Source organism: Heptranchias perlo, chromosome 40 (assembly GCF_035084215.1).
Source record: "Heptranchias perlo isolate sHepPer1 chromosome 40, sHepPer1.hap1, whole genome shotgun sequence".
Taxonomy (NCBI): domain Eukaryota; kingdom Metazoa; phylum Chordata; class Chondrichthyes; order Hexanchiformes; family Hexanchidae; genus Heptranchias; species Heptranchias perlo.
Window position 1 is genome coordinate 14507841 of NC_090364.1, and position 144179 is coordinate 14652019.

Consider the following 144179-nt stretch of genomic DNA (forward strand, 5'->3'; position numbering starts at 1 on the left):
ACTGGACTCCTCCGGAGGGTCGCTGCCCTCAGCTGGACATGTATGCTCAAGCTGTCAGGAAATGCGTCAATGCCAGATTCATCAGCCGCACTCAGAAGACAGTCCAGAATGTCACCCGAGCACAACGCAACGCCATCAACGCTCTCAAGACCAACCGCAACATCGTCATCAAACCAGCGGACAAAGGAGGAGCCATAGTCATACAGAACAGAACAGACTATTGCAAAGAAGCATACCGACAACTGGACAACCAGGAACACTACAGACGGTTACCCGCAGATCCGACCAAAGAACACACCCACCAGCTCAACAAACTGATCAAGACCTTCAATCCAGACCTTCAAAGCATCCTACGCACTCTCATCCCACGTAATCCCCGCGTGGGAGACTTCTACTGCCTCCCAAAGATACACAAAGCCAACACACCCGGACGTCCCATCGTATCAGGCAACGGAACCCTGTGTGAGAACCTCTCTGGATACATCGAGGGAATCCTGAAACCCATCGTACAGGGAACCCCCAGCTTCTGTCGCGACACTACAGACTTCCTACAAAAACTCAGTACCCACGGACCAGTTGAACCAGGAACACTTCTCACCACGATGGACGTCTCGGCACTATACACCAGTATCCCCCACGATGACGGCATCGCTGCGACAGCATCAATACTCAACACCAACAACAGCCAATCTCCGGAAGCCATCCTACAACTCATCCGCTTCATCCTGGATCACAATGTCTTCACCTTCGATAACCAGTTCTTTACCCAAACACACGGAACAGCCATGGGGACCAAATTCGCACCCCAATACGCCAACATTTTCATGCACAAGTTCGAGCAGGACTTCTTCACTGCACAAGACCTCCAACCAACACTATACACCAGATACATCGACGACATTTTCTTTCTATGGACCCACGGCAAGGAATCACTAAAGAGACTACACGATAACATCAACAAGTTCCATCCCACCATCAAGCTCACCATGGACTACTCCTCAGAATCAGTTTCTTTCTTGGACACACGAATCTCCATCAAAGACGGGCACCTCAGCACCTCACTCTACCGCAAGCCCACGGACAACCTCACGATGCTCCACTTTTCCAGCTTCCACCCTAACCACGTCAAAGAGGCCATCCCCTATGGACAGGCCCTGCGAATACACAGGGTCTGCTCAGACGAGGAGGAACGCGATGGACACCTACAGACGCTGAAAGACGCCCTAGTAAGAACGGGATATGACGCTCGACTCATCGATCGACAGTTCCGACGGGCCACAGCAAAAAATCGCATAGACCTCCTCAGGAGACTAACACGGGACGCAACCAACAGAGTACCCTTTGTCGTCCAGTACTTCCCCGGAGCGGAGAAACTACGCCATGTTCTCCGCAGCCTTCAACATGTCATCAATGAGGACAAACACCTCGCTATGGCCATCCCCACACCTCCACTACTCGCCTTTAAACAGCCACCCAACCTCAAACAGACCATCGTTCGCAGCAAATTACCCAGCTTTCAAGAGAACAGCGTCCACGACGCCACACAACCCTGCCACGGTAACCTCTGCAAGACATGCCAGATCATCGACACAGATACCACCATCACACGAGAGGACACCACCCACCAGGTGCATGGTTCATACTCCTGTGACTCGGCCAACGTTGTCTACCTCATACGTTGCAGGAAAGGATGCCCCAGAGCATGGTACATTGGCGAGACCATGCAGACGCTGCGACAACGGATGAACGGACACCGCGCAACAATCGCCAAACAGGAGGGTTCCCTCCCAGTCGGGGAACACTTCAGCAGTCATGGACATTCATCCACCGACCTTCGGGTAAGCGTACTCCAAGGCGGCCTTCGAGACACACGACAACGCAAAATCGTCGAGCAGAAATTGATAGCCATGTTCCGCACCCATGAGGACGGCCTCAACCGGGATCTTGGGTTCATGTCACGCTACACGTTACCCCACCAGCGAACAAATGTTATCTGTTTTTAATATAATGGGTCATTTGCTGGCTCTCTCTGCCTTCCGGATGTTTCTGCCTCTCTCTGTTTTTTTTCTCTGTTTTTTTTCCCTGTTTGTTTTTTTGTTGAATGTGTATTCGGGGGTTCTGCAGGTGACACCTCTCTGTCTGAACACGGTGATTGCCTTGGCAACGGGCAGTTGCAGGGGCAGTCTGTAAACACCATGTATTGTTCTATATGTATAAATGCGTAGGCTTCAAGGAGCTCCTGAAACATTTACCTGAGGAAGGAGGAAGTCTCCGAAAGCTTGTGAATTTAAAATAAAATTGCTGGACTATAACTTGGTGTTGTAAAATTGTTTACAATTGTCAACCCCAGTCCATCACCGGCATCTCCACATCCTCACTGTAGTAGGAAGGAGCGATGTGTGGAGTTAGGGAGGAGGGGGCGGGGAGAGGAGACGCACTGTTTTGGGGTGAGGAGACGCAGTGAGCGAGAGTAGGAGATGAGTCATGATTTCAACAGAGTGAGGATGGAGAGAGGAAGGTTGTGGGCTTCTCACAATAACAGTGAGTGACTGAGAGAAGCTGGAGGTGAAAGACAGATCCCCAATAGACGATATTCCGTCACGTGTATCCTCTCGTGTTAGGGGCTGTCCATCACCGATACTTTTCACACCAGCTCACACATCACCTTTTGCTTTATTTGGACCTCCTTTACCCAGAAGCATCCTGTAAAAAGTGATGGTTATTTATATTATGTTGATATAAAAGAGCTTACACGGTGCAAACCCCCTCCCCCCCGCCCCAGAGTACTCTCGGGAAAACACTGACAATTATAGACGACCCCTTAAGCATTTCTGCCTGAAGGGCGAATTGATTATGAACTGACTGTTTCCCAATTTTCTTGTTGCCATAGCAACTAGCATCATCAGCTAGGTGTTCGTCGTTGCAATGGCAATCCAGCTGCCACTGATTCAGACGACTATTGCATCCCGAGTAAAAGGAAGATTGCCATCAGAAATTAATCCCTGTGTCTGTCTTGCTCACTCGGGGAGACTCCTGATACAATATGGAGACTGTGGATGACAGTTCAATCATAGAGAAAGCAGCACTTTTCATCATCCAGCGCCTGTCGCCTGCAACGATGGAGGATGCTTGGCACCTTGCTGGGTTTGTAATCCTCCTGTTGTTTTGTGGCACCGTGACCTTCATCACTCTGCTGACCGTGTGTTGCAGCTGCTTGCGGTGCTTTGATGAGCCAGGTGCCAGCTACATCCCGGCTCAGAAGGAAGAAGTGAAGGAGATGGAAACAAAGGGAAGAAAGGAATCGGACAAAGCGGAACCGAAGGAAGATGTCAGCCCTGTAAATAATAGCACGACAAATGACAATATTGTTGAAACCCCGGGCCCTCTCATGGTTATTTAACCCTTCCTGAAGCACCTTTGCATCCTGGAGAAAACAAAGGCAAAAATTTTTGATGGCCACCATTTTGTGATTTGTGCAGTGTGCTGTTAAATTGCAGTCTCACATTCAGGATACTCCAAAAAATTGCCAGATTTCCTGTGGTCCTCGATTGCACTTTCACGTCACAGTTTTGATTCTTATCACAATTATGTGAAGGATCAGCAGTGGACTCGAGTGTCACCTCCTCACAGGTACAACATCACAGGGACAACGTGACATCACAGGGATGGCATGGCATCACAGGGACGGTGTGACATCACAGGAACAGAGCGACATCACAGGAACTGAACGACATCACAGGGACAGAGCGACATCACAGGAACTGAGCGACATCACAGGGACAGAGCGACATCACAGGAACTGAGCGACATCACAGGGACAGAGCGACATCACAGGAACTGAGCGACATCACAGGGACAGAGCGACATCACAGGGACAGAGCGACATCACAGGAACTGAGCGACATCACAGGGACAGAGCGACATCACAGGAACTGAGCGACATCACAGGGACAGAGCGACATCACAGGGATGGCGTGACATCACAGGGACAGAGCGACATCACAGAGACAGAGCGACATCACAGGGGCAACATGACATCACAGGGGCAACGTGACATCACAGGAACAGAGCGACATCACAAGAACAGCATGACATCACAGGAATAGCGTGACATTACAAATTAGCTTCAAGTGTTTGTCTTGGGCAATAAAATCTATAAAAGGTATCTATTAAAAGCCAATTTTTTGTTGCAGCTGAAAATCTACTGCAAGTGTCATAGATAGATTATTTTAAGGACAGTTGTGTCATAAGAAAAATATCTCCACTCCGGAGTTACCCAGCAACCTGAGTTGCAGAGATTCTTTGTTGCTCCATTGAAGTGTGGCCTGCTTGCTGGGATAATGTTCCATGGGTAGTCCCTGCCCTCTGGTAGCTCATCCAAGTGGCTTTCATCATTTATGAGTTTGGGCTTTGATTTATGTTTCGTTAGTTCCGCAGGCAGCAGCCATCCTCTGGTATCTTGCTCAAGCAGTTGTTCTTGATGTGTGAGCACAGACAGTGAGTTATCAGTCGGCTATTTGACCCTGGGGTTCATCACAGCCATGTCTGTTCCTGTCCTTAACATGACATCCACAACATCTCTCGCAGGAGTCATTGGATAATGACTGGGAGCGTGAACCTAGGCTGATTTTTGTTTCTATCCCTAGCTCAGGGGCACTGAGGCCAATTGTTGCATCCTTCAGATCAGCGAGCTCCAGGATCAAACCTGGCATCTGGTCTGTATAACTCACCTACACTGGACAGCAAACACTGAGCACTCAGTGTTCTCGACTTGTACAGATAGTTATTGCAACACCTGCCTGGGCCAAGACTTGTTCTCTGTGTGTTGAGCTGGTGATTTAACTATCAAAAATCTCAATTATATGTTTTGAAAGCAATTTGGATTATGGTAAACAACATGAACCTCTGCATTCGAGTGACCAATTCTAATTAAAGTGTTTGTGAGGCAGTAGTGTGTTATCTGAAGGTTTGCTTTGGGTCAGTGACTGAGAGGCTCCCGCTCTTTAAGGGTTCCTTATCCCAGGTGGGCCAGTGACACTCAACAATGATGTGACTATAGGAGGGTCTCCTCTTCTGCACTGGTCTGGATCTCAACTGTTAATGGGTGGAGTGGGGGGAGGAGGAGAAACCAAACAATATATTCCAGCCTGGCCCGAAACTCATGGTCAGTGAAAGGGGCATTGGCAGAGATCTGAGATCAGGCTACACCCATCTGCCACTTGACAGCAAAGGTGCAAGTCTGGTTGGGCTGAAGGGCAGAGGTAATTTACTTCAGAAATAAGATTAATAATAACATCACTTCTTCTCTGCTGGGCCTCCCCCTGCATTGCATCATCTTGGGCTGGAAGGGGATGGCTGGGATGAGACCCACTCACAGGTCTTGGTCTGTGACCTCCATTCTGCCACTTGGTGCTCGTACACCTGGGATCAACTCCCTGAGTGGAATCACATGCATGAAGCTGTGTTCTAATACTCCAACATTGCCCCAACCCACCAGCTGGTCAATGCTCCAATACTGCCCCAACCCACTAGCAGGTCATTGCTCCAATACTGCCCCAACCCACCAGCAAGTCAATGCTCCAACATTGCCCCAACCCACCAGCAGGTCAATACTCCAATACTGCCCCAACCCACCAGCAGGTCAATGCTCCAATACTGCCCCAACCCACTAGCAGGTCATTGCTCCAATACTGCCCCAACCCACCAGTAGGTCATTGCTCCAATACTGCCCCAACCCACCAGTAGGTCAATGCTCCAATACTGCCCCAACCCACCAGCAGGTCAATACTCCAACGTTGCCCCGACCCACCAGCAGGTCAATGCTCCAATACTGCCCCAACCCACCAGCAGGCCAATACTCCAATACTGCCCCAACCCACCAGCAGGCCAATACTCCAATACTGCCCCAACCCACCAGCAGGCCAATACTCCAATACTGCCCCAACCCACCAGCAGGTCATTGCTCCAATAGTGCCCCAACCCACCAGCTGGTCAATACGCCAATACTGCCCCAACCCACCAGCTGGTCAATACTCCAATAGTGCCCCAACCCACCAGCTGGTCAATACTCCAATGTTGCCCCAACCCACCAGCAAACACTGCCTCAACTCACCAATGTGTCCATACTTAAACATCGCCCCAACTCATTGCTCGCTGGCACAATATGTGAATGCTGTGCAGTTTATTATATTTCAAAAATCCTCCAATTTTCTCCCCTCTTCTCCTAAAGGTTGTTTGCTTCCTGCTGTTTGAAAAGATGTTGGCTATTCTCATGCCCAAACAAGTATTAATGTATTTATTTGGCAACCCATTGACATTGAGTGTCACTGTGATATTCCACTGTGTGGGGAATCACAGTGTTTGGTCGCTGACTAATGGATGAATCCTGGCTAACACTTTTCTGCCCTGGTCAATCTAACTCCGTGCACACCCAGGATTCAATCCAGAACCTTCTGGACTATATGACTCAGTACCACACTGGATTGTACACAGTGTCGATTCCCAGTTAGCCTTCATACTTGCAGTGAAAAGCCTCCTCAAGCAACTGGATGTGCCTCTCAGCCAGGTAACGTACACTGGTTACAATTTATACATTGAACATAACTTTCTTGAGCAGTGCAGACAACCTAAGAGCATTGGGCATTGGGTAGCATAGCTACATAGAATTACATAGAATTCACTAATAAATCCAATAAGGAATTCAGGAGAAACTCCTTTACTCAGAGAGTGGTGAGAATGTGGAACTCGCTACCACATGGAGTAGCTGAGGCGAATAGCACAGATGCATTTAAGGGAAACTAGATAAGGAAATGAGGGAGAAAGGAATAGGATATATTGAAAGTTAGATGAAGTAGGATGGGAGGAGGCTCATGTGGAGCATAAACACCGGCATAGACAAGTTGGGCTGAATGGCCTGTTTCTGTGCTGTAAATTCTATATAATCAGCCTTCTTTGGTAGCCTGGTCCCTCAAAGTCAGCATTTGAATCCTCTACAGCAGAGCTTGTATACAATCTTGTCCTCCGGCGAGCTGGCACTTTTGGTGCCTATCCCCTGCCCTAGGTCCTGCACACTAGTGGCCGGTGATGCACTGGTGAAGACCCCTCCTCTATCCTACCCTCTAAAGTCCGCGTGGTTCCAGTCTCTGAGCTGGTGCCTGCTCGGGTCAGATCGAGTGACGCAGCATCTTCAGGATGGCTGGCCTCCTCTCCCTGAAGTGGCAGAGGTGTCTCCACACTTTGAGTACCTGAAATGAAAGAGAGGTGCAAGGGTTAGTCTTTAGTGTGAAAGGAGAGCAGAGGAAGAAGTGGCTGGTGAAAGCAGCTGCAGTTTGTCATGCAGAGTGTGTTTGGTGAGATAGAAGTCAGAAGGGAGTTAGAGGATACAGGAGGGAAGACACCCTGCGGGATATCTCCTCCAGCACATCACCACCGCCATGACTCTGCCCCTGCCCCTGGTGACCAGCTGAGGATGTGCAGGCGGGCTCAGCCTCCTCTGCTGGCAGCCTCCTGGCACAAGTTGTGCTCGACTTTCTCCTGCAAGAAGGGAGTATGTTAGTGACAGTCTTGTGAGGTGTTTAGAGAATGTGCCTGTTGTGGTTGAATAGTTGGTATGCAGTGTTTAAGATGTGGGGAAGTGAGGGTTGCAATACTGGTGAGTGTGAATATGAGGAGAAGGAACTGGAGTGAAGTGTGGTGGAATGATTGTAGGAGGGTGAAGGGATGTGAGGAGGGGAGTACTGTGAATAGTGAGGCTGGAGGTGATGTGAGCAGAGAGTAAGGGAGCAATACTGTTACCTTGACAGCTATGGTGAGGTCATTGAATTTCTTTCGGCATGTCCTGGAGTTAAGCTCCTAGCATTCACACACTCTGCAACCTCTTCCCACTGACAGAGGAGGTGTTGCCTGGAGGGCTTCCTGTCTCCATCTCTCTCCTCCTGTCCACTGCCTGCACCATCACATCCCCTGGGTGCCCTTTCTGTACTTCTTCCAGCCATTTCTATGTTCAGAAGCATTTCCTTGTTGTCTGCAGCCAGAGTGTACCTCACCCTTAAGAGATGCTGGCTGCCTCTAAGTGGCATCAGTGAAGCCAATGAATGGTGCAGGTAGTGCTGGCTGCACTCCTAACTTGTTATAAGGTCCCTGGGATCAATTGAATTTCTAGACCCTTATGTCCGTTCCAGCTTATGTTGCAGCTTCCCTTCTAAGAATCATAGAATCATAGAATGATACAGCACAGAAGGAGGCTATTCGGCCCATCGTGCCTGTGTCAGCTCTTTGAAAGAGCTAACCAATTAATCCCACTTCACTGCCCTTTCCCCATAGCCCTGCAAATTTTTATAGATAAGCCTTAAACTATTGTAAATCTATAGTGTGTCATTGCCTCTCCTCATTTATCTATTTACTGGTTAATAAATCTGTTGGGCAGTTTATAGGCTAAGCTACAACCTCAGAGTCAGAAGCACAAAATCTAGGCTGACACTCCAGTGCAGTACTGAGGGAGTGCTGCACTGTTGGAGGTGCCGTCTTTTGGGTGAGATGTTAAACCGAGGCCCCGTCTTCCCTCTCAGGTAGACGTAAAAGGTCCCAAGGCACTATTTTTGAAGAAGAGCAGGGAAGCTCTCTCCTGGGACCAATATTTATCCCTCAACCAACATCACTAAAACAGATTATCTGGTCATTATCACATTGCTGTTTGTGGGATCTTGCTGTGTGCAAACTGCCGCGTTTCCTACATTACAACAGTGACTACACTTCAAAAGTACTTCATTGTCTGTAAAGCACTTTGGGACGTCCTGAGGTCGTGAAAGATGCAGTATAAATACAAGTCTTACTTATTCTGCTGCATTGTGAAATCAACGAAGGTGACGTGAGAACACATGCTGTAAACAGTAACTAAAATACAATAGTGAGAGTTTTCAGTTCAATCCCCGGACTCACTACAAATTAGTGAGCTATTGTGCAGGTAAAGGTAGACGCTGGGTCACAGGGAATGAAGACTTGCCTGTGGGCTTGTCTGAGGTGCTGAACCCAAGAGAAATATCCCAAAATGTAAGAGGCACATCTCATTAACTTTCACCAGCCGTTCACTCGTGCAATTGCCCACTCCCTCCTTATTGGCAAGTTCATAGTGCCAGGCCCAACAGGCCCACTGTGAATATTCTAACTCAGGCCAATCCCAGGAGGTATTGGCAGAACGACCCAGCTTGGAATCGGTGAGCCTTGAGCTCACAGCTCCGTGACACCCTCCATTTATCTCACCGCTGTGGGCCATCTACCTGTACACAGCCCGGCACACCTGTACACAGTCATGTTGCATCCTCACTGAGCTGGGGTGTCCAGGGATAAGGAAAGAAACAGGGGCTGAGTGTCCCTGAGACTCTCTGCTCATTGCACAGCCAAGGCCTGAGACTGGGCAGGTGCCATTGTGAATGGGGAACAATGTATGATGCGGAGAAAAATCATATCCAACATTAGGTGGTGATACATCCCTGAAGAGCTGAATTATGGAACCCGGGGCCAGGTACAAAGTTCAAATCCACATTCTCATTAATTTGCATATCTCTCAAGTTTTGGTCACCTGTCCTAATATCTCCTTATGTGGCTCGGTGTCAAATTTTGTCTGATTATCGCTCCTGTGAAGCGCCTTGGGACGTTTTACTATGTTAAAGGCGCTATATAAATGCAGGTTGATGTTGTTATTGCGGTTCTGATTTATCCACCAATGAGGCCAAAGTGCTAAAGGGCTGTCCTTTCCAAACCTCCAGACCCACAAAACTCAAACCAACAAATAAGGAATAAGCACAAATAGGATTGAGTTGCCTGGGCTTTGAGAGCCAGATTGCCAGGGCTTGGGGACTTATAGGCCACAAACCCCTCTACCCAATATTAAACCGGGAACCCACCCTTATAGGGGAGCTGGGAATATTTTTTTCTCATGTTGATAAATAATTGATACAATGAACTCCCGTCACAAACTTTCTCTTCACAACACTGAGGGTCTGTCTCTCCCAAATCCATGATCATTTCCCTTTGAAACAATATACCTCAGTTCCCAACTTCAGAAGAGGGCACTGGTGTGAGTCCCTCCACTTCCCACACCAGCCAACCTGTGCCTTCAATGATTGAGATAGCAACGGCTGCGGAATTAGGGTGAGGTTTTAAGGTGCAGATCGACGTACCCTAGGAACTGGAATGAGATGACCCAAACTCATCCCACCAGCAGACAGAGGAGACCTAACCCCTTCCGCCTGGACTGGACTCCCAGGTGGGGGGGGGGAACTTTTAACCCCCAAGAACGGGTGGGTTAGAGTCAGGTGGGAGGTGAAAATACTAGTTTCTGCGATCGCGACCACAACTTCCAGGTTTGACGTGGGCACGTTTGGATGTGTGCGCGCAGCCGAATTGCAGAGGTCGTGTACCCAATTAGTGCCAGTGGGCGGGTTTTCAGCGGGGCACTTAACGTCCTTAAGAGAAGTTAAGCAGCGTTTTTTTTAATTGAATGTAACTGAGATTTAGATGTAACGCTTCCAGGACAGCTTTTCCGGGGCTCGTGAACCTTGCCAGGTAGAAGGGATGCGGGAAGGGCTGGATCCATGAGGCGAGGGCCTTTATTGCACCGTTTGTGGGCCCGGAGGAGCAGGAGTGCCTCATCCAGGCCCAACAAGCTCACCTCCCGCGATTGGACCCCTGTGATTGGTGGACTCCGCCCGATGTCCGAGCCCTCTCCCCCTCCCCGATGTCAGACTCACCTGGTATCCGCTCCCCGACTGCTTTCCCACCTGACAGGCAGCCTGTCAATCTGGCTGGCAGTCGCGCAGGAAACCCGGATGCAAAATTGCTCATTCAATTAGGTCGCAATCGCACATTCCGACCCGCCAACTTTACTTCCGGGTTTCCCATGCGAAAATCCACATCCCTCCCCTCCCCCCTCCCACTGCCACTCTCTTCCTGACTCCAGGTTAAAATCATCCCCCAGGTCTCAGGGAACACAGGCCAGTATCTAACTCATTGCACTGGCCAAGTAAGCCCCTAGTCAGTTTAAAAACACCTCAGAGATGCTGTGTGACTCTTTAATCAGAGCTGGGATATTTTACATCTGAACGGTTAGTCCATCTTTAAGGTACAAGGACTCTTAGGTCTCCTGTGAGCTCTTGATCCACTCGACCAAATTGCATTCACGTAGGTGGATGTGTCGGACGGTCTCACAGCTGAAGGGGTACGGCCCTTCACAATCAGACTCCTCTGCGCTTTCATCCATTGATCCCGGCTGTGACCAGAACTTGCAGGGGCTGCTTTCCTTGAGTGCCCGCTTGTTAAATTCCAGACTCCCAGTCCGATAGTACTCTTTGGCAGCTCCCTTGTGTCTGTGTTGTTTCCTGTGGAGAGCAAAGTGCTGCCTGGGGTTTGTACTGTCTGTGTCTATTGCACTGCTTGTCCCGCAGTGATGGGCCTCACTGCCCCGGGGGCACACGGAATCCTGCTGATCGGGACTCTCGGAGTCTCTCTCTACTGGCCAGAAAACATCATCTTCATCCCTGATTTCTTCACACTCTGAAAGAAATTGAAGATGGAAAGAGTGACGTTTTCAGAGAATTGCATTGAATTTACAGCTTAGAAACGGGACATTCGGCCCAACTGGTCTATACCGGTGTTTATGCTCCACTTGAGCCTCTTCTCACCCCTCTTCATCTCACCCTATCACAATATCCTTCTATTCCTTCCTCCCTCACGTGCTTATCTAGCTTTCCCTTAAATGCAACGAAGCTATTATTGTATTGGATTGCCTGTGGAAATGTACTACCTTCAGGAGAGGAGTGGAGACAGTGAGTGAGGGGTGGAAATCATTCTAAAATGCTGCACAAAATAATAGCCTAGAAATGATGGGGGTAATTTTTACCTTCACTGTCTGGGAGTAGCCTGGCAGAGCAGATTGCTTGCCCATTGATGAAAATTGGGCAAGTTCTACAATGATTCTTACTTTAGGAAAGATGTGAAGGCCTTAGAGAGGGTGCAGAAGAGATTTACTAGAATGACTCCAGGGATAAGGGGCTTTAGTGTGAAGAAGCTGGGGTTGTTCTCCTTGGAACAGAGACGGTTGCGAGGAGATTTGATAGAGTTATTCAAAATCATGAAGGGTCTAGACAGAGTAGATAGAGAGAAACTGTTCCCATTGGCGGAAGGGTCAAGAACCAGAGGACATAGATTTAAGGTGATTGGTAAAAGAACCAAAGGTGACATGAGGAAAAACGTTTTCTTACACAGCGAGTGGTTAGGATCTGGAATGCGCTGCCCGAGGGGGTGATGGAGGCAGATTCAATCATGGCTTTCAAAAGGGAACTGGATAAGTACTTGAAAGGAAACAATTTGCAGGGCAAGGGGATAGGTGGGAGAGTGAGACCAGCTGGATTGCTCATGCATGGAGCCGGCGCGGACTCGATGGGCCAAATGGCCTCCTTCCGTGCTGTAACCTTTCTATGATTCTATGATTCTATAATGGGTGGGCAGTCTACCTATTTATGGGTGGGCAGTCTACCTCATCAGGTCACTGCCCAGACAGTGAAGTTGAAAATGACCCCCAATATTTGTTTACAGTTAGTCGAGGATAAAGCTGCCTGGGGACTAATTCCGGAAAATTAATTAAAAAAGACAGAGGTGAGCATAACTCCGTGTATGTGTGTTAAACCTGAACCTGGAGGTAAAGGAGAATTCACTACACAGCCAATTCCCAGTGCTTTTTTTGAAACACACACCTGAAGGTTTCTTCTTCCTCCTGTAATTCTGATGGTCTGTGGCTGATTCTGGTTTCTCGTTTACCACTACGGTCGACATCTCCAGGATCCAGGATAGAGGTGTCCCTGTGGGAGGCTGTCTGTAGCGGGCATACTGTAGGACATCTGTGATCCAACGGACTTCCTTCCAAATATCATCCAATTGCTAAAACATGAAACAAATCGAGTTTGTTACTAAGTATAGTTTGGAATGGGAAGGAAGGAAGGTAGGAAAGGGAAGCAAGGGAGGGAGGAAAGGGAAAGAAGGAAGAGAGGAAAGGGAAGGGAGGAAGGGAGGAAAGGGAAAGAAGGGAGGGAGGGAGGAAAGGGAAGGGAGAGAGGGAGGAAGGGAAGGAAGGGAGAGAGGGAGGAAAGGGAAGGAAGGGAGGGAGGGAGGAAAGGGAAGGAAGGGAGGGAGGGAGGAAAGGGAAGGGAAGGAAGGAGGAAAGGGAAGGGAGAGAGGGAGGAAGGGAAGGAAGGGAGAGGGGGAGGAAAGGGAAGGGAGAGAGGGAGGAAGGGAAGGAAGGGAGAGAGGGAGGAAAGGGAAGGAAGGGAGGGAGGGAGGAAAGGGACGGAATGGAGGGAAGGGGGAAAGGGAAGGAAGGGAGAGAGGAAAGGGAAGGAAGGGAGGAAGGGAGGAAAGGGAAGGAAGGGAGAGAGGGAGGAAAGGGAAGGAAGGGAGGAAGGGAGGAAAGGGAAGGGAAGGAAGGAGGAAAGGGAAGGGAGAGAGGGAGGAAAGGGAAGGGAGAGAGGGAGGAAAGGGAAGGAAGGGAGCGAGGGAGGAAAGGGAAGGAAGGGAGAGAGGGAGGAAAGGGAAGGAAGGGAGGGAGGAAAGGGAAGGGAGAGAGGGAAGGGGGAAAGGGAAGGAAGGGAGGGAGGAAAAGGAAGGGAGGGAGGGAGGAAAGGGAAGGAAGGGAGGGAGGGAGGAAAGGGACGGAATGGAGGGAAGGGGGAAAGGGAAGGAAGGGAGGGAGGAAAGGGAAGGAAGGGAGGGAGGGAGGAAAGGGACGGAATGGAGGGAAGGGGGAAAGGGAAGGAAGGGAGGGAGGAAAGGGAAGGGAGGGAAGGAGGGAGGAAAGGGAAGGAAGGGAGAGAGGGAGGAAAGGGAAGGAAGGGAGGGAGGGGGGAAAGGGAAGGAAGGGAGGGAGGGGGGAAAGGGAAGGAAGGGTGGGAGGGAGGAAAGGGAAAGAAGGTTAGGAGAAAAAGGAAGGGAGGGAGGAAATAAATAAATAAATAAATAACATTTATACAGCGCCTCTCCTGATTTCAGGATGTCCCAAGGTGCTTTACAGCCAATGCAATACTTCTGAAATGTAGTCACTGTTGTAATGTAGGAAATGGGAGTGAATGGGGAGAAGTTTGGTCCATTGGAAATAAATACAATAGGTGCGATCAAGATCGAATAGATATATTAGATTTCAACACTTGGATTGATCGATGAGTTTATTGTAGTTGACTCGTTAGTTAACAATGATAAGTTATTAATCGCAGCCCCTGATGTGTGGCGAGGGTCTCCAAGCACGGTTTCATGCTCCTCCATCACCCACTACCTTCCCCATGGATCACAATGATTAATGCACAGTTTACCTGAATGAGGTCTGTAACCTGACCGTGTTTCTCCTTTGCTTCAATCAATTCGGTGTTATCTATGGCTTCCCTCAAAGCTTGCTGGGACAGCAGGGAGTCAAGTTCCAATAAAATCGAAGTCCGGCAGTACTGTGCGAAGAGCTGCTGCTCATAGGTGGAGAAATGGACTGCAACAACCAATCGCTAGAGGTTAATTCTGCTTAGATCAATTCTGAGATATCCTGTTAAACACGTAATAGATTTTCCTTAGAAATGTTTATGAACATGAAAGGAATCCTCACTTTGTGTGGTGGAGGTTGGAAAGCTACACAGTGGGTATGATCAGGATGAGATAGACACAATGGCCTCGATTATTACAGGGAGGGTGTGGGGGAGGTTGGTAGGGGACGATAAATCCAGCAAGTCCTGGGGACGTGGAGACCCTGCCACTTAGATCGGAAGGGCCTCATTTAAATAAAACAATAGAGTCCCACCTGACACCTGGCCAGAATGGTTACCCGGCCAACTGGCCAGTGGGAAAGGACATCTGGCAATGGAAGGCCACAGACGGGGACCCGTGTGAATGGTCTCTGTCAGTGGCGGGGGGGCGGGCAAGAATCTGGCCACGATTGGGAGAGGAGGGTAGCGCAAGGGAGGCCCAAGGCTTCCTTCTGGGGCCCGGAGGAACATTCGAGCCCATCCTGGCCCACAAGGAATCCTGCAATATTAAAGTTACCTTCTGGGCTTCTTCTGGCCCAGGATCCCCTCCCCCCCCCCCCCCTGCAGGTTTGGCTCAGGAGGCTGCCGGGGGAACCCACACTGCCCACCCCCTCCCCCGCTCAGGTCTCAGGGTGAAATTGCAGATCGGGATCTTGATGACATTATCGGACTTGATCTGCACATTTATAACAGGACCTCGCTTCCTGCCAGTGACCTGCTCGCCTGCTCAAAAGAGCAGGTTAAAACTGGGACACGGCGGGAGGGCAGCCTGGTCAGTGAGGCTAAGTGACTCCCATTATTTTAACTGCTCCCCCCTCCCCCTCCCAGTCTCCGCCAGGCAGGAGCAGTTAAAATCGGACCATTGGATTGCTACATTTGGATTGACCTATGAGTTTAGCTACAGTTGACTGCAATGGGGAATATTAGTTGAAAATGATAATTAAATAAATTAACAATATTGAATTCTGTTTTATATTTACAGGAATAGGACAGTCTAAAACCACTTGAAGGAACACTCCGTGCTACACATTAAATATGAAATAATTAGGATAGCACGGTGAATTTTGTGTTAATGAGCCAACATTCAGTATCATGAAACTGGGATAGACATGGGTTCACGTTCCATTTGTTCCTGAGGATTTTGAAGCCTGTTGCTCTCCTGTAAAAATGCAGCTTCTAATTTCTCATTTGAAAGGGCGGGAAACCATTTCTAAAATCAACAGGAGACATCAAAAATATACAATTACTGTATTTACATAAAGCTGCTGTATAGCAACAAATCTATTAACTAGTTTTCCTTCCTTTTTTTTATTGAAGGAGGTTAGTGGTGCGAAATTGAATATTTTCCCAATTTCAAGCACCCTAGATCAGATATAACATGTTCAGGTGAAAGATAAAGCTCCCTCTACTCTACCCTAACAAATGTGCCTCACTCCCCAACCCTGGGAGAGCATTCTCTTCTGGACCAGGATGAGATTTTTCTATTTTTCACACCAGCCATCCAGAATTCCTGCAAGAAACTCTCAATTTAGGGGTATTTGCTATAGGCCCAATGCACACTAGGGACTGCATTGAAAACTGCCAAAAGTCACTTCATGTAAAGCCTTCATGGCTAGCAGGCAGAGTGAGAAGTAGAGCATACAGGCGAGGATCTATTTGGTGAGCTGATCAACAATCTCAGCTGGGGAGCACCTAAGAAATCCAACACTTTTTGGCTTCATGTTAGGCAAGGGTATTAAGGGTATCCTGGAACCAAGGTGGGTAAATGGAGTTAAGATACAGACCAGCCATGATCTAATTGAATGGTGGAACAGGCTCGAGGGGCTGAATGGCCTCCCCCTGTTCCTATGTTCCATGTGATGTGTATCAGTGGCCTCAATGGCCATACCTACCCAGCTCGAAGATCTGAAGTGGCAAGGTCAGGAACCCTGAGGGATGTCCATCCTGTCCTGGGGCCGAGCACACATCGTCTGAGGGAGGTAGCAACAAGAGGAAGGAGACCTGTTCTCCAAACTCCAGCACTTCCTGCGTGTACAGTCGAAAATCCACGGCCTAAAAACAGAGTAAGAGAAAAAGCTGCAATTTGTTTTTTGTTGTTTTCTATTTATTTTTTGCTCCAGTAGTCTCCCCCGTTCATCTTGTGCATCTTCCTCCATCCAAGAAGACAGACAAGCTGCAGTTCTGCTCCGAAGCCTCTGCCAATGACATTTCAAGCCCAACCACAAGCTGTTGATGAGAGTGACCCAGGTGAAGTAGCATAATTAGGCAATATTGACAATAGTTGAGCAGAAACTCAACTGGACCAACCACATAAATGGCGTGGCTACTAGAGCAGGTCAGAGGCTGGGTATTCTGCAGCACGTGGCTCACCCCTGACTCCCCAAAGCCTTTCCACCACCTACAAGGCACAAGTCAGGAGTGTGATGGAATACTCTCCACTTGCCTGGATGAGTGCAGCTCCAACAACAGGATAGTACACACTGCAGCAACTCGCCAAGGCTTCTTCAACAGCACCTCCCAAACCCACGACCTCCGAGAGGACAAGGGCAGCAGATGCATGGAAACACCATCACTGCTAAGTTCCCCTCCAAGTCACACACCATCCTGACTTGGAAATATATCGCCGTTCCTTCATAATCGCTGGGTCAAAATCCTGGAACTCCCTACCTAATAGCACTGTGGAAGAATCTTCACCACACAGACTGCGGCGGTTCAAGAGGAAGGCCCACCACCACCTTCTCAAGGGGCAATTAGGGATGGGCAATAAATGCTGGCCTTACCAGCAATGCCCACATCCCATGAAGATTGAACAGGTTGGGTCTATACATTAGAAGAATGAGAGGAGATCCTATTGAAACATACAAGATTCTGAGGGGACTCGATAGGGTAGATGCTGAGAGGATGTTACCCCTCATGGAGGAATCTAAAACTAGGGGGCATAGTCTCAGAATAAAGGGGTCGCCCGTTTAAAACGGAAATGAGGACTGTATGCAGTACTCTGGGTGTGGTCTCACCAGCCCCTGTACAATTGTAGCATGACTTCCCTGTTTTTATACTCCATCCCCCTTGAAATAAAGGCCAATATTCCATTTGCCTTCCAGATTACCTACTACACCTATATATTGACTTTTTGTGTTTCATGTACGAGAACACCCAGATCCCTCTGTACCACAGCATTATATTTATACACACCTGCTGTGTATTTCCAGTATTTTCTGTTTCAAAATGACAGTGTTTAAACTGGCTTGGTTAGATACTTGGAGTATTGTGCAGAGTTCTGGTCCCCATATTACAAAAAGGATATAGAGGCACTGGAGAAGATGCAAAAAACATTTACAAGGATGATACTAGAACTGTGAGATTATACCTATCAGGAAAGACTGAACAGGCTGGGGCTCTTTTCTCTAGAAAAGAGAAGGCTGAGGGGTGACCTGATAGAGGTCTTTAAAATTATGAAGGGGTTTGAAAGGGTAAACATTGAGAGGATGTCTCCACTTGTGGGAGAGACCAAAACTAGGGGCCATAAATAAATTTAGGGGTCAGTAATAAATCCAAAGGGAATTCAGAAGAAACTTCTTTACCCAGCGAGTGCTGAGAATGTGGAACTCGCTACCACAAGGAGTAGTTGAGGCGAATAGTGTAGATGCATTTAAGAGGAAGCTGGATAAACAAATGAGGGAGAAGGAAATAGAAGGATATGCTGATAGTTAGATGAAGACGGGTGGGAGGAAGCTCGTGTGGAGCATAAACACCAGCACAGACCACTTGGGCCAATTGGCCTGTTCCTGTGCTGTAAATTCTATGTAATTCTATGTAGCTATGCTATACCCAATGCCCAATGCTCTTAGATTGTCTGCACTGCTAAGAAAGTTGATTCAATGTATAAATTGTAACCAGTGTACGTTACCTGGCTGAGAGGCACATCCAGTTGCGTGAGGAGGCTTTTCACTGCTGTACGAAGGCTAACTAGGAATCGACACTGCGAGCTCCCGGAGTTACCCTCTGTGGCGATGGAATCAGTCAGGGACGACAGCTTTTGTAACCACTCCCACTCCTCCCTGCAATTAGGGGAATGATATGAGATTTCTCACTGAACCCTGTACTGAGACAGACTGTTCATCGCCAGGCACTGTGAAGACTGGCTGGTCAATCAACAGGGTGAGGGATGCCAGCACTCCTGTACTGCACTTTTTCATGCCCAGGGATTGAAATTCCTGTGTGTCCTATTTTTGGCACACTGCTTAACGCTGGTACATTTTAATGAAGTCATTAATTGTGCACCTCTATGGGTGGAAGATGGCTGAGAGCACAGCACGGGTTGTACTTGTGGTGTGCCACACACTGATGTGCCAGTCTCATCTGTATTGCTATGGGGAGAGGTGAAGAGAGGTCATAGGCTTCTCCAGATGGCAAAAGGGCGGATTGCCTGGGGCAGGATGCCTGGGGAGAGGTTGCCTGAGAGACAGGAGTTCCGGGAGGACAGGAAGCTCTGGGGGAAAGGAAGCCCATGGTCATTTCATTTGGGAAATAAGGAAACAAATAGCTCAAAAAGAGGAAGTGGATGAGAAAGAGAACAAAAAGTGTTGTGTCCGTCAATAAAAACAGGGCACGGTGCAATTCACATTTCAACCTGTTGTTTTGAACATTTGAATACACAAAACATTGAGATCAAACAGTGGCTGAAAATTGCTACGAGAATTAATTCCCTCTGGCAGTGCACTGGTTAACATATTTGCATGAAATCCCTTTGTAGCTTATTTTGAAGCTGCCATTTGCTTAATGACAGCATTGAAACAATGCACAAAGGAGATTGCGCTAAACTTTAACCAGTGAGCTAACAGACGACATTAACAAACCTTAAGTAAAACAGGGTTAACATTGAGAACCCAAACAGTAGAAGTAAGACACAGGAGTTTACAAGTAATTACGGATAACAAAGGTTATTCAGCCCATCTTGGTTCATTCACCCAAAGTGACCCTAAAGTTTCCCCAGTGCAAGATCCAATTGTTTCTTAAACAGTTCCAGAGATTTTACCTCCATGGCTCTATGTGACTCCCTTCCACATGGTGACCAGTCTGTGTGACGATCTTCCTGATATCAGCCCCACATTTTCTTTTTACTGGTTTGAAACTGTGGGCCCTTGTCCAATTGAATTTAAAGTAGTCTTCCAGATTTACCTTCTCCAATCTCTCAAATGCCTCCTTTCTCGACTGAAAAACCGCAAGTTTCTCAACTCAACAAACATATGGAGCTGAGTTTTGGCTTAAGGGAGTCCCTGTCAGCCAGAAGGAGTCCAAATCCAAGAGGTAGTGTTGCCAACTCTGCTTGGACGTATTCCTGGAGGTATCGTCACATGACTCTCTTGCCTCCAATCACCCCGCCCCTAATCTCCCGCTCAAATCGTCCATCCTCGCGGCACATCACCATTCCACAGCCAATCGGAAACCGAGCAGATTCTTTAGTATCCGATTGGATGGTTCTTGACAGCCATTTTTCCCATCTCCTAATATTTTTGTAACTAACGAATTAAAAAGTGTTCCAAGGAAATAACACATTTCAATGCCCCAATAATTTTTCTCCAGGGTTGCTGGAAGCAGGGTCTAGGAAATTAATCTTTAATTCCTGGAGACTCCAGGACAATCCTGGAGGGTTGGCAACCCCACGCTGAGGCCTTGGGTAGGAAACACTGTCCAGATAATAGGCACAACCGCCCGATGGGACGGGGGAGTAGCAATTAAGATGAGAGCACAAGGAACCTACACACCCTGGGACAACAAAAAGGAGGTGGGATCAATACAGAAGCAAAAGCAGGGTAAAAGAAAGCGAGGCGGTGATGGAAGGAAGAAGACGGGAGATTATAAAGGGGGAAAATCACGATCATTCCCAATACCTGGATACATTTTTGTTGTCCCGTATCTTGGTGTGACAGAGAACATTAGGCAACCTGTAAGGGACGAGGACTTTAATCTGATCGACTGAGCTGCAGAGTTTTAGATAACCGAGGTACAGGCCTGGAGGCAAGGCACGGCCGATCCGCTGGTGATAGTCCAGCTTGTCCTGAAGAAGAAAGAAAACAAAAGGGTAAACGTGGGGTAGTTTATTTTTGTTGTCAAATAAATAAGAGACCCCAGGATGTCCCTCCACCCTCCTCCCTCCCAACTTGGTTACAAACACTTCCTGTGCTTTGAGATTATGGGGGATAATTTTAACTTAACTCGCCCGGAGGGAAACCCATGGGATCGGGTGGAATGCAGGTTTTACTCCCCGCCCAATATTACTCTCCACTGAGGGATGTAAAACCAGTGTTGAATCCAATCCCGTCAGTTTCCCAACGGGCGGGTTCGGTTAAAACCGCACAAACACGGTGTTAATGAACAAGAGGCACAGTTCGATACAGGATCCTGAAACTGGGAACTGAACCCAAACACTGGGGAGTGGATTTTAATATTTAGGCGGCCGGCAGGTGGAATGAGCCTGCACCCCACCCATTCCCGGAGGGTGAGGAGATTCCCCCTCATTTAAATGGAACCGGTGAGCTACAGGCGCCAAATGAGCACCTTGATGCAGCTCGCTAGATTCAGGCCAGCCCAATATTGGGCGGCCCGGAGGCTGGCAGGCTGGCAGCAAGGTACGTCTGTGGGGGGAAGGAGCAGGGGGAGGGGGAGAGCCACGGGGGTGTTGGGATTGCGGAGGGGGGTGGGTAGCAGCCCAGATTATTTTTGTGGAGCTTAGAGTAGCACTCCTGCTCCTTCTGGCCCACACATATAATTTAAACTGTACCTTTCCTGGGCCTCTTTGGCTCTGTCACTTATGAAACCGGCCGGATCATGCACGTTGCTACGACCCGTTCTATCCTAAAATGCCAATCGGGGTCCCATGTGTGCCCCTAGCGCTTCGGCCCCTCTGAATGAGGCAGTGGGCAGATCGCCAGTGGTAATGGGACGGGACGATTACCGATTCCATTTTGAGGCTGTTTCCACCCCATTGATGTTAAAATTGGATAGCCAGGTGGTGAAGGCTAGAATACTAGAGCCTGGTCTTTAGTTGCTTCCAAGCCTTTATTCACAGAATTTTCCCTTACACACACACACCACGTCCTAGCTAAGCTCTCCCATACAAAAGTTACAAGAGAGTTCCCCAGTCGATACCCAGCACCTGAATATAATTAACCCCAATTGATACAAATGATACAATTAACAATTGATGCTGATTTTGGCATCACTCCATCCAATTATGGATGGAGTGATGCCAAAATTTCTATGGACCCACGGCAAGGAATCACTAAAGAGACTACACGATAACATCAACAAGTTCCATCCCACCATCAAGCTCACCATGGACTACTCCTCAGAATCAGTTTCTTTCTTGGACACACGAATCTCCATCAAAGACGGGCACCTCAGCACCTCACTCTACCGCAAGCCCACAGACAACCTCACGATGCTCCACTTTTCCAGCTTCCACCCTAACCACGTCAAAGAGGCCATCCCCTATGGACAGGCCCTGCGAATACACAGGGTCTGCTCAGACGAGGAGGAACGCGATGGACACCTACAGACGCTGAAAGACGCCCTAGTAAGAACGGGATATGACGCTCGACTCATCGATCGACAGTTCCGACGGGCCACAGCAAAAAATCGCATCTACCTCCTCAGGAGGCTAACACGGGACGCAACCAACAGAGTACCCTTTGTCGTCCAGTACTTCCCCGGAGCGGAGAAACTACGCCATGTTCTCCGCAGCCTTCAACATGTCATCAATGACGACGAACACCTCGCTATGGCCATCCCCACACCTCCACTACTCGCCTTTAAACAGCCACCCAACCTCAAACAGACCATCGTTCGCAGCAAATAACCCAGCTTTCAAGAGAACACGTCCACGACACCACACAACCCTGCCACGGTAACCTCTGCAAGACATGCCAGATCATCGACACAGATACCACCATCACACGAGAGGACACCACCCACCAGGTGCATGGTTCATACTCCTGTGACTCGGCCAACGTTGTCTACCTCATACGTTGCAGGAAAGGATGCCCCAGAGCATGGTACATTGGAGAGACCATGCAGACACTGCGACAACGGATGAACGGACACCGCGCAACAATCGCCAGACAGGAGGGTTCTCTCCCTGTCGGGGAACACTTCAGCAGTCAAGGACATTCAGCCACCGACCTTCGGGTAAGCGTACTCCAAGGCGGCCTTCGAGACACACGACAACGCAAAATCGTTGAGCAGAAATTGATAGCCAAGTTCCGCACCCATGAGGACGGCCTCAACCGGCGAACGCTACACGTTACCCCACCAGCGAACAAATGTTATCTGTTTTTAATATAACGGGTCAGTTGCTGTCTTTTCTATGTTTCTACCTCTCTATCTCTGTTTTTTTTTGTTTGTTGTTTTTTTTTGGTGATTTGTATATTCTGAGACCTGGCAGGTAACACCTGTCTGTCTGCACACTGATTGCCTTGGCAACGGGCAGTTGAAAAAACTGTCTGTACTCACCAAGCATTGTTCTGTGAATTATAAATGCGATTTCATTTCGAGGATTTCATTTCCAACAAACGTTCACCTGAGGAAGGAGGTAGCCTCCGAAAGCTTGTGAATTTAAAATAAAATTGCTGGACTATAACTTGGTGTTGTAAAATTGTTTACAATTGTCAACCCCAGTCCATCACCGGCATCTCCACATCACAATTATCACCAGTCAGTGATGTATCAATCAACAATGTGAAAACAATGTCATTCAGGACGTACAGGGGGTGATGGGTGAACGAGACTTGGTGCGAGTTAGGATACGGGCAGCAGAGTTTCAGATGAGCTCAAGTTTATGGAGGGTGGAAGATCAGTGGCCGGCCAAGAGAGCATTGGAATAGTCGAGTCTGGAAGTAACAAAGGCATGGATGAGGGTTTCAGCAGCAGATAAGCTGAGGCGGGGCAGAGACGGGCGATGTTATGGAGGTGGGAGTAGGCGGTCTTTGTGATGAAGAGGATATGGAGTGAGAAGCTCAACCAGGGGTTGAATAGGACACCCAGTCTGGTACAGTGTCTAGGGAGGGGGATGGAATCAATGGTTAGGGAACGGTGTTTGTGGTGGGGCTGAAGACAATGGCTTCAATCTTCCTAATGTTTAACTGGAGAAAATTGCGGCTCATCCAGGACTGGATGTCGGACAAGCAGTGTGACAACACAGCGGCAGTGGAGGGGTCGAGGGAGGTGGTGGAGAGGTAGAACTGGGTGTCGTCATGGAAGCTGTCCCATGTCTGTGGATGATGTCACCAAGAGGCAGCATGTAGATGAGGAAGAGGAGGGGGCCAAGGATAGATTCTTGGAAATTTATGGAGTTAACGGTGCGGGGGTGGGAAATAAAGCCATTGCTGGAGATGCTCTACCTATGACTGGATAGGTAATAGTGTAACCAGGTGAGGGTAGTCCCACTGAGCTGGAGATTGGAGGAGGGATGTTGGTGGAAAATGGTGTGGACGACCGTGTCATGGAGTGCAGAGAGGTCGAGGAGGGAGTGTGCAACATAGTTACAGTCACAGAGGATGTCATTTGTGACTTCGATTAGGGTCGTTTCGGTGCTGTGTCAGGAGCAGAAATCTGATTGGAGAGATTCAAATATGAGGATGGAGGGGCAGGGAAGAGGAGTTTAAGGAGATGGCTGGCAGTGGACAAAAGAAGCGGGGTTGTTTTTGTAAGTTAAGATCTGTGCATCTGCTGATCCTTCTTTGGGGAAGGTACAGAAAAGCTTTGCAGCTTGGGTGGGATCGAGTCAGTGACCGAATGAATTGAATCAGGTCCTTGGGAGGAACCAGCTTCACCAGCTGAATTAGTTTTCCTCATTCTGTGAGGCCAGCATTAGGCTTGGGAAGGTGGGAGAGAGAAGGGTGGAGAAGAGATTTTCTCTGTATGTTTTGTGTAACAAAATTGTAAACCCATTTTTAAAGAGAGGGTTAGTGATTTTGTTCCTTGCAGCTCAGAGGAACCTTTCCCCAAAGGGGTTAATGCCCCTGGTAGCAGAGTGACCACAACATTCATGTAACATTCTTGCTGCACTATTTTAATCTATTTAAAATAAAAGGAGTTAATGATTGTTTAGGAATATTAAACAAACGTGTGAACTGGTAAATTACCAGGGGCGTTAAAAAGCAAGGAATCAGTGTGGAGATAAATGTTGGTGCATTTTGCAAATTCAGTTCCGCGCTGAAAGAAACAATATCATTAGGATCAAGAAACAGTTCGATGTGTTATTGGAGTGAGAAGGTAATGAGGGATTACAGTGAGAAGGTAATGAGGGATTACAGTGAGAAGGTAATGAGGGATTACAGTGAGAAGGTAATGAGGGATTACAGTGAGAAGGTAATGAGGGATTACAGTGAGAAGGTAATGAGGGATTATAGTGAGAAGGTATTGAGGGATTACAGTGAGAAGGTAATGAGGGATTACAGTGAGAAGGTAATGAGGGATTACAGTGAGAAGGTAATGAGGGATTACAGTGAGAAGGTATTGAGGGATTATACTGAGAAGGTATTGAGGGATTACAGTGAGAAGGTAATGAGGATTATAGTGAGAAGGTAATGAGGGATTACAGTGAGAAGGTAATGAGGATTATAGTGAGAAGGTAATGAGGGATTACAGTGAGAAGGTAATGAGGGATTACAGTGAGAAGGTAATGAGGGATTATAGTGAGAAGGTATTGAGGGATTATAGTGAGAAGGTAATGAGGGATTATAGTGAGAAGGTAATGAGGGATTATAGTGAGAAGGTAATGAGGGATTACAGTGAGGAGGTAATGAGGGATTATAGTGAGAAGGTAATGAGGGATTATAGTGAGAAGGTAATGAGGGATTACAGTGAGAAGGTAATGAGGGATTACAGTGAGAAGGTAATGAGGGATTACAGTGAGAAGGTAATGAGGGATTACAGTGAGAAGGTAATGAGGGATTACAGTGAGAAGGTAATGAGGGATTACAGTGAGAAGGTAATGAGGGATTACAGTGAGAAGGTAATGAGGGATTATAGTGAGAAGGTAATGAGGGATTATAGTGAGAAGGTAATGCGGGATTACAGTGAGAAGGTAATGAGGGATTATAGTGAGAAGGTAATGAGGGATTATAGTGAGAAGGTAATGAGGGATTACAGTGAGGAGGTAATGAGGGATTACAGTGAGAAGGTAATGAGGGATTACAGTGAGGAGGTAATGAGGGATTACAGTGAGGAGGTATTGAGGGATTATAGTAAGAAGGTAACGAGGGATTATAGGGAGAAGGTATTGAGGGATTACAGTGAGAAGGTATTGAGGGATTATAGTAAGAAGGTAACGAGGGATTATAGGGAGAAGGTAATGAGGGATTACAGTGAGAAGGTATTGAGGGATTATAGTGAGAAGGTAATGAGGGATTACAGTGAGAAGGTATTGAGGGATTATAGTGAGAAGGTAATGAGGGATTACAGTGAGAAGGTAATGAGGGATTACAGTGAGGAGGTAATGAGGGATTACAGTGAGGAGGTAATGAGGGATTACAGTGAGAAGGTAATGAGGGATTATAGTGAGAACGTAATGAGGGATTATAGTGAGAAAGCAGCCTTTGTTTTTTAAGCCTAAGAGCCTTATTCTTCTTTGAACATTTTAATAGATTCTAAGATCAAATGTTACCTTCATGGTCCTGAAGAGCTGGTCCAGCGCAGTGAAGCTCTCGAGTGCAGAGACTGATTTCCGATAGTTATGTATCTTTGAAAGTGTGATCCAGCGGACATTCTCCAGAACCTGTGATGGAAGCAGCTCCTTGATAGTTAGGATCAAAACATTCCCCAGTTTGTCCTTGATTGGCTCAAAGTGCACCTGGCCCAGGTCTTGGGTTCCTAGTGAGCCCTAAAGAACAGAATGGCACAATTTAAACTCACATCCAATAGTGCCGGATAGTTAGAGTAAGAGAATTGGTAAGGTTTCTGTATTTCTTTTTATTTGGGAGTTGAGGCTTCACCAGTTTCTCCCAATTCTGGGATCTCTCTCTGCAGCCAGGAGGGTGAATGGGAGACCAGAATCCAGGCCTCCGCTGGGTGTTCTGAGCCTAACATCTGGACTATGAACCAGCCCCCTATGTGGTGAAACCCCTGCCCATTGATATGGCTGAGATTGGGAACTTTTTGGTACAAGGAATCAAACCACAAATCCATCAGGGAGTGGTGCCCAAATATGCAGGCAATACTAAAATAGGAGGCACATTAAATAATTTTGAGGAAGCTGCAAGGGGCTGGTGATGATGGATAAGATAAAACTTTAGTAAGGCCTTAGTCGGAGTACCATGTTTAGTTTTTGGCTCCACGCTATGGGAAGGATATTGAGACAATAGAGAGGGGTCAGTACAGATTCACTAGGATGTTTCCTGGTGTGAGGAAATACAAATACAAAGTGACTTGACAAATTGGGGCAGTTTTCATTAGAGCAGAGGAGATTAAGGGGGATTTGAGAGTGGTGTTTTAAAATTATGAAGGGATGAGATAGAGTAGATAGAATCAGGCTGTTTCTAGTGGTTGAGGCGTCTGGAACGAGGGGATATGGGTACAAGGTTAAATATAAGAGACTTAGGACAGAGAGCAGGAGAAATGTTTTTACACAGAGGGTTGTGAGGCTGTGGAAAGTACAACGAGAGTTAGTGATTGAAGCAGAGACTATGTCAACATTTAAGAATAGGTCAGAGAGATGATTGAAGAAAAGGAGATAAAGCAACAAAGGAAATATGGGAACAATGCAGGCACATGAGATTAGCATACTGCTCGTGTGGAGGCTAAATACCAACATGGTCTGGTTGGGCCTGTTTCTATGTTGTAACTTCTACGTAATTATATGTAATCCCAAAATTCAATGGTTCAGAATGAAGGCTACAGTACCATTGGGTGACACCTGGTGGCACTATATACTAGCAATTTCATCAAGTTCAGTCCCAGCAATAGTAGGAAAACTATAATGTGCAGATATAGATGGTAAAATAAATTAGAAACATAGAGTCATAGAAGTTTACAGCACAGATGGAGGCCATTCAGTCCACTGGGTCTGTACTGGCTCTTTGCTCGAGTAATCCAAAACTTATCTCACTGCCATGCCCTCTCCCCATAACCCTGCCTGTTCCTCTGTTTCAAACAGTTATCCAATTTTCCCTTAAAAGATGCACTGGTCTCCGCTTCAACCACTCCCAGTGACAAATCATTCCACACTACAACAACACTCTGTGTATAGAAATTTATTCTAACCTCTCTCCTCATTCTCTTAGTGATCATTTTAATTCGATGACCCCTCATCACTGACTCCACAACCAGAGGAAATAGTCTTTCTCTATTCACTCTTATCAAAACCCTTCATAATTTAAAAAACCTTTGTTAAATCTCCTCTTACCCTTCTCTGCTCCAGTGGAAATAGTCCCAGCAGCTCAAGTCTCTCCTCATAACTATAGTTTCCCACCCCCTGCTCTCTTGCTAAATCGACACCATCCGTTCTCTATGGTATTAATGTCCTTTCTATAATAGGTCCCAAAACAGCACACAGTGCTTTAACTCTAACTGTGGTCTAAATAATGTTTTGTACAAAATTATTATTACTTTTTTACTCTTGTACTCTATGCCCCTGTTGATAAAACCCAAAGTGCTGTTGGCCCTTTTTATGGCTTTATCTCCCTGCACACGCACTTTCAGGGAATTATGTATTTGAACCTCTAGATCTCTGGCCATCCACAAACCTGCAGCGTCTTTCCATTAAGTGTCTGCTCCCATTCCTTGTTTTTCCTCTGAAAAATATTACCTCACGCTTCTCCACATTAACTTGTATCGGACACCTGACTGCACATTCCACTAACCAGCCTGTGTCTTCCTGAACTCTTTTACAGTCCTCCTCACTGTTTCCCAAACCTCCTACTTTCGTGTCATCAGTAAATTTTGAGATTGTACACGCTGCGCCAAATCATCGATTCATCACTACATCCGATACATCGATACATCACTATATCCTAATCATCGATACATATTGAGAACAGTAGTGGACCCAGCATTGACCCCGGGGTACACCTCGTCCAACCCTCCTTCAATCTGAGCAACACCCATTTACCCCAGCGCTTTGTTTCCTCTCCATCAACCAACTCTCTATTTGTGCTGCTACATTTCTGCTTATACCGTCTGCCTGGATTTTCCTAATGGGTCTCTTGTAAGGAACCTTATCCAACACCTTCTGTTTACACTACATAGATTGTCGTTAGGTAAAGGTATTAAGGGATGGAACCAATGCAGCTAAATGGAATTAAAATACAGATCTGCCATGATCTAATTGAATGGCGGAACAGGCTTAAGGGGCTGAATGGCCTATTCCTGTTCTAATTGTATTCCTCCCATTTATCTAATCAGTCATGCCTTCAAAAAAACTTTGTTAAATTTGTCAAAGACAACTTGCTTTTAACAAATGTATTCTTGTTGCCCTTGATAAACCCATACATTTCTAAACACTCGTTCATTCCATCTCAAACTCTGGCTTCTAAGACTCCGTGGACAACTGAGGTTGTAAAAAATATATTTTATTTTAAGATGTATAAATGCAATAGTCAGAATAATTGAAGAGCTTGGCTTGCTTCTCTGAGTAGATCCTGATGCTGAGGTGGTGCTCTCAGCTCAATAATCAGCTTCGTACCTGGAGCTGGGACACTGCTAATAACATCCTCTGTCTGGTCTGTAGCACTGAGGAGGAGGAGGACAGCGCGGAATTCATTCTGTGCTGCAGCCACTGGATGTCCTTCCACATGCAGGAGAGCTGGAGAGAGGTCACAACACAAATCAACACATCCACAACACAGCACAGAGCTGGGAAGAGGTCAATGTATATCACATCTACTGCATTATCCATGTCTAGTCTTTCTGTTACTTCTTCAAAGAATTCAATAAGGTTGATCAAGCATAACTTATGCTTTTGAAATCCATGCTGACTATTCTTTATTATGTTTTCTGTTTGTAGATTTTTTTTTATCACATCTTTGAGTAAAGCTTCCATTATCTTTCCCACCACCGACATTACGAGGATTGGTCTATAGTTCCCTGGACTTGTTCTAGCTTCCTTTTTAAATAAAGGAATAACATCAGCTCTCCGCCAGTCCTCTGGTACTATACCGTTTTCTAATGAATTTTTATAAATATATAATAGAGCCTCTACTATCTCTTCCCTAGCTTCTTTTATTATGCGCAAATGTAATTCTTAAGGGGTTTTATCCTCTCTAAGTTTAACTAGTTTATCCATTATCTATCTTAAATGTCTTGATATCGTTTTTGATCTCTTCTTCTAATATCATGCCCACCATGTTAGTCTCCCGGGTAAATACTGAGGCAAAGTCATTATTCAATATTTCTGCAATTTCGCTGTGATTACCTGTGAGTTTATCTTGTGCATCCATTAGTGGCTCTATCCCGATCCTGATTCTCCTTTTGTTATTTATGTGTCTGTAGAATACTTTCCTATTTCTTTTTATATTTTTTGATAATTTCATTGCGTAGTTCCTCTTTGCCTTCTTAATTGCTTTTTTACTTCTTTCCTAACCTCTTTGTATTCCCTTTTGTCATCCTCTCCTTTATTCTTTAATTTCAATTTTGCCCTTATCTCCTTATTCATCCATGTGTTTCATTATTGGTTAGTATGTTCTTGCTTTTTAGTGGAGTATATTTCTCCTGAACTCTTTTGATCACCTTTTTAAATATTTCCCATGTTCCATCTCTTTGTTTGTCAATATTTTTTTCCAGTTTACCCCCCCTAGTTCCAGTCTCATCCCCTCAAAACTGACTTTGTTCCAATCTATTACTTACCTCTTTGTTTTACTTATGTCTTTCTCAATCTTTATTTTAATCCTTATTATATTGTGATCGCGATCCCCTATGTTTACTTCTCTTAACTGCTCTGTTTCATTTCCCATTACTAGATCCAGCAGTGATTCCTCTCTTGTTGTGCTTCTTAGATACTGGGTATGAAAGGAGTCCTGTACACACTGTAAAAATTCTATTCCCTTTTCCTCTTTCCCTACCTCTTCTTGCCAGTTTATTTGGAGGTAGTTGAAATCTCCTGTGATTATTATTCTGTGTCATTTACACATTTCATAGATTTGTCTACATATTTCACCCTCCACTTCCCTTCCACTGGTGGTCTGTAGAATATACCAATTAATATGATCGATCCCTTCTTATCCTTTATCTCAATCCATATGGATTCTGTTTCTATCTTAATGTTATTTATGTCCCTTTTTCTACTGCCATTATGTTGTCTCTAATTAGTACAGCTACCTTTTTAAATATGTTATATCCTGCAATATTTAGCTGCCAGTCCTGTTCTTTATGCAGCCATGTTTCATTTATCCCTACTACACCTGGCTCCAGTTATTATTGCCTCCAGTTCCCATGTTTTGTTTCGGATGCTGTGCACATTGCTGTACAGGTAACTTAATTTGTTTTTATTAATCGTTCCTCTTGCTTTATTTTTAACAGTTATTTTATACTTATATTCTATAACTTTATCGGTACTCTGACTGTTTATGTTACCCTTATTCCTTTCCTTGGTCTGACCTTTACTCTCATCTCCTATTTCTTTTATCTTCAGGCTACTATCCCTCCCCGTCTTGCTAGTTTAAAGTCTTATCCACAGCCCTATTTATCCTTTCCACTAGGACTCTGGTCCCACTCTGGTTCAGGTGGAGCCTGTCTCAGCGGTACAGCTCCTTCCTGTCCCAGTTCTGGTGCCAGGGTCCCATGAAATGGACCCCCTCCTTCCCAAACCTCTCTCTCAGCCACGCATTCACCTTCCTGATCTGACTATCCCTACACCAATTAGAATGTGGCTCGGGTAGTAATCCCGAGATCACCACCCATGGGGTCCTGCCTTTTAATTTAGTTCCTAGCTCCTGATACTCCCTTAGCAGGACCTCTTCCCTGTTCTTCCCTATATCATCGGTCCCAACATGGACCATGACAACTGGATCCTCTCCCTCCCTTTCCAAGTTTGTCTCCAGGTGCTCCGAGATATCCTTTAACCTTTCACCAGGTGGGCAACACACCCTCCTGGACTCTCGGTTGCGACTGCAGAAGACGCTATCCATCCCCCTAATTATCGAATCCCCTATGACCTTTCTATTCTACTCCTACCCCCTGCCCACCCCCCGAACTGCCTCCTGGTTTATAGTTGAAATTAGGATGTGGATAATAAATTAATACTCCAGCTGAGGGCTAACCAGTAATTTATAAAAGTTCAGCCTGAAATCCAGGGCTGTGTCCTAGTGCCCACTCTACGAGGGGTGATGATGAGGATCCTGCTGGGTCCTAGTGCCCACTCCACGAGGGGTGATGATGAGGATCCTGCTGGGTCCTAGTGCCCACTCTACGAGGGGTGATGATGAGGATCCTGTTGTGTCCTAGTGCCCACTCTACGAGGGGTGATGATGAGGATCCTGCTGGGTCCTAGTGCCCACTCTACGAGGGGTGATGATGAGGATCCTGCTGGGTCCTAGTGCCCACTCTACGAGGGGTGATGATGAGGATCCTGTTGTGTCCTCGTGCCCACTCTACGAGGGGTGATGATGAGGATCCTGCTGGGTCCTAGTGCCCACTCTACGAGGGGTGATGATGAGGATCCTGCTGGGTCCTAGTGCCCACTCTACAAGGGGTGATGATGAGGATCCTGTTGTGTCCTCGTGCCCACTCTACGAGGGGTGATGATGAGGATCCTGCTGGGTCCTAGTGCCCACTCTACGAGGGGTGATGATGAGGATCCTGCTGGGTCCTAGTGCATTGATTCACTGACACATTGGGCTGACCCTGCCTTATGTTCTAGGTGAGTGAAAGACCACCTTTGTACCTTAGAGAACCAGAGGAATTCCTGCATGTCGGAGCCGGAGCAGGAGCTGTCAATCTCTACAATCGGGAGTTGATCCTCATTCGTGACCAGAATGTTATCCTTCTGGAAGAAAATGGCAGCTAAGTACACACCCCTAAAAAAAGAAGCGAATAAAGAAAATGATTTAAAAACTGGGTCTTTGTCAGCTTGTGATACAAGACCAGAGCCAGGGAACCGCATGGAGTAAACTCAGGAGGGCTGTTGACCTGAGATTTAAAGAAAAATTGAAGTTGATTCCCTGTCAACTCAATGACCTAGAAATTCACTGATGCCCTGCCGTGCTGAAAAGCCTGAAAAGACTCCCTCCCACTCGATCGTAACTCTCTCTCTCCATCGCCCCCTCCCTCTCAATCCTCCCCTCCTTCCCAATCTGCCCCTCCCTCCCAGTCCCACCTGAGGGCCGTTGCACGTGATACAGCCACCCGAAACATATATCCTCTTCGTGGCGAACTGCCTGGGGACCCGAAGCGGGCGTCTGCAGCTCACTGGTCTGATTTAAGTGAGGCTCAATAGTGGGTGTGCCTCGGGCCGAGCACTGGGAACGTTCTCTGCGCCCGCCAGCGGGCCAATGCTAACCAAGTAGCTCAGGCAGAGACTAGGAAGGTTCCAGGTTCAATCCCTGGGGTACCAGTAGATTTTCAAGTTGCCACCTGTTGTGGATTGGAAGTCTGTTCTGGAAACCGCCCGATTTTCAACCCTATTGATTTCAATGGAAATAAAATCAGGCAGTTTCTATAACGGGCGGCTGATCTGCAACAGGTAACAAGTTGAAAATCTACCCGTAATCTTTAAAAAGAATAATAAATCAATGTTGCTGTGATGCTGAGGTTGCGTTGAAGTATTTTACAAAGAAGGTGGCACAGGCATAGTGTCTTTGGGAGTAATTTTAACCTAACTCGCTGGGCGGGAATCCCATGGGATCGGGTGGAACATCGATTTTACATCCTGCCCAATATTGCTCTCCTTCGAGGGGTGTAAAACTAGCGTTGCACTCGATCCTGTCAGTTTAGGTTAAAATTGCCCCCTTTATCTCTGGTCCCTGACTCTCAATCCAGCCCATAGGATGAAACTCCCTTCTCTCTCTCTGCTGGCTGTGGGGGGCCCCATCTGAAATGAGTTCAGGCAAATCTCAACCCAGTTCTTAATGAGAGCAAATCAACAGAATGGAATCAGTGATAACATCAGAAGCAAATGCTCTTTTTTTTTCTTATTTATTACTTTATTTTAAGAATTGACTGCAGTTGGCAACTAAAGTCATTTCAATGGGAGGAGTCATGTCTCACCGTGCCCATTCACCTGAAACCTCAACCCCCCCACTCCCCACCATTGTCTACCGCCACCCCCTCACCCCCCACCTTCTCACCCCAACTCTCCTGATTCTTCATCCCATTCATCCATTCCCCGCCCCATTCCCGACTCCCATTCATTACCCTGATGGAAGCCCCTGAGAACAGTGCATCAGCTGTGGTTTGGATGGGGGCGGAGTCCACACTCACCTCTGCAGAGTCTTGACAAACTTGCTTGTGTTTTGGAAGAGGTACTTGAGGCTGCGAGAGACCGAGAGCTTCTTACTCGGTGTGTGAACCTTGGACGTTTCTGGAAAGGACCATGTGTAAGGTCAGCCTGGGGTTTATTGTCAGTACTTGTACAACAGGGTCAAACATGGTGCACTGCAGACAAACTCCTTCAAAACTTGACAGGACAAGTTGATAAAGCTGCTAAAAAAGCTTGGGGGGATCCTGGGCTTCGTAAATAGAGGCATAGAGTATAAAAGCAAGGAAGTTATCCTAACCTTTATAAATCACTAGATAGACCTCAGCTGGAGTATTGTGTCCAGTTCTGGGCACCACACTTTAGGAAGGATGTCAAGGCTTTGGGGAGAGTGCAGAGAAGATTTACTAGAATGGTACCAGGGATAAGGGACTTCAGTTATGTGGAAAGACTGGAGAAGCTGGGATTGTTTATTTTTAGAACAGAGAAGGTTAAGGAGAGATCTAATAGAGGTGTTCAAAATTATGAGTAAACAGTGAAAAACTGTTTCCACTGGCAGGAGGGTCAGCAAAGATTACACAGATTTAAGGTAATTGGTAAAAAAGCCAAGGGGGGAGATGACGAGAATTTTTTTTACTCAGCTAGTTATTAAGATCTGGAACGCACTGCCTGAGAGGGCGGTGGAAGCAGATTCAATAGTAACTTTCAAAAGGGAATTGGATAAAATTTGCAGGGCTATGGAGAAAGACAAGGGGAGTGGGACTAATTGGTAGTTCTTTCAAAGGGCCGGCACAGGCACGATGGGCTGAATAGCCTCTTTCTGTGCGGTATGATTCTATGATTGTATAAGGAGCTGGAAGAATATCTGTTTGGGAACAGGATTGGAGGATATAGGGATTACTGTAGACTGAGATCGCAGAATCATAGAACATTACAGCACAGAAACTCCAGGTCTCCTCATCAGCCATCCAGTCTAATCCCACTCAAGTAGTGAATGATGGGCGCTGAGCTGGGGGTATAAAGGTTGGGGGGAGGGGTGGTGGCGCAGGGGGAGGGGTGGTGGCGCAGGGGGAGGGGTGGTGGTGCAGGGGGAGGGGTGGTGGCGCAGGGGGATAGAAAACGCTGACCGTGTTGGGCAGCCTCTCAAGTCACAGGTTCGAGCTGTTGTCTGTGCCGGGTCAGCCAATCTCAGCCAAGGCAGTGGTAGGGATGTTATAATTGATTCTGCACTCTGTGTTGAGGGAGGTGGAAATTGGTCAGGGTTCCTGACCCCTAATTGCTGTCCAGTGATCCCAGCTGAAAAGGGCACATGAGCAACTGTAACTCATTAAGAAGTCAATGTCTACAGAGAGGAGGAAGAAACAAAGGGGCAAAAAACTGGCAGAAAGAGGGGAAAAAACAGAGAAAAGCATTAGGCACAATCCCAGGTGTGAGATTTTCCTCACAAGGTATCTGCCTGGGCTAAACATCTGTGCCAAAAACATAAATGTGAGTAAAAGCAGAAATTGTCACATGGGCCACAATGGAAAGGCACCAATATATTCTTCTCATCTCATTTCTCTCTCTTTCTCCGTATACCTGTATTATTTCCCCTGCTCTCTCTTCAAACTGGCCCTGGGATTTGTCTCCTGGCCCTGGGATATGTTTTTTCTTGCTTTAATAGAGTTTGTGAACTCGGGGGTAGCCTGACCTCCATAGATTGCTTCCTCCTCTTTTTCAGTGGGAGAAGACAAGAAATGCAGGGAATTACCGGTACACATGGAAGGTCAAGATCCTGAGGAGATCATAGTCACAATCCCAATCCCAATCTTAATCCCAATCTCAATCTCAATCGCAATCGCAATCCCAATCTTAATCCCAATCTCAATCTCAATTTCAATCTCAATCGCAATCTCAATCCCAATCTTAATCTCAATCCCAATCTCAATCCCATCCCAATCCCAATCTTAATCTCAATCCCAATCTCAATTCCAATCTCAATCGCAATCCCAATCTTAATCTCAATCCCAATCTCAATCTCAATACCAATCCCAATCTCAATCCCAATCTCAATCTTAATTCCAACCATGGGAGAAATTGTGAGCCTGTGAATATGACATTCCCACAAGTGTCACACTCTAATTTTTCACTCAATCAGGCTTGCTGAACACTCTTTGCTGGAGCAGTGCCCATAGGAACATTGTATCCTCACTGGAATCTGTTAGTAACAGTTCTTAGGGCAATCCCCAATAACAGCAGTTCATTCTTGGCCAAATCTACTTGTGTTTTTCCTAATTTTCTTCCCTCCTCTTTTGAAAGGCTTTGTCTCAGACTGGGGACAGTTTCATGAGTGCTGATTGGCCTCCGGAACGATATCCTAGTGCCATTCTTCATAGACAGGTACGGGTGTCGACAGGCTAATCAACTCTGTGGGCCAGCACTGATAAACTCAATTATGTCCTCACCTGACATCAAGTTTCTCGCAAGGGACCAGCTGTGGCATTCCAATTTCTGGCCTGGCTGAGATCAACTAATTCAGCATAAACTGGAGGTCAAACCTGGGACCTTCCCAGTCAGTACCACACTGGACAGTGTACTTACCAACTAAACTCCCAGGAGGAAAAAATATAGTTTTCAGGAGGAACTAACCGTCCAATGAAGTCCAACTATAGATAGCTTGCCCTCACCCAAAACTCTGCTGCCCCGTATCCTAACTCGCACCAAGTCCAGTTCACCCATCACCCCTGTGCTTGCTGACCTACATTGGGTCCCGGTCCGGCAATGCCTCGATTTTAAAATTCTCATCCTTGTTTTAAAATCCCTCCATGGCCTCGCCCCTCCCTATCTGTGTAACCTCCTCCAGCTCTACAACCCTCTGAGATCCATGCGCTCCTCCAATTCTGGCCTCATGTGCATCCCCGATTTTATAGGCCCTAAGCTCTGGAATTCCTTCCCTGAACCTCTCCACCTTTCCTCCTTTAAAACACTCTTTAAAACCTACCTCCTTGAACAAGCTTTTGGTCACTTGTCCTAATATCTCCTTATGTGGCTTGGTGTCAAATTTTGTTTGATATTCGCTCCTGTGAAGCGCCTTGGGACATTTTACTATGTTAAAGGTGCTATATAAATGCAAGTTGTTGCTGTTACAGCGGTTGATCTGCTATTGTTTTGTATGTTTTACTACGTACCAATGTAATATCCATTCAGCTATCTTACATGCAGGCTGGTATTCTGACCAAACTGATATGATGTAAGGGGGATAGACCATGACTATGAATGAAGTTTCGATTCTCGAATGCACTAACCCAAGAAGAGGCTCTGATGCCGTGGATCCTTGACCCGCTGCAGGAGCTGTTGCACTGCTTGGCCTTGGTCCTTCTCCCTCAGCTTAACTTCAGAACACTCCTTCCAACCTGCACAAGGGACACAGAACAAGAGACCACATTTAAACATTCGTAAGTCACCAAAGTAACAACAACAACTTGCATTTATATAGCGCCTTTGACATAGCAAAATGTCCCAAAGCGTGTCACAGGAACCATTATCAAACAAAATTTGACACTGAGTCACATAAGGAGATATTGGGACAGGGGGACCAAAAACTTGGTCAAAGAGATAGGTCTGAAAGGAGGGGTGAGGTAGAGAGGTGGAGAGATTTAGGGAGGGAATTCCAGAGGTTAGGGCCTAGGCAGCTGAATGTATGGCTACCAATGGTGGAGCAATGAAAATCAGTGATGCGCAAGAGGCCAGAACTGGAGGAGCGCAGAGATCTTGGAGGGTTGTAGGGATGGAGGAGATGCCATGGATGGATTTGAACACAAGGATGAGAATTTTAAAATCGAGGTGTTACCAGACCGGGAGCCAATGTAGGTCAGTGAGCACAGGGGTGATGGGTGAACGGGACTTGATGCGAGTTAGGATACGGGCAGCAGAGTTTTGGAGCTCAATTTACAGAGGGTGCAAGGTGGGAGACTGGCCAGGAGAGCATTGGAATAGTTGAGTCTAGAGCTAACAATTGCATCACAAAGATTTTTTTCAGTTTTTAGAATAGATACTTTTGGGGTAATTTTGACTTTGGGCGACAGTGTAAAACGGGCGATGTCAGATTGGCCATCTGTTAAACACTTCTCCCTATTCTCATTTCCATTGATTGATGTACAATGGGCAGCTGATCCGATATCACCCGTTTTACACAATCCCCCAAAGTCAAAATTACACTCTTCTTCCCTTACGTTTTTGTAAATTAGTACATTTTTTTGTGCCCTTTAACAGAAATTAGAAAATGTTATGACTTTTGCCACTTGTGTCAGGATCAAGCACTCCGATACCAGGGATAACATGGGTAGATGCAGAGTAAAACTCCTCAGCAACTTACCTCCTACTGTCCATTTCCTACACAAGATACCCCTGTGGACTGCATGAGACTGACAATTACATTTGAAATGTAATTGTGGTTTGTGTTATGGACTCACAGTCTCCAGGAACTGGGTTACAAATGCCCCAGAATTATTTCACACACAGTCTACAAGGAGAGAGTACTTCCTTCCCCATCGGTCCATCCTGGACTTGGACTTAGGTCCCAGAGTCTGACAGAATAGTATGCTAACCCAAGGTCCCACCTTGTCCTCCAACGTGAACAACTCCTAACTGACAACATCTGTAGACATTACATAGAATTACATAGAATTTTACAGCACAGAAACAGGCCATTCAGCCCAACTGGTCTATGCCAGCGTTTATGCTCCATAAGAGCCTCCTCCCACCCTACTTCCTCTAACCCTATCAGCATATCCTTCTATTCCTTTCTCCCTCATGTGTTTATCTAGCTTCCCCTTAAAAGCATCAATGCTATTCGCCTCTACATTGACTGTAAGTTGTTGAAATATAACACTGTATTATCTCAGTGCTGGGAAATTCTTGGATTCTGAAACGATTGTAATTCATTTCCTTTCCCTAGTTGGTAAGATTATTCTGCTGCTTCTTTAGTTATGGAAGCGGGGAATCCGAAAGAGAAAAGAAATTAAACTTTTACAATAAGTGGCATAATGAGATAGATCTTCGGGATTTGGGTTCAAATCCAGCTCAAACTGATATGATGAATGTCCAATCATCTGCTGGCTCCGAGAGCCCTACGTGACATGAGTTTGGGCAATCTCAGTCCAATTGCTGGTGGGTGAGTCTACACCACAAATTGGTCTTCATTTGCCATTGAAAATTGGCAATCAGTTAGCTAACATAGAAACATAGAAAATAGGAGCAGGAGTAGGCAATTCGGCCCTTCGAGCCTGTTCCGCCATTCAATATGATCATGGCTGATCCTCTATCTCAATACCATATTCCCACTCTCTCCCCATACCCCTTGATGCCTTTTGTATCTAGAAATCTATCGAGCTCCTTCTTAAATATATTCAGTGACTTGGCCACCGCAGCCTTTTGTGGTAGAGAATTCCACAGATTCAGCACCCTCTGAGTGAAGACATTTCTCCTCATCTCAGTCCTAAATGTTCTACCTCGTATCCTGAGAAATCGCAGCAGGGATGGCGATGGAACTATTACAATTTACCTCACAGTCACTGGGCTTGGGAGATTAAATATTTGCCTGGATTCTCACTCCAGATCACTATCCCTAGCTGGAAATTACAATTATATGGATGTCGGGTGAAGATAAGGTATTGGCTCCACAGTTAAATAACCAAACCCACTGTCGAGGCTCATACATGCACCATGGTCACTGAGTGAGTTATCAGAGGGCTGCTGGCGTTTCTGGAACATTGTGCTTGCCTAAATCTTCAGGAGGAGGGGAGAAAAAAGGAGAGAAAACAAAAAAAAGATGAAAATTATTTAGGGTAGAAAATTGTCTCGGGTGGTATCGCATTGACTCTCCCCCTCCCCCTTGCCCGATATTGACCCCAATGGAACTGAGTATCGGGACAAGCGTATAACAGGAGGACAATGTGATACTGCCCGCATTGCCCTACCGCCCGAGACAAATTTCTACCCATGTTACTTTGACCACTAGATTGCCCTCTGTACTCAAAAGACGAATATTGAAGGCTAATTAAATAGCGCTGAGGTTAATTAACAATAATCGGCATCACTTACTGGATGGAGTAGCGCAGGGAGGAGATGATCCCTTTGGAGGTCCCCAACCTTTCATGTTGTATGCTGAAACACGCATGTAGTAGAGAGCTCCCTAAAGACAAGAGTAAAAGTTATTCGATGCCCATTCAGTATTGTTGTAATGATTTCAGCTGAGGCAGCAATTCGGGTGCTACTGTTTGTTTCAGTGTCTGTGAGATAGGGAGGGAGAATAAAAACTAGCAGGGTTCCAGCTTCGCATTGTTATTCAGTAAGTCTCACTGGAAACTGTTGGGATGTAGGAGTAAAGTTAGATGAGAGGGGGGAGAAAAACTGGAGGAGGGTGGGGAGAAAAATTAAATGGGAAGGGAAACCCCTCATCCATCACCCATGTGCTTGCTGACCTACACTACATTGGCTCCCGGTCCGGCAATGCCTCGATTTTAAAATTCTCATCCTCGTGTTCAAATCCCTCCATGGTCTTGCCCCTCCCTATCTCTGTAACCTCCTCCAGCCCTACAACCCTTCGAGATCTCTGCGCTCCTCCAATTCTGGCCTCTTGCGCATCTCCAATTTTCAGCGCTCCACCATTTACGGCCGTTCCTTCAGCTGCCTAGGCTCGAAGCTCTAGAATTCCCTCCCTCAACCTCTCTTTAATTCCTGGAGACTCCAGGCCAATCCTGGAGGGTTGGCAACTATATTCCCACATGGGGCACTCCTGTTATCAATGTCCTGAGCAGAGGCCTCATGTTTCTCCACTAGAAAGGAGGGAAAATATGATGATTTATCTCAGGTTGCTCTAGTGCTCCCCCACTAGAGGTCAGCTACCAATTAGCACTGCTGAGACCTGGGACCAGTTTCCATTCTCCTCCTGGGAATGGTCCATGGTTTGCAGTAACATGAAAAAATGGAAAAAGAGAAAAGATGATCAAAGTATGAGTTTCAGAGCATGAGTGAGACTAAAACATTGGGATTATTCAATAGATTACATGATGGAAGATGTCGGGTACGAGAGAGATGAGTCTTAGGCTGAAAGGCCTTTTCTCATCCTCAACTTTTCTTGTGACTTGAAAATTACTGCAAAAAAGCCGCCTCTGGTGTTGATAATATAACCCCAAATGTTGCTTCAGGGCAAGTCAAGCCAATAGGACCACGGGAGATAACTTTAAATTAGTGAAAAGTATTTTAAAGCAGATATCGGAAAAAATAGGGCTGAAAATCTGCAGAGGTTGGGGGAAGGGCAGATCCTGGTGTAAGTGCCTGGATTCACCCACCCGCAACCTCCAGAGCTGACCCCATCGAAGTTCACAGGGTCTGGAGATGTCCCTTAATTTAAATGCTAATGGTAGGTATCCATCCGGGGCGTATCTCACGCACTGGCTAGACTGGGGAGGCCTGGAATCCCATCATATGCTGGCTGCTCTGGAGGGCCTACTGGATCACTCCATCAACATCTTAATAGTACCCCCATCGAAGCCCCACCCCATTTTATGAGATGGCTGAAAAATCCTCTAATTTTACCTGAATTTTCAGGGGTCCAGCCCGCGTCCCTAGGTAGGCCCTACCACCGCCATCCCTGAGGACGGTAAACCTTGTTCTTATGGGTGTACCAGCCACCAATCCTCTCACTGGCATTTCCCAGGCCAGGATTTGGGAGTGCCAGATCCCCCAGATCCATCTCTTCTTGTGCCTGTGGCCTTGTCTGGGGCAAGTGGAGGCTTGGCCCTCGATAAGGCAAAGCAGGAGCTCCGACACTATGCCCAGTCTTTGGTTTTTCTGCCACAAGGGCCATGGACCTTTGGCTCTAATGTCTTTACTCAAAAGGTGAATAATCTAAGAGGTAAAGTCTAAGGTGTTGTGGTGTTCATAATGCAATTGGACGTGAGGCTGGGTGATTAGGAACACTAGAAAAATACACTTCCATGGGCTGAATCACCTTTTCGTACTCTTGAGTTTTTTAAAACTCACAGAATCATTGATTCGTGGAGCACACAAGGCCATTCGACCCATCGCACCTGTGCTGGCTCTTTGAAAAAGCTATCCAATTAGTCCCATTCTCCTGCTCATTCCCCATAGCCCTGCAAATTTTTCAAATAATTCGAAGCACAGGTCTTCTATTACACATAACCGGATGTGACTAACAGGCTGATGGACTGACAAACAGCATCAGAAAGGTAGGCAAACATGAACAAAACAGAGATTAGACTTGATCAGGAGTAATAAATGTATACGTTTTTAAATTGAGAAACCTGGACAAAGGGCTAAGTTACAACAAGTAAGCAGGCCATTTGGCCCAACCACTCCGTGTCAGCATTTACCCCCCACGTGACTCACATTTACTTATCCTGTTTCTGTATCTCTGCACTCCCCTTTTCCTTTACCCACCCATCCAATCTAATCCTGAATAGTTTCTGCCTCAGCCACTAACCACACAGCTCGCTGTGCAAAGACGTGTCTCTTGTTCTCTACTGCAGGAAATCTCTCAGGCCAAAAAGAGCAGGAGTGAGGATAAAGTGTGTCAAAAAGTAGTGATTCTACAAGAATGTAGCTCATCGCAGGAAGGGGAGACTGAAGAAAGAACTTGCATTTATATTGCATCTTTCATATCCTCAGGATGTCTCAGAGCACTTTACAGCCAATTAATTATTTTTGAAGCGTAGTCACTGTTTTGTAGGGAAATGCGGCAGCCAATTTGCACACAGTAAGGTCCCACAAATAACCAGTTACAAATGACCAGAATCACCTGTTAATCTGTTTTTGGTGATGTTGGATGAAGGATAAATGTTGGCCAGGACAGCAGGAGATCTTCCCTGCACTTTTTTATATCCACTTCATCAGGCAGGTGGGAACTCAGTCTAACGTCTCATCCGAAAGACGGCACTTCCAACAGTGCAGCATTCCCTCAGTATTGCAATGAAGGATCAGCCTAGGTTATGTTCTCCAGTCCTGGAGTAGGCCTTAAACCCATGACCTTGAGGCAGGAGTGCTACCCACTGAGCCGAGGCTGACATGATAAGGCTGCCGGAGGTAAGGAGTTCCACAGTTCTGGGGTCTTAGAAATGAGTCCTATTAGGTGATGGTGTGATGACCGTTGATGTAGGAGTTTGCTGCATTTCATTACACGCTCTCATTAATTGTTAGAGTCATAGAATTATACAGCACAGAAGGAGGCCATTCGGCCCATCGTGATTGTGCTGGCTCTCTGAAAAAGCTACCAATTAGTCCCACTCCTCATAGCCCCGCAAATTTTTACTTTTTAAGTATTTATCCAATTCCCTTTTGAAAGTTACTATTGATTCTGCTTCCACCGCCCTTTCAGGCAGTGTAGTCCAGATCATAACAATTCGCTCAGTAAAAACATTTCTCCTCAACTCACCCGTGGCTTTTTTGACAATTATATTAAATCTGTGTCCTCTGGTTACCGACCCTCCTGCCAGTGGAAACAGTTTCTCCCTATCTACTCTATCAAAACCCCTCATAATTTTGAACACCTCTATTAAATTGGTCCTTAAACCTTCTCTGCTCGAAGGAGAACAATCCCAGTTCCTCCAGTCTCACATAACTGAAACCCCTCATTCCTGGTACCGTTCTAATAAATCTCCTCTGCACCCTCTCCAAGGCTTTGACATGCTTTCTAAAGTGTGGTTCCCAGAATTGTACACAATATTCCAGCTGAGGCCGAACCAGTAATTGTTCAGTGTGATTCTCATCAGGCTTCAGTGTCACTGCCATATTGGCATCAGTGCCCGTGTGAATACCAACTGCTGGCAAAAACATCCCCAAACAAAATAAAATCACTCCTGTGACAAAGAATTACAAATTGGACAGCAAAGAAACAGGCCATTCGGCCCAACTGGTCTATACCGATGTTTATGCTCCACACGAGCCTCCTCCCACCCTTCTTCATTTAACCCTATCAACACATCCTTCTATTCCTTTCTCCCTCATGTGTTTATCCAGCTTCCCCTTAAAGGCATCTATGCTATTCGCCTCAACTACTCCTTGTGGTAGCGAGTTCCACTTTCTTACCACTCTCTGGGTGAAAAAGCTTCTCCTGAATTCCCTATTGGATTTGTTAGTGACTTTCTTATATTTTGCCCCCTAGTTTTGGTCTCCCCCACAAGTGGAAACATTTTCTCTATGTCTACCCTATCAAACCCCTTCATAATCTTAAAGACCTTTATCATGTCACCCCTCAGTCTTCTCTTTTCTGGAGAAAAGAGCCCCAGCCTGTTCAATCTTTCCTGATAGCTATAACTTCTCATTTCTGGTATCATCCTAGTAAATCTTTTTTGCATCTTCTCCAGTGCCTCCATATCCTTTTTATATTGTGGAGTCCAGAACTGTTTGCAGTACTCCAAGTGTGGTCTAACCAAAGTTCTGTACAAGTTTAGCGTAACTTCTCTGCTTTTCAATCCTATCCCTCTAGAACTGAACCCCAGTGCCATATTTGCTATTTTTATGATCTTATTAACCTGCATCGCTACTTTTAGTGATTTGTGTATCTGTACCCCATGATCTCGCTACTCCTCTATCCTGTTTAAACTCTTTACTGTGACAAAGAATGGATCTCTTAGGGTAAGTACAAGGCAGTGATTTCAGCTCAGGATTCAGATGATTGTTGTGATAAGCTTTTTATACCCATTTTCAGCCATCCTTTGCTCGTCTCTCCTGAAGGCCTTTGATCGATTAGTACAGGGATTTTTCGTCCTTTGACACTCACTGCTGCAGGTCAGGAGCAGCAACACTGACTGATTTTCCCCTCTTGGACCCAGGGGCACTAAGGACAATTGTATACCCACATCCCCCCCCTCCCTCCCCCCACCAATCCTGGCTGAGATCACCCATCACCGGCAAGAGAAATAAAACAAAACAAAACCCGTCTAGATGAAGCTCACACTGCATCTTGAGAAAAGTCCACCACTCGGCGGTTATTTCAAGGCTGTAATCTTATCTCCGGGTTCTGATAACCATTATATCCTTGAGTGACATTATCTAGACTCCCAGATGCAGTTACTGCCTTGCAATGACTCCTAGGCATTGACAGATCTCCGTATAACAAATGTTTGAAAGGGACGGTATCTGATGACATCATAAACCACAATAGGAAAGCTTGCGCAGTTAGTTGATCAATGTCACGAAGGGTCAGAGGTATCCCGCTGCCATAAAATGAATGAAACAAGACCGCGTATGCGACACAAACTAAGGGTGTTAACTCAGGCTGGGGCATAGTTTCACAGGTGGGGGTACATTTATGGCACCTTGCCTCAGTGACCATTCTTCATTTATAGGCCCATTGAGCCTGTGCCGGCTCTTTGAAAGAGCGATCTGATTAGTCCCATTCCCCCGCTCTTTCCTCATAGCCCTGTAAATTTTTTCCCTTAAAGTATGTCACACAGAATTACATCATGGAAACAGGCCATTCGACCCAGCCATGTCCATGTTGGGGTTTATTCTCCACACAAGCAGTCGTCCCAATCCCATGTGCCCATATTCTTTTATCTTTCTTTCCTTCAACCACCTATTCTTAAATGTTGACATGGTCTCTGCTTCAATCACTAACTCAGGTAGTGCATTCCACATTCTCACAACCCTCTGTGTAAAAATGTTTCTCCTGCTTTGTGTCCTAAATCTCTCACATTTAATCTTATATCTATGTCCCCTCATTCTAGATCAGTGTTTGTCAAATAAAACAGTCACTAGCCACGTGTGGCCAATCGGGAATCCAGGTGAGGCTGATCTCAATACTCATTAACACGGTGCATGCGGTGTGAACTTTAATCTTTTGAGCGTTTGTTGGTAAAATAGTAAGACAAAAAGCAGAGTGTCCGATTGTTTTTTGATCATTGTGAGTGCTTGGCCCCGATATTAGCGGGGAGGCGGGATGGCAGCAGGGGGGCGATTGGGCGCATGGATAACCCGCTCAATAAAATCCGTCCGTTCCCCACGCGATCGCAGGTAAATTGGAGCTACTTAATGTGGCTTCCGGGTTTGGTGGGCGGACTGCGCATCACAGGCTGTCAGCTGGAGGAGCTCTATTTAAAGGGGCAGTCCTCCAATGGCTGCTCCTGGAGGAAACACCCAAACAGCACAATGGAGGAGCCCAGGGGCAAGGCTGCTCCTAGATTCAGTGATGCCTCACTCCAGGTGCTACTGGATGGGGTGACGAGGAGGAGGGATGTGTTCTACCCAGCAGATGGGAGGAAGTGGCCTACCTCTGCTACCAAGAAGGCCTGGCTCGAGGTGGCAGAGGAGGTCACCAGCAGCAGCAACATCTCCCGCACCTGGGTCCAATGCAGGAATCGCTTTGATGACCTAACTAGGTCAGCAAAAGTGAGTACACTTACTGATTCTCCTATACTCCGACTTCCACATCACCGCCCCCACCCCCCGACTCATTCTGCACTGCCAACACTACTCTATCACATCACTCCTCACACCCACTCAAAACTCATCCTCAACTTACCTGCACTCCCTCACCACTTCCTCACCTCTCCAGTACTCACCCCACCACTGCCACTCAACCCAATCCTCATACAATGTCATGGCTCTGTCTCATACTCACCCTCTGATGCATCTCTTTCACGGTCAGCCGCACCAAAACCAATGCATTCAGCATTCACCATCACTCATTCCCGCGTCTCTACTTTCTCCCCTTATAGTAGAAGAGAGCCCAGAATGCACGGGAGAGGGTGAGGACCGGAGGAGGGGCCGCAACAGGTAGTCGTGCTCAGAGATGTGGAGCAGGAGGCACTGGAGCTGAGCCGCACCCTCGAGTGCCTGTCCGTCGGGGACGCTGAGACTGGCACCCCACAAACATCTGGTGACAGAACTTTAACATTCAGCACACACAATATCAATTGATGTTAACATGTCTTGCCATCTTCAGCACCTCAACATCTGTGATCATGCTTAATATTTATTGCCTTCTGTTCTCTTACAGGGCCTCCAGCGACTGCTGTAACAGCGGAGGGCGATTCCTCAGAGGACCTGCCGGTCTCTGAGGGTGCACCGTCACATCTGAGCGAGCCATCCACCAGGGCAGAAACACACACCTTGGTGGGTCCCCGTCCGCAGTTAGTTGGGGTCGCACGTGATGAGTTACCACACACGTGAGCACGAGCAGACACTGGTGGCAGGGGCAGCTGTGGCGAGTCTGCATTGGTGGGAGCACTCTTCTCCAGGCTCTGCTCAGCTGGATACAGATGCTGAACCCAGTCTAACCTCTACGGAACTTCAAGCACAGCTCACAAATGAGTCCATTCAGGCCCTGACAATGGCCCTTCGGACTCAGGGTGAACAACATTCTGCCACCTTAAAACAGGCAGGCAGATGCTCTAGCATTGGCCTTACAAGGCTTCACACATGTCCTCCAAACTGTCATCCAGCAGAGTGGTAGGAGTGGTGTGGGCCTGGCCCGGGGTGGGATGATAGCGAAAGGGGACATGGAAGTGGGGATGCCACTCAAAGCGCCCCCATATCTCTCCCGTTGCCCCCCTCTCAACTAATATCTCTCCAGGTGGCCGAGTCTGCCCCTGCACAGGTGTAGGTGGAGCAGTCTTTAGAAGGGCCTTCATGGGCACCGAAACCCAGATGGTGTAGGCCCAAAGCATCTAATCGGTCAGGGCATGAACAAGAGCAACCTGCCACTACCTCTGCTGCAGCCACAGGGGATGGACTACATAGGTGAAGGTTTCGTAAGCACAAAGGGGATGCACAAGGGAGTTTGACGGTTGTTATTTTATTTATATTTGCTTATTGTTAAACGCACATTAAATATTATTATAGTCACCACTACTGCCACATCTTGGCCATTCTTGACTGGCTTCTGTAATAAGGCCTTTTCATGAGGTTCACCATGAACACCCACACTTGATGCTGCCCATTGGGTCACTCTGATTGGGCGTATGTGTAACTACAGGACTGTTTTGTGCAGGGAGTTGGGGGGAGGGGAGAGCTGGTGTGGCCGCTGCTCGATCCAGCTGGTGAGGACTGAAGTCTTCACACTGTCTGATGTTAGGAGAACCGTTCACATATCAGTGACTCCCTGGCCTCATGAGCAGCCAGGTGAGCCGCTGAACTGCCCATGGGTTGCTCCTCCTCCTCCTCCGCCTCCTCCTCCTCCTCCTCCTCAATGTGGGTGGCAGATGTGAATGGGGCCTCCTCAAGCAGCACCCCTCTCTGTTGTGCCATGTTGTGCAGGGCACAACACATGACTATAATGTCTGGTGCGTATTGCAGCGCTCCCCCAGAACGATCAAGGCACCTGAAGCGCATCTTGAGCAGCCCCATAACATGCTCAATTGTAGACCTGGTGGCGATGTGGCTGTCGTTTTATCGATGATGTTGCTCGGTGGTGGGGTTCCTCAGAGGTGTCATGAGCCACTTGTGCAGGAGGTATCCCTTGTCCCTGAGGAGCCAGCCCTTGCAGTTGTTCGGTGCATGGAAGAGGGGCGGGATGTTGGACTCCCAGAGGATGGAGGAATCGTGGCAGCTGCCAGGGTATCTGGCTCACACATGAAGGAATCTTTTGCGGTGGTCACAAACGAGCTGAGTGTTGATGGAGTGATAGCCCTTCCTGTTGATGAACAGTCCTGGCTCGAGTGGAGGTGTTCGTATTGCTATATGGGTGCAATCGATTACACCCTGCACCTGTGGGAAGCCAGCCACTGCGTGGAATCCCACCGCCCTCTCCGTCTGGCTGAGGTCGTCCATGGGGAAGTTGACATAGTGTGAAGCCCTGTGAAACAAGCCGTCGGTGACCTACCTTATGCACTTGTGTGCAGACGACTGAGAGACCCCGGCGATGTTCCCGGTGGCACCCAGGAATGATCCAGAGGCGAAGAAGTTGAGGGCAGTGGTGACTTTGACAACGACAGGTAAGGAAATGCTGCTCGGCCCAGCCGGGAGCAGCTCGGTATGAAGGAGGTTGCAGATGTCCGCGACTACCTGGCAACTGACTCTGAGTTTCAGTAGGCATTGCTCCTCAGAGAGGTCCAGGGAGCTGAGCCTCGGTCTGTAGACCCTATGGGGAGAGTGGTGCCTCCTGCTCTTGTGCAGGTGCCTATGGCGCAGCACTGTGTTGTGGAGCTCCACGTGGCGGAGGTGGACGCCCTGCCTGGTGAGGCTGGTGATGTTGCGCGTCCTCAGATAAAGTGATGAATGCAGCCATGGCACCCCCCCCATCCTGATGGTGTGAGTTTGAGGGGGTCCGCAAAGTAAGTAAATATGTTTACACAGCAGAGTTTTGGGTGGAAAGTAAGAATTTTGAATGGAAACACAGAGGACTTGCAGCCAAAACATTGTCTGAAGTGACAGACTGCCCTGCTGCAATAAATGAGGTTTTCCCCCTACCTGTCAAATAATCCTTTGCATCTCCCACTGGCTGCTGGCTGAAACACGTCTGTTATAACAGAGAGTGTTTCCTGCAGCACGGGAAACACGCTGAGGATCCTTCAAAATTGCACCCCTGCCAAAATGTCTACTCAATCAGGTATCTCAAGTACTTTAACTATGTGTACAAGTAAGTAAATCATCGCACCGGTTTTAATTGCCGGTGAACTCCAGCATTTGGGAGGCGCGCGCACCCTAACGCTTCAATGGGGAACCCGCAAGTCAGTGGGTTGCAGCCGGGCTCCGAACCCGCTCCGGGTTCTACGATTTTAGGCGGCCACCCGCCCCCAGTGCAACCGCTCCATCATCTGAAAATCGGCCCCCTTTACTCCCTTGTTTACAGAGTGGTGGTAAACATTTGTTAAGTAAATATACACATAAGTACATTTACCCGTATTGTGTGTAAGACGTTTTCTGTTAAAATTAGTGCATGTGGTGAAAACGGTGTCGCCGTAGTTACACCTGTGACTAGTCAGCGATTTCTCTTGGACAATATTGATCTAGCCTCTTAACCACTGGAAACAATCTGTTTCTATCTACTCTGTCACAAGCCTTCATAATTCTAAACACCTAGAACCATAGAACCATAGAAAAGATACAGCACAGAAGGGGGCCATTCGGCCCATTGTGTCCGCACCAGCTTGAAGAACAACCAGGTGCCCATTCTAATCCCACCTTCCAGCACCCGGTCCGTAGTCCTGCAGCTTACAGCACTTTAGTTGCAGGTCCAGGTACTTTTTAAAAGAGTTGAGGGTCCCTGCCTCTACCACCAATTCGAGCAGCGAATTCCATACACCCACCACCCTCTGGGTAAAAAAGTTTTTCCTCATGTCCCCTCTAATCCTTCCACCAATCAGCTTAAATCTATGTCCTCTGGTTCTTGAACTCTCCGCTAGGGGAAACAGGTACTTCCTGCCTACTCTATCTGGGCCCCTCATAATTTTGTACACCTCAATCAAGTCTCCCCTCAGCCTCCTCTGCTCCAAGGAAAACAAACCCAGCCTATCCAATCTCTAGTCGTAGCTGCAATTTTCAAGCCCTGGCAAAATTCTTGTAGATCTTCTCCGCACTCTCTCCAGAGCAATTATGTCCTTCCTGTAATGTGGTGACCAGAACTGCGCATAATACTCCAGCTGTGGCCTTACCAGCATTTTATACAGTTCCATCATTACATCCCTGCTTTTGTATTCTATACCTCGGTTAATAACGGAGAGCATTCCGTATGCCCTCTTCACAACCTTATCTACCTGTACTGCCACCTTCAGGGACCTATGCACATGCACTCCAAGGTCTCTCACTTCCTCTGCCCCTCTCAATATATTCCCGTTTACTGTGTATTCCCTTTTACAGTTTGCCCCTCCTAAGTGCATTACCTCACATTTCTCCGGGTTGAACTCCATTTGCCACTTTTCCGCCCACTCCACCAACCCATTGATATCTTCTTGGAGTCTACAACTATCCTCTTCACTATCAACTACACGGCCAATTTTTGTGTTGTCTGCAAATTTGCCAATCATGCCCCCTACATTCAAGTCCAAATCATTAATATATACCACAAACAGCAAGGGACCCAACACTGAGCCCTGTGGCACACCACTGGAAACGGATTTCCATTCGCAAAGACATGCATTGACTTTTACCCTTTGTTTCCTGTTACTGAGCCAATTTTGGATCCAATTCACCACATTTCCTTGTATCCCATGGGCTTTTACCTTTCTGACCAGTCTGCCATGTGGGACCTTGTCAAATGCCTTACTAAAATCCATGTAGACAACATCCACTGCACTACCCTCATCAATCCTCCTTGTCACTTCCTCAAAGAATTTAATCAGATTTGTAAGGCATGACCTTCCCTGAACAAATCCATGCTGACTATCCCTGATTAAACCATGCCTTTCCAAGTGACAGTTTATCCTATCTCTCAATATTGATTCTAATAGTTTGCCCACCACCGAGGTAAGACTGACCGGCCTATAATTGTTTGGCCTTTCCCTTGAACCCTTTTTAAACAATAGTACTATGTTTGCAGTCTTCCAGTCCTCCGGAACCTCCTCTGTATCTAGTGTGGATTGGAAAATGATCCTCAGAGCATCCGCTATTTCCTCCCTGGCTTCCTTCAATAGCCTAGGAAACAATCCATCCGGCCCTGGTGACTTTATCAACTTTCAAGGATTCCAGTCCTTCCAGTGCTTCCTCTCTCGTAATGTTTACCTTATCCAATATTTCACACCTCTATCAAATCATCCCTTCTGTTATAATTAATACAGTCCCAATTTTTCAAGTTTTTCTTCATATTTGTGTTCCCTTTTCCCAGGCAACATTCTAGTGAATCTGTACTGTAATCTCGCTATTGCCTCCAAATCCTTCCTATAGTGTGGAGCCCAAAACTGCACACAGTACTCCCACTGTGGTCTTAATAAGGTTTTACAGAAATTCACTATAAAAGAAAAAAGACTTGTATTTATGTAGCGCCTTTCATGGCCTCAGGATATCCCAAAGCACTTTACAGCCAATGAAGTACTTTTGAAATGTAGTCACTGTTGTAATGTAGGAAATTTGCTCACAGCAAGTCCCAAAAACAACACTGTGATCATCTGTTTTTAGTTGAGCAATAAATATTGGCCAGGACTCCGGGGAGAACTCCCCTGCTTTTCATCGAAATTGTGCCATAGGATCTTTTACATCCAACTGAGAGGTTTAACATCTTATCCGAAAGACGGCACCTTCAACAGTGCAGCACTCCCTTAATACTGCCCTGGAGTGTCAGCCTATATTTTGTGCTTAAGTCCCTGGAGTGGGACTAGAACCCACAACCTTCTGACACAGAGGTTGACACTGGTCTATGCCAGTGTTTATGCTCCACACCTGACTTCAATAAAACAAAAACTGAGCCATCTGGAGTGCATGCATATTTTTACATATCAATTTATATTAGAAATCATGAACATAGCACTCATTTCTTGAAAGTGTCACACTTCAACTCTGACACTTCAGATCTCATAGTTCAGCATATCCTCTGACCATGAGTGACACAACATTGGATTTGTGAGTATATTTATAAATATATATACAAATAATGAGTTGGAGTGTGTTGTAGGTTACAAGGTTGTAGTACAAGCAAAAGTGAAACTCTAGTTGTTCATTAACATGATCTGAACGGGGATATCAGCAGGACAACCAGATCCAGAATTGCTGAGAGGTAAAAGTCCTCATGAATGGATATCAGAGAAAGTTCATGTTGAATTTTCAGGTAAATGTAAGGAATCTTACAACACCAGGTTTTCGTCCAACTGTTCTTTTAGAAAATCACAAGCTTTCGGAGGCTTTTCCCTCCGAAAAGTCTCCGAAAGCTTGTGATTTTCTAATAAAACAGTTGGACTATAACCTGGTGTTGTAAGATTCCTTACATTTGTCAACCCCAGTCCATCACCGGCATCTCCACATCACAACTTTCAGGTAGTGTGAGTTGTGAATCTGAATTTACAGTTTCAGTATCAGCAAAAGATAAAAGATAAAAGATAAGGACCAAACACAAGTCAAGAGTCTATCCTGCTGCCACTGACCGTATTGAGGCCTTCGATTGTATACTGCAGCGTTTTCAGATCCTCGACAATAGCAGTTCCTGCTATGGTTTCAAAAGTGTCAGAGTAACTCCACTCCACTGAAAGAGATGGACACATGAACACCGTCAATCTAGGGAACTGTCTTGATGTCACCTACCCACTACACCGTCCTTGATTTATTTCATCCTCCAATTTCTAAACTAAGCCAGCTAGCTTAAATATCGATTCCAGATACAGATTCATCTAGAGCGTAGGATGAGGAATTACCTTTATATACACACACACACGCACGCACACACGCACGCATAGCCAGGCATCCCTTTCCCATCTTTCCACTGTGTCATATCTCGCTCCTTTAGACCAAGGGTGGTAATGTTAGAGTGAAAAATTAAGGCATTGATGCATAGCCTGAACCTAAAAGCATTCTTACCATGGAATGTTTGTAGACATCTAGGTGAAACTAATGTTGAGTCAATCAGTTGACTTCCTCAATATGTATTCTCCTTGCAAAGGAAAAGGTTGGACACAATCAGCGGCAAAGAAGTGCCACAGAGGCAGGAGCAGCAACCACCGGGCCCTCATGCAATACGAGGAATAAGCATTTCAATTCCTCGACAGACACATTGGCGAGGCAGTGGGAGATGAGGAGGTTGGAGGGGAGCTGCCAGGATTGGGTTTGTAATGGAGTGGATCATCTATTGTACAGTGAAATGTTACTGTCTGCGGACATTTCCCTCAATTTTAAGGCCTCCCATTATTGCTCAGTCACTTTTTCTAAGTCACGTGTGACAGGCCACTTTTTGTGACCCTGCTCGGTGCTGCACTCATACCAGAAGACTGGTCTGAAGAGTTTCCTGTCTCCAGAGCAACAACTTAAGAACCAACCTCACTGACACTGTCATATCACCTTACTTATTCAAGCACCAGCCCAGATACACCCACTTGGGAGGGATGTAAATAGCGAGGGATAGGGTATCTCACAGGGTGACACACACACCAATGAGAAGGAGGACCTCTAAGGAGAAGAGGAAGAACATAGGAACAGGAATAGGCCATTCAGCTTCTTGAGCCTGCTCTGCCATTCAATTAGATAATGGCTGATCTGTATCTTAATTCCATTTACCTGCCTTTGCTCCATATCACTTGATATCTTTTCCTAACAAAAATCTATCAATCTCAGTCTTGAAAGCTCCAATTGTCCCAGCATCCACAGCCTTTTGGGGGAGAGAATTCCAGATATCTACTACACTTTGTGTGAAGAAGTGCTTCCTGATATCCCTCCTGAAATGCCTGGCTCTAATTTTAGGGTTATAGCCCCTCAATCTTGATTTCCCCCACCAGTGGAAAGAGTTTCACTGTATCTACCCTATCGAATCCTTTTAACATTTTAAACACCTCGATCAGATCACCCCTCAATCTCCTACACTCAAGGGAACACAAGCCTAGTTTATGCAACCTGGCTTCATAATTTAACCCTTTAAGCCTTGGTATCATTCTCGTGAATCTGTGCTGCACCCTTTCCAAGGCCAATATAGCATTCCTGAGGTGCGGTGCCCAAAACTGAAGACGGTGCTTCAGATGGGATCTGACCAAGGCTCCATACAACCGAAGCATAACTTCCACCTCTTTGTATTCCAGCCCCCTTAAGATTAAGGCCAACATTCCATTAGCCTTTTTGATTGCTTTTTGTACCTGTCCACTAGCTTTAAATGATTTGAGTACTTGGACTCTCAAATCACTTTGCTCCTCAACAGTTCCATGTAGAAAATACCCTGATTTATCTTTCTTAGGTCCAAAGTGGATGACCTCACACTTGCCCACATTAAACTCCATCTGCCATAGTTTTGCCCATTCATTTAATCTGTCTATGTCCCTTTGCAACTTTCTGCTCCCATCTCCACTACTTACTGTCCCTCCTAATTTAGTGTCATCTGCAAACTTGGATATGCAACTCTCTATTCCTTCATCCAAGTCATTAATAAATATGGTAAAAAGTTGAGGCTCCTGGAGAATGCCACTGGTCACATCCTGCCAATCTGAGTACATACCTTATATGCCCACTCTCTGTGTCCTACCTCCAAACCAATTTCCAACCCAAGTCAAAAGGCTCCTCCAATTCTGTGCGCTCTCATTTTTGTCAATAACCTTTGTGTGGATTGTTATTGTATGCCTTTCGGAAGTCCATATAGATAACATCCACATAGATAACATCAATAGACACTCCTTTGTCTACCTTATCAGTGACTGCCTCAAAAAATTCAACTAGATTAGTCATGCACGACCTACCCTTTAACAAAGCCATGTTGGCTCTCTGATCAGTTCATATTTGCTCAAGTGCTCAGTCACTCTATCCGTAATGACAGATTCTAGTAGCTTCTCCACAACTGACATTAAACTGACAGTTCTTAAACAATGGAGAAACATTAGCAATTTTCCAGTCTAACGGCACAATTCCTGAATCAAGAGAGCTTTGAAAGATTATGACTAACGCAGCTGTAATTTCCTCACCTACTTCTTTTAATGCCCTGGGGTGGAAACCATAAAGTCCTGGAGATCTATTTATCCTAAGTACCATTATTTTCATAGAATCATAGTATCATGGAAATTTACGGCACAGAAGGAGGCCATTTGGCCCATCGTGTCTGTGCTGGCCGAAAAAGAGCAATCCAGTCTAACCCCACTTTTGGCCCATAGCCTTGTAGGTTATGGCACTTCAAGTGCATATTCAAGTACTTTTTAAATGCGATGAGGGTTTCTGCCTCTACCACTCTTTCAGGCAGTGAGTTCCAGACCCCCACTACCTCTGGGTGAAAAAAATTCTGCTCAGGTCCCCTCTAATCCTTCTACCAATTACTTTAAATCTCTGCCCCTTGTTTACTGACCTCTCTGCTAAGGGAAATAGGTCCTTCCTATCCACTCTATCTAGGCCCCTCATAATTTTATACATGTCAATTAAATCTCCCCTCAGCCTCCTTTGTTTCAAAGAGAACAACCCCAGCCTATCCAATCTTTCCTCAAAGCTAAAATTCTCCAGTCCTGGCAACATCCTCGTAAATCTCCTCTGTACCCTCTCTAGTGCAATTACATCTTTCCTGTAATGTGTTGACTAGAACTGTACGCAGTACTCTAGTTGTGGCCTAACCAATTTTTTATATAGCTCTAGCATAACCTCCTTGCTCTTATATTCTATGCCTCAGCTACTAAAGGAAATTATCTTGTATGCCGTCTTAACCACCTTATCTACCTGTCCTGCTACCTTCAGGGATCTGTGGACATGGACTCCAAGGTCACTCTGTTCCTCTACACCTCTCAGTATCCTCCCATTTATTGTGTATTCCCTTGCCTTGTTTGCCCTCCCCAAATGCACTTCTTGGGATTGAATTCCATTTGCCACTTTTCTGCTCACCATACGGCCAATTTTTGTATCATCTGCAAACTTCTTAATTATGCCCCCTATATTTAAGTCTAAATCATTGATATATCCCACAAAAAGCAAGGGGTCTAGTACTGAGCCCTGTGGAACCCCACTGGAAACAGCCTTCCAGTCACAAAACCACCTGTCGACCATTTCCCTTTGTTTCCTGTCACTGAGCCAATTTTGGATGCAACTTGCCACTTTCCCTTGGATCCCATGGGTTTTTACTTTCCTGACCAGTCTGCCATGTGGGACCTTGTCAAAAGCCTTGTAGACTACATCAAACACGCTACCCTCATCGACCCTCCTTGTTACCGCCTCAAAAAATTCAATCAAGTTAGTCAGACATGCCCTTCCCTTAACAAACCCATGCTGACTGTCCTTGATTAATCCGTGCCTTTCTAAATGACGATTAATACTGTCCCTCAGAATTTTTTCCAATAATTTGCCCACCACCAAGGTTAGACTGACTGGCCTGTAATTACTCGATCTATCCCTTTCTCCCTTTTTAAACAATGGTACAACTTTAGCAGTCCTCCAGTCCTCCGGCACCAGGCCTGTAGCCAGAGAGGATTGGAAAATGATGGTCAGAGCCTCCGCGATTTCCTCCCTTGCTTCTCTTAACAGCCTGGGATACATTTCATCCGAGCCTGGCGATTTATCTACTTTCGAAGATGTTAATCCCCTTAATACTTCCTCCCTCACTATGTTTATCCCAAGCATTACTCCATTTTCTCCATTACCATATTTTTTACAAATATCGAATGCAATAAGTTCCTCCCTTTGATTTATTTTTAGTTTCCTTTCTATCACTGGTATTTTCTTCTCTTTGTCTACTGTGAAAATGGGTACAAAGTAATCGTTTACTAAATCTGCCATTACCTTGTTATCTATTACAATATTATGTGCGTCTGTCTTTAATGGGCCCACATCTCCCTTAGCCACTCTCTTACTCTTAATATATTTATAAAAACCTTTACTATTAGCCTTTATATTACTTCATATTCCCTTTTTGTAGCTCTTAATATTTTCCTTGTGTCCCTTTGTTGTTTTCTATATATCTCCCTGTCCTCCCAGGATTGTTAGTACAGTTGATTGTTGAAGTACAAAAACATCATGGCAGCTTCCTGCGTAGCAAGATTGGGTGATGGGCATCACACACTAGCTGTTCATTAATGGAATGATACCCCTTTCTGTTGATGAAATATTCAGGAATTTCAATACCGCAGAGTTTCCATCAATCACACCCTGAACCTGGAGGATTCCTGCTGTTTGATGAAGGCTCATTGCTCGTTATCATTGCTCGGCAGCGTCCATACAGTAGGATATTAATTGAGATGCCAACTTGAAGAGAGCATCAATCACCTTCTTGATACAGTGGTGCACTGCCGATTGACTTTATGTGACTGAGATCAACTGAGGTTGCCTGGAATTGACACAGTGGCATAGAAATTTAGGGCTTTGATCACTTTTACAGCCACTGACAAATGGAATGAGTCCGCTGCCTCTGCAATAGCCTCTGGTGGGAAGAGCGGCCTTCAAACACGGCCTCGTGGACAAATTAAGGTAGGACCAGTAGATTGGATATTGACAGGTAGGGTGAAGTGGCCTTCTGTGGTGTAGCACTCTCTTTATTTCCATCCTGTCGCTCATGTCCTCATCATCCTCTTGCTCATGGCACAGGAACAAGGATAGTCCCATTGGGAAATCCAATTCCTTGCCCCGAAATGCTACAAAAGTTTTTTGTACTAATGGTAAAGTTCAGGACTATTAAGTGTCTGAGATGAAGCATGGCTCCCAAAATCATAGTCTATCAAAGACTGCAGGTTTACAGCAGCACCTGAGGCTCTGACCTTTGCTTTGATCTCCCATCTCTGGCACTGGCCACCCATCACCATTTTAGGGTTAAATTATGAGGACAGGTTGCATAGACTAGGCTTGTATTCCCTCGAGTATAGAAGATTACAGGGTGATCTAATTGAGGTGTTTAAGATAGATAGAGAGAAACTATTTCCTCTGGCGGGAGAGTCCAGAACAAGGGAGCATAACCTTAAAATTAGAGCTAGGCCTTTCAGGGGTGATGTCAGGAAGCACTTCTTCACACAAAGGGTAGTGGTAATCTAGAACTCTCTCCCCCAAAAAGCTGTTGAGACTGGGGGGGTCAATTGAAAATTTCCAAACTGAGATTGATAGATTTTTGTTCGGCAAGGGTATTAAGGGTTACGGAACCAAGGCAGGTAGATGGAATTAAGATACATATCTGCCATGATCTAATTGAATGGTGGAACAGGCTCGAGGGGCTGAATGGTCTATTTCTGTTGCTATGTTTACAGTGATGTTGATTGCAGTGGTAGTACATAATTGCAAACCAAGGTAAATAGCCCATTAAGCAAACTTTGCCCACCCCCCATACGATGAGGTGGGCTCATAGTGGCCGGCCTCACTTACTGATGGCTTCCCCTGAAGAAAGTTATGATGGACTCTTTTTGGAGCAAAGTCTCGGTGGGACAACTCACCACCTTATTTTCCCTCAATTGCTACCTCTACACTGCCCGTTTGTGGTTGGGTTTAGCGAGGGAAACTTAGTCCACGCTCTCTTTGTATTGAAGAGAAAGCAATTCCGTCATCCCGTAGTTTCTTGATGCTGTGGAATCTGTTGCTTATATTGTGGGGCAATTTCCACAGCTACCAAGCAACACCAGATTGATTCCTGGGATGAGAGGGCTGACCTATGAGGAGAGATTAAGTAGAATTGGCCCATACTAGTTTAAAAGAATGAGAGGTGATCTCATTGAAACATATAAGATTCTGGGGGGGCTTGACAGGGTAGATACCGAGAGGTTGTTTCCCCTGGCTGGAGAGTCTAGAACTAGAGGATATGGTCTCAGGTTAAGGGGTCGGTCCTTTAAAACTGAGATGAGGAGGAATTTCTTCACTCAGAGGGTTGTGAATCTTTGGAATTCTCTACCCCAGAGGGCTGTGGATGCTCAGTCATTGAGAATATTAAAGACTGAGATCGATAGATTTTTGGACTCAAGGGTAATCAAGGGATATGGGGATTGGGCGGGAAAGTGGACTTGAGGCCAAAGATCAGCCATGATCTTATTGAATGGCGGAGCAAGTTCGAGGGTCCGTATGACCTACTCCTGCTCCTATTTCTTATGTTCTAATGTTCTTAACAGCCATTGGCTGAGGAAGGTCCATACAGGTCAGCGTTTGGAGAATCTTATCACTAACCTCTGTGGATGGGTTGAGCAGCTCAGCAGGCTGCTGCCCAGAGAATGGGAGCCTCACTCTGCAGTAACAACAACAACCTGCATTTATATAGTGCCTTTAATGTAGTAAAAATGTCCTAAGGTGCTTCACAGGAATGTAATCAGACACAAATATAGCACAGAGTCACATAAAGAGATAATAGGGCAGGTAAGGTCTAGGAGGTAGGTCAAGGAGCCTCTTAAAGGATGAGAAAGAGGTAGAGAGATGGACAGGTTTAGGGAGGGAATTCCAGTTTAGGGTCTAGGTAGCCGAAATTCCAGAGTTTAGGGCCTAGGTAGCCGAAATTCCAGAGTTTAGGGTCTAGGTAGCTGAAATCCCAGAGTTTAGGGTCTAGGTAGCTGAAATTCCAGAGTTTAGGGTCTAGGTAGCTGAAATTCCAAAGTTTAGGGTCTAGGTAGCTGAAATTCCAAAGTTTAGGGTATAGGTAGCTGAAATTCCAGAGTTAGGGTCGAGGCAGCAGCAGTATTAATTCTTGCTGCTGGGCTGGTGCTGCCTCTAGAAGCATCAGTATAAAAAGACTCATCACCTGACCTACCCTACAGTTCTTGTTGAATCTGCACTGGCAGCTCCATGAAGTAAAGGTGCAGTTTGTCTTGCATGGCCAATCTTTCTTTTAATCGGATGTTTTTTCTATCCGATTTTCTCTGCCTCTCTTTTGAAGGCGCTGCTATCTCTTGCACTGGTCCAGTTATACATTTGGCAGTTGCCCTCCTGTTCCTTGCCCAAGTCGCCATTGTCATTGTGTGACAGAGAGTGCGAGCAGGCTTTTTGGCCATTGGGGAAGAATCACAACTGAGCACAATCTTGTCCTCACTCAGTCTCACATACACGCGTGTCCAGCAGGGTCACTAGATAGCGATTAGGACCTGCAACCTTAGTCGATTTTCCCCTCCCTAAACCAGGGGCACTGAGGCCAATTATAGGCCCGTGACTGACTCCACAGCTGAGATTTCTCAGTATGGACTGCAGATTGAATATGGTACCTTCCCTGGTCTGTAATGTTCAGCTACTCACTGCCTTAACCAGCTTACCCATCGCTAGAGGTATTAAAGGAAAAAAATTCTGGAAAGCCTGCTCAAAAATTAAGACAGTTGGCAACTCTACATCGGACCAGTAACAGCAGTGATAGCAGTCACATCTAAAGCAAAGCACCAATTTTTTTAAAATTACCTTTATATCGGGTGATTATCAAGGAATTGGTCCTTGCTGGTTCCTGGAATGTGACTGTAAGGGATGTACTGCCAGTTACCGACAAGTACACATTCCCTGGAGAATCAGGAACATCTGTTGGAAAAAAAGAGATTAACTCAGGTCATCCTCTCATTCAATATTAATCTGAACCTGCCACAGACTGTTGACAGGTACAGGGAAATGACTGTCTCCCTGGGATGGGTGGTTTAGCAGGGTTTTTTTTAGCTTACATACTGTGACACTGAAACAAACACTAATATTACATTAATTATGGGGTATGGAATTAAGGGGAGGGTGACAAATTGGACTCGAAGGGTGGAAACGGAGAGTAGGAGTTAAGGGCAGTTTCTCAGAGTAGTTGGTGGGTAGCGATGTCGCACAGGGTTCTGTTCTGGGACCACTTTTCTGCACTGTGTCCATCAAGGGGACACTGTCCAAATTTGCACATGGTACTAAAATAGGAGGCACATTAAATAATTCTGCGGATCAAAGGATGGCACAAGGGGCTATTGATAAGATGGTTGAATGGGCTAAAAAGTGGCAGAAGAAACTCAATATCAGTAAATAGGAACATTGGAATTGCTAGATGGAAAAAGATTAGTTCACCTTCTACCATCCTGGTGGTCATGTGATACAACGATAATGGAGGTGTTTACTAATTATAGCAATCAATCAATTAATCTACAAAAGACCCAGACCTGACATGAGGAAAACCCCAGTGGTGGACGGCTTTGGTAACCATAGGTCCAAAGTCACCTGTTCCTCCCAAGCATGTTACACTTACCACGTCATGTCTCAAAATACTCATATACCGTATTGCAAAATGTTATTTTCTGAAAAAAACTGTCTAATTTGCATTTGAATGAATCAATACTAACTGCTTGCACCGTCTCCCTAGGGACCCTGTTCCACAGATTGGCCACTCACTCATTGAAATATTGTTTCCGCAGACTGGTTCTGAATTTACCCCCCCATTCAAGCGCAGGCCGTGTCCACTGGTTCTACTGTTCTGGACAAGGTGAAACAGCTTGTCCAGATTCTAAAGGGACTGGACATTATCCAGTCCCTTTAGAATCCTAAAAACAGCCATCATATCATATGTGAGATGATACCTTTTGGCCCAAGGCTTCCTTGCAAGGTCTGGAGGAACCCCTCCTGGCCCACAAGGAACCCTAAAATGAAACTTTAAAACTTACCTTCTGGGCCTCTTCTGGCAAGGTGCTGTGCTTGGTACACCCCCAGACCAGCACACTGAGATCACAAACTCACCATTTACTGAGGCACAGGTGTGAAACCATTTCCTCATCATTCTGTGCCATTTCTTTTATTTTCTCACTCTGTGGATAATCCTTTGGTGAGAGGATGGCAGGCAATCTGCTCTCACCACTGCGCCGATTCTGCTCTTAAACATATCATAGAATCATACAGCGCAGAAGGAGACCATTCGTCTCATCGTGCCTGTGCCGGCTCTCTGAAAGAGCTATCCAATTAGTCCCACTCCCCCGCTCTTTCCCCATAGACCTGCACATTTTTCCTTTTCAAGTATTTATCTAGTTCCTTTTTGAAAGTTACTATTGAATCTGCTTCCACTGCCCTTTCAGGCAGCGCATTCCAGATCATCATAACTCGCTGTGTAAAAAAATGTCTCCTCATCTCCCCCCCTGGCTTTTTTGCCAATTATCTTAAATCTGTGCTTTCTGGTTATCGATCATCCTGCCGGTGGAAACAGTTTTTCTCTACCTACTCTACCGAAACCCCTCATAATTTTGAACACCTCTATTAGTTCTCCCCATACTGCTTCTCTGCCCTAAGGAGAACAATCCCAGCTTCTCCAGTCTCACCACATAACTGAAGTCCCTCATCCCTGGTACCATTCTAGTAAAACTCCTCTGCACCCTCTCCAAGGCCTTGATATACACCCAAAAGTGTGGTGCGTAGAGTCAGCCACAATACTCTAGCCGAGGTCTAACCATATGTCAGAACGTTGTGAAGTGACTCAGTCGGATGATAACATGGGGGAGGGAGAGAGAAATAGACTCATGCTGGTTCATAGCAGAGAGGACAGTGTGTAGAATGATCAGCTAAATTCAACAGCATCAGTAACTTAGGTAAGCATCTCTTGCAGGATGCAAGAAAATTTAAACAAAAAAAAATCGGGACTGCGAGAGGGTGATCTCAGGTAGAGGTGGAAAAATTGGGACTTCTGCAAAAATACAGCGTTTGAATCTGGAGCTCACTGTGTAGAGAACTACAGAAATAGACCCATTTCCCATCACTCCACAGTACAGTGTTGGAGCACTCCAGGATGTGGCCTTTCAGCAAGATCCTGTTAGGGATTGTGGCCCTCAAAGAAAAGGTAACAAGTAACACTCCCCTACTCGATGACCATATATTGACCTGGGAGTATGGACTTTACTGATGACCATATATTGACCTGGAAGTATGGACTTTACTGATGACCATATATTGACCTGGAAGTATGGACTTTACTGATGACCATATATTGACTGGGAGTATGGATTTTACTGATGACCATATATTGACCTGGGAGTATGGACTTTACTGATGACCATTTATTGACCTGGGAGTATGGATTTTACTGATGACCATTTATTGACCTGGAAGTATGGACTCTATTCTTCAGTATCTGGTGCAGTGTTTGCCAACTCTGAATACTTACACGCATTCTCAAAAGTGACTTTCATCTGCTTGTAGAGCTTGTGTTGGAATCTCCAAGTCCGGAGCTCCCTCGTCTTATTGTGGATATCAACTTCCGACGCTTCGGACCTGAGTTCCGACAGTTCTGTAATTTTCTGTCCCGCTTTGCTCACTAATGTGGTCAGGTGCATATCCCACTTTCCTTCATTGACTGGAAGGAGAGAACATCGCCGCGGAGAGTAAGAGAAAAAGAGAGAAAATGAAAAAGTTGGAGCAGTGGTGAGGATGCTGGTATAGATATTGACCTAGATTTCACACCAGCCTCAATCGATTTTTCAGTAAATCTGGGGGAGGGGGATAGAGGGGGCGGAAAATTGCTCAAGGATGTCATCCTCCTGCTGAATCCCCCATTTTCCACTCCCCAGGTCCAGTAGCATAATGAAACAACATGCAAATGAGGGAAATACATCCTCCGACATACGTCCTTCTATTGGCGTTTGAACGCTGATCGCTGGGGTTGCCTGTTAGGTCCAATGTTCTAAGGTCAGTGGAGTGGCCTCAGACATGGTAGGGGCTGTTGATCACTCTTGGAGTGATGGAGCGCACGGGGCTGCCCGCACCCAGACACGGCAATAGACCCCCAACGTCAGTCACAACAAAGCTCTACTCCGTCTGAGCGGGACTGCCAAGCACAAGAACGAAGGGCGAGGGGGCGGGGGGGCCTCGTCTACAATATTAAAATGCGGTAGTTGGAAGTCCTGCCTCAATGGAGAGGCATCCCAACTCTGTAATAGTGGGAACTTAGGCCGCCGTATCACCTATGACACACATCCTATGACTGGGAAGTACCACTGCTTTATGTACTTTATTACCAGTTTCTATTCTCTTCTCCTGAAGGTGCTGTTTCTTGTTGGCATCCCTCCAGCACCTCACCCGAGTCGTCATTCTTTGTGTGTCAACTTAGACAGTGACTGTTGGCAGGCTATTTGACCATGGAAGGTATCATAGCCATGCTGAAACCTGTCCACACACACGCATGGACTTTCTAACTGGATTCACCCGCTAGCAATCGGGAGCGGGAATCCTGGCTGATTTCTCCCCCTCTTAACACTTGGAACTGAGGCTTATTGAAGTGCCCCTACTGCTTCAGAAGAGACCAGCTAACTCCACACAGGCCAGGGTTCGAAAGTGGGATCGTCCTGGTCCGTATGGAGATGTCATGTTAATTTAATTTCAAGAAGTGAGATTGATCTTTCCAACTTTACTCAGCGCCCCTGCCCCAGATGGGTTGATGTGCAGCATGAAATCAGGAAATGGCATCACCCACCCAACAGTTTGAATATTGGTTGAGAGAATGAGAGTTTACTAATTCTTGTCCAGGTCACTAAGTAGAGTGGCTCTCAAGAATGGAATGCTCGACCTTTGGTAAGAAAAATGCAAATTACCCATTTAACCCTGTCCCAGTACGGTTAGTGTTGAATCTCACAGTGGTGTTGGTGCAGTTTATGGGCTAGCTCCAACCCAGCCAAAAAATAGCAAGAACATGAGAGTCAAAGTGAAGCCTCCAGCATTCACTACTCACAGTGAAGGTTATCCCTGGCTCCAGAATTCACTACTCTCAGTGATGGTTAACCCTGGCTCCAGAATTCACTACTCACAGTGATGGTTATCCCTGGCTCCAGAATTCACTACTCACAGTGATGGTTATCCCTGTCTCCAGAATTCACTACTCACAGTGATGGTTAACCTTGGCTCCAGCATTCACTACTCACAGTGATGGTTATCCCTGGCTCCAGAATTCACTACTCTCAGTGATGGTTAACCCTGGCTCCAGCATTCACTACTCACAGTGATGGTTATTCCTGGCTCCAGCATTCACTACTCACAGTGAAGGTTATCCCTGGCTCCAGCATTCACTACTCACAGTGATGGTTAACCCTGGCTCCAGAATTCACTACTCTCAGTGATGGTTAACCCTGGCTCCAGAATTCACTACTCACAGTGATGGTTTACCCTGGCTCCAGAATTCACTACTCACAGTGATGGTTATTCCTGGCTCCAGAATTCACTACTCACAGTGATGGTTATCCCTGGCTCCAGAATTCATTACTCACAGTGATGGTTATCCCTGGCTCCAGAATTCACTACTCTCAGTGATGGTTAACCCTGGCTCCAGCATTCACTACTCACAGTGATGGTTATTCCTGGCTCCAGCATTCACTACTCACAGTGAAGGTTATCCCTGGCTCCAGCATTCACTACTCACAGTGATGGTTAACCCTGGCTCCAGAATTCACTACTCTCAGTGATGGTTAACCCTGGCTCCAGAATTCACTACTCACAGTGATGGTTTACCCTGGCTCCAGAATTCACTACTCACAGTGATGGTTATTCCTGGCTCCAGAATTCACTACTCACAGTGATGGTTATCCCTGGCTCCAGAATTCATTACTCACAGTGATGGTTTACCCTGGCTCCAGCATTCACTACTCACAGTGATGGTTATCCCTGGCTCCAGAATTCACTACTCACAGTGATGGTTATCCCTGGCTCCAGAATTCATTACTCACAGTGACGGTTATCCCTGGCTCCAGAATTCATTACTCACAGTGATGGTTATCCCTGGCTCCAGAATTCACTACTCACAGTGATGGTTATCCCTGGCTCCAGAATTCATTACTCACAGTGATGGTTATCCCTGGCTCCAGCATTCATTAAGAGGCTTGCCATCGAGATGTTGTTAGTCAGAACAGCAATGTCCAGAGGTACCAGGCCATCACTATTAACCTTGTTCAGCTCTTCCTCTGCACCATGTTGGTCAAGTATCCGCTGGACTGCGTCAAGGTCTGCATGTTCCACAGCATCAAAGACCGAATCATACTGAATGTTCTAGAAATATAAAGGCATATATATTAAGGCAGAAAACCCTTATACTGCTTTGAGAGATGTCATTCTGTATATAATGCACCTTCTGAAAATAGATACTGAACCAACTAGCATAGGGTCGATTTCAGACTCCCAGTACTTCTCTTAGTGAATAATCTGGGGCACAACAATAGTGGTCTTTCAGAGACACTACTGAGTACCACAATATAGAAACATAGAAACATAGAAAATAGGAGCAAGAGTAGGCCATTCGGCCCTTCGGGCCTGCTCCGCCATTCAAAATGATCATGGCTGATCGTCTAACTCAGTACCCTGTTCCCGCTTTTCTCCCATATCCCTTGATCCCTTTAGCATTAAGAAATATATCTATCTCCTTCTTGAATACATCTAATGACTTGGCCTCCACTGCCTTCTGTGGTATAGAATTCCACAGGTTCGCCACCCTCTGAGTGTTCCAATGTTCTGCATTGATTCATAGACATCTTTATCTTTATACTTTCTCCATCTGTCTCCTTCTTATAATAGAACCCATGTTAAGCAATTAAACATTTGCTGCTAAGTCCCTACCCATACACACAATGTTCACTCTGTACCACAAATGACAGGTACTGACCCACAGAGTTCCCTCTGTACCATCACTGATAGGTACTGACCCACAGAATTCTCTCTGTAGATCACAGATCAGCCATGATCTTATCAAATGGCGGAGCAGGCACGAGGGGCTGAATGGCCTACTCCTGTTCCTATGTTCCTATGTTCCTATTACTGACCCACAGAATTCCCTCTGTACCATCACTGATAGGTACTGACCCAGAGAATTCCCTCTGTACCATCAGTGATAGGTACTGACCCACAGAATTCCTTCTGTACCATCACTGATAGGTACTGACCCACAGAGTTCCCTCTGTGCCATCACTGATAGGTACTGACCCACAGAGTTCCCTCTGTACCATCACTGATAGGTACTGACCCACAGAATTCCCTCTGACCCACAGAATTCCCTCTGTGCCATCACTGATAGGTACTGACCCACAGAGTTCCCTCTGTGCCATCACTGATAGGTACTGACCCACAGAGTTCCCTCTGTGCCATCACTGATAGGTACTGACCCACAGAATTCCCTCTGTACCATCACTGATAGGTACTGACCCACAGAATTCCCTCTGTGCCATCACTGATAGGTACTGACCCACAGAATTCCCTCTGTGCCATCACTGATAGATGCTCGATCAACATCCAATTGATATGGAGCTGACACATGGAAAGAAAACAGGAAAATCTGGCTGTGACTAGTCTCTATGGTAACAACAGTTACACATCCCATTCTGTGGAGCAAGTAGTCTGGTTGACGATAGTGCAGGTTCCTTCAATTTACCTCATGACTCATACTGCGGGGATATTTCACCACATGACTCATACTGCGATGTTATCTACCATGTGACTCATTGTACTGTGCTATTTTACCGCCTGACTCATAAGATGCCATTGTACTACATGAGCCTTACTGTGGTGTAATGGAGTAGTGTTTCACTGAACTTTACAGGGTAATTACATTCCCGGGGCTTATTACAATGCAGATTCTCCTCAACTTCAGTATCTGGCGTCACAACCTCAGTATTTGACGTGAACTTATGTTTCTACTTGATATACACCATTCACAAGGAAAGGTGAAATTGAAATCTTGGGCGTTTAAATGCTCTGAGCAAAGACTCTGAAGGCAAAGTGCAGGAAAGAAAGTAGGTCAACATGGTCCAATCTGTGTCATGTCCTTAGTTCAGTGCCATGCATTGATCTGAGATTCTGTCAGGGCTGACAGGGCGCTGACTTCATATCCCTGATCAGAAATACTGGAGGATATACCAGTGTTGCTATCCATAGAGTTATTTCCTAGTTTACAGTGATGTACAGGACAAATTCTATGAATAATTACATAGAATTCACAGCACACAAACAGGCCATTCGGCCCAACTGGTCTATGCCGGTGTAATGCACCACACGAGCCTCGTCCCACCTTATTTCATCTCACCTTATCTGCCTATCCTTTTATTCCTTTCTCCCTCATGTACTTATCTAGCTTCCCCTTAAATGTATCTATGCTATTCCCCTCAACTACTCCATGTGGTAGCGAGTTCCACACTCTCACCACTCTCTGGGTAAAGAGGTTTCTCCTGAATTCTTTATTGGATTTGTTGGTGACTATCTTATATTTAAAGCCCCTAATTTTGGACTCTTTCACAAGTGGAAACATCCTCTCTACATCTACCCTATCAAACCCATTCACAATTTTAAAGACCTCTATTGGGTCACCCCTCAGCCTTCTCTTTTCTAGAGGACAGCCCCAGCCTGTTCAGTCATTCCTGATAATTCTAACCTCTCAGTTCTAGTATCATCCTTGTAAATATTTTTTGCACCTTCTCCAGTGCCTCTATATTCTTTTTGTAATATGGAGACCAGAACTGTTCACAGTACTCTAAGTGTGGTCTATACAAGTTTAACATAACTTCCCTGCTTTTCAATTCTATCCCTCTAGAAATGAACCCCAGTGCTTTGTTTGCATTTTTCATGGTCTTGTTAACTTGTGTTGCTACTTTTGATGATTTGTGAATCTGTACCCCAAGACCCCTTTGCTCCTCTATCCCATTTAGACTCTTATTTTCCAAGGAGTAGGTGGCCTCCATATTCCTCCCAAAATGCACCATCTCACACTTATCTATATTAAAGTTAATTTGCCAATTACATGCCCATTCTGCATGTCTTCTTGTATTTTGTGTTATAAGGACCAATCAATTTGTACAGAGGAAGACAATTGGTAAGAACTTGTCAGTGATGGTATTTACTCCCAGAATAACCTTCCTTTTTAAACCAGATAAATAAATTGTTGATAATGAGATGCAAGTTGTGAACACATGCCATGGATGAAGATTTCTTGTTTCTTTCCTTCTCCATTTTTTTGATGAGGCAGCCCTCCTCTGAGCTGGAGGCGCCCTTTAACCTGAAGGAAAGATTGCGGTACAGTCGTTTGGCAGCATTTGGAGACATGGGCCCCAGTGACTTCCTCCTCTGGAGTGGCTCCCTGATTGGCTGCGTCATTTCATTCAGCATTCACCTGTAAAAAAAGGCATTTCCAAATTTGCTTTGTCCAAAATTTATGCAGGAAAAATTGGCATTGGCTCAAAAATCATAGAGATATTTTTGTGTTCCCCCCTCTCCCCAGACACCCCCCAACCAGTTTTCTTCCCTCCTGTCCTGAAGGCTGAGGTCAAGTTCCATCAGAGGCAGCACCAGGTTCCATTCCTAGCCATGCAGGCAGGTTAATGCTAGACCTTCACCAATGCTGCTCAGAAATCAGCCACTGGGAAGTGTGCAACTGTGATCCAAAGTGACTATCCCTCTGACTGTTCACCATCCCCGTAAGATAGGTCTAGGTGCTGTTTACCATCTCCCCACAGTGCTATGGCTGAGATGTGAAACTCAATGAGTGGAGGCCCTCAGGCACAGTCCAGCCCATGGATGCATTTCTGTTGTCGCTCCCATTGCAATGAATGGAGCTGCTCCAGGAAGCCTCCTGTAACCAGAGCTGCCTTGGGGTGAGGAGACCTGAGATGCAAGGTCTCCGTTTTGGTAAGGGAGGCGTCCTGAGCCAGCTGGGTTCATGCATACGTGCCAACCTACAAAACTCAGAAATGCTGACAAATCAAAAGGGAACGTAGAACTGATAAACAGCATCGAATAAAAGCCTATATGACCAAGGCACTGCCTGAAGGTGACTGAATACGTTAAACTCCTCTTGTAACTGAATTTCAGGATTTTGATTAGTGCTTCTGGATCACATTCTGCAATTCAGTTTGATTTTGAAACCCAATGGCCTCACATATGACGTATAAAAAGAAATAGTTGCAATGGGAGTGCAGTGGGACATGCATCTGTCATGAATTAAACTACAGCTACACCAAATATTCCATTGGTTGTATTATAAGAGGGAAAAAAACTAAAGCACATAAAAGTGCAATTTTTACAGTGGTGTGTTTACGTATTTTGAAAAGGGAGTAGTGAGCTCTGATGGTGCAAAATTTATCTCTAGTGGAGAGAGACATTTTTCCAGAAAGGAAATGGTAACTCACGTTGGTCTGGCCGAACTCCCATCGATCAATGTAAACTGGCAGATCAAGGGCTCACACAAATGGAATCTTATGGAGTTCAATATCCCTGCTTGGACAACACTACTTGGGGTTCAGAGCAGATACTCTAAGGACATATTCCCACGCTTGATCCTGAAAAAACAATCATAAATTCATGAGTGATGTCCAGCACTTTTATTGACCTGGTGATAACCTTCCTGCCCTCGTTACTGGAGGTGTGGGCAGGGAAGACTGTTCGCTTCAGCATTAACTGGTTTGCAATAGTTTGGATGGGGGGTGCTGAAGAATCACCAAGGTTTCCATTTCCAATCACTGTGCAGCGATTCCTCCGATAGAACCAGCTAGTGAACATTGAGAGAGGACAGGCTCAGGTCTGCGGTCCAGAAACTCACCCTAACGGAAATACTTCTTGTGTGAGTCTAGACAGTGAGCTCGGCAAATCAGTTGGCTGTTGGGGCATCTCAGCCGAGGCTGACCCTGAGCTCACCCAACCTCCACACACCCGTGTGCACTTCCCAGCAGAGATCACTGGACAGCGATCAGCAGCAGGAAACCTGGCTGATTCCGTTGCTTTCATTGGGGGTACTGAGACCGATTGTCTCAGCTGAGATCAGTTAGCTCAGCACAGGATGGGGTCCAACCTGGGACTTGCCTTTTTTGAAACTCATCCAGGGTGTGAGAAGTTAGTGTTGGACAATGGGACACTTTCCATTTTGGTCAGCGAGTGTCAGGATCAAGCAGTCTGAAGTCAGGTATAGAACAGAGAAAGGAAGAGTAAGAGGGAAAGGGAAGGGGTCTCCCTATTCTGCCTCATTAAGGTGAAGAGGACCCTTGTTGCAATAGTGTTACATTTTTCCATTTCCTGTAGCAGCCATTGTTACGGCTTCTCTAAGTGAGATTCCCAACTAATGCAGAATCAGTGTCAGTTTCAAGTCATGGGCCCACTGCCTACAGTTATTACGGAGTGGAATTCACTGCCTGAAAGGGCGGTGGAAGTAGATTCAATAGTAACTTTCAAAAAGGAATTGGATAAATACTTGAAAAGGAAACATTTGCAGGGCTGTGGGGAAAGTGCAGGGTGAATGGGAATAATTGGATAGCTCTTTCAAAGAGTCGGCACAGGCGTGATGGTCCGATTGGCCTAAATCTGTGCTGTAAGATTCTATGATTCTATTCTGCAAGGAACTGGATTGAGACTGCCCCAAGTTTATTTCATGTAACACAGGCAGCAGAGGAGACTTTCCTTCAGGTAAGGAAGTTAAAAGTTATGGAAACTTTTAGGTGTCAGACTTGGCTCAGTGGGTGGCACTTTTGCCTCTGACCCAGATGGTTGTGGGTTTAAGCCCCACTCTAGAGACTTGAGCACAAAATCTGGGCTGACACTCTCAGTGTAGTAGTGAAGGAGTGCTGCACTGTCGGATCTGCCGTCTTTTGGATGAGACGTTAAACTGACGCCTCGTCTGCCCTCTCAGGTGGATGTAAAAGATCCCATGGCATTATTTTGAAGAAGTGCAGGAGAGTTCTCCCCGGTGTCCTGGGGCTAATATTTATCCCTCAACCAACATCACTAAAACAGATTATCTGGTCATCACGTTGCTGTTTGTGGGACTTTGCTGTGTTCAAATTGGCTGCCTCGTTTCCTGCATTACAACAGTGACTATACTTCAAAGAGTACTTAACTGGCTGTAAAGCGCTTTGGGATGTCCTGAGGTCATGAAATGCGCTATATAAATGCGAGTCCTTTCTTAAGATGCTTAAGAGTAATTTAGTGTGTTGTAAGTTAATGAGCATTTTATTTGGTCAAAGAGGTGAGCATTTCTCTTCCTCAGGTACTCAGTACATGTATCCTCGGTGGCACCTTGTCCTATTTTATATATAAAAGAAAGAAGGGCTCACACTTACATAGGGCTTGTCACGTCTCTTGGAAATATCTCAAAGTGCTTCATATATAATGAAGTACTTTTCAAGTGCGATGACTTACATCAGCAAACGTGACACAAGATCTTACAAATAGCATTGAGATGAATGATCGGTGAATCTTTTTTTTTAAAGGTTTCTGCTCTATCGTAAGAAATGACCCTATTGTTAGAAAGTTCTCGTGAAACTGCTGCTTTACCAAGGGTAGACTATAAAACGGCAAGTACGAAAAGGAAAGAACCACTTTAGGAACCAAGAGATAAGTCATTGCTTATCAGCAGGAAGTCACTGTGGGAGCCGACTGAAAAAGCTCAAGTTCTAGCCAGTACTTTGTAAAATTATTTCATAAGGATGTGAACGGGGTTCTGAAATGATGTTGATAATTCAACTGCCCAATTATATATTTGTTCTAAATTTACAGCTTTGTGTCTTAAAGCCCCAATGCTGCTTTATTCAGCCAAGTTTACCTCTTCTGATCAGTATCCTATATAAATGTGAGCCTTTCTTTCTTTTATTTATACATAATAGTCTTTTTCTGATGCAAATTAAAAACTACAAAATATATACTAAATTATAACGAATTCCAGTGACTTTCTGATAACTGCATAATCTGTTTTCAAGCCAAATGTCAGTGCATATTGTAAAGTTAAGAAACAATTGCTAAATAAAAGATTCCTTTGAATTGCTTGCCCTTAGCAATGCCATTAGGAAACATGTGTAGAGTACCTAAAAAAAGCAGTGCTGACCAGTTTAATCACTAAATTACAATGCACTAAATTGACCGTTAGCACACACATGCAGCGTAGAAAATGGTCATCACTGCTCCCGTTTTCAAGCAGAAAACAAGGCCGAAAATAGCCAATTTCACAGGGCTATGCATCCCAAGCACGCCTGAAAAAAGTCTGACAACATATTGATCTTGGACGATCTTGAGGCGCCCAGGGCAGAGACCCAAAACAGGCGTTAGGCCACTTGTCTATGCTAACGCCTGTTTTAGGGCCCCTCAGGGTAATTGGGCTGCCTTGAGCAGAACCTACGCCAAGCCTGCTCCGCTCAGGTTTTGTTGGCGTGGATGAGGCCTGGCAAGCGGCCGCCCACCTAAATGTGGGGTCAAGAGGAGCAAGAGTGCTTTTCCGGCTCCACCGTGCTCCTGATGGCCGCTGCCGCCTGCGATCAGCCCCCCTCCTGCTGTCAGCCTTCCCTGCCCACTCCTGGGACTTACCCGAGGCCAATGAAGGGCGGAGCTGCCTGTGGAGGCGTGACAGGAGCCGGCAGCTCACACGGAATATTTGGATGAAGCCTGAGGCCGAATTTCGGGCCAGCGTCTGGCCTCTCGGTTTGGGCGCGCCGCGAAACCAGGCCCGAAAATGGGTCCAGACTAATTTCTACTTCCATGACTTCGATGGAGAGTAAAATTGGGAGGGGTGTAAAACCAGCGTTACACCCGATACCATCAGACGAGCAGGTTAGATTAAAATTTCCCCCAAAGCATCTGAAACAGTCCAAAATAGACACCAATAAGTGGGAACAACTTGCTCAGGATAAGGAAGCAAGGCATAAAAACCATCCATGAAGACGCCACCTACTATGAGGCACGTTGTAGTGCTGATGCTAAATGTAAACACCAGCTAAGGAAATCTCCCCTGAAAAAACAACCTGGTGTATCTGGGATCCATTGTTTAATCTATGGTCACTCATTCCGAGCAAAAATAGGTTTCATTAACAACAACAACTTGCATTTATATAGCACCTTTAACATAGCAAAACATCCCAAGGTGCTTCACTGGGGCATTATCAAACAAAATTTGACACCAAATCCACATGAGGAGATTAGGGCAGGTGACCAAAAGCTTGGTCAAAGAGGTAGGTTTTAAGGAATGTCTTAAAAGATGAGGGCAAGGTTGAGAGGCGGAGAAGTTTAGGGAGGGAATTCCAGAGCTTAGGGCGTAGGCAGCTGAAGGCAGGGCCGTCAATGGTGTAGCAATTAAAATTGGGGATGTGCAAGTGGCCATAATTGGAGGAGCAGAGATCTCGGAGGGTTGTAGGGCTGGAGGAGGTTACAGAGATAGGGAGGGGCGAGGCCATGGAGGGATTTGAAAACAAGGATGAGAATTTTAAAATTAAGACGTTGCTGGACCGACAGCCACAGGGTGATGGGTGAACGGGACTTGGTGCGAGTTAGGATACAGGTAGCAGAGTTTTTGATGAGCTCAAGTTTACAGAGGGCGGAAGATGGGAGGCCGGCCAGAAGAGCATTGGAATAGTCCAGTCTAGTTCACCAAAGAACTCACTGCAAAAATTGAGATCATCTATATCAAAGGACATAACAATGACACTGCACAGAATATTATTACCACAATGTTATTATCACAATGGCTACACTGTACAATGTTATTACCAATTACCACAATGGCGACACTGTGTACAATGTTATTAACACAATGTAGACACTGCGTACAGTGTTGTTAACACAATGAATTCTCTGTGTGCAATGTTATTATCACAATTAATTCACTGTATACAATGTTATTAACACAATGTAGACACTGCGTACAGTGTTGTTATCACAATTAATTCACTGTGTACAATATTATTAACACAATGGATACAGCAATTGAAGAAGATCGGGGCACGGTGATGAGGGGGGCTCAGAGCACGGCAGCGAGGAGGGAGGGAGAGATCGGGGGGGAGCGAGATTGCGGGAGGGGCATGGGTCTGAAGATCGCGGGGAGTCTGAAGATCACGGGGAGGTTCTGAAGATTATGAGGGGGCCGGCCGATCGCGGGGAGAGAGAGGTCACGGCAGAAGATTTGCTTGAGCAGCCGGGGGGAAGCACTCATGCTCCTCCTGGCCCACAAGTGCTATAAAAAGCACTTACCTACTGGATCAAAAGCAAAATACTGCAGATGCTGGAAATCTGAAATAAAAACAGAAAATGCATCTGTGGAGAAAGAAACAGAGTTAACGTTTCAGGTCGATGACCCTTCGTCAGAACTGGAAAAAGTTGAAGATTAAACAGTTTTTAAGCAAGTACAGAGTCAGGGAAAGGTTGTGGGGGGGGGGGGGGTGGTGGTGCGGGGGGAGGAAGAGGAGGGGAAGAAAGAACAAAAGGGAAGATTTCTGATAGGGTGGAGGGCAGGATTGATTCAATGGGATGATGGTGCAAGGCAAGGAGAGTGGTAATGGGACAAATAAAGAAACAAAAGATGGGCCTAGAGGAGCTGTAAATGGCAACATCAGAACTAAAGAAGCACTTGCTGTCCGAAAAAAAGGGGAGCAGTGGTTATGATCTGAAGTTATTGAAATCAATGTGGAATCCTGAAGATTGTTAAGTGCCTAATCGAAAGCTGAGGTGCTGATCCTTGAGCTTCTGCTGAGCTTCATTGGAACAGTGTAGGAGGCCGAGGACAGAGAGGTCAGAGTGGGAATGGGACGGGGAATTAAAATGGTGAGCGACCGGCAGGTCTTACCTACTGGATCTGGCATTTCCCACCTCCCTTTAGCTGCCGGGTTTCCCGAGCCCTGAGAAACCCGGCCAGCCAGCGCTAAATTCAAATGGCTCCCAAATTCTGAGGAACGGAACCTCGTTTAAATATTATAATCATGGACCTGCCTCTCCAGAGCGGGTTACTTGGACGCCCCAAACCCATCGCGGTTAAACCGGAAGCAGGCGCGCTCGCGACTGGTTGAGGTTAGGTTTCACATTTTTACCAATTCGATTACTACCCACCCAACCTTCTCCCGCCCCATCGTGGGGCGGGGGGGGGAATTAAAATTCCCTTTACTGCATACATTGTTATTAACACTATGGATACACTGCGTACAATGATTGTAATATACCATTCATAGCATAAACTGCAATAGATCAACTCTTTCATATTTCAGTCAGATTTTAAGAATATCTTTTCTTCACAATAGTATAGTGGTGATGTGCTCCTTGAAACAGTAATTCTGGCAGTCAATGTTGTGTAACAAACAGTCCATTCAAATAGTATCAATGTATTTTACAATGGAAATAGCTTGACAACATTTTGTGATCGTAGAAAGTGATTTAACATTACTTTTGGAACCAACATTGAGGTCTATATAAATGCTATTTTTGAACTGTGTAAATAATTATGGGTTGTAATTTAGCTTAACTGTGCATCTTGCTTCTTGTCGAGATTTAACCATGTTCAAAATAAAAAATGATTTTTACTGATTTCCTCTGAATTAATCCTGGTGTTTTGGGCTCTTTTTTCTCACCCCTGATTTTTGCTCAGTTTTTGATGCTTAAAAAAGACTGAAAAACCTCTGTGCTCGCTGACATTGGCTCTCGGTCCACTAATGTCTCAATTTTAAAATTCTAATCCTCGTGTTCAAATCCCTCCATGGCCTCGCCTCTCTCCATATCTCTGCAGCCTTCTCCAGACCTACAACCCTCCAAGAATTTTGTGTTCCTCCAATTCTGGCCTCTTGTGCATCCCCCACTACCTTTGCCCCACCATTGGCGGCCGTGCCTTCAGCTGCCTAGGCCCTAAGCTCTGGAATTCCCTCCACCTCTCTCTCCTCCTTTAAGATTCCTTAAAACCTACCTCTTTGACCAAGCTTTTAGCCACTTGTCCTATTGTCTCCTTCTTTGGCTCAGTGACAATTTTTGTCTGATTATGCCCCCGTGAAGTGCCTTGGGACGTTTCTCTATGTTAAAGACACTATATAAATGCAAGTTGCTGTTGTGGGGCACCCCTGCTCCTTCTAGCCCACAAGGAAACCTTAGGCAAAAATAACTGAGCTTCTTGTCCCTCTTGTGGGCCTGTTGCTCCATGGCGCCTAGTGTTCGATGTGGCCCTCACTTGTTTGGGGCGAGGGCCTTCAACATTGCCCAAAACGTCCCTGTTAAAAAGGCGTGTGGCGTGGACACGGTGAGTACCACGTTGCCTCCATTTTAACCCCTGCACTCCCCATTCTCATTGGGCGCAGGGGACTAAAGTGGGTCTTGCTTGTCTCAAGTGGACAGGTGTCCCGTTTCTCAGTGCTAACATCCCTAACTAACATCCTTAACCAACATCCCTAACTAACATCCTTAACCGACATCCCTAACTAACATCCCTAACCTTGATGGGTGCAAATGATTAAAGAAACAGGCACGTTGAAGGCAAACGGTGCCTTGGGGAGGGGAATGCCTAGAGAAAGCATGTGCCATTTTCATAGTGCCCCCTTTAAAGCAACCCTGAAGCAATTTTATTTGTATCTCGATATAGGATTATGGCTTGGAAAGGGTTAATCATTTGTTTTTTTTGTGCTGAGTAGTTGTCAGATCGGTTTTTGCAAAGTTACCATTTCCGATAATTGATTTCAGAAGCTGATCTGATGCTAGCCTGCAATTGTAGGTGCGTCATTAACATCAGACACACAGAACATGCTTAGAATAATAAATCTAAACAGGCACCCAGCATTTAATAAATGAAAAGACACCCTAACATTTTGGGTACTGATGAGTGACCCAGTTCTGATCAGGGATCTCCATCAAAAACATTGATCTGTAGGCCCAGAATTTGCTGGAGTGGGCTTTTTCCCTCGCCTTTCAGATCATATTATTTTAGAGCAGAAAATTGCTCGAAGTGCAGGCTGATAACAGCACGGCGAGGGCAACGGGCATCTGGGACCTCCTGCAAGTCGGGTCCAATGGTCTATCTCCTTCACCAATGAAATCTAAGAATAGAGGCAGAAACAGATCGAACGATAGAGAAGGAAATAGGGTGAATCACAGTCAAATTAGATACAGAAAGAGAAATAAAGAGAGGGAAAGATTGTGAGAGTGGATTGAGAGAGAGAGAAAAAAGAGGCAGAAAGGAAAAGTAAGAACATTTAAAAAAAATATAAAATTTTAAAAACCTCTAGGAACAATTCACTACCTGAGACTCCACAGTTTCATTGTTCCCTTTCAGGGCCTCCTGAGTGGCATGACAGGACCATAAATCATTTCATTAACAGGGTCCTTACGACATGAATTACCAACCACAATATTTTCGGACTTTGCATTCCCAGTGGGAAGCCTGTACTTTTCTGTGCCGACGTTAAGCCTGGAAATAAAGCCGGGTTGCGGTCGCGACCCAAAAAACAACTGTTTTCAACTCCCACCCACCCCCAACCCACCCGTTCTTGGGATTTAAAATCACCCCCATGGAGTTCTCTACTGTGATGAGCGCATATGTATAATTAGTCCAGATTACAGAGCTACTTACAGAGGAATCAGCACTGAGGTGCACATCAACTGTCGCGTTCTAGACAGGAGTCAGTTGCTCTCGGTATAAACTACGTCATTTCACCACAGTTAACCACAAATTTAGCATGACTATTAGTCCCTCATCTGTTGTCACGTAGTATCAGAACACTTCCTGAGGATTTATATGTCAACATGCACAGAGAACCAAATGAAAACACACGTTAATGCCTTTGCAAAACTAGCAGGTACACATTTAGCCTGCACAGCTGATGTGCATTGCTTGCACAATTTAGATGGTCACAAGGGTCTGAAATCCCTCAGTTAACAAAAAAATTATAATGACTGTTTTACTTTGTAATTATTAACCTGTGAGCAAAATAGTGAGAACGTGAGATTTCTGAGAATGTGATTTTGCTCGCGGCCAGTTATCTACAGGGAAAAGTCTTGCATTCACATAGCACCTTTCACAACCTCAGGACATTCCAAGCGCTTAACAGCCAGTGAAGTATTTTTCTTTTGATGTGTAATCACTGTTTTAATGTACATGCCTGTCCAGCATCACCTCAATTTTAAAATTCTCATCCTTGTTTCCTAATCTCTCCATGGCCTCACCCCCCCACTCCCCCAATCTCTGTAACCTCCTCCAGCCCTACAACCCTCTGAGATCTCTACGCTCCTCCGATTCTGGCTTTTTGCGCATCCCCGATTTTCATTGCTCCACCATTGGCATCTGTGCCTTCAGATGCCTAGGCCCTAAACTCTGGAATTCCCTCATAGAATCATAGAAGGTTACAGCACGGAAGGAGGCCATTCGGCCCATCGAGTCTGCACCAGCTCTATGCAAGAGCAATTCAACTAGTCCCACTGCCCCGCCCTATCCCCGTAGCCCTGCACATTTTTTTGTTTCAAGTACTTATCCAGTTCCCTTTTGAAGGCCATGATTGAATCTGCCTCCACCACCCCCTCGGGCAGTGCATTCCAGATCCTAACCACTCGCTGTGTAAAAAAGTTTTTCCTCATGTCACCTTTGGTACTTTTGCCAATCACCTTAAATCTATGCCCTCTGGTTCTTGACCCTTCCGCCAATGGGAACAGTTTCTCTCTATCTACTCTGTCTAGACCCTTCATGATTTTGAATAACTCTATCAAATCTCCTCACAACCTTCTCTGTTCCAAGGAGAACAATCTCAGCTTCTCCAGTCAATCCACGTAATTTAAGTCCCTCATCCCTGGAATCATTCTAGTAAATCTCCTCTGCACCCTCTCTAAGGTCTTCACATCCTTCTAAAGTGCGGTGCCCAGAACTGGACACAATACTCCAGTTGTGGCCGAACTGGTGTTTTATAAAGGATCATCATCACTTCCTTGCTTTTGTATTCTGTGCCTCTATTTATAAAGCCTAGGACCCCGTATGCTTTATTAACTGCTTTCTCAACCTGCCCTGCCACCTTCAATGATATATGCACATATACCCCCCACATCTCTCTGTTCCTCCACCCCTTTTAAGAATTGTGTCCTCTAGTTTATATTGCCTCTGCTCATTTTTCCTACCGAAATGTATCACCTCGCATTTTTCCGCGTTAAACTTCATCTGCCACGTGTCCGCCCATGCCGCCAGAGTGTCTATATCCTCTTGAAGTCTATCGCTATCCTCCTCACAGTTTACTACCCTTCCAAGTTTTGTGTCATCTGCAAATTTTGAAATTGTGCCCTGTACACCCAAGTCCAAGTCATTAATATATATCAAGAAAAGCAATGGTCCCAGCACCGACCCCTGGGGAACACCACTGTACACCTCCCTCCAGTCCGAAAAACAACCGTTCACCACTGCTCTATGTTTCGTCATTTAGCCAATTCTGTATCCATGTTGCCCCCTTTATTTCATGGGCCGCAATATTAATAGCAAGCCTACCATGTGGCACTTTATCAAACGCTATTTGAAAATCCATGTGCACCACATCAACTGCATTGCCGTCATCTACCTTCTCTGTTATCTCATCAAAAAACTCTATCAAGTTGGTTAAACACGATTTGCTTTTAACAAATCCATGCTTGCTTTCCTTAATCAATCCACACTCATTCAAGCAACTGTTAATTCTGTCCCGGATTATCGTTTCCAAAAGTTTCCCCACCACCGAGGTTAAACTGACTGGCCAATAGTTGCTGGGTTTATCTTTAAGACGCTCCTTAAAACCTACCTCTTTGACCAAGCTTTTGGTCAACTGTCTTAACATCTCCTTATATGGCTCAGTGTCAATTTTTTTTTGATAATCGCTCCTGTGAAGTGCCTCGGGACATTTTACTATGTTAAAGGCGTTATATAAATGCAAGTTGTCGAGCCCTCCCTCTCTGCGAATAGGATTGTGACATTGCATGTAAAGTATGTGGTATTGTAGCTCATGGGTTGAACAGAAATCCTTGTTAACTTACAGCAAGAAAGAAAAGAAAATTTAGAAAGAAAGGAAGAAAACTTGCATTTATACAGCACCTTTCACGATCTCAGGAACCCCCATCAAAGGGCTTCACAGACAATAAAGTACTTCTAAAATGTAGTCACTGTTGTAATGTGGGAAATGGTAATTTGCACACAGCAAAGACCCACAAACAGTATTGTGATGACCAGATGATCTGTTTTAGTGATTAAGGTTGAGGGATAAATATTGGCCAGGACACTGGAAATGAGACGAGACCTCTCAAGCATCTCCTAGCGGAAAGAGGCAGAATCAACACTTTATCAAACCATGCCATAGATGGTAAACTACAGGACAGATTTATTCAAAATAACAGATAAGCAGCAGCAATAGACAATAAAGCAGATTAGAACAGTTTACAGAACTTTACCTATGTCATCTCATAGCAAAAGCAGAAAACTTTCCCAGTTAGAATGTGCTTGCTACCACATGGAGTACTTGAGGTGAATAGTATAGATGCATTTATGGAAAAGCTAGATAAATACATGAGGGAGAAAGGAATAGAAGGTTATGTTGATAGGTGTAAATGAAATAGGGAGGGAATAGGCTTGTGTGGAGCATAAACATTGGCATGGATCAGTTGGGCTGAATGGCCTGTTCTGTGCTGTAAATTCTATGTAATTCTATGTAATGTGCTCTGGCCATTGACCATTATTGTTCTGACAGCACAGATCTGCCCTCCTGCTCCAGGATTTCAGGGCAATTTATAATTTAGAAACAAAAGCTATAGCAAAGAATGCTTTGATTTATAAATTATTTTTTCCTATTTTGTTAGCCCTTCCCCTGACCCATAGCAAGCCCGGGTCCCTTGCTGAAAGGCAGGTGGGTGACCTGCTCCATGGCCTCTATCTGTGTTCCAGTGACAGCCTGTTCCCTACAGCTGATCTTTCAAATAAATTAATACATTCAGCAAAATATATTGTCTTTGGTTAAAACAGGCAGCAGTCGCAGATGACGATAATGTCATGAGGGATGAGAGGATTGTCCTATGAGGAGAGATTAAGTAGAGTGGGCCTATACTCTCTGGAGTTTAGAAGAATGAGAGTTGATCTCATTGAAACATATAAGATTATGAGGGGGCTTGACAGGGTAGATGCTGAGAGATTGTTTCCCTTGACTGGAGAGTCTAGAACTAGGGGGCATAGTCTCAGGATAAGGGGTCGGCCATTTAAGACTGAGATGAGGAGGAATTTCTTCACTCAGGTGATTGTGAATCTTTGGAATTCTCAACCACAGAGGGCTGTGGATGCTCAGTCATTGAGTATATTCAAGGTTGAGATCAATAGATTTTTGGACTCTAGGGGAATTAAGGGGGATCGGGTGGGAAAGTGGAGTTGAGGCCAAAGATCAGCCATGATCTTATTGAATGGAGGAGCAGGTGCGAGGGGCCGTGTGGCCTACTCCTGCTCCTATTTCTTACGTTCTTATATGTGTTCGTCTCTTACACAAGGACTTTCTGGATATGAGTCAGAGCTCCATGGTGTGTACCGCAGGCTACAACACTATAGAAAGTGAGACCGGAATGGAAATTCATCCTCAGAACAACACAACAGTCACGAATGTCAGGTTCAGCACGATGGGTCCACCACTGTGCTGAGATGAGGGTTTAAATGCTTCCACCAATTCCAGTTTTTCTTTCACCAACATAATCACTGCCTCTTGATTTATCTTGTCTTCTTTTCAATCTTTGACCTCCTGCAATCAAGGCCTTGGGTCTTCATCTGTGTTTCTCAATAAAAAACTGACTCTGCAGTGAGATTTCTAACGAATGTGCCAGTGTAAAGGTGGGAGTGTGCTAGTGTAATGGTGAGAGTGTGCTGTTGTAACTAGCACATTCCCACCATCACACTAGCACACACCCACCATCACACTAGCATACTCGCACTGTCACACTAGCGCACACCCAATGTCACACTAGCACACTCCCACCATTACACCAGCACACTCCCACTGTCACACTAGCACACTCCCACCGTTACACCAGCACACTCCCACTGTCACACTAGCACACTCCCACCGTTACACCAGCACACTCCCACTGTTACACTAGCACATTCCCACTGTTACACTAGCACACTCCCACTGTCACACTAGCACACTCCCACCGTTACACTAGCACACTCCCACTGTCACACTAGCACACTCCCACCGTTACACTAGCTCACTCCCACTGTTACACTAGCACACTCCCACCGTTACACTAGCTCACTCCCACCGTTACAATAGCACACTCCCACCGTTACACTAGCTCACTCCCACTGTTACACTAGCTCACTCCCACCGTTACACTAGCTCACTCCCACTGTTACACTAGCTCACTCCCACCGTTACACTAGCTCACTCCCACCGTTACACTAGCTCACTCCCACTGTTACACTAGCTCACTCCCACCGTTACAATAGCACACTCCCACCGTTACACTAGCTCACTCCCACCGTTACACTAGCTCACTCCCACCGTTACACTAGCTCACTCCCACCGTTACACTAGCTCACTCCCACTGTTACACTAGCACACTCCCACCGTTACAATAGCACACTCCCACCGTTACACTAGCTCACTCCCACCATTACACTAGCACACTCCCACCGTCACACGAGCACACTCGCACCATCACACTAGTGCACACCCAATGTCACTCTAGCACACACCCACCATTACACCAGCACACTCCCACCGTTACACTGGCACACTCCCACTGTTACAATAGCCCACTCCCATCATAACACTACCACACTCCCACCATTACACTGCCACATTCCCACCGTTATACTAGCACACTCCTACTACACTAGCATACTCCCACCGTTAGACTAGCACACTCCCACCCTCACACTAGCACACTCCCACTGTCACACAAGCACACACAAACTGATTCTCTAACTGGAAGAAATAGACTTTCCTTCTTCAGCCCAACAAAGCCCTTCCAAATGTTAAAAACTTCCATTAAATTTCCTCTTACCCCTCTCTGTTCCAGTGGAAATGGTCCCGCCTCGCCTCGTAACTACAATTTCTTATCTCTGGCGTCAAGTGGGTGAACCCATGCTGAAAGTTCTCTATGGCTTTAACGTCCTTTCTAAAATGGAGCTGACAAACTGCCCACATTACTCTCACTGTGGCCTAACCAAAGCTTTGCATAATTTGTCACAACGTCTTTTCTGTTGCATTCTACGCCCGATTTGTAAAACCCAAAATGCTGTTCTTTTTTACGGCCTTACCTCTCTGTGCTCACCCTTTTAGGGAATGAGATATTTGAACCCCATGGTCTCTCTGTTCATCATTTCATTCAGTGTATTTCCACTGAGTATATACTCTAGTTCCTTGTTTTTTTCTCCCAAAAGGTATTACCTCAGACTTCTGCACATTAAATTACATCAGCCACCTGCCAGCTCATTCTGCTAACCTGTCTATGTCCTCCTGAAGTCTTCTACTGTCCTCCTCGCTGTTTGACAAGCTCTCTACTTTTGTATGGTCAGCAAATTTCGAAATAATTTTTAATTGCCCGTGGAATGTTGACAATGTTGGCAAGGCCACATTTAACAAACTGCTGCTGTCGTTATGGCGATGGTGCCCGCGCCCCCCACAATGGTGTTTAGCGAGGGAATCCCAGGATTTTGACCCAGCAACAATGAAGGAACGGCGACATATGTCCAATTGATATTGTGCTCACTATGCCCATGTCGTAATCATCTATAAATCCCTCGAACCATCTGGAGGTGAATTCTTCACACTCACAATGGTCAATTCCCAATTATCAATCGCAATTAGTCAGAAATGGCTGCTAGGGGAGGTGCAGATCCCAGATGTTCCTTTGAAATGCCACCCAATTTGAGCAGTTTGGAGGAGTTATAGAGAGTAAAATGGGGCAGTGCGGCTTACTGCCACAATCTCACCGCAGAAAATGGCCACCAAAATGTTATTCGCTGGAAGTCGTCGGTCCCCACAACTGCCCACCCTGAACCCACCCAGCCCCATGTAAACGGAAATGGGAGGGTGTGGCCAAGTTGTCCCTGTCAGTGGTTCAAAAGGCTGTGCTACCCCCAGAGGCTACTGGGGAGTTCTGCCAGCTGCCTGCTGAAGACCTGCAGCCCATTTCAATGAGAAACACAGCGTTATCTGTAGCAGTGTAAGTGACCATTGCCGTAAAATCTTTGGGACTGGATCTGATGGGAGGGTCGGTAACCATAGGACACAGATTTAAGATAATTGGCAAAAGGACCAGAGGAGAAATTAGGAGAATTTTTTTACGCAGCGAGTTATTATGATCTGGAATGCACTGCCTGAAAGGGTGATGGAAGCAGATTCAATTGTAACTTTCAAAAGGGAATTGGATAAATACTTGAAAAGGAAACATTTGCAGGGCTATGAGGAAAGAGCAGGGGAGTGGGACTAGTTGGATAGCTCTTACAAAGAGCTGGCACAGGCACGATGGGATGAATGGCCTCCTTCTGTGCTGTATCATTCTATGATTCTATCTTTGCTACTGGACCTTTGCAGGTAGTCTCAGGTGACCTTGGTCACATTAGTCAGACAGCTCACCAATGTATAAAGCAGGTCACTGATGCTCTGTTCAGGCAGGCCTTGCAGTTAATAACCTTTTTAGTCTAACCTGCAAAACAAAGAGAGGGAGCAGTCTAATACTATAGGCAGGTGCGTAGCATTAGCGATAACGATTGACAGAACACATGTGGTCTTGAGAGCCCCGTACGACAACCTCCTCAATTTCATCAACAGGATAGGGTTTCATCTCTATCAACATCCAGCTAATGTGTGATGCCAGTAGCCTTAAGCTGCATGATAACGCCAGCTTCCCAACAACCTGTCATAACACTTATATCACGCGACAGTCCACCATTCCAGTCCTGATGTCTCAAATCTATGTATCAGGATGCTTGATTGGTGATTAGGAGTAACACCTGCAGTCATGGCTAATGACTCTAGCACAGACAGAGGAGATAGCAAAGATAATGAGGCCCATGGGACTACAGGAAGAGTGATAATGCAGACTATTAGCATTCTGATGTTTTGTTTTAGGTGCCTCGACAAATCTGGTGGAGCTCTGCAGTGCAGCCCAGCAACAGTGTCTTCCTACTAATTATAGGAGCTTGCTGCGAGCTGCACAATATTGCTATGCAGAAAGGATTATCACTTCCTGAAGCTGAAGAGGATGATGATGATGTAAAAAGGAAGAAATTAATGAAGGTAAACATGGGTCCTTTGAGGATCTGCTCCCTGAGGCAGAGACACGAGAAATTATAATGGGGAATAAGGAAATGACAGAGCTGTTAAACAAATATTTTGTATCTGTCTTCACAGTAGAAGACACAAAAAACATACTGGAAATAGTGGGGAACCAAGGGTCTAATGAGAGTGAGGAACTTAAAGTAATTAAGATTAGTGAAGAAAAAGTACTGGAGAAATTAATGGGAGTAAAAGCCGACAAATCCCCTGGACCTGATGGCCTACATCCTAGGGTTCTAAAAGAGGTGGCTGCAGAGATAGTGTTTGCATTGGTTTTGATTTTCCAGAATTCCCTAAATTCTAGAACGGTCCCCTGTGGATTGGAAGGTAGCAAATGTAACACCGCTATTCAAGAAAGGAGAGAAAAAACAAGGAACTATACACCAGTTAGCCGACATCAGTAGTAGAGAAAATGCTAGAATCTATTATTAAGGATAATAGTTACAGGGCACTTAGAAAATCATAATATAATTAGGCAGAGTCAACATGGTTTTATGAAAGGGAAATTGTGTTTGACAAACCTATTAGAGTTTTTTGAGGTTGTAAGGAGCTGGGTAGATAAGGGGAACCAGTGGATGTAATATATTTGGATTTTCAAAAGGCATTCGATAATGTGCCACACATGAGGTTGTTACACAAGATTAGGGCTCATGGGATTGGGGGTAGTATGTTAGCATGAATTGAGGATTGGTTAACGGACAGAAAACAGAAAGTAGGAATAAATGGGTCATTTTCGGGTTGGCAGGCTGTAACTAGTGGGGTGCCAGAAAGATCAGTGCTTGGGCCTCAGCTGTTTACAATCTATATCAATGACTTAGATGAGGGGACTGAGTGTAATGTATCCATGTTTACTGATGGTACAAAGCTAGGTGGGAAAGTAAGCTGTGAGGAGGATGCAATGAGGCTGCAAAGGGATATAGACAGGTTAAGTGATTGGGCGAGAAGGTGGCAGATGGAGTATAATGTGGGGAAATGTGAAATTGTCCACTTTGATAGGAAGAATAGAAAAGCAGAATAGTTTTTAAAAGGTGAGAGACTAAGAGATGTTGGTAATCAGAGGGATTTGGGTGTCCTTGTACACGAATAACAAAAAGTTAACATGCAGGTACAGCAAGCAATTAGGAAGAGAAATGGTATGTTAGCCTTTATTGCAAGAGGGTTGAAGTATAAGAGTAAGGAGGTCGTGCTGCAATTATATAGGGCTCTGGAGGGACCATACTTGTGTACAGTTTTGATCTCCTTACCTAAGGAAGGATATACCTGCCTTAGAGGGGGTGTAACGAAGGTTCACTAGATTGATTCCTGGGACAAGAGTGTTGTCCTATGAGGAGAGATTGAGTAGAATGGGTCTATATTCTCTGGAGTTTAGAAGAATGAGAGGTGATCTCATTGAAACATCTAAAATTCTTAGAGGGCTTGACAGGATAAATGCTGAGAAGCTGTTTCCCCTGGCAGGAGAGTCTAGAACTAGGGTCATAGCCTCAAGACAAGAGGTCGGCCATTTAGAACCGAGATGAGGAAAAATGTCTTCACTCAAATTCGTGAATCTTTGGAACTCACTACCCCAGAGGGCTGTGGATGCTTAGTCGTTGAGTATATTCAAGATTGAGATTGATAGATTTTTGGACACTAAGGGAATCAAGGGATATGGGGATAGGGCAGGAAAGTGGAGTTGAGGTAGAAGATCAGCCATGATCTTATTGAATGGCGAAACAGGATAACTAAGGAAAGAGTTATCCTGGATAACTAGGGAAAGAGTAGGGCCTATTAGAGACCAAAAAGGTAACCTTTGTGTGAAGGAGGAAGATGTGGGTATGATTCTTAATGAATACTTTGCGTCTGTCTTCACAAAGGAGAGGGACGATGCAGAGACTGTAGTTAAGGAGGAGGAGTGTGAAATATTGGATGGGATAAACATAGTGAGAGAGGAAGTATTAAGGGGATTAGCATCTTTGAAAGTAGATAAATCAGCAGGCCCGGATGAAATGTATCCCAGGCTGTTAAGAGAAGCAAGGGAGGAAATAACGGAGGCTCTGACCATCATTTTCCAATCCTTCCTGGCTACAGGCATGGTGCCGGAGGATTGGAGGACTGCTAATGTTGTACCGTTGTTTAAAAAGGGAGAAAGAGATAGACAAAGTAATTGTAGGCCAGTCAGTCTATCCTCGGTGGTGGGCAAATTATTGGAATCGATTCTGAGGGACAGCATACATCATCATTTAGAAAGGCGTGGGTTAATCAAGGACAGTTAGCATAGATTTGTTAAGGGAAGGTAATGTCCGACTAACTTGATTGAATTATTTGAGCAGGTAACAAGGAAGGTCAATGAGGATAATGCGTTTGATGTAGTGTACATGGATTTTAGCAAGGCTTTTGACAAGGTCCCACATGGCGGTCTGGTCAAAAAAGTAAAAGCCCATGGAATCCATGGCTAGTTGGATCCAAAATTGGCTCAGTGGCAGGAAGAAAGGGTAATGATTGACAGGTGTTTTTGTGACTGGAAGGCTGTTTCCAGTGGGGTTCCGCAAGGCTCAGTACTAGGTCCCTTGCTTTTTGTGGAATATATTAATGATTTGGACTTGAATGTGGGGGGCATGATCAAGAAATTTGCAGATGAAACAAAAATTGGCCGTGTGGCTGATAGTGAGGAGGAAAGATGTAGACTGAAGGAAGATATCAATGGACTGGTCAGGTGGGCAGAAAAGTGCCAAATGGAATTCAATCTAGAGAAGTGTGAGGTCATGCCTTTGGGGAGGGCAAATAAGACAAGGGAGTACACAATAAATGGGAGGATACTGAGAGGTGTAGAGGAACAAAGGTACCTTGGAGTGCATGTCCACAGATCCCTGAAGGTAGTAGGACAGGTAGATAAGGTGGTTAAAAAGGCATACGGGATACTTTCCTTTACTAGCCAAGGCACAGAATATAAGAGCAGGGAGGTTATGCTGGAACTGTATAAAACATTAGTTAGGCCACAGCTTGAGTACTGCATAAAGTTCTGGTCACCACATTACAGGAAAGATGTGGTTGCACTAGAGAGGGTACAGTAGAGATTTACAAGGATGTTGTCAAGACTGGAGAATTTTAGCTATGGAGAAAAGATTGTATAGGCTAGGGTTGTTTTCTTTGGAACAAAGGAGGCTGAGGGGAGATTTACTTGAGGTATGTAAAATTATGATGGAACTAGATAGAGTGGATAGGGAGGACCTATTTCCCTTAGCAGAGGGATCAGTGACCAGGGGCATAAATGTAAAGTAATTGGTAGAAGGATTAGAGGGGACCTGAGCAGAAATTTTTTCACCCAGAGGGTGGTGGGGGTCTGGAACTCACTGCCTGAAAGGGTGGTAGAGGCAGAAATCCTCAACTCATTTAAAAAGTACTTGGATGTGAATTTGAAGTGCTGTAACCTACAGGGCTACGGACCAAGTGCTGGAAAGTGGGATTAAGCTGGATAGCCCTTTTTCAGCTGGCGTGAAAACGATGGGCCGAATGGCCTCCCTCTGTGCCGTAACTTTCTATGATTCTATGGCAGGCTCGAAGGGCCGTGAGGCCCACTCCTGCTCCTATTTATTATGTTCTTATGATGATGAAAAAGAATAGGGAGAAAACTCACCACCCCCACATCGGGGGGAGGGTGCACAGAAAGAGCAGGGGCTGGAGCAAGACAGCCAACAGCATGCAGCCAGAGTGCGAAGGCATCAGCTTATTGCTGATTGCTTTCAATTAAAAAAAAGTTGTGAAGAGAAATAAAAATCTTTCCTTTGTGGTTTCCCCCTACACACACCTCATTAAGACATGCATTCTCAAAGGTGTCCGTACCGTGTCTCAGTAATAGAAATCTCACATTTCATCAACTCAGTCCACTAAATTGCAGACATCCAGAAAATGAGCACTGATGTCTATGTAGTCAATCAATTTTTACTTTCCAGTGTAATGATTGCAATAATTTCCAACACTAACTACTGTTAGAGTACTTCATCCCACCATGTCCATCTATTTTGCCGGCTAACTTACTTTACCTCCTATTCTCCTATTCTCCTATTTCTATGAGATGCCCCTTGAGTGATATGAGGTTGAGTGCTGGGTGGCTGGGAAGGTTTCCCTCGACTCTTCAAGGACTGAGGTGATTAGACCACACTTGGAGTGCTGTGCACAGTTCTGGTCTCCATATTATAGAAAGGATATAGAGGCACTGGAGAAGGTGCAAAAAGATTTACAAGGATGATACCAGAACTGAGAGGTTATACCTATCAGGAAAGATTGAATAGACTGGGGCTCTTTTCTCTAGAAAAGAGAAGGCTGAGAGGTGACCTGATAGAGGACCCGAAGATCATGAAGGGGTTTAATAGGGCAGACGTAGAGAAGATGCTTCCACTTGTGGGGAAGTCCAAAACTCTGAGAAGGTGATAGTGGGCCTTCTTTTTAAACTGCTGCCAGATTTGTGTCAATGGTGTGGGGTAGAGAATTTCAAGATTTTGACCCGATGATAATGAAGAAACAGATGTCCGAGTCAGAATGACTTGGAGGGGGATTTGGAGGTGACGGCCTTCCCACAACATTTCTGCTCTTGTCCTTCTTGATGGTAGATGTTGGAGGGGAGGGAAGTTTTTTTATTCGTTATGAGATGTGAGTGTCGCTGTCAAGGCCAACATTTATTGCCCATCCCTATTTGCCCTTGAGAAGGTGGTGGTGAGCTGCCTTCTTGAACCGCTGCAGTCCATGTGGTGAAGGTTCTCCCACAGTGCTGTTAGGTAGGGAACGTGCAGGTGGTGTTGTTCCCATGTGCCTGCTGCCCTTGTCCTTCTAGTTGGTAGAGGTTGCGGGTTTGGGAGGTGCTGTCGAAGAAGCCTTGGAGAGTTGCTGCAGTGCATCCGGTGGATGGTACACACTGCAGCCACAGTGCACCGGTGGTGAAGGGAGTGAACGTTTAGGGTGGTGGATGGTGTGCCAATCAAGCGGGCTGCTTTGTCCTGGACGGTGTCGAGCTTCTTGAGTGTTGTTGGAGCTGCACTCATCCAGGCAAGTGGAGAGTATCCCATCACACTCCTGACTTGTGCCTTGTAGATGGTGGAAAGACTTTGGGGAGTCGCAGAATTTCCAGCCTCTGACCTGCTCTTGTAGGCACAGTATTTATGTGGCTGGTCCAGTTAAGTTTCTGGTCAATGGTGATCCCCAGGATGTTGATGGTGGGGGATTCGGCAATGGTAATGCCGTTGAATATCAAGGGGAGGTGGTTAGACTCTCTCTTGTTGGAGATGGTCATTGCCTGGCACTTGTCAGGTGTGAATGTTACTTGCCACTTATCAGCCTAAGACTGAATGTTGTCCAGTCTTGCTGCATGCGGGCACGGACTGCTTCATTATCTGAGGGGTTGCGAATGGAACTGAACACTATGCAATCATCAGCGAACATCCCCATTTCTGACCTTATGATGGAGGGAAGGCCATTGATGAAGCAGCTGAAAACTGTTGGGCCTAGGACACTGCCCTGAGGAACTCCTGCAGCAATGTCCTGGGGCTGAGATGATTGGCCTTCAACAACCACTGCTATCTTCCTTTGTGCTAGGTATGACTTCAGCCACTGTTGAAATAACCTTGATGAGTTGCTGCAGCTCATCCTAGATTTTAGATAGTACTTACTGCAGCTACAGTGCGCCAGTAATGGAGAGGGGGGATATTAAGTCCAGTGAAAGAGCGTATCGATCAAGCAAACTGCTGAGTCCTGGAAAGGCGTCAAGCTGCTTGAGTGCTGTTGCAGCTGCATCAATCCAGGTGAGTGATGAGTCTTCCATCAGGCTCCTGACTTGAGCAGATGGTGGAGAAACTTTAAGGGGTCAGGGCGTGAGGCACTTGTTACAGATTATCTAACCTCTGCCTTCCTCTTATAGGCATGTTGTTGATATGGCTGGTCCAGTTAAGCTTATGGTCAGTGATGACCTCTAAGATGTTAATGGTGAAGGACTTGGTGTCGGTGCTGCCAGTGAAGGTCAGGGCTCTCTCTTATTCGAGATAGTTATTACCTGGCATGAAATGTTACCTGGTACTTGTTAGCCTAAGCCTGTATGATATCCAGGTCTTACAGTAGGCTGGCATGGGCTGTTTCATTATCAAAACAAATTGTGAATGGAGTTGTGTAAATGTCAACAAACTGCCCCACTCCTGACCTTATGAGAAAGGGAAGATCAATGATGAAACCCTTGAAGATGGTTGGGCCAAGCAACTCCTGCAGTGATGTCCTGGGCCTCTGACAATCACAACCATCTTCCTTTGTGTCAGCTATGACTCCAGCCATTGGAGGGTTTTCCCTTTGGCCCCCATTGTCCTCAGTTGTTCTAGGGCTGGCTTGGTGTCAGACTCAGTCAAACGCTGCTTTGGTGTTGAGGGCAGCTGCAGGCACCTCTCGTCTGCCATTCTGCTCTTGCATTCATGACTGGGTCAAAGCTGCGATGGGGTCTAGAGCTGAGTAGTTCTGCCAGAGCCCAAACTGAGCATCAGTAAGCAGGTTATTGGTAAATAGCTGTTGCTTGATGGCACGATTGATGACTTCTTACATCAATTCATTGATGATTAAGAAGAAGCTGATAGGGGGGTAATTGACCAAGTTAGATTTAACTTGCTTTTTGTGGTTAGGACATAATTGAACGATTTCCAATTTATCAGGTGGACACTAGTAACATAGCTGTACTGGCACAGCTTGGCTAGGGAAGCAGCTAGCTCTCGTGCACAGGACTTCAGCACTGCAGCCAAGATGTTATCAGGGCCCATGACTTTTGCTGTGTCTGGTACATTCAGCCACATCTTAATGTTATATGGAGTGAACCAAATTGGCTGGACACTGGCATCTATGATGGCGGGGACCTCAAGAGAATGCTGAATAGAAACATCCACTTGGCACTTTTAGCTGACACTCGGCAAACACTTCAACCTTGTCTCTAGTCCTTACATGGTGGGCTCCATCATAGTTGAGGTTGGGGATGTTCATGGAGCCTCATAGATAAAAAAACATCCTGCATTGTGTGGCAGATACATGTAGTGAACTCCTCCCACTCACCCACATGAATGGAAACTGCCTCCACTGCTTGCACATGAGATCGATGCTCCATAATTATTGCTCTTTTGGGAGACTGGGCCCCTGAGATCTGTGTCGCTGGGCAACTCAGCCAAGGGAGGGTGTTTCTCCATCTTCTGTGAAGGAACAGATCATTTCCCTCTTCCACTCCAGGATGTCATACTCGCTAATGCGCACCCTGTGAAAACCCTCCTGACTCCCCAGCTACTCCCTCCTGACTGGGTGTCTCTAGCCTGGTGCTAGAGCATGTAAGATGCCACAACAGAATTGGTGAGGATGGGGCAGGTGTTATGCAGCTCCTCTGACTGGTCTTCTTCCTCCAAGCTAGTGTTGTCCAATAGAAATCGCTGACTAGCCACAGGCGTGGTTACAGCGACAATGTTTTAGCCAGATGCACTAATTTTCTTATAAAATGTCTTACAAACAATACAGGTAAATGTACTTCACGTGTTTATTTACTTAACATCTACCACTATTCAGTAACCAAGGAAACTATTTTGAAGAAGAGCAAGGGAGTTCCCCGGTGTCCTGGACAATATTTATCTCTCAATCAACATCACTAAAGCAGATTATCTGGTCATTACCATGTTTCTGTTTGTGGGATCGTGCTGTGCCACTTTTCCTACATCACAACAGAGACTACACTTCAAAAAAGTAGTTAATTGGCTGTAAACCGCTTTGGGATGTCCTGAAAGTCACTATATAAATGCAGTCTTTCTGCTCTTTTTTGATATAGTGCTATAGGATCTTTTCCGTCCACCTGAAAGGGCAGATGGGACCTCAGTTTAACAACACATCCAAGAGTGCTACACTCCCTCAGCACCACACTGGGAGCATCAGCTTAAGGTTTTATACTCAAGTCCCTGGAGTGGGATTTGAACCCACAACTATGTGACTCACAGAGGAGAATACTACCAACATGAGGCCACAGTTGGTAGCACCAACCTAAAACCTTCTCTTGATTGGTTAGAGGAAAATCCACTGATTAGAGGACAACCCAGCCCAGGCCTTTCCTCACGCCCCACTCCGGACACAGCTGCTCCAACAGACTAATTTGTCGCCAGGTGTTGACAGATCTGAAGTATGTGTCTGCCTACCCACATGAAAAGACCTGAAAAAAGCCATCTTCTTAAACTCTAAATGTAAAGCAATGTCCTTCATATTTCAAACATTAGAACTGATGCTCCCAGCTTTCACCACTCTATGCTGAGGCATTAAATGTACAGTGCAGTGGCAACTAGTATTTAACTGTGTCAGAAATACTGCAAAAAGTGAAAAGAAAATACCAGCCACATCTTTCTTAGTGTCACTTGCACTGAAGTAAGTATTTAAGCCAATTTGTTACTTCACATACAACACGTTTGAAACTATTACAGACACAGTGGCCCCGATTTTAAAAGGGAGGGCAGATACCGTGCGCTCGAGCCCCGAAGTGAGCAGCTCACTCGGGGAGTCTGGAGATGTGGAGGCAATGCTGATCTTAACAGCCGGGCCTTGGAGTCCCGGATGAACCCGGCCAGATCCACTACCCAGCCGTCGGGCAGGAACGGGGAATTCGCAGGCAGGAGGCCGCAGCCGGGGATTGGTGTGATCGGTCCCCAGCAGTCAAGTAAGCGGTGGAGAGCAGGGCTCTGGACGCGATCGGGGGGAGGGGTGAGCCCAGGGCAAGGGAGGCCCAAGGCTTCATTCTGGGGCCTGGAGGGACACACTTGCTTCTTCTGGCCCACAAAGAAACCTAAAATAATTTTTTTAAAAACTTACCTGCCTGGACCTTCTCTGGCCCACACTCTTCCCCCCGACAGGTCTGGACTGATGGGGAAGCCCTCACTGCACCCCCTCCCCCACACAGGCCTCGGACTAAAATAGCAGGTCGGGTCCCCAATGACATCAACATATTTGAAGCAGGACTTTGCTTCCTTCCTGCAGATGTCCCTCTCGCCTGCTCAAAAGACCAGGTTAACATCGGGGAGGCAGTGGGATCAGAGGGGATAAGTTGCAGCCCTCATTTTAACTGCCCCCCTCTGCCTGGTTTCCACCGGGGTTGTGGGGGGAGGTTAAAATCGGGACCACAACAGAAACTAAAAGGTTTTTGCACTAAAAACCCTTCAGGCCTCACTAAAATCTGATCACATTACAAAACAAGCATCTTTTCATGATACATGGAGCCTCGCACTGTCTGGTACTCCCTGCAGCTGAAGAAACATGTCTCAACAAGCAAATTTGATGTTACCTTTATACTGCAGAGTTTCTCCAATGGCATCAATGCTGCCAGCGAGCTCCCTGTGTCAAGGTGCTGATGGCAGCTAGTATAAACGACACGTACTGGCTGCCATTTTGGGATCTGGCACTTTCTGTACCGCGAGGGAGAGCCTGCAGCTACTCTAGTGAAGTTACAGACATACTCCTTACTCTGAGGAAACCGTGCACCTGGTGTACGTACAGTTACCTATTGCTGCTGAATATGCCCCGTAGTATGTTGTCAGTATCCTAACTGGCACCAAGTCCCGTTCACCCATTACCCCTGTGCTCGCTGACCTACACTGGCTCCCGGTCCAGCAATGCCTCGATTTTAAAATTCTCATCCTTGTTTTCAAATCCCTCCGTGGGCTCACCTCTCCCTAACTTTGCAACCTCCTCCAGCCCAACAACCCTCCGAGATCTTTGCGCTCTTCCAATTCTGGCCTCTTGCGCATCCCCGATTACCATCGCTTCACCATTGGCAGCCGTGCCTTCAGTTGCCTAGGTCCTAAGCTCTGGAATTCCCTTCCTATACCTCTCTGCCTCTCTACCTCTCTCTCTCCTCCTTTAAGATTCTCCTTACTCTTTGATCAAGTTTCTAATATGTTGTTGTAAAATAAAAAAGGCAGATCTGGCACAGCAGTAACCGAGACATATTATTGAACTGCTTCCAGCTCAGTAATATAAAGGGGGTCTGGCTGAAGGCAGACTTGCTGGGTGGGAGGCAGAAACCACAACATCAACTTGCATTTATATGGCGCCTTTGACATAGTAAAATGTCCCAAGGCGCTTCACAGGAGCGTTATCAAGCAAAATTTCACACCGAGCCTCATAAGGAGGTATTAGGACAGATGACCAAAAGCTTGGTCAAAGAGGTAGGTTTTAAGGAGCATCTTAAAGGAGGAGAGCGAGGTAGAGACGTTTAGGGAGGGAATTCCAGAGTTTCGGGCCTAGGCAGCTGAAGGCACGGCTGCCAATAGTGGAACAATTAAAATCAGGGATGCGCAGGAGGCAAGAATTGGAGGAGCGCAGAGATCTCGGAGGGTTGTCGGACTGGAGGAAGTTACAGAGATAGGGAGGGGTGAGGCCATGGAGGGATTTGAAAACAAGAATGAGAATTTTAAAATCGAGGCATTCCCGGACCGGGAGCCAATGTAGGTCAGCGAGCACAGGAGCGATGGGAGAACGGGACTTGGTGCGAGTTAGGATACGGGCAGCAGAGATTTGGAAGAGCTCAAGTTTATGGAGGGTGCAAGATGGGAAGCCAGCCAGGAGACCATTAGAATAGTCCGGTATGGAAGTAACAAAGGCATGGATAAGGGTTTCAGCAGCAGATGAGCTGAGGCAGGGGCGGAGACGGGCGATGTTATTGAGGTGGAAGTAGACGGACCACTAGGCACCGGACACGACAACGGCAAAACACCAAGCCCAGTCGACCCTGCAAGGTCCTCCTTACTAACATCTGGGGACTTGTGCCAAAATTGGGAGAGCTGTCCCACAGACTAGTCAAGCAACAGCCTGACATAGCCATACTCACAGAATCATATCTTTCAGCCAACGTCCCAGACTCTTCCATCACCATCCCTGGGTATGTCCTGTCCCACCGGCAGGACAGACCCACCAGAGGTGGCGGTACAGTGATATACAGTCAGGAGGGAGTGGCCCTGGGAGTCCTCAACATTGACTCTGGACCCCATGAAATCTCACGGCATCAGGTCAAACATGGGCAAGGAAACCTCCTGCTGATTACCACCTACTGTCCTCCCTCAGCTGATGAATCAGTCCTCCTCCATGTTGAACACCACTTGGAGGAAGCACTGAGGGTAGCAAGGGCACAAAATGTACTCTGGGTGGGGGACTTCAATGTCCATCACCAAGAGTGGCTCGGTAGCACCACTACTGACCGAGCTGGCCGAGTCCTGAAGGACATAGCTGCTAGACTGGGCCTGCGGCAGGTGGTGAGCGAACCAACACGAGGGAAAAACTTACTTGACCTCGTCCTCACCAATCTACCTGTCGCAAATGCATCTGTCCATGACAGTATTGGTAGGAGTGACCACCGCACAGTCCTCGTGGAGATGAAATCCCGTCTTCGCAATGAGGACACCATCCAACGTGTTGTGTGGCACGACCACCGTGCTAAATGGGATAGATTCAGAACAGATCGAGCAGCTCAAAACTGGGCATCCATGAGGCGCTGTGGGCCATCAGCAGCAGCAGAATTGTATTCCAGCACAATCTGTAACCTCATGGCCCGGCATATTCCTCACTCTACCATTACCAACAAGCCAGGGGATCAACCCTGGTTCAATGAGGAGTGTAGAAGAGCATGCCAGGAGCAGCACCAGGCGTACCGAAAAATGAGGTGCCAACCTGGTGAAGCTACAACTCAGGACTACATGCATGCTAAACAGCGGAAGCAACATGCTATAGACAGAGCTAAGCGATTCCACAACCAACGGATCAGATCAAAGCTCTGCAGTCCTGCCACATCCAGTCGTGAATGGTGGTGGACAATTAAGCAACTAACGGGAGGAGGAGGCTCTGCAAACATCCCCATTCTCAATGATGGCGGAGTCCAGCACGTGAGTGCAAAAGACAAGGCTGAAGCGTTTGCAACCATCTTCAGCCAGAAGTGCCGAGTGGATAATCCATCTCAGCCTCCTCCCGATATCCCCACCATCACGGAAGCCAGTCTTCGGCCAATTCGATTCACTCCACGTGATATCAAGAAACGGCTGAGTGCACTGGATACAGCAAAGACTATGGGCCCCGACAACATCCCAGCTGTAGTGCTGAAGACTTGTGCTCCAGAACTAGCTGCGCCTCTAGCCAAGCTGTTCCAGTACAGCTACAACACTGGCATCCACCCGACAATGTGGAAAATTGCCCAGGTATGTCCTGTCCACAAAAAGCAGGACAAATCCAATCCGGCCAATTACCGCCCCATCAGTCTACTCTCAATCATCAGCAAAGTGATGGAAGGTGTCGTCGACAGTGCTATCAAGCGGCACTTACTCACCAATAACCTGCTCACCGATGCTCAGTTTGGGTTCCGCCAGGACCACTCGGCTCCAGACCTCATTACAGCCTTGGTCCAAACATGGACAAAAGAGCTGAATTCCAGAGGTGAGGTGAGAGTGACTGCCCTTGACATCAAGGCAGCATTTGACTGAGTGTGGCACCAAGGAGCCCTAGTAAAATTGAAGTCAATGGGAATCAGGGGGAAAACTCTCCAGTGGCTGGAGTCATACCTAGCACAAAGGAAGATGGTAGTGGTTGTTGGAGGCCAATCATCTCAGCCCCAGGGCATTGCTGCAGGAGTTCCTCAGGGCAGTGTCCTAGGCCCAACCATCTTCAGCTGCTTCATCAATGACCTTCCCTCCATCATAAGGTCAGAAATGGGGATGTTCGCTGATGACTGCACAGTGTTCAGTTCCATTCGCAACCCCTCAGATAATGAAGCAGTCCGAGCCTGCATGCAGCAAGACCTGGACAACATCCAGGCTTGGGCTCATAAGTGGCAAGTAACATTCGCGCCAGATAAGTGCCAGGCAATGACCATCTCCAACAAGAGAGAGTCTAACCACCTCCCCTTGACATTCAACGGCATTACCATCGCCGAATCCCCCACCATCAACATCCTGGGAGTCACCATTGACCAGAAACTTAACTGGACCAGCCATATAAATACTGTGGCTACGAGAGCAGGTCAGAGGCTGGGTATTCTGCGGCGAGTGACTCACCTCCTGACTCCCCAAAGCCTTTCCACCATCTACAAGGCACAAGTCAGGAGTGTGATGGAATACTCTCCACTTGCCTGGATGAGTGCAGCTCCAACAACACTCAAGAAGCTCGACACCATCCAAGATAAAGCAGCCCGCTTGATTGGCACCCCATCCACCACCCTAAACATTCACTCCCTTCACCACCGGCGCACTGTGGCTGCAGTGTGCACCATCCACAGGATGCACTGCAGCAACTCGCCAAGGCTTCTTCGACAGCACCTCCCAAACCCGCGACCTCTACCACCTAGAAGGACAAGGGCAGCAGGTGCATGGGAACAACACCACCTGCACGTTCCCCTCCAAGTCACACACCATCCCGACTTGGAAATATATCGCCGTTCCTTCATTGTCGCTGGGTCAAAATCCTGGAACTCCCTTCCTAACAGCACTGTGGGAGAACCGTCACCACACGGACTGCAGCGGTTCAAGAAGGCGGCTCACCACCACCTTCTCGAGGGCAATTAGGGATGGGCAATAAATGCCGGCCTTGCCAGCGACGCCCACATCCCGTGAACGAATAAAAAAAAAAAAAAACGGAGCGGATGTGTGGTCAGAAGCTCATCTAAGGGTCAAATAGGACACCAAGATTGTGAACGGTCTCAGACAGTGGCCAGGGAGAGGGCTGGAGTCGGTGGCTAGAGAACGGAGTTTGCGGTGGGGACCAAAGACAATGGCTTCGGCCTTCCCAATATTTTGTTGGAGGAAATTTTTGCTCATCCAGTCGAACAAGCAATGTGACAAATGAGAGACAGTGGAGGGGCCGAGGGAGGTAGTTATGAGGTAGATCTGGGTGTTGTCAGCGTACATGTGGAATCTGATGTATTTTCGGATGATGTTGCCGAGGGGAAGCATTTAGATGAGAAATAGGAGGGGGCCAAGTATAGATCCTTGGGGGACCTCAGAGGTAACGGTGCACAGCTGATGTGAAGTAATGCACCCTGTCTATTGCACCCTCTGGGGCTTATCCTACACTAACATTATTTGTCACAGTAGCCCCAAAAGTGAACTATAGGGTCCCAAACAGTGTGACTGTGGTGGAACAAGAAAGACAAGCTCTTACATTGATTCAGTGCTTAAGGAACAGAGCACAGATAATATTACTTACCATACATTTTTATATTAAAACAGCACTATTTGGTGTTAAAATCCAATTACTTTGATTTTTTTGTATTAAATCTCTTGCTTACTATTAGGATGGGGAATTTGTGCTGCTACCTGTAATACTTGAAGGGGATAAATTTTCAGGGCTATGGAGAAAGAGCAAGGGAGTTGGACTAATTGGATAGCTCTTTCAGTACAGGCACGAATTATCTCCTTCTGTGCTGTACGATTCAATGATTCTATGATAAACAGGGTTGTTTTCTAATTCCAGACCATATGTGTGAAGCATCTTGCACACTCATCCTTCCAAACCTGCAGGTGCTGGTTCATGTTGCCAGTATAACTGGCAGTTTCTCAATCAATCTGCTTACAGGAATTCACTGCCAAGAAATGGCACTGTAATGTAACAGCAGTATAAGTATACTAAGTATATATATTTGTATCAATATATTATTATCAGAATATTACCTCAAACTAAGCTGGGGACATCAATACAAGCGAGTTTTAAACAGTTATTAGGAATTGTTTTTTTATTTAGAGGATGAATATTCTGCCAGGCAAGGTATTAGAGCCAAGAAGGACTTGGGGGTTGCTGTAATGGCTGAGCTGGGTTCTACAGGGATGGCATCTTCTCGTCCTTGACGTTTCCTATTACAAGGGGAGGGGGAAATCAGCCGGGGTTCCTGCTTCTGACTGCTACCCAATGACTCCCGCTAGAAAGAGCATCTGTGGGAACATTGGGTGAGAACAGGGTCATGCTGTGCAGTCATGCTCCTCCCACTGTGTTTCAATAGTCTGTTGACACTCATATCTATTCTCACACATGACAATTGAAAACTTGAACAAAGTACTGGGGGTGTAAAAAAAATGCTTTCAACTCCCTCCCCCAGAAACCAAACTCAGCTGCAAAAAGATTTTACCAGAATTAGTTTTATATCTGAACCGTACACACCAATGTGGTACTAACCGCATACAAACAGTAAAGGCTATGTGTACGTATTCTTGCAATTTCAGTGTTAACCATAATTACTTCAAACTACTCTCTCATTTACAGCCTCAACCTCCAGCTCAGGGGAGGCACGTAGGCAATGCAGCTGACAGAAACACTCTCTCGAAAGCTGCAAGTCACCATAAATTGTTTTCAGTTAAGATCCAGGAACAGTGGAAAGGGTTTACTTGTGTGAGGCGCAATAACCTGCAAAATAGACTTGCTGTTAAATTTGGTGCATTTCTTTGTCACTATAGTGAGGTAGTTAAATGCCAGTAACAGATGAAAACATATACTTTAAAATTTCCCCCTCCAATTTTCTCCTCTACTGACTCATGTTGGGATATTGATCCATAGGCACTTGTGGACATTAGCTCACTCATGTGACCATTCTTCACATGTAAACCCAGACAGTGAGTGATGGAAGATCATTCAACCATGGAGCGCATCACAACTGAGCATTATCCTGCGCTCATCCAATGTCCACATTTGTGCATTTTCCAACAAGACTCACTGGGTCGCAGTCTGAAGAGGGAAGGAACCCTATCTGATTTTAACTCTACCTAAGGGATATGGGCCAAAGGCAGGTATATGGAGTTAGATCACAGATCAGCCATGATCTTATCAAATGGCGGAGCAGGCACGAGGGGCTGAATGGCCTACTCCTGTTCCTATATTCCTTATGTTCCTAACCCAGAGTACGCTGAGGCAAATTGTCGGATTTTTACTGCTTCCTAAACTAAGATCAGATAACTCAACAGAATGGGGATTGAATTAAATATTTTTATAAATGATCTTTTATGGTAGAACAGATAAAAGCAGTACTAGAGGAAAGGTAGCATCATGGGCTCCAGATATAGGAACAGGAGGAGGCCATTCAGTCCCTCGAGCTGTTCCTCCGTTCAATTAGATCATGGCTGATCTGTATTTTAACTCCATTTACCCGCCTGGTTCCGTAACCCTAATACCCTTGCCTAAAACCTATCAATCTCAGTTTTGAAATTTTCAATTTACCCCCAGCCTCAACAGCTTTTGTGGGAGAGAGTTCCAGATTTCCACTCCCCTTTGGGTGAACCATAGGACAATCACTAGCAGTTTCATAATTTATAGTTCCTCCGGTACCTAAAAATGATATAAAGTAAGAAAAATTGGCCAGGAAATTGGTCTTGTGATGAAAGTGAAGTGGGCGTTGTGTCTGGAACACACGGCCGAAGACGGAGGCTTTTAATTGGGCCTCGGGCAGCATTTCCATAATACCAGAGAGCTGTGGACTCCAATTGGGCGTCCCGCTACAGCTCAGCGGTTGAGGCCTTCGCAAAATCGGCTGGCTTGAACTCCAAGCTAGTCTGCAGGTGAGTCCTGGGGGAGGGGGAGAGGAGAATGGGAGGGAGGTTGGAGGTGAGAGTGGGCCGGTAGTGTCCCGCAGTGTTGCTGTGGAGCCGGGAAGAACACTACTGCTCCTCATTAAGATTAGAAATGAAATGAATCTGAACGTTTTCTTCAGCAGCCTCCAGAGGTCCCTTTATGGACTGTTGATGAGGCTGTGGTATACCTGGAAATGCTGTGGCCATTCCTGTCGAATTTGGCAGTGAGGTCCTAAAATGGGCACAGTGGGGAATTGGTCACGTGAGATTGTGCCCAGAAATTGGTCCTCCCCAACATGAATTTTGTGCCCAAAAAACGGGTGCAACAGGTACCAATTGCTTCTGCATTGCCTGTATGAAAGAGCTTATATAACAGCAACATGCAGTATATTAACGAGATAATTAACCACACATTAGTTCTTTTGAGTAGTATTATCTAGGAACTCTGAGTCAGGCTGTCTGCAGTTATTGAAGACTCTTGGGATATGAGCAACACTAGCAACGCTCAATTTTTATTGCCCATCCCTCGTTGCCCTGAGAATTTGGTGATGGGCCATCTTCTTCATAACAATTGTCTTTACAACTGAATGGCTTGTTAGGCCTGTTCAGAGGGCATTGAGAGTAACCATGTAGTAGTGTGTGACTGGAGTCACGTGTAGGCCAGACAAGGTAGGGTGGCAGATTTCCTTCCCTGGAGGACATTAGTGAACCAGTTGGTTCTGTATGAGAATCCATGGCTCTCATGGCCAAAAAATTACCAGCTTTATTGAACTAGCTATGGTGGGATTTGAGCACTGGACCTCTAGGTTGTTAGTTCAGTGCCATAACCGTTACATTTAGCTGAGTTTTCTATAAAAGCATTTTAGGAGTGAGCCTCTCTGCCATCTTAGTGTCAGCGTATTGACTCACTAAAATATAGCAACATTGAATACTTTACCCATTAGTATAACACAACCAGTGCCATCGGAGTAACTGATAACACAACCAATAGTTCACAAATCCATTGATTGAACCAACTCACTAAGGCAGTCACTCTATGAAAAAAGCAACTTCAGGTTTCAGTATTGCAATTAATAAATGAACAATAGAAAATGCAAAGAATTATTGTGATAGTCTCATATTCATTACACACTGCACTGTTATTGTAAGTACAGGGTGGAAAACAGCAATTTACTTTTTCAGTCTGGGTAGTAAGGCACCAACCGAATAACTAACCATCCAAATGTATATTCACAGTTTATACGGGGCTAAGTGATAAAGTTATGAATAGACTATACAAATTTATTAAAAAAGATGTGATCACACATGGATTATATAACACCAAAATGATTATATTGAAAGTGATCCCATACATACTGGGGTAGATTTGCTGCTTGTACTCCCTCGAGTACAGACGATTAAGGTGTGATGTAATTGAGGTGTTTGAGGTGATCAAAGGAGTTGATAAGGTAGATAGAGAGAAACTATTTCCTCTGGTGGGAGAGTCCAGAACGAGGGGGAATAACCTTAAAATTAGAGATGGGCTGTTCAGGGGTGATGTCAGGAAGCACTTCTTCACAAAAAAGGGCAGTGGAAATCTAGAACTCTCTCCCCCAAAGAGGCTGGGGGTCAATTGAAAATTTCAAAGAGATTGATAGATTTTTGTTAGGCAAGGGTTACAAAACCAAGGTGGGTAAGAACATAAGAACATAGGAAATTGGAGCAGGAGTAGGCCAATCGGCCCCTCGAGCCTGCTCCGCCATTCAATAAGATCATGGCTGATCTGATCCCAACCACAAATCTAAAGAACACAAGAAGTCGGAGCAGGACCCGGCCACATAGCCCCTGGGCCCTCTCCGCCACCCACAGGGCATTGACCGATCCGAACTCAGCTTCATGTCCAATTTCCTGCCCGCTCCCCATAACCCCTAATTCCCTTTACTTCTAGGAAACTGTCTATTTCTGTTTTAAATTTATCTAATGATGTAGCTTCCACAGCTTCCTGGGGCAGCAAATTCCACAGACCTACCACCCTCTGAGTGAAGAAGTTTCTCCTCATCTCAGTTTTGAAAGAGCAGCCCCTTATTCTAAGATTATGCCCCCTAGTTCTAGTTTCACCCATCTTTGGGAACATCCTTACTGCATCCACCCGATCAAGACCCTTCACAATCTTATATGTTTCAATAAGATCGCCTCTCATTCTTCTGAACTCCAATGAGTAGAGTCCCAATCTACTCAACCTCTCCTCATATGTCCGCCCCCTCATCCCCGGGATTAACCGAGTGAACCTTCTTTGTACTGCCTCGAGAGCAAGTATGTCTTTTCTTAAGTATGGAGACCAAAACTGTATGCAGTATTCCAGGTGCGGTCTCACCAATACCTTATATAACTGCAGCAATACCTCCTTGTTTTTATATTCTATCCCCCTAGCAATAAAAGCCAACATTCCGTTGGCTTTCTTGATCACCTGCTGCACCTGCATACCAACTTTTTGATTTTCTTGCACTAGGACCCCCAGATCCCTTTGTACTGCAGTACTTTCCAGTCTCTCGCCATTAAGAAAATAACTTGCTCTCTGATTTTTCCTGCCAAAGTGCATAACCTCACATTTTCCAATATTATATTGCATCTGCCAAATCTCCGCCCACTCACCCAGCCTGTCTATATCCCCTTGCAGGTTTTTTATGTCCTCCTCACTCTCTACTTTCCCTCCCATCTTTGTATCATCTGCAAATTTTGATATGTTGCACTCGGTCCCCTCCTCCAAATCGTTAATATAGATTGTAAAGAGTTGGGGACCCAGCACCGACCCCTGTGGAACACCACTGGTTACTGGTTGCCAGTCCGAAAATGAACCATTTATCCCAACTCTCTGCTTCCTGTTCGATAACCAATCCTCCACCCATGCCAGAATATTACCCCCAATCCCGTGATTTTTTATCTTAAGTAATAATCTTTTATGTGGCACCTTGTCGAATGCCTTCTGGAAGTCTAAATACACTATGTCCACTGGTTCCCCTTTATCCACCCTATACGTTATATCCTCGAAGAACTCAAGCAAATTTGTCAGACATGACTTCCCCTTCATAAAGCCATGCTGACTTTGTCCTATTAAATTATGCTTATCTAAATGTTCCGTTACTGTCTCCTTAATAATAGACTCCAAAATTTTACCCACCACAGATGTTAAGCTAACTGGCCTATAATTTCCAGCCTTCTGCCTAAATGGAGTTAAGATATAGATCAGCCATGATCTAACTGAATAGTGGAACAGGCTCAAGGGGCTGAATGGCCTCCTCCTGTTCCTATGTTCCTGTACTTGCTGCTCCGGTGCAGATCTGGCGCTGCGGATCGACCACCCATTATAGAAATTGCCTGATTTTCATTTCCATTAAATCATTGGAAATAAAGATAAGACGGTTTCTACAACACCAGTTTTACACCAGAGCAGCAAGTTGAAAATCTACCCAGTTATCCCTGACCTCTTAGCGAGTGATTCCACTAGTTGAAGGTCACACTGTTGCTGCGGGTGAGAAATCCAAGGTCCTCACTTCGGAAGGATGTTAGTGGAAATCCCACTGGCAGCTTGAGGTGGCTGTTGTGTGTGATGGCATCAGAACGACAGTGTTTGTGGATGTATAAATTCCCATTTACACTTATAAGAGCTTAGCAGCATATAAGCACCATCTTCATTCTACTCCACTGAATCCAAATACCAGGGAATTACATTCATTTCATACGGCATTCTAATCATATATAAGAAATTAACCCACTAGCTCCTGTCCTTTGAAGTGGTCTCAAGGTGACAGTGTGGGTCGGGTGAGAGGTTCCACAATCTCATGCTGCTTTATTTACGTAGCTGTGAATTGCTGACCGTGATCTTCATCGGCCCAACAGGATACCATTTCAGGCATAAACAACTGCTGCATGATTGAGCGCACCTGCCACTGAAAGCAGGCGGGGAAACTGGCTCGTCACACCCGCAGCGGAAACTGCGACATCTGTCCACTTTGCGGGAATTTTCAAACGAACACACAGCAGAACTCACCTCTGGCTGAAAATAGTTACGCTCCCTGTCATGTAGAATCATATGGCTCAAAAGGAGGCCATTTGGCCCATCGTGCCTGTGCTGGCTCTCTGAAAGAGCTACCCAATTAGTCCCACTGCCCCTGCTCTTTCCGCTTGGTCCTGCAAATTCTTCCTTTATGAGTATTTATCCAATTCCCTTTTAAAAGTTACTATTAAATCTACTTCCACCACCTTTTCAGGCAGTGCATTCCAGATCATAACAACATGTTTACATTCAAGGGCGTTTTTCCACATAAATGTACAATTTACCCACACACTGACTGAAGCAAGAGGTGGAAAGGAAGTGGAAGACAAAAGGCAGACAGAATGCAGGCCAGAAGGGCAGACATCACAGTAGCAAGAGGAGGAGAAAGAGGCAGTTCATATTAGGAGCATAAATAGCACCAACAGAATAGATGATACTGTAGAGTAAACCGGCTTTAAAAAAAAATCATTTTTTTCTCTTTAGGCTTCTGAACTAACTTCCCAATCTGATTGGATACCCTTTTCGTGGTAAGATTATAATAGAGGAGATCCAGCCTCTCCCTCTTCTCAAGAATTGTGTCCACCCCCTCAATTTGGAGACATTTTAGGCTTCTTTAATTTTTGCCTACAATCTTGGCCCAGCCTGTGTATTTTTTTTTTTGCTGGCTGAGTCATGCCTGCTTCGAAAATGTTGCTTCACAATAAGCTGCTAATTCCTGCATATAGTGAGTGTCTCATCAAAATGAGGAGTATTACTGTTGGGGAATGGAACATTTTCCTACTTTTTTCACCCACTGTCAATAACAAGCACTTGCCAGTCAACTATAACATGGTCAGATGAACGTTAAGGTTACTACTGTTCCAATAATGAGTCTTATATCCAACCTTAGAAAAGCATCTTCTACTCCAGCAGTTGTCAGATTCTCACTTCTTGGACCATCTACCTTTGTGACCTGACTGGAGGAAACAGCTATGTTGATACCAATTATCAGTTGTACTAAATTCCAGGCGATTTGTTCTAGGAACATAGCAACAGTAGTAGGCTATTCAGCCCCTTGAGCCTGTTCCGTCATTCAATTAGATCATGGCTGATCTGTATCTTAACTCCATCTACCCGCCTTGGTTCCGTAACCCTTAATACCCTTGCCTAACAAAAATCTATCAATCTCAGTTTTGAACTTTTCAATTGACCCTCAGCCTCAACAGTCTTTGGGGGAGAGAGTTCCAGATTTCCACTATCCTTTGTGTTAAGAAATGCTTACTGACATCACCCCTTCACGGCCTAGCTCCAATTTTAAGGTTATGTCCCCTTGTTCTGGACTCCCCCACCAGAGGAAATAGTTTCTCTATCTACCCTATCAACTCCTTTAGTCATCTTAAACACCACAATAGATCATCCCTTAATCTTCTATACTCGAGGGAATACAAGCCTAGCCTATGCAACCTGTCCTCATAATTTAACCCTTTTACTCCTGGTGAATCTGCGCTGCTCCCCATCCAAGGCCTTTTGTGAATTCATCCCCACCTAGAACTGAACTTAATCTCCTAAAACTCAGGTGAGTTAGCATCCTCACAGCCTCAGAGAGAAAAAGAATGAAAGTGAAAGTTATAGAGTTGTAGCCAACAGCTCTCCCACCGATGGCTGCAATGAAGAACATAGGGTGGGATTTTCCTTTCTGGTGGAGGAGCTTGGCCTCCACCTGCTGCTGATCTTGGTGAAGTTCCTGGGCTCTTCCTTGTTTAAGTTATTTGGCAGGATTCTTGCCTTAGCTGAGAGCTTGTTGCTCATGGTTATGGGGTGGAGGAAGTGGCTGCTGGATGGGTCAAACTCCTACAGCACCTTAAAGGGGCAAGCAGTCCGGATAGTGTAAAAAACGTTGCTGCCTTGGAGCAACTAGCCATAATGTCATGATCGAAAGTGTACAGTGAAGGTCTCTTCATTGACTCGTATTAGAATATTCCTCCAGGAATCTCCAATGCTTGATAGAAGTGACACGAAAGATTGCTATGGGTGCAGAAACTTGCAGGGATCTGGCTGCACAGTTCCACAGCCCTATTTTCCTCGCCTTATTACCACCAGAATGATGGGCAGTACAGAAGAAGAAAATCCTGTCTATAACCTATATAATTGACCCTGTTCTGGCACATTGTGTGGACTTGAAGGCTGCTGCCAGATTTGCTAGCTCCACTTCTGTCCAGTGCCGGATGAGAACTGTGTGTAAGTGCAAACAGGAGAAAGTAGTGCTGGGAGTATAGCACTACCCTCCCGAAACCATACCAAAGTGTAAAAGCGTCTTCAGAGAGATGGTGTTCAAGGTATAGTTTGTTCTTTAGCATTTGGGTATTAAACATCCCTTGGGCAGTGTGCATAGAAAAAGGTTGGGTGGGGAGCGGACCATTTGCCTATAACAGGGCCAGAATGATTTTACAGCCTTTCAAATTAATGGGTGGACAATTGGGCAGACTCCACCACATTCACACAAACTCAGTTCTCGATTTTCCTCTATGTGTTCCACTTAGAGAGGAAAATCTTCCCCTCAGCTTGGAAACAAACCCAGGTCCCAAGTCCGAACTGGGATTGTTCTCCTTAGAGCAGAGAAGGTTAAAGGGAGATTTAATAGAGGTGTTCAAAATTATGAAGGGGTTTTGATAGAGCAGTATCATAGAATCTTACAGCAAAGGAGGTCGTTCAGCCCATCGTGCCTGTGCCGGCTCTTTGAAAGAGCTGTCCAATTTAGTCCCACACCCTAGCTTTTTCCCCATAATCCTGCAATTTAGTCCTCTTCAAGTACATGTCCAATGGCCTTTTGAAAGTTCCTATGGAATCTGCTTCCACCACCCTTTCAGGTTGTGTGTTCCAGATCATAATAACCTTCTGTGTGAAAAAATTTCTTCTCATTTCCCCTCTAGTTCTTTTGCCAATTATTTTAAATCTATGACCTCTGGTTACTGACCCACCTGCCAAAGGAAACAGTTTCTCCCTTCTTGCTCTATCAAAACGCCTCATTATTTTGAATACCTCTATTAGGTCTCCCCTTAACCTTCTCTGCTCTAAGGAAAACAATCCCAGCTTCTTCAATCTCTCCACATAACTGAAGACCCTCATCCCTGGCATTGCCCTGTTAAACCTCCTCTGCACCCTCTCCAAGGCCTTGACATCCTTCCTACAGTGTGGAGCCCAGAATTGTACACAATACTCCAGCTGGGGCCTAACCAATGATTTGTAAAGGTTTAGCATGACTTCTTTGTTTTTATATTCAATGCCCCTATTTACAAAGCCAAGTATCCCATATGCTTTCTTGTCCGCCTTATCAACTTGCCCTGCCACCTTCAAAGATTTGTGAATATGCAGCCCCAGGTCCCTCTGCTCTAGCACCCCCTCAAAATAGTACCATTTAGATTATACTGCCTCTCCACGTTGTTCCTCCCAAAGTGCATCACTTCACTCTTATCCACATTAAACTGCATCTGCCGTGTGTCTGCCCATTTCACCAGTCTGTCCGTCCTCCTAAAGTCTGCTACTATCCTCCTCACTATTTACTACGTTGCCAAGTTTTGCATCATCTGCAAACATTGAAATTGTACTCCCTATACCCAAGTCCAGTTCATTTATATATAATAAGAAAAGCAATGGTCCTAATTCCGATCCCTGGGGATCCCGCTGCATACTTCTCTCCAGTCAGAAAAACATCCGTTCACCACCACTCTCCGCCTCCAATCCCATAGCCAGTTATGTACCCAAGTTACCACCTTCCCTTTAATCGCATGTGCTTCTATTTTCCAAATAAGTCTGTTATGTGGTACTTTATCAAATGCCTTTTGAAAGTCCATGTATACAACATCTACTGCACTACCTTCATCAACCCTCTCTGATACTTCATCAAAGAACTCAATCAGGTTAGTCAGACACGATTTGCCTTTAACAAGTCTGTGCTGGCTGTCCCTTATTAATCCATGCTTCTCCAAGTGAGAATTAATTTTGTCCTTGACAATGGTCTCTAGTAGCTTTCTCACCACTGACATTAGACTGACTGGCCTGTAGTTACCAGGTTTATCCCTCTCCCCCTTTTTCAACAGGGGTGTAATATTTGCAATCCTCCAGTCCTCTGGCACCATTCCCATATCCAAGGAGGATTGAAAGATTGTGGCCATACCTTCTGCTATCTCCACCCTGGCTTCCCCCAGCAACCTAGGATGCATCCCATCTGGACTGAGTGACTTGTTAACTTTGAGTGATGCCAACCTATTTAGTACCTCCTTTCTATCTATTTTTATCCTATCCAATATCTCTACTCCCTCCTCCTCTAGTGTGACATTAACTTCATCCTCCTCTTTTGTGAAGACAGATGCAAAGTCCTCATTCAGTACCTGAGTTATGCCCTCTGCCTCCACAAGAAGATTTCCTTCTTTGTCCCTAATCGGCCCCACCATTCCTTTAACTATCCTTTTACTTTTTATATGTTTATAAAAGATTTTTGAGTTCCCTTTTATGTTACCCACTAATCTTTTCTCATATTCTCTCTTTGCCCTTCATATATCCTTTTTCAATTTTCCCTTACACTCTTTGTGTTCTGCCTGGTTCTCTATTGTATTCTGTACCTGACATTTGTCATAAACTTCCTTTTTCTGTTTTACTTTAACCTCTATTTCCTTTGTAATCCAGGGAGCTCTAGCTTTGGATGCCCTATCTTTCTTCCTTATGCTTGGTTTGTACCTGAACAATCTCCGTCTTGAAAGTCTGCCATTGCTCATTTACAGTTTTCTTGGCCAATCTGTGTTTCCAGTCCACCTGTGCTAGATTCCTTCTCAAATCACTGAAATTGGCTCTCTACCAGTTGGGTATTTTCACTGTTGATTTTTTTTTGTCCCTTTCCATAACTACTTTAAACATAATTATGTTATGATCACTATTACCCAGATGTTCTCCCACTGAAATATACTCCACTTGCCCTACTTCATTCCCTGGAACTAGATCCAGCACTGCTTCCTTCCTCATTGGGCTAGAAACATACTGATTAAGAAAGTCCTCCTATACACATTTTAGGAAGTCTTCCCCCTCCTTGCCCATTACACTTTTTTCCCCAGTCTATATTAAGCTATACTAATACTGCTCTATTATTTTTAAATGTTTCTGAAATTTGCCTACAGGTTTGCTCATCTATCTCCTTCTCACTATTTGGGGGTCTATAGTAAATATCCAGCCATGTAACAGCTTGTTTTCTGTTCCTTAACTCTAACCAAATAGATTCAGTCTGTCAACCCTCTGTAGAACTGTAATATTATCCTTGATCAATACTGCCACCCCCCCCTTCCTTTTTCTTTCCCTATCCCTCCTGTAGCCAGGAATGTTTAATTCCCATTCCTGCCCACATTTAAGTGAGGTCTTCGTTATGGCCACTGTATCATAATCCCATGTGGCAACTTTTGCCTGCAGCTCATTGACCTTATTTGTAACACTCCTCGTATTAACACACATGCATTCCAACACCATCTGAATCTGCTTTGCTTTTTTTCTCCATCTAATTCCTGCTCTTTCTACACTATTCTGCATTCTGTAGCTATTTTTCCCTCCTAGTTTTCTATGTACCTTGTCTCTCCTCTCTGTTGCTACGTCCTGGTTTCCCTCCATCAGCCAAATTAGTTTAAACCCTCACCCAAGATAGGGAGAAACTGTTTCCTCTGGCAGGATGGTCAGTAACCAGAGGGCACAGGTTTAAGATAACTGTCAAAAAATCCAGAGGGTTGGGGGGGGGGGAGATTTTTTTTTACGCAGCAAGTTGTTACAATCTGGAAAGTACTGCCTAAAAGCATGTTGGAAGCAGATTCAATAGTAACTTTCAAAACGGAATTGGATAAATACTTGAAAAGGAGAGATCTGTAGGGCGATGGCGAAAGAGCAGGGGAGTGGGATTAATTAGATAGCTCTTTTAAAGAGCCGGCACAGACACAATGGGCTGAATGGCCTCCTTCTGTGCTGTATGATTCTATGAAGTGGAAAATACAGTAATTATAAACCACTGAGTCTCTCATAGAATTATTTTAGTGTGTCAACTCATTTCCATAAATTAAAAAGAAAAGATTTGCTCTCCCTCATTACCCTTCCCCTACTACCAGTATAAAAGTCACCCTCCCTCAACATTTTCCACCAGTCACTTCTATTACACAACACATTGACTTCTGCAGCTCTCCTAAACATCACTGTTTGATATTAGCCCCTCACTCTTAGGAGTCAGTAGCATGTACTTAGTTTTATTTGATTAGCAAAGTATACAAATGATTACCCATTCATACATATATTAATCATGGTCAATCAGATAGTTAGGCGCACGAGTAGAAAATGTATAAATATGCCTCTGACCATAATACTCTGACATGCAATAACATCAGCACAACACTTAGTATATTGCTCATTTACAAATACAGAAACCATATAAACCTCTCTTTTGTGCTCGCACCCTGCTCACTCACATACTCTGAGCAGCTTATTGAGTCGACAGAACAGAGAGCCCCTGCATCATTACGGTACATAAAGAAGGCTTCACATTTTGAATTTAATACTGGGTGTCTGTTATTGTGCTTAAACAGCAATCGTGCTATGATACTAAAGCAAGCGTTAACTTTAAAAGGCAAAAACTGAAGAAAAGACACCATCCAAAGAACGGAGGACCTACCGATTTCTGCCATTCAGAGTTACTTCCAGCAGAGCAGTTTGAAATGTGGATTCTGACAGGTGAGCAGCACAATCCTGAGCAGAGGCAACAGCGTCACAAGTACAGTTTCCTGCTTTCAGTGAAGCAGAGGGGGTTGAGGCAGGAAGCCTGCTAGCTTATCATAAAAGTGCAGAATTACGTGGGAGGTCACATATTAAACACTGACTAAATCAGTGAACAGATATGTTGTGTTTGAGAGGAAGTTGGGTTTCTAATAAACAATTACCCTTGTCTCCACAAGACATATAGGATCATCCTATTTGTAACTCATCTGCCAATGTATTAACTAGATTTTTCTTTTGGCAGCCAGCGGTGATAGATCTGGTGGAAAAGTGAAAATAAAATTGTCAGTTTACCATTGGTATAAAATCATAGGACTTTGTTTTTGGTAAGATTTCTAGAGGAATAGAATTGAAAAGCAGTTAAACTTGTGTAGAACCTTAGTTTGACCGCCCTTAGAGTATTGTGCACGGTTCTGGTCTCCATACTACAAAAAGGATAAAGAGGTACCAGAGAAGATGCAAAAAAAATTTACAAGGATGATACCTGAACTGAGAGGTTATAACTATCAGCAAAGACTGAACAGGCTGGGGCTTTTTTTTCTAGAAAAGAGAAGGATGAGGGGTGACCTGAGGTCTTTAAAATTGTGAAATGGTTTGATAGGGTAGACGTAGTGAAGGTGTTTCCACTTATGGGGTAGTCCAAAACTAGAGGCCATAAATATAAGATAATCACTAATAAATCCAATAAGCAATTCGGGAGAAATTTCTTTACCCAGAGTGTGGTGAGAATGTGGAACTCGCTACCACATGGAGAAGTTGAGGCAAATAGCATAGATGTATTTAAGGGGAAGCTGGATAAGTACATGTAGGAGAAAGGACTAGAAGAATGTGCTGATAGGGATAGATGAAGTAGGGTGAGAGGGGGCTGAGGGGAACATAAACACCCGCATAGACCAGTTGGGCTGAATGGCCTGTTTCTGCGCTGTAAATGCTATGCAATTCTATGTAAAATGGTAATTCCATTGAGCATGATATCAGTGCTGCGTTTGCACGTGTTTTATTGTCTTCTCCTGGTGTTAGTCACTCATGCTAAGATCTGGTCCCTTGGACATTGGTCATGCTCTGCCAGTTTGCCAAAGAAGCCATTCTTCATGTGTGAACCGAAACGGTATTGGGAGGTATCAATTCTGTTCTCATCCGACAGCTACATCGGTTTATACCCGAGGGGCAAGAACTCTACTTGTCAAAAAAAACAGCCATGGACAACTAAAGAGGTAAGGGACAGTATAAGACATAAGGAAAGGGCATGCAAAAAGGCAAAAAATGGCACAGATCCTGGCAAATGGGAAAGATACAAAGATCAACAAAGGGTCACAAAACAGATAGTAAGAGCTACAAAGAGAGAATGAAAAGAAATTTGCAAGGGATATCAAAACCAATACGAAGAACTTTTATAGTTATATAAGAATAAAACCGGACGGACCACCCGGCATCGGACCACTAGGCACCGGACACGACAAAGGCAAACCAAGCCCAGTCGACCCTGCAAAGTCCTCCCCACTAACATCTGGGGACTTGTGCCAAAATTGGGAGAGCTGTCCCACAGACTAGTCAAGCAACAGCCTGACATAGCCATAATCACAGAATCATACCTTTCAGCCAACGTCCCAGACTCTTCCATCACCATCCCTGGGTATGTCCTGTCCCACCGGCAGAACAGACCCACCAGAGGTGGTGGTACAGTGATATACAGTCAGGAGGGAGTGGCCCTGGGAGTCCTCAACATTGACTCTGGACCCCATGAAATCTCATGGCATCAGATCAAACATGGGCAAAGAAACCTCCTGCTGATTACCACCTACCGTCCTCCCTCAGCTGATGAATCAGTCGTCCTCCATGTTGAACACCACTTGGAGGAAGCACTGAGGGTAGCAAGGGCACAGAATGTACCAGACTGGGCCTGCGGCAGGTGGTGAGTGAACCAACACGAGGGAAAAACTTACTTGACCTCGTCCTCACCAATCTACCTATCGCAGATGCATCTGTCCATGACAGTATTGGTAGGAGTGACCAACGCACAGTCCTTGTGGAGACGAAGTCCCGTCTTCGCACTGAGGACATCATCCAACGTGTTGTGTGGCACTACCACCGTGCTAAATGGGATAGATTCAGAACAGATCTAGCAGCTCAAAACTGGGCATCCATGAGGCGCTGTGGGCCATCAGCAGCAGCAGAATTGTATTCCACCACAATCTGTAACCTTATGGCCCAGCATACTCCCCACTCTACCATTACCAACAAGCCAGGGGATCAACCCTGGTTCAATGAGGAGTGTAGAAGAGCATGCCAGAAGCAGCACCAGGCATACCTAAAAATGAGGTGCCAACCTGGTGAAGCTACAACTCAGGACTACATGCATGCAAAACAGCAGAAGCAACATGCTATAGACAGAGCTAAGCGATTCCATAACCAACGGATCAGATCAAAGCTCTGCAGTCCTGTCACATCCAGTTGTGAATGGTGGTGGACAATTAAGCAACTAACAAGAGGAGGAGGCTCTGTAAACATCCCCATCCTCAACGATAGTGGAGTCCAGCACATGAGTGCAAAAGACAAGGCTGAAGCGTTTGCAACCATCTTCAGCCAGAAGTGCCGAGTGGATGATCCATCTCGGCCTCCTCCCGATATCCCCACCATCACAGAAGCCAATTCGATTCACCCCACATGATATCAAGAAACGGCTGAGTGCACTGGATACAGCAAAGGCTATGGGCCCCGACAACATCCCGGCTGTCGTAGCTGTTCCAGTACAGCTACAACACTGGCATCTACCCGACAATGTGGAAAATTGCCCAGGTATGTCCTGTCCACAAAAAGCAGGACAAATCCAATCTGGCCAATTACCGCCCCATGAGAATACTCTCAGTCATCAGCAACGTGATGGAAGGTGTCGTCAACAGTTCTACCTAGCGGCACTTACTCACCAATAACCTGCTTACCAATGCTCAGTTTGGGTTCTGCCAGGACCACTCAGCTCCAGACCTCATTACAGCCTTGGTCCAAACATGGACAAAAGAGCTGAATTCCAGAGGTGAGGTGAGAGTGACTGCCCTTGACATCAAGGCAGCATTTGACCGAGTGTGGCACCAAGCAGCCCTGGTAAAAGTGAAGTCAATGGGAATCAGGGGGTAAACTCTCCAGTGGCTGGAGTCATACCTAGCACAAAGGTAAGATAGTAGTGGTTGTTGGAGGCCAATCATCTCAGCCCCAGGATATTGCTGCAGAAGTTCCTCAGGGCAGTGTCCTAGACCCAACCATCTTCAGCTGCTTCATCAATGACCTTCCCTCCATCATAAGGTCAGAAATGGGGATGTTCGCTGATGTTCCATTCGCAACCCCTCAGATAATGAAGCAGTCCGAGCCCGCATGCAGCAAGACCTGGACAACATCCAGGCTTGGGCTGATAAGTGGCAAGTAACATTCGCACCAGACAAGTGCCAGGCAATGACCAGCTCCAACAAGCGCCAAATCCCCCACCATCAACATCCTGGGGGTCACCATTGACCAGAAACTTTACTGGACCAGCCATATAAATACTGTGGCTACAGGAGCAGGTCAGAGACTGGGTATTCTGTGGCGAATGACTCACCTCCTGACTCCCCAAAGCCTTTCCACCATCTACAAGGCACAAATCAGGAGTGTGATGGAATACTCCCCACTTGCCTGGATGAGTGCAGCTCCAACAACACTCAAGAAGCTCGACACCATCCAGGACAAAGCAGCCCACTTGATTGGCACCTCATCCACTACCCTAAACATTCACTCCCTTCACCACCGGCGCACTGTGGCTGCAGTGTGTACCATCCACAGGATGCACTGCAGCAACTTGCCAAGGCTTCTTCGACAGCACCTCCCAAACCCGCAACCTCTACCACCTAGAAGGACAAGAGCAGCAGGTACATGGGAACACCACCTGCACGTTCCCCTCCAAGTCACACACCATCCCGACTTGGAAATATATCACCGTTCATTCATCATCGCTGGGTCAAAATCCTGGAACTCCCTTCCTAACAGCACTGTGGGAGAACCGTCACCACATGGACTGCAGCGGTTCAAGATGGCGGCTCACCACCACCTTCTCAAGGGCAATTAGGGATGGGCAATAAATGCCGGCCTCGCCAGCGACGCCCACATCCCATGACGAATACAAAAAAAAACTGCCGATCCGCTAATCACGCACAGACCAGGAACTGAATTTGGAATCTTCCTGGTCCATATGACTCACCTACTCACTGTCATAACCAAATGAGTCACTAGGGGAACTGTGACACAACCAGAGAGGTTGATTGGCATTGCATTAACAATTATCACGCCGTTAAAAGGGTACTTTACACTCTTAATCACCAGCCCTAACTTTCTGTGGTAAGTTTAATGGGCAATTAATGTGCAAATCCAGCAAGTTCTTAAAAATAACAGGAAGGCTAAAGGCAAAATGCTGTTTCTATGAAGCAAACAGAGGATCAGTGCAAATCAACCAGCAAGTTCTGAAGATTCGTAACTCACAAGGTTGATCTTTTAAACCCCTGAATTTGCTGGCCGATTGACGCATTAATAATGGCGTGCATCGTTAACATGCAGTTATTTTTCTAGCAAGATTCAGCCCAATATCTTTGTATTATGAGAATATATTCTGTGTGATAGAGGCGAACACGTGGTTTAGATTAGGTTGTTAGGATTCCAAAGGGGAATGCTAAGTAAACAGGAAGTGTCAGGTTTGTGTGAGAATTATAGCTACTTTGGCGATAACTAGACTAGATTTCAGCTGTTGTTATTCTGATAAAGTGTGATGTTTATGACCATACAAAATTGTGTTACCTTCTATACAAATGACACCCATATTCCATTGAGAAGAGTGTATGTGGTGCGACATTGCCATAGAAACATAGAAAATAAGAGCACGAGTAGGCTATTCGGACCTTTGGGCCTGCTCCATCATTCAAAATGATCATGGCTGATCGTCTAACTCAGTACCCTTGATCCCTTTAGCATTAAGAAATATATCTATCTCCTTCTTGAATACATCTAATGACTTGGCCTCCACTGCCTTCTGTGGTAGAGAATTCCACAGGTTCACCACCCTCTGAGTGAAGAAATTTCTCCTCATCTCGGTTCTAAATGGCATACCCCGCATCCTGAGACTGTGACCCCTGGTTCTGGACTCCCCAGCCGTCGGGAACATCCTCCTTGCATCTAGTCTGTCTAGTCCTGTTAGAATTTTATGTTTCGATGAGATCACCTCTCATTCTTCTAAACTCTAGTGAATATAGGCCCAGTCGACCCCATCTCTCTTCATACGTCAGTCCTGCCATCCCAGGAATCAGTCTGGTAAACCTTCGTGGCACTCCCTCCATGACAAGGACATCCTTCCTCAGATAAGGAGACCAAAACTGCACACAATACTCCAGATGTGGTCTCACCAAGGCCCCGTACAACTGCAGTAAGACATCCCTGCTCCTGTACTCAAATCCTCTTGCAATGAACGCCAACATACCATTCGCCTTCCTAACTGCTTGCTGCACCTGAATGCTCACTTTCAGCGACTGGTGTACAAGGACACCCAGGTCTCGTTACATCTCCCCTTTTCCCAATCTATCACCATTCTGATAATCTGCCTTTCTGTTTTTACAACGAAAGTGGATAACCTCACATTTATCCACATTATACTGCATCTGCCATGTTCTTGCCCACTCACCCAATTTGTCTAAATCACATTGGAGCCTGTTTGCAACCTTCCCATAGCTCACATTCCACCCCAGCTTTGTGTCATCTGCAAACTTGGAAAGGTTACATTTAGTTCCCTCATCCAAATCATTGATATATATTGTGAATAGCTGGGGCCCAAGCACTGATCCCTGTGGTACCCCACTAGTCACTGCCTGCCACCCGGAAAAAGACCCGTTTATTCCTACTCTCTGTTTCCTGTCTGTCAACCAATTCTCAATCCATGCCAGTATATTCCCCCCAATCCCATGTGCTTTAATTTTGCACACTAAGCTCTTGTGTGGGACCTCATCAAAAGCCTTCTGAAAATCCAAGTACACCACATCCACTGGATCTCCCCTATCTATTCTACTAGTTACATCCTCAAAAAACGCCAGTAGATTTGTTAAGCATGATTTCCCTTTCACAAACCCATGCTGACTTTGTCCAATCCCGTTAATGCCTTCCAAATGTTCTGATATCACATCTTTTGTAATAAACTCTAGCATTTTCCCCACTACTGATGTTAGGCTAACTGGTCTGTAATTCCCTGTTTTTTCTCTCCCTCCTTTTTTAAATAGTGGGGTTACATTTTCCACCCTCCAATCTGTAGGAACTGTTCCAGAGTCTATAGAATTTTGGAAGATGATCACCAATGCATCACTATTTCCAGGGTCACTTCCTTTAATACTCTGGGATGTAGATTATCAGGTCCAGGGGATTTGTCAGCCTTTAGCCCTTTAATTTCCCTTGCACTATTTTTTTTACTAATACTGGTTTCCTTCAGTTCCTCCCTCTTACTAGACCCTTGGTTCCCTAACATTTCTGGGAGGTTATTTGTGTCTTCCTTTGTGAAGACAGAAGCAAAGTATGTGATTATTTGTTCTGCCATTTCTTTGTTCCCCATTATAATTTCCCCCATTTCTGACTGTAGAGGACCTACACTTGTCTTCACTAATCTTTTTCTCTTGATATATTTATAGAAGCTTTTACAGTCAGTTTTTATGTTCCCTGCTAGTTTACTCTCATACTCTATTTTTCCCCTCTTAATCAATCTCTTTGTCCTACTTTGCTGAATTCTAAACTGCTCCCAATCCTCAGGCTTGCTGCTTTTTCTGGCAATTTTATATGTCTCCTCTTTCGACCTAATACTATCCCTAATTTCTTTTGTAAGCCACTGTTGAGCCACCTTTCCTGTTTTATTTTTGTGCCAGACAGGAATGAATAATTGTTGTAATTCCTGCACACATTCTTTAAATATTAGCCATTGCCTATTCACCATCATCCCCTTTAGTAAAGTTCCCCAATCTATCATAGCCAACTTGCACCTCATACTTTCATAATTTCCTTTATTTAGATTCAGGACCCTAGTTGCGGATTCAACTACTTCACTCTCCACCTTAATGAGGAATTCTATCATGTTATGGTCACTCTTCCCTAAGGGACCCCACACAACAAGATTGTTAATTAATCCTTTCTCATTGCACGATTCCCAGTCTAGGATTACCTGTTCTCTAGTTGGTTCCTCAACGTATTGGTCTAGAAAACCATCACGTACACACTCCAGGAATTCCTTCCCCACAGTATTATTGCTAATTTGGTTTGATCAATCTATATGTAGATTAAAGTCACCCATGATTATAGTTGAACCCTTCTTGCATGCATCTCTAATTTCCTGTTTAATGCCCTCCCCTACATCTCCACTACTGTTTGGGGGCCTATAGACAACCCCCACCAACGTTTTGTGCCCCTTGGTGTTTCTTAGCTCCACCCATACAGATTCCACATCATGATTTTCCGAGCCAATATCCTTCCTCACTATTGCATTGATTTCCTCCTTTACTAACAGTGCTACCCCACCTCCTGCCCCTTCTTGCCTGTCCTTCCTAAATATTAAATACCCCTGGATGTTCAGTTCCCATCCTTGGTCACCCTGCAGCCATGTCTCCGTAATCGCAACTATATCATAACTGTTAATATCTATCTGCGCTGTTAATTCATCTAGGTTATTGCGAGTGATCCAAGCATTAAGACACAATGCCTTTCGACTTGTCCTTTTAAGGCTGCTAGTCATCTTAGTTTTATTTTGCACTATGGCCCTATTTGTTTTTCGCCCTTGTTTTCTCTGCCTTCCACTATTGCTTCTTCCCTTTCTGTCTTTTGTTTCTATCCTTGTTTCCCCCTCCTCTGTCTCCCTGCTCAGGTTCTCATCCCCCTGCCATTCTAGTTTAAACCTTCCCCAACAGCACTAGCAAACACCCCTGCGAGGCCTTCGGTCCCGGTCCTGCTCTGGTTTAACCCGTCCCGCTTGTATAGGTCCACCTTCCCCAGAACCGGTCCCAGTGTCCCAGGAATCTAAATCCCTCCCTCCTACAGCATTCCTGCAGCCACGTATTCATCTGGACTATTCTCCTGTTCCTATACTCAATAGCATGTGGCACTGGTAGTAATCCTGAGATCACTACCTTTGAGGTCCTGCTTTTTAATTTATCTCCTAACTCCTTAAATTCACCTTGTAGGACCTCATCCCTTTTTTCACCTCTGTCGTTGGTACCGATATGGATCACGACTACGGGCTGTTCACCCTCCCCCTCCAGAATGCCCTGCAGCCGCTCCGTGACATCCTTGACCATAGAGGGGGCAGAGCCCATGTGGAGACTCTCTATGCTGGAAAATTCACACTCCATGGGCTCAGTTCGGACCCAGCCCTCCTATGACGGCTGAAAAAAAAAATACTAGAGACAGAGGGCCCGATTTTAGCACCTGGTCTCGGGTGCGTTCTCGGCGGGGGGGCCTCTAAAATCCCGAAATCGAGGAGCGGGACCGGATCGCGCCTCGATCCCGCCCACTTCCGGGTTCCGCGCTGACGTGCGGGGGTGCGTGCGTAGCCCCCGCTGGTGGGAATCCCGCAGGCAATTAAAGCCAGCGGGGTTCCACTTGAGTGTATTTATCTAGGTATTTCAGGTCATTAAATGACCTGATTGAGCTGTTTTTATAACAAGTGTGGGATTTTACGGTGAAATGAGACTGTTTCCCATACTGGGGGAAACACTCACACTCTCAACGGACGTGTTGCAGCCAGCAGCCCGTGGCAGCTGCCAAGGTGCATTCCACAGGTGGTGGGGGAGAGCCTTCACCAACGCAGGAGGACACTCCGTAACATTGGGCAACGCCTGCCCTCCACCACCCTCCTCCAAGCAAGAAGATTCACCGGCGTGGAAGTGCAACCCCTGTGCGAGGACACACTTTTCTAGCGTGCACAACCCCGCAAACCTAAACCTGCCAGATGGGTGCTGCGTTGACATCTTCGGAGGACGAACAGCATGACCAGCCTCAGCAGCCTCGCAGTCCACGCCGTCCGCCTCAGAGACGTGCATCCCCACAACACGGTGCTGTGGCACATCCACCTGCACAGCAGGAGGGAGGGCAACCGCAGAGAGAGATGCGTCGCAGGAGGCACTACCCTCCGCACAGGGTCTACAGACCGAGGCTCAGCTTCATGGACCTCTCTGAACAGCAGTGCATACGTAGGCTCAGAGTCACTCGCCAGGTAGTCGCCGACATCTGCAGCCTCCTTAATGACGAGCTGCTCTCGGATGGACCAAGCAGCATCTTCTTACCCGTCGCCGTCAAAGTCACCACTGCTCTCAACTTCTTCGCCTCCGGATCCTTCCAGGGTGCCACGGGGGACATCACCGGGGTCTGTCAGTCGTTTGCACACAAGTGCATAAGGCAGGTCACCGATGGGTTGTTCCGCAGGGCCTCGACCTACATCAACTTCGCCATGGATGAGCGCAGCCAGACGGAGAGGGCGGTTGGATTCCATGCTGTGGCTGGCTTCCCACGGGTACAGGGTGTAATCGATTGCACCCACATAGCGATACGGGCACCTCCACATGAGCCAGGGCTGTTCATCAACAGGAAAGGGTATCACTCCATGAACGCCCAGCTCATTTGTGACCACCGCCAGAGATTCCTACACGTGTGCGCCAGATACCCTGGCAGCTGCCACGATGCCTTCGTCCTCAGGGAGTCCACCGTCCCGCCCCTCTTCCACGCACCCAACACCGGCAACGGCTGGCTCCTCGGCGACAAGGGATATCCCCTGCACACGTGGCTTATGACACCTCTGAGGAACCCCATTACCGAGCCGCAGCGTCGATATAATGACAGCCACATTGCTACCAGGTCTACAATTGAGCAGGTTATAGGGCTGCTCAAGATCCGTTTCAGATGCCTTGATCGTTCCGGGGGAGCGCTCCAATACACGCCACTCCGAGTGGGACGAATTATAGTTGTCTGCTGTGTCCGGCATAACATGGCACTACAGAGAGGGGTGCCGCTGGAGGAGGCCCCATGCACACCCGCCACCCACATTGAGGACGACAATGAGGAGGAGGAGGAGGAGGAGGAAGAGGGAGAGGAGGAGGAACGACCCATGGGCCGAACACCGGCTCACCTGCGTGCTCGTCAGGCCAGGGAGGCACTCATATGCTAACGGTTCTCCTAACATCACACTGTGTGAGGCGTTCACATGCCATAACGTGCACAGACGAGGGTCCATACAGGCTCCCTCCACAGAAGAGTGGTGCCTGTACACCTGCACCCACTGTATTATGCCCAATGGGTGGGACGGGGTGGTCGTTGTCATGATGAGGCGCACGGAAGGGACATATTGCACAAGCCACAGAATTATGGACAAGAGGTGGCTGCATTGGTGAGAAAAAGTGAGTTTATTTTGTGTTGACATTCAAAGAGTGGAAATAAAAAAAAACAAATAGACAAACACCCTGGTGCAATCCCTGTGTGCTCACAGAACTTTAGGCTTTCGTTTCTGGGTACCCCTACGTGGTGCTACCCCTGTGGCTCCAGCAGAGGTGGTGGCAGTTTGCTCCTGTTCGTGCCCTGACCTGGTAGATGCTTTGGGCCGACGCCCCCTGGGTTTCGGTGCCCGTGAGGGCACCTCCACAGACTGCTCCTCCTGCACCTGTGCAGGGGCAGACTCGGCCACCTGGAGAGGATGGACTATTGCGGGCACTGGATGAGAGGGGGGCAATGGGTGAGACGTGGGGACGCCTTGAGTAGTGTCCACACTTCCATTTCCCCGTTCACCATCTTCCCTCTCATGGCCAAGGCCCACATCACCCCTTCCACCCTGCTGGACGGCAGTTTGGATGACGTGGGTGAGGGGTTGTGAGGTGGTTGAGGTGATGTGGAAGACAGAGTGACGCAGAGTGCGTTAGTGTACTCACTTTCCCGGACCTGGTGAGGTCATTGAATCTCTTGCGGCACTGAATCCAAGTGCGAGTGGTGTTGCCCCTGCTTGTGACCTCCGCGGCCACCTCCTCCCATGCCCTCTTGGTGGCGCTGCCAGGGCACCTCCTTCCATCCGTGGGACCCCGTCCAGCAGCACCTGGAGGGCGTGGTCCGTGAATCGGGGAGCAGCCTTACCCCTGCGCTCCTCCATCCTTCATGGACTGTAGGTTGTGGCTGGAGGGGCTTTGCTGGACTGCCCCTGTAAATAGAGCTCCAATATCGCTCAGACGTCAATGCGCATGCGCAGGCCGCCGGCACGCAGCTGAGAAGCGCGAAACCCGTAACTGCCGGCTAATTACATCAATCATCCCGCGATCGCGTGCGCAATGCACTCAATTCGGACGGCACGTTTTTCTCGAGGCCGACTGATCACCCGCTGCTAACCCGCACCCCTGGTAAAATCCGGCCCAGAATATCTTCAGGCACACAACTGACCTTACAAACAGAGACAGAGGACTGATCTCCATTTTGAAAAGCCAGTAATCATTGAATAAACTCACCCAGTGTTTACTCAACACCAGTAAACATACACCAACACTTTGGCAGCAGAATAATTGTGTTGCACATATGGAATGATGTTTCTGTTCTTATAAAATACTGCATCATCTGACTTCCTGTGAGTGGTGCCATGAGAGATTCACAAATATCTGTCCATGAAGTATTGTAAAATTTGTCTAGAAAACTTTATATTTAATATTTAACTGCAAATAAGTATATTAACTGTTTTAGTCTGTAAACCTCTGGTGGTAATATCTGGCAAAGGGAAGAGTTTGGCAATGTAGTGCAATACTGCATTAAATCCACAAACCAGATTACTGAAAGTGGGGTGGCTGTTAATACCTTGGTCGAGCATCTCTGTGGGGAAAAAAAATAAAGCTGCAACATCTAGATCATAAACAGCAACATCCAGATACAGGAAGTACTATTTAAAGTGTTGAGAGAGATGATTCTTTAAATTCTCATGATGGAGTCTCCCATTGAGTCAACAGATGAGTCTCGGTTGTTGTGGGTGCGCTGATGGAAGAGCCCGATCATGGACACACATCTACGGCCGGGTAGATGAGTTGCCTTGCGTGCCAGGCACTTGACAGCTAGATCACGCTACCTCACAGCCTCAAACTGACCCAGCAGATGTGACGCCATCATGGTCTGCTAGTGGCTGTGTCTTCCAACATGTCCCAATTCTAACACACATGCTAAAATATCAACAGAGGCCAAAACTGAGCATGTGGGACTGTGTCAGGAATGGAAGAGTGGCGATGGGCAATCAATTGCAGAGCTGGTGGAACATGATGGGCATAGCCTGTGGCGGGGCAATTTACCATTGGATTAAATTGGTTTCCCAGCATAACTACAGCCTAGCGAAGAGGGAGAACTGGGTGGGAGGTCGTTCTGCCAGCTCCCTGTGCCCACTTCAGGGTTAGTCTAGCAGAAGTGTTGTTAGGCATTCAGTACGGCAGCCCAAATCTGTCATTAACACCACAGCAATACTGGATGCCAGGAATGCCATTGTGTTTCTAGACTATAACAGTATCCCCCACGATGACGGCATCGCTGCAACAGCCTCAGTACTTAACACCAACAAAAGCCAATCTCCAGACGCCATCCTACAACTCATCTGCTTCATCCTGGATCACAATGTCTTCACCTTCAATAACCAGTTCTTTACCCAAACACACGGAACAGCCATGGGGACCAAATTCGCACCCCAATACGCCAACATTTTCATGCACAAGTTCGAGCACGACTTCTTCACTGAACAGGACCTCCAACCAACGCTATACACCAGATACATCGATGACATTTTCTTCCTATGGACCCACGGCGAAGAATCACTGAAGAGACTACACGATAACATCAACAAGTTCCATTCCACCATCAAACTCACCATGGACTACTCCTCAGAATCGGTTTCATTCTTGGACACATGAATCTCCATCAAAGACGGGCACCTCAGCACCTCACTCTACCGCAAGCCCACGGACAACCTCACAATGCTCCACTTTTCCAGCATCCACCCTAACCACGTCAAAGAGGCCATCCCCTATAGACAGGCCCTGCAAATACACAGGATCTGCTCAGATGAGGAGGAATGCGATGGACACCTACAGACGCTGAAAGACGCCCTCGTAAGAACGGGATATGACGCTTGACTCGTCGATCAACAGTTCCGATGGGCCACAGCAAAAAATCTCATAGATCTCCTCAGAAGACAAACACGGGACACAACCAACAGAGTACCCTTCGTCGTCCAGTACTTCCCCGGAGCGGAGAAACTATGCCATGTTCTCCGCAGCCTTCAACATGTCATCAATGACGACGAACACCTCGCTAAGGCCATCCCCACGCCTCCACTACTCGCCTTCAAACAGCCACCTAACCTCAAACAGATAATCGTTCGCAGCAAATTACCCAGCTTTCAGGAGAAGAGCGTCCACGACACCACACAACCCTGCCACGGCAACCTCTGCAAGACATGCCAGATCATCGACACAGATACCACCATCACACGAGAGGACACCACCCACCAGGTACATGGTTCATACTCCTGCGACTCGGCAAATGTTGTCCACCTCATACATTGCAGGAAAGGATGCCCCGGAGCATGGTACATTGGCGAGACGATGCAGACACTGCGACAACGGATGAACGGACACCGCACAACAATCGCCAGACAGGAGAGTTCCCTCCCAGTCGGGGAACACTTCAGCAGCCAAGGACATTCAGCCTCCGATCTTCGGGTAAGCGTTCTCCAAGGCGGCCTTCGAGACACACGACAACGCAAAATCGTCGAGCAGAAATTGATAGCCAAGTTCCGCACCCATGAGGACGGCCTCAGCCGGGATCTTAGGTTCATGTCACGCTACATGTAACCCCACCAGCGATAAAAAGTTATCTGTTTTTAATACAACTGGTCATTCTCTCTCTTTCTCTGCCTTTTGGGTCTCTCTCTCTCTCTCTCTCTGTCTTTGTGTTCTGACCAGTTGTGTATTCAGTAGTCTTGTATGTAATGTTTCTCTGTCTGAACACCATCCACTCCTTTGATTGCTTTGATTATATCTCTGCCGAGGTGTGATAACGGGCAGTTGGAAAGATTATCTGTAATCACCAGGCATTGTTCTCTGACTATATATGCTGTGCCTTTATGGAATCCTACACTCACCTGACGAAGGAGGAAAGCTCCGAAAGCTTGTGATTTCAAATAAAGCTGTTGGACTATAACCTGGTGTTGTAAGCTCTCCTCCACCCACTGAGGTGTTAATTCACTCCTGCAGCCTGGGATTTTCAAAAAAATTACTCTTTGACTGCCTTGCCTGCAGCAGTGATTTCCCACTTCCCACCCGAGGCATGAATCTTGTGGGAGCTCCTCAAAATTGTTTAAGAACATAAGACCGTAAGAAATAGGAGCAGGAGAAGGCTATACAGCCCCTTGAGCCTGCTCCGCCATTTAATAAGATCATGGCTGATCTTCTACCTCAACTCCACTTTCCTGCCCTATCCCCATATCCCTTGATTCCCTTAGTGTCCAAATATCCATCGATCTCAGTTTTGAATATACTCAACGACTCAGCAACCACAGCCCGCTGAGGCAGAGAATTCCAAAGGTTTCAAAACCCTCTCAGCGAAGAAATTTTTCCTCATCTCGGTTCTAAATGGCACGACCCCTTATCTTTAAACAAGAATGATCCGAGGAAATCCACTGGGGTCATCCCATGACCAAACAGGAGGGCGCAAAATGGCAGGATTCTGTCAAATTTAAAATTCCACCTGTTGTGTCTATGCCTGATTCTGACCACTGATTGATTGAAGAAAAGATGCAACAGGGTGTATAATAAAAAAAATTAAATAATTTTTGCATTTGCATAGCACCTCACCATATGAGGGGGCGCTGCTGCCTCTGGATGCACCAGGACACTTCCAGAAGCTGGCAATGTCTTTGGTTGGGGCTGGACTGAGTGCTCAGTGATGCGTAATGGGCTGGATTTTGCTGTCAGCGGCAAATGCCATTCGTTAGACTTGCACTTGTCCATAGACTTTCTATGATCTTCTGCATGGCGGCTTCTTGTAAATCAGAGCACCAAAAAGCGCACCGCTCTCTACAGGGCATCGGGGACCTGTGTGAACAGGGCAAGCAACTGTGTACCTCCTTCACCAACCAGATTGAAGCATGTTAATAAGCCACACAGAGACTGAACCAGGAAGTGTAAATTAGAATAGTGAATTCAATGTCAAATCAGGTACAGAAAGCGAAATAAAGAGAAGGTAAGAAAGATTTAATTAAGAGACAGGGATAAAAGAGACAGAAAGAAAAAGTAAAAAAATAAAAATTTATTAATTTAAAAAAAATATCCAACAATTAAAATCTGAAGGAATGAGACTCCACACTTGTAAAAGTTAATTTTCAGTGCCAGAGAGGTTCTTTGGCAGTCATTAAGACTTACCACACTGTTAAAAGGGTTCTTACATCAATAAATCAAAAGTAAAATACTGCAGATGTTGGAAATCTGAAATAAAAACAGAAAATTCTGGAGAAGCTCAGCAAGTGAGGCAGCATCTGTGGAGAAAGAAACAGAGTTAACGTTTCAGGTTGAAGACCTTTTGTCAGACCTGCAAGATGTTAAAAGAGTTAAAGTTTTTAAGCAAGTACTCCACTGTAGTTGACAGGGCCCTCGACCATGTCCGTCCTATTTCCCACACTTCTGCTCTCACCACTTCTCTTCCCTCCCAGAACCATGATAGGGTCCCCCTTGTCCTCACCTTCCAACCCATCAGCCTCCACATTCAACGTATCATCCTCTGCCATTTCCGCCACCTCCAGCACGATCCCACCACCAAACACATCTTCCCATCCCCTCTCCTTTCAGCATTCCGAAGGGACCACTCCCTCCGTGACACCCTGGTCCACTCGCTCTCAACACCCGCTCTCCTCCCCACGGCATCTTCCCGTGCGAGCACAGGAGATGCAACACCTGTTCCTTCACCTCCTCCCTTCCCACCGTCCAGGGCCCCAAACACTTCTTCCAGATGTAACAGCGGTTTACTTGTACTTCTTTCAATTTAGTATACTGTATCCGCTGCACACAATGCGGTCTCCTCTACATTGGGGAGACCAAATGCAGTCTGGGTGGTCGCTTTGCTGAACACCTCCGCTCAGTCCGCAAGCGTGACCTTGACCTGCCGGTCGCTTGCCATTTTAATTCCCCTTTCCACCCCTACTCCGACCTCACTGTCCTCGGTCTTTTACACTGTTCCAATGAAACTCAACGTAAGCTCAAGGAACAGCACCTCATCTTTCGTTTAGGCACTTTACAACCTTCCAGATTCAACACTGATTTCAATAACTTCAGATCATAACTACTGCTCCTATTTTTTCGGTCAGCTAGTGCTGGTAATGGTTCTGCTGCTGCCATTTACAGCTACTCCTGATCAATCTTCTGTTCCTCAACCTGTCCCATTACCACCCTCGCCTTGCAACATTATCCCTTTTATCATTTAATCACTCCTGCCCTCCACCCTATCACAGACCTTCCCTTTTGTTCTTTCCTCCCCTCCCCCCCTTTCCCTGGCTCTGAACATGTTTAAAAACTTTAACTCTTTTAACATCTTCCAGGTCTGACAAAAGGCCTTCGATCTGAAACGAAAGGCCTCTGTTTCTTTCTCCACAGATATTGCCTGACTTGCTGAGTTTCTCCAGCATTTTCTGTTTTTACTTACATCAATAAGGTCATGACACACATTCACTGTAAAATGATATCTCATGGTACACTTATATTGCAGAACCTGTAGTTCTATAATATCTAACACCATGCTCTTGAAACTGCAGAATCAGTGCCTTTTATGTTGTGGCGCAGATCCCTCTGCACTGGAGCAGCAGTCAGACTGTGCACAATGTTTTTGAAGGCTTTGATTAGTGACTTTGGGTGTACTTTTGGGTGATGGTGTAAAATGAGCAATATGGATTCAGCCGGTTGTTATACATCTCTCAAAGCTCACATTTGTGCCATGACATCCTCACATAATTTCCATTCGACATTTTGGAGAGGGAAGATATTTTCACAAAATTATATGCCTAGGGATCTAAAGAGTTCACATGCCCATGCTTGAATTATTTTCTGATGCAATGAATGAAACCTAATGTGGTCTTTAATTATCACCATTAGCGCATTATCCACCCTCCAGAAACAGTTTTACACTATTACCCGAAATCAAATTTACCCCCTCCATTTCCGACAGTCTGACCTACCCTGATTGTTCAGGAACTTTTGTACAGTCCAGTGATGGGATTGCTGGTTTGGACAGGAGGGCTGAATGCTCAGTCCACCCACAGCCTGTTCTGCCAGGTGCCATCTCTTCAGCTGCATCTTTGGCACCTCAAGAACTGCTTCACATATCTTACCAAGAAGCTGTAGTCACCACGGCAGCCACTGGCAGCAATGTTGAGAGATAAATGCAGCATTACACAAGAACTGCTGTGAACTCCCCTAAGTGTCAAACACTCAAGTGTGTTGCTGATACAAATGTGCTGTTTCCTGGGCGAGGGAAGTGCATTCAGCTCTGTGGCAGGTATACGGTGTGAGCTGATTTAATGAGCCACATCTACTCCAATTACCATCGGTTCACAGAACAATGCACATATGTAAATTCCCCGAGCTTTCAGTCAAAGCTCACATTTGTGCCATGACATCCTCACATAATTTCCATTCGATATTTTGGAGAGGAAAGATATTTTCACAAAATTATATGCCGAGGGATCTAAAGAGTTCACGTGCCCATGCTTGAATTATTTTCTGATGCAATCAATGAAACCTAATGTGGTCTTTAATTATCACCATTAGTGCATTATCCACCCTCCAGAAACAGTTATATCTGCCAAAATGTGACCACCAATGATGGAAACATTGAGGCCTATGTTTTTTTATGGCTTGTTCCTCCCTCCTTTTACCTTTCTTCAGACCTGTCCTTCTCTTTTTCCTGTCTTTCTGTTTATCCTTCCTGATTCTTCTTCTCGTTGCCTTTCATCTTGTACCATCCATAAACTTGAGCTCATCCAAAGCTCTAATGCCCGTATCCTAACTCACACCAAGTCCTGTTCACCCACCATTCTTGTGCTTGCTGACCTACAGTGGCTCCCGGTCCGGAAACCCCGCGATTTAAAAATTCTCATCCTTGTTTTCACATCCCTCCGTGGCCTCACCCTTCCCTATCTCTGTAACCTCCTTCAGTCCTACAGCCCTCTGACTGGCCTCTTGCGCATCCCTGATTTTCATCACTCCACCATTAGCGGCCATTCCTTCAGCTGCCTATGCCCTTAGCTCTGGAATTCCCTCCCTAAACCTCTTCATCTCTCTACCTTTCTCTCCTCCTTTAAGACGCTCCTTAAAACCTCTTCTCTCCGACATTCACTGCTCCTTAAAACCTACCTCTTCAATCAAGCTTTTGGTCACCTGTCCTAATATCTCTTTATGTGGCTGGGTGTCAAATTTTCTCTGATAATCACTCCTGTGAAGCACCTTGGGACATTTTATTACATTGAAGGTGCTATATAAATGCAAGTTGTTGTTGATGTTGCTCCTTATCCCAGTTGAACTTCGCAGATGTGAATAATGGAACCACAATCTCACAGACTGAGCTTTTCATTACTATGATAGCAATTGAACCTCAACACTCACAGTCAACCCTTTGACAGAAAATGAAACAATCAAGACACAACCGACATAGCTCACTTGAGCTCACAGCGCGACTGAAAGTTTGTTTTTCATCGTTTCCTGATGGGCATCCTTTATTTATCTTACAAGGGGTTGAGAGGTAGCAGGTGAGTTCAGGTATTATTCAGCACCAAGCATCTACAGTCAGAGCCCTATAAGACCACATCAGCCTATAATCATAATATATCCTTATATCAGATTCAAAAAGGAGCATTTGATTTCTATTCCACTTAATACAAAAATTACAATGCAATGCTAATGTAATTTACCTGACAGGATTGCCACCTGCAATGGTCCTGACATCAATGGCAGTGCAAGGAATACTTGCATTTATATAGAATTTTATCATGTTGTCAAAATGTCTCAAAGCGCTTTATACAATGAATTAGTTTTTGAAGTGGAGTGACCTCAGTAGGCACATACCTCAACTGTTGGCCCCAGTAACATCCTGTAAACTGCAATGAGACAAAGAACTAGATGATGTGATTCTGGTGGTATTTTATTGAGGGAAGAATATTGATCAGGCCACTGGGAAATGTCTCTGTTTTCCTTTGACCAGTTCCATGGGATCTTTAACATTAGACGGGCCCTTGGTTTAATAGCTAACCTAATAGATAGTGGTTCCAAAAATGCAGCACTGAAGTGTCAAGTCCTGTGGTGGGGCTGGAACTCACAATCGTCCGAGGAGAGGAAAATAGGGTAACATTTCAGGCCGATGGGCTTTTGTTAGACTGCAAATGTGTTAAAGTTGCTAACTGGCTACTTCATTTTGGCCCTACAACTACAAATAATAAAGCTCTGGCTCAGTGGAAGAAAGAATTCCTGAGTGTAGGCATTGAAGCAAGTTTTTGCTCCAGTGAGAAGTTCTTTCTTTCACTGATTCAAAACATTATTGTACATGGTTGTAAATGATTCCTTGAGAGGAAGTGATTGTTATGAGTGTGTCACAAGCCCCCTTCGTTTCCTCAAAGCTTGTCGTTAAACGCTGTTTATTGTTGCAAGGACCGCAGTATGTCGCCCCTTTAAATAGTACCATTGTGGTTATTCTCATACACAGTCCTCACGTGTTGCCAGGAGATGGAGGCAGCGACCTAGTTACACTTACTACCACTTTGAGTGGTACTGCATTTCAGTTTTGTTGTGAGGTGAAATCTCAAAGCAAGTTATTAAGAAGAATTCCCCTATTGAGTGGCAACAGATCAACTCATGACATTTGGGTGAATCAGCCTAGGGTGAAAGAGTAATCAGCCTAGAGTAAGCTTTATGTTAGTTAAAAATCTTTTGTAAACCCTAGTTACATGCGTGTTGATACAGGACAATCTTCTGCACTGCCCTAATGCCAAATGCTCAGTATAACTTTGGTATAACTTGCTAGCAGGGAAGAGTTGATCTCACACTTGGAGTACAGTTCTGGTCACTGCATTACAAAAGGCAAATTGCAGGAAAGAGCAACAAAAATGATTCTAGTGTAAGGTGGACGACCTATTAGGAAAGTTTAAAAATGCTTAATATCTACAGGTCAGGGAGAAGGTGTCTAAGTGAGGGGCCCTTTTTTAGGCGAATCTGAGCGAATGCATAAAACAGGCACTCGGCCCTATAAATATGTAAATTAGGCAGGCATCGGGCCTTCCACGCTCAGGAATTTTCAGTGTACCCAGCTGCTGCCAACCAAAGGTAGGTAGTGAAAAACATTTTTATTTAAAAAAAACTGTTCCTGTGCAGGTGGAAGAGCAGAAGTGCTCCCCCTGACTCTGCAGGGGGCATGATCGCCCCCTTCTGTAGTCCACTCCAACCCCACCCCACCCCCGGGATTGACCGGTGAGCCGCTACCAGTGAGGCAGGTGGCCCGATGAAGCCTTCGCTCGATGCGAGCTGCCCGTGGAGAGCTCCTGTTGAGAATGCACCAATTTCCATCGATCCCCAGGCCTCGTGATTTGGGCGCGCATTGGCACACAACCAGGGTTGCCAACCCTTCAGGATTGACCTGGATTCTCCAGGAAATGAAGATTAATCTCCAGGACACTGCTGCGAGCAACACCTGGTGAAAAGTCATCGAAAAAAATTGAGGTTTTTTTCATTTTCTTTGAACAATTTTGTTTATTAGTAATAAAAATATTGGAGATGGGGACAAAAGGTTGTTTGACTGACAGTCAAGAATCATCCAAGTGGGTAATGAAGAGTTTGTTCGTTTCCTAGTTGGCATGGGAATGGCAATGTGCTATGACCGCCGTGAGGATGGATGTATTGGGCGACCAACGGCGGGAGGGTGGGGGGCGGGGCGTTTGGAGGCTGGAGGTCATGAAAGAAGATATAAGGTATTAGTGAGACCGCACCTGGAATACTGCATACAGTTTTGGTCTCCATACTTAAGAAAAGACATACTTGCTCTCGAGGCAGTACAAAGAAGGTTCACTCAGTTAATCCCGGGGATGAGGGGGCGGACATATGAGGAGAGGTTGAGTAGATTGGGACTCTACTCATTGGAGTTCAGAAGAATGAGAGGCGATCTTATTGAAACATATAAGATTGTGAAGGGGCTTGATCGGGTGGATGCGGTAAGGATGTTCCCAAGGATGGGTGAAACTAGAACGAGGGGGCATAATCTTAGAATAAGGGGCTGCTCCTTCAAAACTGAGATGAGGGGAAACTTCTTCACTCAGAGGGTGGTAGGTCTGTGGAATTTGCTGCCCCAGGAAGCTGTGGAAGCTACATCACTGAATAAATTCGAAGCAGAAATAGACAGTTTCCTAGAAGTAAAGGGAATTAGGGGTTACGGGGAGCGGGCAGGAAATTGGACATGAATTTAGATTTGAGGTTAGGATCAGATCAGCCATGATCTTATTGAATGGCGGAGCAGGCTCGAAGGGCCGATTGGCCTACTCCTGCTCCTATTTCTTATGTTCTTATGTAAAGACCCAAAAACAGGGCCCAGACCAAATCCACCCACAATCTTTATTTTCCTTTCTAAATGTCAACAGAGGAAACCAAAGGCGCTTTTTATTACAAATATTATCTATCTGTGTGGTAAAACTGAGCACTTCAAAATAGAAAAAGAGTAGTTGTTAATATTTTAAACATGAAATTTGCCTCAAATAAAGCCTTGAAAATTCCAACTCCAATTTGTTTTAAAGTCTTGGAAAAAGCAAAGAAACTCACAAATCCTTGCAGGACGAGACGATAACCCCTTCTGCTTCAAGATAGAGAAACCAACTATGATATTCGGCAAACTGCATATACTAAGAATGCATGGACATGGTTGCTAACTCCCTTCAACTATTTTGGGGAAAAAGTATCCAATTCAAAGCAAGGGTTTGCGAGACAGGCTGAGACTTCAAGTAAAAATTTTAGTAAAGGTATTAAAAGACACAAAAGACAATTGAGAGGGTATATTTAATCATGTTATTGTGAAATACATAATTTTTTGTTTTTTGTGTTTAAGATCTTACTTGGGACATAGAAACTTCAGTTACTGAAAAAAAAGTGTTTTCACAAAGCTTTTTCAGTGATTTGATAGGTTCACCTGTTTGTTTCTTTTTAATTGGTAGTTTTAGGATTAATTTTTTTACATAAATCTTCAGTAGTTTCTTATTGGTTGTTTTCTAACTGCTTTTCTTGCCTTTGATTTTTATGCTTCATACCTTTTTATTTCTGATTTCCTGCAATTTTACTTTAAGCCAATCTGAAGTTTACAGAGGGTGAAAGGTGGGAGGCCGGCCAGAAGAGCATTGGAATAGTCGAGTCTAGAAGTAACAAAAGCATGGATGAGGGTTTCAGCAGCAGATGGGCTGAGGCAGGGGCGGAGACGGACGATGTTAAGGAGGTGGAAGTAGGCGGTCTTGGTGATGGCGAGGACATGGGGTCAGAAGCTCAGCTCAGGGTCAAATAGGACGCTGAGGTTACGAACATTCTGGTTCAGCCTGAGACAGTGGCCAGGGAGAGGGATGCTAGATACAAGATATTTAAAATATTATGGAAACATGATTCTGCATAGTTATAAAATAAGCCTGTTTTCCCCATTCCCTACAGATGAAACTATAAACGAAATTACATAGAATTTACGGCATAGGAACAGGGCCTTCGGCCCATCTTGTCTATGCTAGTATTTATGCTCCACGTGAGCCTCCTCCCACCCTGCTTCATCTAACCCTATCAGCATAACCTTCTGTTCCTTTCCCCCTCATATGCTTATCCAGCTTCCCTTAAATGCTATTCACCTCAACTACTCCATGTGGTAGCGAGTTCAACATTCTCACCACTCTCTGGGTAAAGAAGTTTCTCCTGAATTCCCTATTGGATTTATTAGTGACTGTCTTATATTTATGGCCTCTAGTTTTGGACTCCCCACAAGTGGAAACATCTTCTCTACGTGTACCCTATCAAATCCTTTCATAATTTTAAAGACCTCTATAAAGTCACCCCCCCCTCAGCCTTCGCTTTTCTAGAGAAAAGCGCCCCAGCCTGTTCAGTATTTCCTGACAGCTATAACCTCTCAGTTCTGGTATTTAGAATTCTAACTCCCAGGCAGAAAGCTGGTGGGACGAGCAGGACACCCATCTGGGAGGAGGATCAATGGGAGGCCCAGGCCACTTTTACAGCTGGGTCTCATTCGAATTTGTCCAGCCAGGTGCCTGTCCGAAATAGACGGCCAGGGGCAGCTCGCCGATTTGTAGCCTGCAGAGGTCAGGCAGACCCGCCTGCCTGGCCTGCACTCAAGTACATCTCCTGGGGGAAGGAGAGATTCAGGAGGGTTTCACAGAGCGAAGCTCCTCCTAATCCCACAAATATGAGCTTTAAATTGACCTCACGGGGCCTCTGCCGGTTGTCCACCAGGTTTTTACAGAGTGGAGCAACCACGGCAGACGGCCGTTAAAATTGCATCAGGGTTCTAATGATATCATAGGACCCCAAGTTACATTTATTCACGAAGCTCCAGCCTGAATCAGGTGGGTGCCTCAATCACCCTCAAAAACAAGTTAGAATTTCTGTGGGGCAGTAAAAGAAAAACTTGCATTTATATAGCGCTTTTCACAACCTCAGGACGTTCCAATGCGCATTACAGCCAATGAAGTACTTTTGAAGTGTAGTCACTGTTGTAATGTAGGAAACGCGGGAGCCAAGGTGCGCACAGCAAGGTCCCACAAGCAACAATGTGACAATGACAAGATAATCTGTTTTTAGGTGTTGGATGAGGGATAAATATTGGCCAGGACACTGGGGAGAACTCCCCTGCTAAAAGGGCGGTAAGTGTATTGCTTGGATTTTAACTCCCGTTCCACCTGGTTTCTGCTGGGCCTTCTTCCCCCTTGTGTTTCTTTCTGGAGGAAAAAGAGAGCAGGCTTGAACATATCCAATTCACAACCGGTTTATCCATCTTTTGTCAGGTTTGGCTGGACCATATCAAGCATTATAAGGCCCAGCTCTCTTCGGCCAAATGCTCAATACTCCAAAATCATCTTGGAATGCAAAGATAACCCCCGGCTTCTTTTCTCCACTACCGACCATCGCCTTCAACCCCTCTCCCCTGCCTCCTCCACTTTCATCTCCAGCAACAAGTCTGAGGAGCTCATGGACATCTTTGTCACTAAGATTGAGACCAGCCATTCAGCAGCCTCTGCCATATCCTTCCCTTCCTCTTCCCCACCAAGCCAAACTTCCCCCAAGGTTTCCCCCGCCCTAGCCTAAACCCACATCTTTCTCTAGTTTATCCTATCTCCCCTCCTGCCCTCTCTGAGATTATCTTGTTCATGAGACCCTCCACCTGCTTTCCTGACCCTATTCCCACTGTTAGTGACCAACCAACTCCCTTTCCCATGTTAGCTGATGTTGTAAACGGTTCCCTCTCTTCTGGTACTGTCCCCCTCCCTTTCAAAATTGCCGTCCGCACCTCCCTCCTCAAAAACCCACACTTGACCCCTCTGTCCTTGCAAACTACTGCCTCATTTTCAACCTCCCTTTCCTTTCTAAAATCCTTGAATATGATGTCGCCTCCCAAATCCGTGCCCATCTTTCTCGCAATCTCGTTTCCGCCCCGCTACAGCACTGAAACGGTCCCAATCGAAGTCCCTACTGCCTTTCTCGACCTCTCTGCAGCCGTTGACAGTCCTCTCCTCCGTTGTCCAGCTGAGTGGGACTACCCACGCTTAGTTCCACTCTTATGTATCCAATCGTAGCCAGAGAATGCAATGGTTTCTCTTCCCGCTCCCGCACCATTACCTCTGGAGTCACCCAAAGATCTATCCTGGCTCCCTTCTATTCCACATCTACGTGCTGTCCCTCAGAGACATCCTCTGAAGACACAACCTCAGGTTCCAGATGTATGTTGATGACACCCAGCTCTACCCCACCTCTACCTCTCTCAACCCCTCCTCTACCTCTCTCAACCCCTCCACTGCCTCTGTGTTGTCAGACTGCTTGTCTGGCATCAGTACTGGATGAGCAGAAATTTTGTTCAATTAAACATTGCAAAGACTGAAGCCATTGTGTTCGGCCCTCGCCAAAAACTCCACTCCCTCGCCACCAATTCCATTTCCCTTCCCAGCCACTGTCTCAGTCTGAACCAGACTGTTCACAATCTCGGCGTTCTATTTGACCCCGAGCAGAACTTCCGATTCATATCTTCTCCATCACATAAGCCATCTATTTCCACCTCTGTATTATCGCCAGTCTCCACCCCTGCCTCAGCTTAGCCACTGAAATGCTCATCCATGCTTTTGTGACCTTCAGACTTGACTATTCCAATGCTCTCCCATCTTTCTCCTTCCATAAACTTGAGCTCATTCAAAGTTCTGCTGCCCCTATCCTAATCCACATCAAGTCATGCTCACCCATCACCCCATTTTGAGACCATTACCGCCCCATTAACGCCAGGCAAAGGGAGTGAAAATCAATCCATTGAGATTGGTAACACATTGTATAGAGAGTAGAAGCCTTAATGTATTGATGTAATCAATGTAATCCAATACAGTGAGCTTTTATCTTACTATCTCAGACTTATTCTAAAGCAAATTCCTATGGTTTTAAATCTGATTTGCTGTACAGTTAATAACCGTTACAAACTTTGGGTCTGCCATGGCCTCGCCCCTCGCTATCTCTCTAATCTCCTCTAGCCCTGCAACCGTCCGAGATTTCTGCGCTCCTTCTGGCCTCTTGCACATTCCCCATTTCCTTCGCTCCACCACTGGCGGCAGTACCTTCAGTTGCCTAGGCCCTAAGCTCTGGAATTCCCTCCCAAAACCTCTCCGCCTCTCTCTCCCCCTCTAAGACGCTCCTTAAAACCTGCCTGTCACTCGTCCTAATATCTCCTTTTGTGGCTCGGTGTCAAATTTTATTTGATAATGCTCCTGTGGAGTGCCTTGGGACATTTTACAATGCTAAAGGCGCTATACAAATGCAAGTTGTTGTGGTTGTTGCCTGATGTAATCGGTTACCTGAAAATCACCCCTCGGGAGCAGGTCTTCAGCCCAGTATAGGTATCCTTCAGACTTTTGTAAATAAGAGAGCAGAAAAAAAAAATTTCAGGCCTTTCCTAATTGCGGAGAACTCTTATAGGGGTTAGGAAAACTATGGAACCATTTCATGAGATTATTGCCCTTTTTACCAATGAGTTCTGCTCCATTGTAGCTTTCTTTCATTGTAAAATCATGACTCCTGTCTGCATAGTTTGACCAAAATCTCTTAATTGACGGAAAGCAGTTAGTGATTCTGTGCAATTTGTTATAGCATATCTGGTGTGGTAACTGTCCATTCATAATGCCATAATTTAGGAATAGACAGGTAAATAAAAAGGATGCAGAGGCGCTGGAAAAGGTGCAAAAAAGATTTACAAGGATGATACCAGAACTGAGAGGTTATAAATGTCAGGAAAGACTGAACAGGCAGGGGCTATCTTCTCTAGAAAGAGAAGGCTGAGGGGTGATCTTGAGAATCCCTACGTGGTCAGTTTTTGGTAAAATATTAAAATGCCTACGTGGCAAAGAAGCAGAATGCAAAATGGTTAGGAAGGGTTAATTAGTTAGTAACTGAGATTGATACAGGTGGCCTGGCCCTCCTGCTGGGCCATATGTTTGCTTAGTCAGCAGGCCTGCATTGTCTTATCAATGTTAGGTCTTTGATGTGATTCAAGGACCGGTCTGAATGTCTCCATGTTTATGGCAGATCAATATAGGTAACGAGCTTAGCCAAAGTTGAAAGACATTCCAGGTTGGGAGATAAGGAACAGAAGGAACAGGGAAGAACATTCCAAGTTGGAAGGTGAGGAAGTATCCCCTTTGATGTCTAACAGCAACATGGTCAGCACATGGATTATCTATGATTGGCCGGAAATAATGTAACCCCGCATGGCAACCTGTGCCCGGCTTATGATTGGTGTTGACTCTTGTGTTAATGATGTTCCAACCCCTATTGATTTGTATAAAGGTATGAGTTTTTGTATTTGTCTTTGTCTCCTTATTCTGTTAGAATCGTTCGGATTCTCTCAGGAATCTGAATTGAAGCTACAGACTAAGATCTGCTATTAAAGTTGTGTTGAACTTTACGGTGTACTCGAATCAGTTCTTGCTGAACCAGACTGAGGGGAAAGAATCCGGTTCGTCATTTGGTGGCGCGTACGGGGATCTCAACGGTTGTTCACCGAGAGTTCGCGGAGTAAGAGGCGGTTTGTCTTGGACACAGAGGACGGGAAGGGCGCGCCCGGTGTGAGTAAACTTTTCTTTACTATATCGGCTTTCCTAAATCTGTTAAGTCTGACGACGAATCGTCCAATCGCTAACACTCGTGTGGCGTCCTTACGAGATTCAGGTCAGTCTGGCGAATACACAGAAATAGCAGAAAGAGGTCAATGGTTAAATATCACTGAGGGTCAGTACAGGGACTGAGGGAATAACTTGTAAGCGGTAGGTCAGTGATAGAACTAGAACTTCGGGTCAGTGATCGAACTAGAACTTCGGGTCAGTGATCAAAATTATCACTGAGAGTTAGAGTTCGAGTTCTTGGTAATTGGATATAAACCGGAATCTTGAGTCAGTGATCAAAATTATCACTGAGAGTTAGAGTTCGAGTTCTTGGTGATTGGATATAAACCGGAATCTTGAGTCAGTGATTAAAATTATCACTGAGAGTTAGAGTTCGAGTTCTTGGTGATTGGATATAAACCGGAATCTTGAGTCAGTGATTAAAAATCGCTGAGGATTAGGGTTCGAGTTCCTGGGGAGTGGGTATAAACAGGAACTGATTGCTTGTGCTGATCGACTAAGGGAGGAAGTGCCTGTCTCAACGTGCAGCCTTAGACCGGTTGTTAAGAGGGGAGATCCCCCACGCGAAGGTCAGGACCCTGAAGTGGGCGTAGAGACCAAAGGCACTTGGGATTGTGAGGCACAAGGAGTCAGGTCCATCCTTGAATTCTGTTCAAATACGGTTGTATTAATTAGTTGACTAAGAGTAAAGGAAAACGGGACATAGAATGGGTAGTTGTCTGGATACCTCTGCAGAACCAGGGAGTGCCTTACAGACTTTGTGTGAAAAATATCCGGACAAGCCAAAACAATTTAGACAATTGTCAGGCGGGTTGAATAAAAAACTGGGGAATGATCAATGGCCATTGGGAGGAATTAAAGACCTAGATACTGCCATAAAAGCACAGGAATTAATTTGGAAAAATAACGGAAATAAAGCAACCAAAGATTTAATTGCTTTATGGAGACAGTACTGTCAAGAACTGAAAGAAGCTTCGTTATTAGCAAGTTGGCAGGATAATGCGTTGAAGTTAGGGATAGGACTCACTGAAGGAGGGGTGATCAAGTCCGTAGAGGTCCTAAAAGGAGAATGTGCTCATGAAAAGCGCTCTAAAAAGAGGTCTGAAAAGACTTCGGGCGAGCCCAAAACGGTTGAGAAAAGTGGATTATGTAATCCAATGATTGGCTTTGCCTTGGCTGGGGGAGACGATGATGATTTGGATGAGTAAAATTGTAGGTCCCGTGTAGCTCCCCAGGGTCCTAGTGCCCCTCCGGAGTACAGTAATATCTATTCTTCAGTGCCTACGGGACCGACTGTTCAAACCCCTGTGATAATGCCTCAAATTGTCTCCCCGGTTGCTTCCCGTACCAGAAGTAAAACTAGGGAATTATTGGCTCCAACATTTAAATTCTCAGTCAGCCCACTTAGTTTAAGTCAGCAGAGAGATCAGAGATTGGACAGTCAGGGACTTAGAGGCGCAGAAACTGAAGAGTCAGGAGACGACTTGCCATCACTAAACTTAGAACGTACTACTGAGACACTAGCTAGGTATGAGCCGACCCCTCGTCAGTTACCAATGAGGCCGATGCCTAATCCCATTTTTGACCCAAACCCAGCCAATGCTGGAGTAGCCGGCAACTCCCGAACGATAGATGTGTACTGTCCATGGAAACCCAACGAGATAATGGCCATTCTAACCGGGGTGCCGGATAGGAGAAAGTCACCTACCGCATTTATAGAATTCCTTAAGACTACCGTTTCTGTCTATAATGCAGAATCAAGGGACTTAAGGTCGCTAATATAGCAAGTTTTAACCCATGCTGAACATACCAAATTCCTGGACCAATTGAATGTCCGGACTCATGTCGCATTGGTAGCACAGATACCAAACAATGATGTTGAGCGCCAGGAGTGTCTTTTGGGTGCCCTTAGTGCTACTCTACAAAAACCAATTGACATAACTAAGATCTTAGGCACCAGGCCTAAAAAGGGAGAGGGAGCAGACGAATATTTGGAAAGATTCTCGGAAGTATACCGGAATCAATCAGGAGACACAGCGTACCGTGAGGGAAGAGACTCACCACAGTACTGCGCTATGCTACTGAACTGCCTACCGATTCCGGTTTCTCAAGCAATTAGGACTAATAATATGGACTGGTCAGAGAATACTTCCAGCCAGATGAATAGGGTAGTGAAATACTACTGGACGAATAATAAGCAACAGGAAGGTCAGGCCCAAGTTAGAGTTAAAACTGAGTATGTGGTGAAAAAGGAAGGGCCGAAAACGCACCTCAGACAGAACAGGATATCAGATGGAGCCTCAGTATTATGTTCCAGGATGGGTTGACGGAGAAGGGTATGGGTACGATACACACCCTAACGGACCAACCGCCCCTAACTATGGCCCACCCTACGTTCCTCCGAGACGTAATTTTGAAGGGAGAAGAGGAGGAGGGAGACAAACAGGGTCAGATGCCTGTTTCAATTGTGGTCAGCTAGGCCACTGGAGCAAGGAATGTCCCTCCCGTAGACAGGGAAGAGGGGGCCATATGCAAGGGCAGCGAAGAGGAGGTTGGCAAGGGAATCGAGGACGAGGAAGATATACGGACTTTTCCCAAAACAATCCGTTCCCCCAGTATTGACTAGCTAACCTTGTGGTAAACGGGATCCAGTCAGAGCAGGAGCCCGTTCTGTCACTGATGATTAAAGGAAACCCACATATATTCTTGGTAGACACCGGAGCAACCATGTCATCTGTCCGATCAGAGCTTAATCTCCCTGAGTCCAGGGAAAAACAGAGTCTGTCTGGTTTTCAGGGACAAGTGAGCCAATACCCGCTATCTGAACCAGTGGAAGTACAATTTGGAAATGAGTCAGTGAAACACCAATTTGTAATTACAAGTGGACTAGACTGTAACCTCATGGCTAGAGACTTGCTATGTGCATTCCACCTGAGCATTGAGTGCGGGGACGAAGGACTGATTGTGAAACCATGGGCCCCTAAAAT

The 144179-nt window shown here is 45.9% G+C and overlaps 1 protein-coding gene across 2 annotated transcripts; it reads right to left on the minus strand.

Annotated features, from left to right (window-relative positions):
* Positions 1–11055: 11055 nt before the first annotated feature.
* On the minus strand, positions 11056–113690 carry LOC137305733 (ankyrin repeat and fibronectin type-III domain-containing protein 1-like). Of its 2 annotated transcripts, XM_067974671.1 has the most exons (20): positions 113620–113641; positions 85668–85737; positions 70518–70667; positions 69307–69502; positions 66195–66399; positions 63533–63721; positions 60832–60945; positions 52971–53068; positions 40039–40129; positions 37242–37349; positions 33963–34062; positions 32428–32560; positions 29233–29352; positions 26218–26433; positions 20444–20610; positions 18460–18610; positions 16445–16604; positions 14355–14521; positions 12750–12933; positions 11056–11550 (listed from the first exon to the last, which is right to left on the minus strand). In XM_067974671.1, the coding sequence occupies exons 4-20, from the start codon at positions 69496–69498 to the stop codon at positions 11132–11134; spliced, it is 2814 nt and encodes a 937-aa protein (XP_067830772.1). In that variant the 5' UTR covers positions 69499–69502; positions 70518–70667; positions 85668–85737; positions 113620–113641; the 3' UTR covers positions 11056–11131. The 2 variants fall into 2 exon arrangements, with proteins under 2 accessions (XP_067830772.1, XP_067830771.1); XM_067974670.1 differs by lacking the exon at positions 85668–85737 and having other exon boundaries at positions 113620–113690.
* Between the last annotated feature and the right edge of the window lie 30489 nt (positions 113691–144179).

Coding starts and splice junctions, on each gene's coding strand:
- LOC137305733 (XM_067974670.1), bottom strand. CDS start 69,498: ATGCTGAATGAAATGACGCAGCCAATCAGGGAGCCACTCCAGAGGAGG. Junction 63,722..66,194: donor AGCCAGGGATAACCATCACT/GTGAGTAATGAA, acceptor CTCTCCTTCCAG/TCAATGAAGGAAAGTGGGAT. Junction 16,605..18,459: donor TGGATGTGCCTCTCAGCCAG/GTAACGTACACT, acceptor CTCTGTTTTTAG/GCCGTGGATTTTCGACTGTA.